Source organism: Brachionichthys hirsutus, chromosome 1, assembly GCF_040956055.1.
Source record: "Brachionichthys hirsutus isolate HB-005 chromosome 1, CSIRO-AGI_Bhir_v1, whole genome shotgun sequence".
Taxonomy (NCBI): domain Eukaryota; kingdom Metazoa; phylum Chordata; class Actinopteri; order Lophiiformes; family Brachionichthyidae; genus Brachionichthys; species Brachionichthys hirsutus.
Genome location: NC_090897.1, coordinates 14,502,777 through 14,646,955, shown reverse-complemented (window position 1 = coordinate 14,646,955; position 144,179 = coordinate 14,502,777). Strand labels below are relative to the sequence as shown.

Here is a 144,179-nt window from a genome sequence, read left to right as displayed (position 1 = left end):
AATAATATCCCCTGATTAAATATAGGTTGCAGTACTTCACTGTGATGATCACCATTTTACTGCGCTTACCGACAGCAATTTATATTCATCACTAATTCAGTAGTGGTTGTGCATATGTCCTGCTGTCAACCTGCAGCTGTTCGATGGTGGTTTAGGATTTCCACTGCACTTGTGCACTCCTCATTTTTGTGTTGGACTGATATTCCATGACAGTGGTGATGACATTGCTCTGCAATGCTTCCTCACCCTTGTCAAGCAGTCTCATACCTGAGACCCTGAATAACTAGTCCGCCGTTATTAGGCACAGGCCTCACAAAGCCTCAGTGGATAGCAACATAAAAAATTATACTCAAAGCAGTCCTTATAGCATTAAGAACTTCTCCTTCGCCGAGGGGCTTGTTCCCCTCCTAATTAGATTCAAACCGTCCACATGATGATCTGCATCATCATCAAAAGGTTATAAATTGTTCTTGGTGTCTTTATACACCAACGATTAAAAGCAAAAGTGAATCAGATTTGATGTGTGTGTAAACAGATGTTTGAATCCATAAATGGGTTTTTCAATGTAAAAATCAAATATTTTTTACTTACTCTATTCTGGATCCGATCCAGGTGAAATTCGGTAGTGAGATAAAGATCCCCACACTACATGAGTGTGTCAAATTCCATAAACATCGGTCAATAATCAACCGAGATATTGAAGAACAAATTTTGACGCTCCGTTGACTGCAACAATCTCAAAGTGATTCCGAATTCACGTTCTCTTGTGGATCGTCAATAAAATGTAATCATCTGTCCCTTGTCACATTCCCAATATCCCCTGAAAATTTAATCCAGATCAGTCTAGAATTTTTTTTTTTATCTTACGGAAGGACAGACGGGCGGACGCCAGCGATTACATAACCTCCCCCTGACCTCGCCGAAGGTAACATGCTTGATAATCGCAGTGAAGATGTGTGAAAATGTGTTAGGAAAGTGTGAGGGTTATTATCTGTTGCTTGCCTTGTCACCCATTCTCACACCTGTTCTCTATTTTGCTCCAGGACCTGTTGCTGCAGTTCACGGATTGGCTGTGGCCACCCACCCCAGACACACCTGAGGCCGATTACCAGCAGCCCCTTTAATGTCTGCTTCCCCGACTATTTTGTTGTTCTCCTCATGCCATGCTGCCTGTCGCTGCTTCATTCCAGCCTTCTCTCCGCATCGCCTCGGTTGTCTTGGTTACAGCCCTCAATTTACTGCAGGTGGCGTTTGTTAGTAATCTCGGGCAGGGCCGTCAACAGACTTGCTGGGGCCTGGGGCAAGCAGTAACCCATATGGGCCCCACCCACCCCCACGCCGAATAATCCTCCACGACATCTACCCATTCATTGAAATCAAACAGCCACACAACAGAAATGTGAAAATTACTCTTAATTACAAAAACTGAAGTATAGAGGGTTAAAGAATGATTTAAGGAATTTGCTTTAAAGGAGACATAAATTTATATTGAAACTAATTTATTTTTTCATGTTCAATATATAATTGAATAAAGCTTGTTTCTTTGTTCAGCCTAAATGTTACACACTCTGAGTCATTATTATTATTATTAACAAGGTTAGTTGATAGTTTTCTTGGTTGGAAGTATGCACTTATTTAGGTGGGACTATCCACCTGTAACTACGTCAAACCCGAGCACCCTCCATTCTCAGGTAAGTCCTTCACAGAGTGGTTGTACGGGTGCTACCGATACAAACAATTGATTTTCTGACATTAAATGTCTTTGTTGTTTCTGTGTGACGTCAACTTGAAAGGAGATATGGGATAAGTTGCTCTCGATTGGCAGACACATACCCCTCTATCAACAGGCTGAAGGAGAGCTATGAATGAAACAAGCAGAAATCCCTATAAAGTACAATTTAATACCAATGATAAGTTAAAGATGGAAAGCAGGTTGTGTGAACCAAGTTTGAATCTTATCAATGGTTACGCATGCAGTTTTTGTTTCTCATGTTGTCTCCATGGAGCGCGGGTCATGACAGGTTTTGCTTTTTTCTATTTTTATTTTTTTGCATTAGTCCCATTTCCAGCTGTCACTCATTTCTTTCCGTGAACCGGTCCGATATTTTCATAAGCACCTTCTGAAGTGTTAAGAGCGCATTCAACTCTCAACACATCCGGGGGGTGGGATTTCTTTATTTTCTTTTTAAACAATACCTTTGAGCTTTCATAATGCATCTTGTAACTGGCACCTGCTTTTAACCCTCCCACATTGAAGTTATCCCGTGGGTGGTTCAACATTAGATATGTAAATCACTGGCTCCAATAAATACAGTGCAAGTAGTTAAACGCTGCATAAATGGCACATGGTGCTCGGCAAGCCAAATCAAACCATCGCCTCGAGTGGTGAATAAAATCAATATACTCTGATGAATCTTGCACATTACAAACCTCTTACACTTTTCTGCCAATGAAACAGTGTTCAAGGGTTGAAAGAGTGGTTTTAAGTTTTTGTTTTTTTTCTGTTTCCATTTCCTGAAGCGATTCTTATTAAGGCATAAACCTTAAAGGAAAATGTGTCGGACTAAAGAACCTCATGCTGCCCAAAATGGACACTAAATAAAAGATGAAGCTATACAGCTCCAACAAAGAGACAACTCAATATATTCCATATGCAGCTTTATTACTTCTACAACTAAAACAAATGAAATTAATTAATGCATCTGCACTTTCCAGTGTAATGCATTGTAATAAACAGTGACCGTGGGCCCAATATATTCTTGGAATGCCATATATTCAAGATACTTTATTGTCATTATGCGAGCATAATAAAATCGTGAGAAGGCCCACGGCTTTAAGGCACACATCATAACAAACTAAATTCTCTCTCTTAAGAAACAATATATATACACACAGAGAGAGTGAGAATCACAGGCAGTAGTGCAAAATAGCATCAGCAGCAACAGGGCCGGCAGAGAGTGTCCCAGATCGCTACGAGGGAACGACTGCTTTCACAGCTTGGGGGAAGAAGCTGTTTCTGAGCCTCGTAGTGCTGCTTCTTATTGTCCTGAACCGCTTCCCTGATGGAAGCGGGACAAACAGTTTGTGGCCCGGGTGGGTGGGGTCTGTGGCGATGCGTCTGGCCCGCCTCTGGACTCTGGAGGTGTAAACAGAGTCCAAATCAGGCAGACGGTGACCCACAATCCCCTGAGCTGTCCTCACCACCCGTGATAGGTCCTTCCTGTCCTGCGCCGTGCAGCTGCCGTACCACACGGTCGCACTGAGACACAGGATGCTCTCTATCGTGGCCCGGTAGAAGTTCTCAAGCAGCATAGAGGAGAGTCCAGCCCGCTTCAGCTTCCTGAGGAAGAAGAGCCGTTGCTGGGCCTTCTTCACCAGGTGTCTGGTGTTGAGTGTCCAGGAGAGGTCAGAGGAGATGTGGATGCCCAGGAATTTAATGTTCTCCACACGCTCCACTGCTTCCCCTCGTATGCACAGGGGGGCGTGTTCAGTCCTCCTGGACCTCCTGTAGTCCACTATGACCTCCTTGGTCTTGCTGGTGTTCAGAAAAAGGCTGTTACTCGAGCACCACAGCATCAGGTTCTGGACCTCCTCTCTGTAGTGGGTGTCATCGTTGTTGGAGATGTGACCCACCACAGTGGTGTCGTCCGCAAACTTCACAACCATGTTTGTGGAGTGAATGGCAGAGCAGTCGTGGGTGAAGAGGGTGAAGAAAGCAGGGCTGAGAACACAGCCCTGGGGGGTCCCAGTGTTAAGGATCAGAAGGGAGGATGTGGTGTCTCCTATCCTCACCACCTGGGGCCGGTTGCTGAGGAAGTCTCTGACCCAGGCGCAGAGTGGTGGAGACAGTCCCAGGCTGTGGAGCTTCAGGGCCAGCATGTCCGGCGGGACGGTGTCCACAAACAGCATCCTGACGTAGGTGTTAGGCTGCTCCAGGTGAGTCAGGGCCGAGTGAAGTGTATAACTGGATATACAGCCCACTCGACTGATCAGTCTGAATTAAAGGAGAAACGAATCAAGCTGTGAATCAGTTTAATCATCTTGTGTGCTTGCTAACATGTTTAGCTTTAATGCATACAATTATTCATTTGAGGAGAAGACTCTGTGGCAATACATTTATTCAGCTGCAATACTCTAATTGCTCGACACAATAGCTGTTTGGCTTTGAAAATCAATTTCAAACATCACAACTTTGAAAACTGATGTCAAAGGAGCCACAGATTGTAACTAGAAAAGCACTCTGAGAGGGCAGACCTCCGCCAAGCACCTCAGTCTCCCTATATTGTGATTTGCACCAAAAATAATGGCCCTACATTTATTTTACCTCTAATTTTAGATTTAGTTTTAAAACATGAAAACAAACCTTTAGCAATTGTATTCACGTCAATATCATTATTAGTTTCGACATTCACAATAAAGCACACTTTCAGTAATTGTGGATTCTTCTAGGAGCTAGTAAACAAATCTGTTTACTAGCTCCACAGTGTCTTGCTAGCAGAAACAGAACCTCCTTTGTGGATTTAATATAACAGAGATATTATTGAAAGTGTCCAAAAACAACATTGTTTTGTCGTGAAAATGTACCCCGATTTCAACTGGATCTCATTCCTCAGGTATTAAACATAGAAGTAGGGACGACATGTAGAACGGGAGAGCCTGAAAACACTGAGGAAACAGAGAGGATGTTCTGGCAGAGAACTGTCCGTGAGGCAGCAGCTGATTAGGTGAGATGTGTAACAGGTGCGTCTCATTCAGTTCAGCAATGCCTCTGCAGCTGTGCAGGGCAGAAATCAACCTGCAGCCTGTTTATGCTTTAGATACTAACGGGAGTGAAAAGCGAGTGCATGTGTTTTTCTTGCTCTGACGTTACATTTATCATTACAGGTTCATACTTAGTCAGATGCACTTGGATTGGGAAATCTATGCTTTGTATTGTTTCTGTAGGCTCCAGACTGTATTTTTTGTGATTAGTTATCTAACTTTAACACTTGAACTACCAAGGCAGTCATTTTGACTGTTTTCAAAACTTGCAACATCATAACTTGGTTTAAAAAAGAAAAACGATTTACCAATGGGATCCTGACTTTTCCTAAATGTGTGTGTATATATTATTATAACATTGGTACAGGGAGTGTCATATATCTCTCTTTGCTACATGCTCTTTCTCCTGCTCTGTTGTCTGTTTTTTTTTTTTTTATGCTCTGTGAAGCCCAAGAGAGACCAAAATGACAAGTAGTAAGAAAATGAAAGTTATGGAGGCTTTAGCCTTGCATCAGCGCCTTGGTGAGAAAGACTCTGGCGGAGGAGCAGGTTCAGAGAGTGATGTCTCTTGGTCTTTGGAAGAAGCTTCAATTAGCTCTCAGTGATTCAGGAATCATTTTAGAGATGCCCCCTAGCAAAAAAGAAGACTGGAAGCATCAAATTCCACACTTGCTGACATCCCATCTGCTAATTTACAAGGTATGAGGCGTACATAAGGACTCCTTATTATTATCATCATCATTAGGCTATGGTTTACTATATTGCATATTTCTGTAATGTAAGCCTCTGCTAGTTTTATGGGATCTTGTGAGCTTCTTAGCCTTTATTTAGGTATTGCAGGGGGCCTCCAAATAATTTACGAAACATCATGATTTTATTATGATGGACAGCTTTTTGGTCTATCAAGTGTGCCATAAATTGGAAAAGGCCTGATAAGATGAATATTCCATGAAATCAAACTAATTAGACTAATATTTTGGTGACAGTGGAAGATCCTGAAACTTAAGCAGCATCCACAAGAGCACTCCGCACGCCATTGGATGAAAAGGCTGTCCCACAAACATCTGCACAGAGGCATAAAACAGCGAAAGATGGCACAGTGTGGAATGTAATCCAGTCAGGTGAAAAGGGTGGAAGGCGTCAGAGTCACAATGTCTTTACAGAACCTGCAAGCCCCACGGCACATGCTAAAGCGCAACATTGAGGATACCCTCACCTCTTTTCTGTGTTTGGTTGATGATACCATGCTGAAACACATCAGGGCCTGCACCGTTGCTGAGGCAATCAAAGACAGAGAGGAAAGTTCATGGGATATGACTGTCGATGAGCCGAAGGCCTTCATTGCTCTAATCTACAATACAATACAATACTTCATTAATCTGTCCCTCGGAGGGCAATTTGGCTTACAGCAGTTTGAACTGCTGCCGGTCGCAGCGTGCGCATGCGCCCGGGCAATGCGGGTGAAGTGTCTTGCCTAAGGACACAACGACAGTGTACACATGCGCCTGAGCCGGGGACTGAACCGCCAACCTTTCGGTCACAGGACGACCCTCTCAACCACTGCGCCACTGTCTCCCGCATTTGTGTTGCACAAGGTGCTGATATAACTGTTGCTGAGCAGCTCTACCCAACAAAAGCAAGATGCAGCTTCATCCAATATATACCTAGCAAACCTGATAAATTTGGTATCAAGTTTTGGCTTGCTGCTGATGTCGATACAAAATACATGCTGAATGCTGCGCCATATCTGGGCAAAGGGCCCGGCACACTACAGAGGTGCTGAAATGTGAAACCAAGGAAAAATGTCTCCATACTAAGCACTGTCCACACAGCTGTCAACATCACAAGTGATCGCAAGGCTAAACCGGAGACTTACATACTACAACAGAACCAAGTTTGAAGGCGCTTGATCAAATGGAGAAAATACTCAATAAAAGCACCACGAAGACGGCCATTGGCTGTGTTATATAATATTATTTACCTGGCTGCCATAAATGCTTAAATCCTGTTCAAGAAATGCACCAATGAGATGATGTCACGGAGGAACTTCATAATGCGACTCGCAAATGAACTTCGCTCCGGACACATGACAGCAAAAGTGTTAGCAAGACAGCGCGAGCAGTGGATGGCGAGTAGTAACAGCCGGAAGAAGTCCTCAAGTAGTCCACGTCTTTCTCTATTTTTACATGCCACTTGACAACACAATACCAAGCGTGCCAATAAGGGGCATTGGAGGATACAACAGGGGTATGGCTTCTCCAGCAGCAGAACCTCAAATGAATAGACATTTATCCGAGAGCCATCCGCCATACTGGGAATGCCACGCCCACTCGGATGCGGGACAACCAGATGGTGTGCATCATTGTGTGTAAATTAGCTGTTAAAACTGCTGTGTGCATAAAGTGCAGTGATACCAGGAACGAACAGCCTGTTCGTTACAAAAAGCCACACAAATGATGGTGCGAGAGCCCCGGTTGGGGCAGCAGAAGATGGAGAGGAGAAGTCACAAGGTGGTGTGTGGGAGCTGCACATGGGAGGTGCAGGTTACCTGTGTTCACTGTGAGCTACGTTTACATCGACAAAATAGCTTTAATCCGATCAGAGTAAAATTGTGATTGGATGCACTGTGTTCATGGACCCTAAAAATATTGATCCGATTAGGACTTGCGTGTTCATGTATCACACTTTTGATCGTAAAAAAATATTTTGACATGCGCAATTTATACTAAATATACCGGAAATAGTAGAAGAAGAAGCCATAGCGACTTCCGTTGTAAACAAAACATGGTTCCGCCCTTTTCTGCTTGAAATGTCAGCGTTATTTTGACATTATATAAACGCAGCCACTGAAACACAAACTGGGAAAATATCCTTGCACACACATATACCTTTGCATAAGCACACATCTGTAAACTGACAGTATAATGTTGGGCTACTGTAAAATGGACATGGACTGAAGGTAATAAAGATAATGCATTGAATAAAGGTCATTCTGTCTCCAAGAAGCTAATTGTTCTGTCAACAGTATTAATTTGATAGGTCTCCCAAAGGGCATGCGTCCATTGCATATTTTCCAAACAGATTAGTTTGTGTGTGTGTGTGTGTGTGTGTGTGTTTGTTCACAGCAGTAGCTCTGTGTTGATATGTGATTGTATGGATGCATATGTTGTGTATTTGTGGTATGAAAACAGCAGCATGTGTCTTTGTGTATAAAAGAAGGTAAGCTTAAATTGGCAGCTTGTAAATTCATATAGTGTATATTTGTATGCATGGATACATTTGCACAGAGCAGAAAGAGTGAACTGGCACTTAGCTCCCAGGGTTAACGATCAGATGTCAAGATCTGAAGACACCAGGGAGTTGTTAGTTGCTGTGATCCATTTGAAAATTCAATAAAGCCTATGACAATACAGAGTTGGAACCATGTCAACGAAAATGGAGCATCATTTGCTTCAGATGTCTGGTTAATGCACTTGATTGCACAGCAAATAGATGGACCCCAATATGGGTGGAAGTAAAAGTAAATAAACTTTACATATGTATCTGGACATTTACTGGATTTAAATTCATTTTCTTTAGTCTGAATCTGAAAATGAGTATAGTTCAACAAAAATCATTAGTTCACATAAATTACTAATAGTTAGGGATGGGACGAGATGTCGTCCCACGAGATCTCGCGAGATCAAAATGCTGTGAGATTTCTCGTCCTTGCGTTAAACATAGGCAGGAGTCTGTGAACCCTCATTGACAATGGCGATAAACTACTTCTGATTCTGATTGTTGTTATGATCTAGTGCTATATAAATAAATGTAATTAAATTGAATCAAATTAACTGTACTTTTACAGTACTTCCACAGAGGGGGAATGTCCACAAGATGTGCATGCAGAAATGTGCTCTTCAGAAATTATAATTTAATTTGCATCCCCAGCAAGAAGGTTCCGGGTTTGAATCCCCTTTGTGCAAAGTCTTTATGTTCTCCCCGTGTCCGTGGGGGTTTTCTATGGGTTATCCGGTTTCCTCCCACCTCCAAAAACATGTGATTTAGGTGAATTGATTATTCCGAATTGTTGTGAGTGTGAGTAGTTTTCTGTCTCTGTGTGGCCCACAATGCACTGGCGATGAATTCAAGGTGTGACCGCCCTCTCGCCCATAGCAAGCTGGAATAGGCTCCAGCAAGTCCTGTGACCCGAAAAGCGGAAAAGCAAATGGATGGATGGAGGGATGATTGAATGGGAAAAAAAAACCCAATGCTGCATGTGTTCTACATGTGTGTAATTCTCATACATATTTCAGATCAATGGCCGTAAGATATAAGGTTGGGTTTTCATTGTGGCGATCATGTGTTCAGAGGCAGGGATGGAGATGGTTATGGGAACACTGTGTTTATCCCTTTGCCTCAGGCTTGCTTTCAGTTAAACAGACCTCTCCGTCACAGTGTGGCCAGTAATGAGGAGCACACGGTGGCACAGCTCACATTTACGTTGTACAGTCTTAAGGTTAAATAATATGACAGTCTCCAACTAAGTCCCTTTTTTTACCTTAAAGGTCAGCTAAATATTTTATTACCATCAGGCCTGGCACAGTATTGAAATGGTAATGTAGGTACCACTACAGGACAGCTTCAGAGAGGAGGGGGGGTTAGAAAGGTCACCCAGTGTCCCCACTGCTGCCCTTTATTTACACACAGTAAGCAAGTGATTCTGTGTAGAAAAACTCTTACACACACTGTTAACAGTACGTTGACACAGTACAAAAGCAAAGGAAAACTCAGGTCGTAGTCTATGGTATATAGACAAGTACTTTACCCATACATTTTCATCCTCATAGACTTTCACTTCATTGTGATTATATTTATTTGATGCATTCCCTTCTTATAATTCCCTTCTTATAAAGACATTCCCTACAAAAAGCAGAGTCCAATTTCCAGACGAGTATAGGCATGGAAAGGCATTAAAAATTGGCTGATTGGCTGTGGTAAAAATGTAAACTTGTGAGCAATTTCTGAGGTTGTGAAAGGTAAGATATATTTCTTCTATTAGCACGGAAGGTGGGTAATGAGAAAGTAATCTGAAAACCTACATTTCATCAGAGTGGGGGCATTTCAGTGTCAAGAAGAGCAAGCCTAATGGAGAATTAGACGCAAATAACTTGGTAGTAGGCATTTCCTCACCTTTACATTACCTCTAATGGGTCTCTCTGCTTTATGAAGACCAGTCAGAAAGACTAATTCTCTGTACATATACACATATGGTATGTGTGCTATATAATCTGTGGTAAATATAAATAGTGACTTACACAATTATCACCTAATTATTTTATTGACAGAATTAGTGGACGGTTTCTCTCACTGACATGTCAATCTATTAGAAGACAGATTTTATTTACACTCCTGAAGAAACAAAAAAAAAGAGAGAGAGAGATTGCTAAGTTAAAATCAGGTCGAAATATCAGGTCATGTACGACATTCAGCATCATGCTGCTGAGAAGGCCGTTCCCCACCTAATCAATAGAGGAGACACTGTCATTTTCTTTATGTAATCCACTCAGAGTGACTCAATTTCTTCTTTTAAAGACACACCATTGCTTCCTTTATGCACTTTATTATATAGGGAAGACAAGTCGCCTTCCATCTTCCTTCCATCATCAGGTTTTAGTGGTTTCAGAGGATGCACTGGCACAGCAGCAAGTCTGGGATAAAATTAGATTGCAGTGAAAAGCCTCATACTAAAACCAGATCATAACTCAATAAATAAAATGCATCCTCTTTACAGCATCCATGTTGTTCCTGTTTTATGACTTAACCCTTTCAGTTTTTAGCTTAAGAAAAATGACACAAATAATGATTTTTTCAAACTAATATTTATTGGCCTTGGCTCATTTTCTCCAAGGAACATAAATCAGAAAAATATTTTCAATGACCCCCCCCCCCTCTGTATACCCCCTCACCACATTTATATTACATACAGGGTCTTCAGGTCAACTGGACCCAGACCTAATAAACGGGTGTAAATCATAGATCCGGTACACCCTCATGTTCCCTTGTTCCTCTGTGTGAGAGAGAGAGCGAGAGAGAGTGATTTTGATTTTGAAAAATCAAAGCGGGAGAGAGTCCCTGAACCATGGTTTTGAGGACCAATCTTGACACATTAGATGCAACAATTTTTTCCCTTCGCATGAGCTGGGACAGGAGCTGCTATAACGGAAGATGGCTATGGTAACAGTACGTAACAGCTCCCTCCCCAGCTGCTGAAAACAGAGTGCAGGCCTGTCCAGTCATCAAAGTTTGTGTAGACTGCTGACACAACCCTGGCATCGTATGTACCAAAGAAAGGGAAACATTTGGTGCTCATGAGTTCACTGCACTGGGACGGGCGATTCTGTGGTCATGGAGCATCGAAAGCTCAAAATTATCATGGACTACAATGATGGTGACGGCTCACAGCTGCAAAAGAAAGACCTTATGATGGCCTCTGGTGATATTTTTGGACATGCTGGATATCTCCGCATACAATGTCTTCGACATTTAGCTGTCACTGAACCCAGGGTGGAATAGGGGAAAGCTGCAGGAGAGGAATTATTGAGGAATTGGGGAAAATGTTGGTGAGACCTCATATAAAAAGAAGGCAACATCTTCCAAGGACCCCAGTCTCTGCAGCCATTGTGAAGAGCACTCAGGGAGAAGATGATCGTGTCACATCCTGCCAAACTGCAGAACGACCATTTGCAAAGCCCGAGGTAAGTGTTTGATGCTGTTGCAGTATATTTCATGTTTGAGAAGGACGAGTGGTTGAAAAGATCTTTATCTTTTCAACAAGTATTATGGCAGGATGCTCTTTACTTCTCAGTCGCCAACAACGGAATTAACAAAATAGTGCCAAAATATTATGGGCACAAAACCACACCCACCACCAAATGCCTCCATAGACTCTCCCCCCACCCCAACTGTCCTCTGCATCCAGGAGCAGGATGTGCACAGACAGTTCACAAAGCTGAACTCCCGCAAGGCTGCGGGGCCGGACAATGTTTCCCCCTCCACCCTGAAACGTTGTGCCAGTGAGCTGACTCCTGTCTTCAGACATCTTTAACACCTCCCTGGAGTCCTGTCATGTGCCAGCCTGCTTCAAGTCCTCCACCATTGCTCCTGTCCCCAAGAAGCCAAGGATCACAGGACTTAATGTCAGGCCCAAGGCAGGTAAGAACCCAAATGCGAGGCGGTTTGAGCGGGAGGTTAGAAACGGCTTTATTGTTTGTTACCAGGAGGTCAGTCCAGAAGGGCAGACAGAGCGGTTTAGGGGCAGGCACGGAGACAGGTCCAAGGGGCAGGCGAAGGTCGAACACCGGGTGGTCAGGTCGACCGGGCAGACGGGTCAGAGGCCGGAGGCGAGCAGACGGGGTTCCGGGGACAGGCAAGGTCGGTTCACGGGGAGGCAGGCGCTGGAAGGTTGCTGGAAGGAGCACATACATGACACTACGATCTGGCGTCTGTGTGTTGTCTTGGCTGGGGTTATGTAATGGCTGGGGCTGATTGGTGATGCGCTGCAGCTGGTGACGGGAGCAGGTGACAGGGATCAGCTGATTGCCGAGCGGGGCTGTGAAGGCGGGGAAGTGGGTGTGGTGAGCGGCACAGCCGTGACACTTAATGACGACAGACCGATAGTGCTGACATCTGTAGTCATGAAGTCTTTTGAGCGCCTGGTTCTCCACCACCTGAAGACCCTCACCGCCCCCCTCCTGGACCCGCTGCAGTTTGTCTACCGAGCCAACAGGTCTGTAGACGATCTGGCCCTCCACTTCATCCTGCAGCACCTGGACTCCCCAGGAACCTACGCCAGGATCCTGTTTGTGGCAGCTCAGCTTTCAACACCATCCTCCCGGGACTGCTCCAGGACAAGCTGCTCCAGCTCGACGTGCCTGACTCCCTCTGCTGGTGGATCACCGACTTCCTGACGGAGCAGAGGCAGCATGTGCGGCTGGGGTCTACGGTCTCGGACACCCTGACTATCAGCACCGGATCCCCCCAGGGCTGTGTACTTTCCCCCTGGCTCTTCTCCCTGTACACCAACTGCTGCACCTCCAGCCATCAGTCTGTCAAACTGATTAAGTTTGCGGACGACACCACCCTCATCGGGCTCATCTCGGACGGTGATGAGTCTGCCTATAGGAGGGAGGTGGGCCGGCTGGTATCCTGGTGTAGCAGCAACAACCTGGAGCTGAACAGCCAGAAAACAGTGGAGATGATCGTCGACTTCAGGAAAGTCACAGCCCCACCGTCCCCCCTCGCCCTCACAGACTCCCCTACCCCCATCTCCATCGTGGACTCTTTCCACTTCCTGGGCACCACCATCACCCGGGACCTCAAGTGGGAGCCGACCATCAGCTCCCTCATCAAGAAGGCTCAGCAGAGGATGTACTTCCTGCGGCGGCTGAGGAAACTCAAGCTGCCAACCCAGATGTTGGTGCAGTTCTAAACCTCCATCGTGGAGTCCGTCCTCACCCCCTCCATCACCGTGTGGTACGCTGGCGCCACCACCAGGGACAGACACAGAGTGCAGCGCATTGTACGTGCTGCGGAGTAGGTGATCGGCTGCAAGCTGCCATCCCTCCAGGACCTGTGTGTCTCCAGGACTCGGAGGCGTGCAGGTCGGATCACAGCCGACCCTTCCCACCCTGGACATGGACTCTTTGACCCTCTCCCCTCAGGCAGGAGGCTACGGTCCATCCGGAGCAGAACCTCCCGCCACAAGAACAGCTTCTTTCCCTCAGCCGTAAGACTCCTGAACACTTAATAATTCTGTCCCGGACTCCTGAACGTTTCATCACTGACAACTTGCACTGTTCCATTTGCACTGCGTGATTATGCTAGTTTACTGCTGCTAGTACACATCTGTGTACCCACTCCTGCTGCTGCTGATGTGTCTGTACTTCACCGAGAAACATTCCTAGTCTGACAATGGCAATAAACTACTTCTGATTCTGATTCTGACTACCCATAAAGCTCTTGGGTGAGAGACCTGTTACCAAGTGGTCGCCACACAGCCCACCCAAACACCCAGAGGGAACATCTGGATAACCAGTCAATATCTGACAGGGGGCCTCATCAGCCTGCTATAACGGCTGTGCTGTCCCACCGTAGGAGCCTGTAGCTCCAGGCGTCCACGCGGACCATAGTCAGGAGTCACACCATCTGCAGAATCACAATCAGAATCAGAAGTAATTTATTGCCATTGTCAATGAGGGTTCACAGACTAGGAATTTTTCTCAGTGAAGTCGTGCAACATGTAACAGTAATGACTAAGATACAAAAAACATATAAGTACAGAACACATCACAAAACACATCAGCAGCTGTTACCAAGTGCTCGCCACAGTATCTTCTTTCATCAGAAATAAAAAACTGTGTTCATACCATACCATGTTGTCCCTACAACTCTATACACATCTTCAGCTGATCCAGTACGCAGCAGCTCGTGTTCTAATGGGCGAGAACACATTTCCCCTGTTCTTGTATCCCCGCATTGGCTCCCTGTTAGAGAACAAATATAATTTAACATCATTCTTATCACCTTTAAATCCCTGAACAGCCAGGCTTCACCATACCTTGAAGAGCTCATTGTAGCATATTTCAACACTAGAACTCTGTGGTCCCAAAATGCCAGTCTTCGGCTGCAGGTGGGAATCTCCCGTGACACACTCAGCTCCTCCCTCTCCATCTGTTTATTCACATTCCATCGATGCATGTTACTAACTGCTTTTCTTCCCCGGCTGTATTGCTTGCTCGCTCTCCTTCTGTTCTCCCTCCATCTGTTTCAATCTGCAGGCCCTTATGTACATGAAGCTGCAGAACCTGGACCTGCAACTGTACAGGGTCATTCTCCAAAAAGGGTGCCATTTCCACTACGCAATTTGTAAAGATTTTATGCCGAGCAAATCCTTCAAGAAAACATATTTTCCCACCTCACGCATAAAGTCCTTATTAATAATATCCATTTGATTTAGACCTTGTAGCCATTTTGGTACCACCCCGTCACGGACAATGTGTACACCATTAGAGTGATGGTACATTAAATACATTTAAAAAATCAAATGTTTTGCTGCTAGTAAGATGTCCTTTTTTGGAAACTAGCAATAGACGGTATGTTATTTAATCAGTTATTTTCATTTTTATGCTCATTAGCCGTGCAATATGAATTTCACATGTCAACGGTGTCATTGTTTTTACAAAAAAATATCGATTGACTTCAAAATTTGAAATAAAACATAGTCCTTTGATTCGTCCACAAAACAAGAACGTTATTCAAAATTAATTTATGATCAATTTCAATCTATTTCTGTGATCACTGTGACGGCGTGGTTCAGTGTGACGGGGTGGTATACGGACAAACTCTGTCTATTAATATGATCTGTTGTTTTTAACCTTCATCTAACATTCGACACTTTTGTTAATTCTGGATATGAATGTAGGCATGACTTAATGATACAAGAGACAAAATACATGTAACAAATTTATATTTATTAACATTTTGCTAGAAAGGTGCAGGTATCTTCATATGCTTGTAATAAACTTAGCAAACACTGAACATTCAACATGTGAATAACAACATGAAATAATCAATATTCAAACATTTTATTAACATATTAATAAACAAGGACATATTAAGAGTAATTATGAAAACCGATTTAAAGGCACATAACAATTTAACTTTAACAAAGTGAAACAGGGATTGAACCTTCATCACGGTGCTTCTAAAAAGAGGAGTGACTTTTGAAATCCTAGGAACCATCATGAAAGTGACTAGGAAAGTCGCCTCCGTACTTCTTTTTGAACCTCCATGTGACGGGATGTCACAGGCTGAGGTTCTTGAAGGATTTCAAGCATCTCATCAAAGAGGTACCAGAAGATGTCCTCTCGTGCAGGCCAGAAGAACCAGTTGACTCCAGTGCCATTCATACATTTTACAAGGGCATGTGTCTCATCTATGTTCAGGATGATCCCTGGATAAAGATCACTATCATATTTGAGAATACACCACTTCCCAAGGAGAGCTCCAGACTCCCAAGCAATGGCTTCTGTCAGCCCCTTTTGGGCGGTCTGGTTAAAAGAGAAGTGCTTAGTTGTGAAGCATTGACATCTCAGCTGCTTGTGAGTGGAGCACATGCAGCTGACCTCTCTGTAAAAGACATCCCCTGGAGTGAATGATACCACCTGGTGGGATATGGCCTGGCATTCTTTCCACTGCCTGCTCCACTGCTTCACTCTCAACATAAAATAACTTAATAGTTGAAGCATTTTCTTTGAGGGCATTATAAAGCTCACGGGCATCAGGTACGTCCCGGCTTTGGTCACCAGCTTGTCTGCTGTTCTTTTTAGGGTCCCCCCAACACCATCAAGGGGCCCCTTACCATGGCTTGCCTCAAAAAAGTTCCTTGTGTCATCTTTCAGACCACGTCTTGCAAGCTCTGTACTGAAAAGGAAGAAGTTCCCTTTCTGTTTTTACTGAGTACATGGTCCATCACTCAGAAAGTGTAGAACTGATACTTGGGGATATGTTGCTTGCAGATAATCCAGCACCGGCTTCATGTGTTCCCATATAGCTGGGGGGCTTTTGTGTTTGGAAGATGACACGGTGCAAAAGCAAATGGGCTCTTTTTCACTACCAATGTACAAAACACCAGTGTGCAGAGTAGCTTGTTGGTGTGAGGAGCCAAAGATAGATTATTAGCTGTTTCAATCCTCTGAGAAGGGATGCATACAACACAAACACACGCACAAGCACACACACACACATACACAAAAACAACTCTCCCCATTCTCATCCTTCACATCCCTCCGTTTGATTTTGTCTGGGGTCAGCAAAGCTTCCTTTCCTCTCTTCCTCATGGTTGCATTCCAGGCTTCCACATATGTTAGGTGGTCGGAGAAGTTGCTGATGCGGGTGTAACACTTTGGAGCCCTGTAGAGCACATCTGCGATTTCAGCCCTAACTGAGACCATGTAGTGCAGCAGAAATGAACCTTTGACTCTGGTGAAAGACGAGGAAAAGAAGTATTCACCACCACCACCAACTATGTCTTTCTTATGATTTTTGATTCATTCGAACCAGGATATTCCCTTCCCTTTTAATACTGCTGATTTCTTTTTTTACACAATGAATCTCTGGTCTCATTTATCGCATATTTCTCTTGAAAGCACCAATGAGTAAAATACTGAAAGTGAAGGGGATGATGAACAGACAGGCGAACCACTGACTTTACATTACTTTTAAATGTACAGAATGACTGGTACAAGAGGTCATCTTATTAGATCTAAGCCCTCGCTCCCCTGTGCAGTCTTCTTTTCAGCCCACTAGTGTTAATATGCATGGTATAATTTGTAAAAGCAACATTTGAAACATTTCTATAACAAGCATAAATGCCCATCTTAGTATAAGCTGCATCTAAATCAATAACAACATTTTGGCCGAGGAATTGTGGACCAGCTCTACACCCTTGACAGGGTCCTTGAGGGTGCATGGAAGCTCGCCCAATCAATCCACGTGTGTTTTGTGGACTTGGAGAAGGGGGTGTCCGGTTTGGTGACCTCAGGATTGGGTCGCTGCTTTTTGCGGATGATGTGATCCTGTTGGCTTCATCAGGCCGTGTCCTCCAGCTCTCACTGGATCGGTTCACAGCTGTGTGTGAAGCGGCCTGGATGAGAATCAGCACCTCTAAATCCGAGGCCATGGTTCTCAGCTGGAAAAGGAGAGCAGGTCGGGGAGGAGATCCTACCCCAAGTGGAGGAGTTCAAGCACCTCAGGGTCGAGTGAGGGAAGGATGGAGCGGGAGATCACCAGGAGGATTGGTGCAGCATCTGCAGTAATGCGGACTCTGCACAGATCCGTCATGGTGAAGAGAGAGCTGAACTGAAAGGCAAAGCTCTCGATTTGCCGGTCGATCTTTGTTCCTACCATCACCTGTGGTCACAAGCTTTGGGTCGTGACCGAAAGAACAAGATTGTGAGTACAAGCCGCCAAAATGAGCTTCCTCCGTAGGCTGGCTGGGCTCTCCATTAGAGATAGGCTGAGAAGCTCAGTCATCCGGGAGGAGCTCGGAGTAGAGCCGCTGCTCCTCCGCGTTGAGTGGAGCCAGATGAGGTGGGTCGGACATCTATTTAGCCTCTTGGACGCCTCCCTGGGGAGGTGTTCAGGGCACACCCAGGACACGCTGGAGAGACTATGTCTCTCGGCTGGCCTGGGAACGCCTCGGGATCCCCCCGGAAGAGCTGGAAAAAGTGACCGGGGAGAGGGAAGTCTGGGCTTCCCTGATTAGGCTGCTTCCCCCGCGACCAGATAAGCGGCTGAAAATGGATGGATGGATAAAACTTTCCATTTTGATTCAGTCACTATATCAATTGTTTAGTTAAACCATGTGTTCATTTTGTATATTTCACACATTTGAAATCAGTATTACATGTTAAAGTAAACACGTTAAAGGTGTTAATGTTCTGGCAAAAATGGCCAAAAATGTTTACACTTTGAACGAGACTGCTTTATGGAGCGGGAGATAGACAGCCATAGATGCCGGTGCTGCATCCGCGATACTGCCGAAGCAGCGCCCATCCATCAGGGAGCAGAGCCGAAAGGCAAAGCTCTCCATTTACCGGTCAATCTCCATTCCTACCCTCACATGTGGTCACGAGCGATCACAGGTGAGGTAGTGACCGAATGAACAAGGTTGCGCATAAAAGCAGCTGAAATGAGCTTCCTCCATCGGGGGACAGTGGGAGACGCTCCCTCAGAGGGCTTAGAATCTCAGCTCCTCTTAGGATGCTGCCCCCTTGATTGCGCTCCACACGTGCTGCTCTCTCTGTCTCCTGCACGAGTTGAAGAAGAAGAGCAGGAGACAGTAGGGGACTCGGAACGCAGCCTTGTGGTGCCCCCGTGTTAAGGGTCAGACTGGGAGAGTGATGAGAGCCAAGCCTGACTGTCTGTGGGTATTTGGAGAGGAGGTCCTTGATCCACATACACAGAGTGATGTTGAGACCCAGTAGTTTTCTAGCCAGTCTACTGGGAATGATGGTATTAAATGCAGCGGAGTAGTCAACAGCATCCTCACATATGCCCTGCTCGTCCAGCAGAAATAGCATCCTCTGTGGAACGGTGGGCTCTGTATGCATATTGGTGCTGGTCAAGGTTAGTGCAGAGGTTGAGTTTAATGTTTTAAAACCAATATCTCATCAACACAGCTCAGAAGATCACTGGCTGCTCTCTGCCCTCCCTGGACCATATCGCCGGCTCTCGATATCGCAGCAGAGCAACAAGCATTGCCAGAGACTCTTCACACCCTGGTCACAACTTGTTCAAGCCGTTGCCCTCAGGCTGCGCTACAGGTTGCACAAGAGCAGGACTAACAGACTCAGGGACAGTTTTTGTCCCAGAGAGCCATAAGCGCTCTAAACAAAAACTAACATGTGCACTAAACACAATAACTAATCACCATGTGCAATTTGTAATGTGAAAGAAAACGATGTGGAAAGGAAACAATGTGTTACAAATTAAGTACAATACCGCCGACCTAATGTGCAATACCAATGTGGAATTACTGAATGCAAAGAACTGGACAATCTATCTGCAGTATACTGTATATCACTTTTGATTTGTGTTGTTTTTTTTCGACTGCTATTTTTATTTTAAGCACCAAATTCGAAGCACCAAACGGAGCAGCGCTCCTAATCTCGTTGTAAATAAATAAAGGCTTTCTATTCTATTCTATTCTATTCTATATAAGTGCCTGAGAACTGCGTTAACTTGTGGAAAAAGGGTATAATGTTTTCTCCTTTAACCCTTATGTTATGTTAAGGGTCAATTTGACCCATTTCAGTTTTCGTGTTGACCAAAGTACTGGTTATCCTTTATTTTTCGTCATACAATTTTGTGACTTTTCCTCATCTTGGGTCATGAACTTGTGTGTAAAATCTGGACACCTTGATGTGTAGTATAATGTCTGTGCAGAGTTTGTATACGAATATGATGTTGGGGTCATTTTGACCCGGACACTTTAATGAGGGTAAGAAACTGTTCAGATCCAAAATAAACATTGATGTCTTTTATGTCCTTTATTTAGATTGCCCAATTATTTGTATTTTGACTCCCTCTGAATAGCTATTTTGACACAGAGACCCAGGTGTGAGTAGAGGAGGAACTTTTTCTCCCTTGTCCTTGTCACTGTTCTCATGTCATCTCTTTGACAAACACACCAAAAATGAGCTCCAGAAGGTTTACAGTTGATGCTACTTTGGCTTTAGTGATGCAGAGGAAGAGATTTCAGAGACCGGGGACAATGTTATTGATGATCCAGATTGTCAATTTTCCTCCAATGAGGAGGATTCAGAGGACGAGTCTGCCATTGTCTCTCCATCAGATGAAAACCAAGGAATGCAGCAATAATCATCCACAGAGGGGACATGGGCATCTAAAGTTGGTAATATAAAATGGTCAACAGCACCACACCAAAGCCGAGGTGGACTGTCATCTTCCAATGTCATCAAAAGGACTCCCGGTCCTACAAGATTTGCTGTCACACGAGTCGATGATATTCAATCAGCATTTCAGCTCTTCATATCCCCACCAACAGAGAAGATTATACTGGACATGACCAATTTGGAGGGAAGGCGTGTATTTCAAGAGAAATGGAAGCCACTGGATCAGACTGACTAGCATGCTTACATCGGAATTCTGGTATTAGCTGGAGTCTACAGGTCAAAGGGAGAAGCAACTGCAAGTCTGTGGAATCAAGAGAATGGAAGGCCAATCCTTCGAGCAACAATGTCTCTGGCGACATTTCACATGATATCTTGTGTGATCCGATTTGACAACCGCGACACCAGAGCTGTTGAACATTGAAAATCTGAGGAAATGGAGCAAGTCGAATGAAAAAAAAAAAGTGTTCATGAAGAGGAAAAAACTTAGTTCTTAGTTCTTAAATATAGTGTTGGAATTAAAAATGTATTGTATGTCTCTTTTCTAAATGTTCATATAATCTAAAATGAAGATGTTATTGGTTTAACACGTTTTTCTTTACTGTTTTGAGTGGATTTACACAGTGCGGGTCAAAATGACCCTAACATAAACAACGTAATTATTTTTCAACATAATACAAGGGTTAAAGTTCTGTTAAGATTTAGTTTGGATAATAAATGAGCTGCCACCCTTTACAATCTCTAGTCATTTTTGCAGCAGAGCAGGTGAGGCCGTCAAAAAGACAGGAGGGTGAAGTGGAGGTGGCAGAGCTGAGGATGCTGAGGTTTTCACTGGGAGTGACCAGAGTACATGACAAAGCCAACTCATGGTCCACAGTTTGGTGGGAAAGTGACATAGGTGAGGTTCTAATGGTTTAAACATGCATGGGGGGGAGACATGATATCTATGTAGGGAAAAGAATTATGCAGCTGGAGATGCCATGCAAAAGGAGAAGAGGAGGTTGAGGAGGTTCATGGATGCAGTCAGGGAGGACATGTAGGTGACTGACAGGAGACAGAGGATCTGGAAGAAGATTATCTATTGTGACGACCCCTAATGTTGAAAGGAGGCAAAAGATTTCTCACCCTGACTATTTATGTTCTTGTTTTGCTGAAGCTACCCAGACATTAAAAGCAGTGTTGACATGACATAAATCGTCAAATTTAAATCTAACGTTTTATGTCGCCAATGGGTGCGGGGGAGCAGTTATTCTAAGTAGGAAAGTTATCATTCAAAGAGCCGTAGAGAGCTCCTCAGTTGAATGATGCTCTGTGGTATTTTTCTTCATCTATGACAATGCATAAATTCATGAGTGATAGTGAGAAATATTTGTGCAGCTTCATGAACAAAGTAAATAAACTTGTAAAACAATTGAAAAACATTCTGACGTAAAGTTGACATAACGTATTTCTAAATCAGAGTGGAACAAAACAGCAAGAGCCATTCCTCCAAACAGCAGCTGGCCACACATATTCAGATCAATAAGACAAATAGGGATGTCCTGGAAACAAAGAGTGTGCCTCCCAAGAAGTCTGTGAAACTATTTATAACAAAGGCTTTGTCCATTGGAATAATGATCCCACAGCGAGGCTGAGACATCTCTCCAGGCCTAGATCTATATCCGTGTTAAGGCAGCCAAACACAAGCCAGGCACAGAAAATAAATAACCCCAGACAGCGGCCTTTGTCAAATCTTACACAATATTCAAATATCCACTGTTTTGTTTAATTTAAATTACAAAAACATTCATTTGCATTTAACTCGAATTGCAACTATGATTGGTTTGGAAATGCATTTCAAGTGTCTAATTAATGCAAGTCCAGTAAAATAAAATTGCTTAACACAAATGCTTTATTTACACAAAGAGTATTATGGTTTTCTTGCAAGACAAGGCATTCAAATATTGGTAAATTCAGCAGATGCTCTCATGCACTGCGGTCCCTATCAGGAGCCAACACAGACAATTAAATTAAATACTACATGTTTTTGTCTTTATTTCCTTAAACGAGACATATTATGAAAAACTCACTCCCCATGTTTCTATACTATTATGGAGATTTTGGGTCCTTATCAACCACATTTATTATGCCTCTATCATCTATATCGGGGTGCACACACAGTGTCGGACAAAGCTATTTGCTTTATATTGTATCAAGCTAATCTACTTAAACAGCCTAATCACTAAAGCCAAGGCCAAAGCTTTGACTTATTGATCATGCATGGTTTAACGTGTCTGTTCCTCCCTCCAAACCTTGCTCTATAAATGTGTGTTTTATCAGATTTTGGCAGTTATGAATGAGATGTTATCAAGTGCAAAAGTTGCTAATGGGTTTTAAAAACATTACTTACTTTTTTACATTTATTGTGCCGACTTGTCCCCATTGTCAATGTTTTTATCTTTACATTTTTGAAGAATTAAAAAATATATATTTTATTGCAAATATTCTGCAAGATGAAATGCCTAATGTGGATGTTTCATGTTAATTGAGTACAGATGGCTTGTACTGTGTTACTGATTATGTTGTTTATGCTACCCAACAGTTATCCTCAATACGCCTGCAATTTACTACAGTATAGAACATATTGTCACACCTTGAGGCGGGCCGGTGTCATTCCCCCACTAACTCTGCCTGTCTTCACCTCCCGGTGCTCCTGCAATCAGCTCATTCCCGTCACCTGTGTTCCCGTCATCACCTGCACCACATCAGCAATCAGCCCGGACACTACATATACTCTGCTCACACACCACACCCCTGCCAGATGTTTCCTACTTTCCAGCAATTCAGACCGACCTCCCGTGTACCGACCCTGCCTGCTTCCCGGACTCTGCCTCTTCGCCTGCCCCTTGCGATCTGTCTACATAACCGTCCTAACCGACAATAAAAGCTGTTTTGGTATTCTCACTCGACCGCCTCGCAATTGGGTTCCTACCTGCCTTAGGCCGTGACACACATAGTGTTAAATGGATCATAACCTAAAACATCATTCACGCCTGTGGTGAGAGTGGCTGGAAAGGTTGGCTAACAGAGCACACCATATTCCATTCATCGATTTCCCTTTACCGCTTATCCCTTCCAAGTACCATCTGTCATTGGACGAGAGGCGGGGTACAACCCCCAACAGGTTCTAACACATGGAGAGACAAACGACCATCCACGCTTACAGTGACACCGGTGGGCAATTTATAGTGACCAGTTCGCCGCCATTACAGGTTTTTGGACTGGGGGGGAATCGTTGCACCTGGAGGAAACTGACACGAGAAAAGAAGACGCCACTAGAAAGGCACCTCGAGCTCAAACACAGCGCTCCCTTGGTGGGAGGTTGGGGTTAGGGTTAGGTTGCACTTTGTCATGTCAAACTATTTTTCATATTTATGATTTTTCTTTCAGAATATTTCCTCCAACGTGTCATTTTGACTGTGTAAATGTAATTATTTAATTGTATTAAGCTTCTGTCAGGATGATCTATTAGCTTTTAAAAATCCAAATATAGATGTGATATTAAACTGTACCCATTTAGGTATTTTTATTTTATTTTATATTTTATTTATATCCCTGAGCATTAAAATAAAAATTGAAAAAATAGAGGGTCATACTTTACTTTGGTCGCCAGTGGTGATGACCAAGGCCGATGCAAAGCTCATCAGCTCCATTGCTTGAATGAGAGCTCATTGGCAATTCTAATAATGTTGCTTGACATGAATTCCTACAAGACATTTGAAACACCCACGTGCACACAGACTCTTTCGCGCAATATGGAAACTGATTATCTTCTGAATAGTATTGTGTGTGTGTGTAGTACGCTGCACCAACTGAGGTACTTTACACACTCAGCCAATCAGCCAAACCTCACTTCAGCTCTGCTCTGCTGCCTGATGCACCAACTTGTGGCACAATCTGTAGTCATCTAAGAAATCAGTTAGCATTTCCCCCCTATGCACACTATCAGAGCTGCCCTTTCGACCTTGGAGAAAACAATAGAAATTTAAACGTGAAGCTCAAGTCTTTATGCTTTGCATGTGTGCCGCTTCCCCTTATGCAATGATCACGGTGATTCTGAAGTCAGCCTTGGCTGAAGGTCTTTTTTTTTCAGCTTTACGTGACGACAGAATTCATCAGATTTCTCCTGAAAGGCAATCAAGCTGTGATTATCGCAGCATCATGTCATGTTTTTAGTGTCAAGGGATTGCGACACATTGTCTATTCACTTTCTATCCAGCCCATTTGAAATAAAAGTATATATATATATATATATATATAATGTACACATTTAGAGGTTTCCCCACTCAGACTTGTTCTTCATTTTGACTTGAATAAATGTAAAAGGGCTGATTTGGATTTTTACTAAAACAGGAAGTACACAAATGCATTGGTGGAAATAAATCTATGTGTGGCTTCGAAGAAAACATGTGCAAGCCAGTAAACACTTCCTCCAGCTATGCTAAGATTTTAATTTTTAAAAACTGAAAACTGATAAGTGAAGACAGAGGGTCGTCGGCATTGCATGAGTGTGAGCTACACCTGTAGAAGTTTAGAGAGGCCTGTACACCTTTTAGCAGTCTTGAACAGGTAAGCACAGAGCATGTTTAGGTCAGATTTCAGACTGGGGTGGAATCAGGTTCCCTTTTTTTCCATCTGCAGCTGAGAGATAGCTGAGGATTGATGCACAATCAAGTACAGAAGGTTCCACTGTATTGGAAATCATTTATTTCTTTTTTACATTTTCATCCTCTCTCTTACAACCAGAAATCAGTTCAGGTGGTCTTCTGCTGCCTGTCCGCCTCTCCTTTGCTCTCGACACACTACTGTGCATGCTGCAGACTGACTGGCGTTATTCTGGGAAAAGTCGGAATCCTTGCTGTTCATGTTAAAAGGGGGAGGATTCTAAAGGGTCTATTACCTCGCACAAGGAAGAAGGAATCTGGATGTGTGAACTGGGGAAAAAAGGAGCAGGAATGGAAAATGACAGGAATAAAGGTGAAAAGGATGACAGAAGTGCCATTGTCCTCCCCAGGGACATAATTAGGTCTAAGAAGGCTAATCATTGGACATAAAATACAACCTCTCTTCCTCTATTAACACATAATCTCTTCCCTTCACTATCGCAGGGCTGGGGATGGGAATAGAAGACCCCTTGATAATTCATCCTTTGTCACATCACTTCCAAAGACTGTTTATCGGCAGGGATGAGACGCTTTGAGCCAAAAATCATCTGCATGAAAAGCTTCCAAGAACCCAGTGTATTTCCATGGGAATGCGTGACTGAAGTGTTCCTTTTTGCTTTCAGAGAAACTCTGTCGAGGAAATGAATGAAAGAAAGAAACCTCTATGCCTTGCAAATTGGTCAACCTTTCTTCCTGTGCATGAGTTTCATATCTGTGTGCCGATTCAGTTCCTGTGCTCCCCTGCTGTTCTGTTGCGCTGAAGGTATCAGCCATTTGCCAGCTCACCGGGGCGTCTTCAGATTTGTCTCTCAGTGCCCCTACTGGAAAATAACGGATCTCTGGGTGAGAACATATTTGTAATGATTGAGACATGCAGCCTTTATCAAAGATTTAAACCACACTTTTGAACCTTCAATCTGTTTCATCAATGTGAAATTGTTTGAGGGAATAAATTGGTTTTAGTGATGCATGGATCTGAGATCAGCCAGTCGTGAAAAAAGCTTCATTTTCTTCACCTGAATACTGTATCAGGGTCAGTGGCTGCGTTTACATGGACACATTTAATCGGATTAAAAGCCTGATCTGAATAAAAATGCTTCATGATCAAGCTCAATCCGATCAAGATTCTATCTCGATCTAGAGGGATGGTTTATACCGATTGATAATCCGATCAGGGTGCATGAAATCACTTATTCCGATGTTTCGGTACAATGCGTCCCATCCTTGCTGCGCATGTCTGTGACGTCAGCTATACACGCTTCTGTTGTTCCCGGAAGCTCGTTGAAGCAGAGCGAGCGAAAGACAGAACTGGTCAATATCTGAGACAAACACGTTGCCGGATATATTAAAGTAAACTAACAGCGCAAACCGGAAAAATGCGAGAAATAACGCTGACGTTTCCAGCAGGAAAAGGGCGGAGCGATTTTTGTTTACAACGGAAGTCGCTACGGCTTCTTCTACTACTATTTCCTGTTTAATTGGTAAAATTGCGCATGCCAAAATAATTTATTCCGATCGAAAGTGTGATGCAAAGTGTGATGCAAGTCCTAATCGGATCAATATGTTTATGGTCCATGAACACAGTGCTTCCGATCATCATTTTAATCCGAACTCTGATCGGATTAAATTCCTTTTTTTCCACGTAGACGCAGCCAATGTGGGAAACCTGACAGAGATACAGTTTGTCGAGCATCCGGTGTCTCTGAACAGCAACACTTGGCCTTTGATAGTCCGAGCTGTATCTGGCTATCTTTCCCTATATCTCACCTCTAATTCGCTTAATACTCCTCAGCCCTGCCGTGTCTTTATCTCTCCTTGTGAAATACAATATTTATGTCGGTCTGTTTGACTTCACTCAACCTCGCCATTGCGTTTGCCTCCCATGGGCATGAGGTGGATCTGCGTTGATTTCATTGACATTACATTGGTCATGAAGTATGCATATCACGATCAAGGGCGATGGCAGGGGAGACATCAACATTACAGAGATAACAATCTGGAGTCGATGTTCTTGTAAGCATAAGCAGCTGCGGTTCGCTGTGGTTCAAGCTGCAATTGTGGCAAACAAACGACTTAAAATGAATCGGATTGGATCGACGTGTGTGCCAGCGAGAAAGGCCTGAGGAAAGGGGCAATTATTTTCCCATTTTTGATGTGCATCATATTTTGATTTAGATACTTTGATTTTGATTTTAACTTGAATTTAATGGCATTGATCTCTCATAACCGAGCCCAGCTGGAGGTTAGTTTATGTAATCTTTTTTTTTTTTTTTTTACACCTGAAGCTTCAGACAGAGAAGAATGCCACCGCTTTCATTTTGCACATCAAAACATCTTAGTGAATGAATTATACATTTGGGAAGGAAGGATATTATATTTAAACCAGCAAGATTGCATGGCAGGGAACCTCAATAAATGCATGAAGTCTTTGAAAGTAGTTCATGTAGTGGACTACACAGATTCAAGTCACTTATTTGACATGTGCTATGATTCATTGTCTTGTTTTGACACATTTATGAATATACTGAAAATTTACTGAGGAGTTAAAATATTAAAGGGATTCCTGACTATAATTGCATTTTAGCGCTATATTATTTATTATGCTGTCAAAATCATAACTATATGAGTGACATTTCATGAATATATTCCATTAGTTATATTTTTGTATAAACGTATTTTGTATGTAGGGTGCCATTGTTATTTATGTCGCAAGGCATTCTGGGTGTGATGTGAAATGGAACGTAGCAGCGATATGTTAGCAGCAATGAGCACCTCTGTTCAGCCTTTTCAGTTTTAACCACAGCGTCATCAATGGCATGAGGAAAGTGAGGAAGAAGGCAATCATGAAAATGGAGATGAAAATTGACAGGAGGAATCTCGATTTGGTCATTGTGGTTGGTGTCTCTGTGGCAGCTGCACCACCATGTCGACAGAGAGAGAGGGGGGGATCTGCTGTAAAGGGCTCCATTTTATTTCTCAATAAAATCAATGAATTCTGGATCAGACTGACGGCACCGGGGCTGACCATGTTCACTGGAATCAATCTTCCGAATTAGCATCACTCTCTCCATCCTTACTTAAGAAAAGTAGTGCGTTGAGGTTCTCAGCAGCTGATATTTAGCAGCTAAGCTGCCATTTTCAATATGTAGCATTCGTTTTTGCAACCATTTAATCATAATAAGAAAGTAATTAATTAATTATTTGTTCAACATTGATATCTGTACTAATTTTCAAGAGAACCTTTACAACGGTTATTTAGACATTTCTAAAAACAAAACCACAGGGACAAAAAACAGAAAACACTCAAGTCAGTAGAATTGATCATTTAGTGATTCCAATGCTTGTACAAATTTTATTACAATCTCTCTGATAGATAGACAGATGAAGAGATAGACCAATTTCTCCAACCCTTCAATCACACTGCTAGACCATCTAAACAATACAAATAAATATGTCCTCCAACAATAGAACTAGAATGTTCATTTGCTTTTTACTTCAATTTCAAGTCATGACACTTTATAAATGTCTATATAGACCATCTTTGGCAGTTATTGATTCAGACCGGGAGAATGTCTAAGAATTTGTCATGCAGTAGATGTTTTTTTTTATAATTTGCTCTGATTTGTTTAAAGTGAAATAGCTGCCTGACATTACAAATATCCTCCATCTGTCCTGTAAGTAAGTTAAAACAAAACCAAAAGGCTGTTCTAAATAGCTATGTCAAATCTTTCCAGCAAACAGACAATCTAAACATCCCAGATGGTGATGCTGTGTGAATAAGTCATTATGGGATGGCTTAATTCATTATATGTACCATTATTGTGGTAGCACATGACTCTTTCACTCTATCTATCCTCCACATCACCCTCTCTTTCTCCCCATCTCATTCCCTTTCTGTCTCCCAATCTGTCAATCTTTTCTATCTCTCTCTCTCTCTTTTATGCCAACCAAAGCAAATTAGATGTCTGCCCACCTTGAGTTTTGGATCCGATTGAGTTTTCTGCCTTTTAAAAGGCGGTTTTCCTCACCACTGTCTCCAGATTCTTGTTCATGGGGGATTGTTGGGTCTCTGGAGAATAAAGTGTTGGTGTAGACATATTCTTCTTGGAAAGTGCTTTGATATAACATGTGTTGTGATTTGGCACTAGCTTTTCAGAAATAGTAGGTTTTTACTTGTGTCCAGTACAAGAAAGTAGTAAGTCAACCCTGGCATACATAACTAAATACACTATAAGTCTCAGTCTTGGTGGCTACATTAATAAAACGTAATAATGTTCCTGCCACCCAAACCTAGCAACAAACATTCACACAGAATAATAACACCGAGTCATGAAATTACGGTAGTTCCTGCACGTTGATCCAGACGCATAATGCCGCCAAAAAATAACAATGATTAATTCTTACTGTGTTTCACAAGAAACACAGTAAGTCACTAGTCCCTAGATTTCAGTGGTGCTGATATTCAGTAGACATTTGTGCTGTTACTTTGTTGTTTTCTGACTCCTGTGCCATGGTGCAGTGATGTTAATTCCACCATTTTTGACAAAAATACATCGAAACTGCGTGGAAAAAATCCTTCACTGACATATTTAAAACGCCTCTGCGTGCTCCCCAACAAAATAAGCATATCCACGAAATACCTGACAGAGACATCACCGGGAGGTTCTGTCTGCTTTGCCATTGAACACAATGCGTTTCCATCCATTTTGGTCAAACGCTGTCTGAGTGTTTGACCGGTCGCCCTCCGGAGGGCGTGATACGGAAAGGTCAATTGCACACTGCTGACTTTGTACACAGAAAATCTACGCTGCGCACACACAAAAAAAATCAAACCTGTATTGAAAATAAAAATAAACACATAAAAATCCATTCTGTGCTATTTTTCAATGTGAGTCAGTGATGATGTGATTCACATGCATTTTTATACAGCTAATCAACATCTTTGAGAGGCGTCCTTATGTGCCGCGACAGGTGTTTTAACCAACAAAGCAGTGTGGCCTATTTGGAGGGAAGGCACGTTTAAGATGATATGTGCTGTTTATGTCGACCCTTTATAATAATGAAAAAATGAACGGGCGGTGGCACATCATCTCAATAAGTCAAAGTGAAAATGAAATGCGATTATTTGAAGATGGAATTGTTGTCGAGTGCAAACAGAAGAAAAAAACGGTGAAACTGGGTGAGATTTCTTTTCTTTTTTTGAGCACCGCTCGTTTTCCAGAGGATGAATTAAAGGAGTTGTCTGCATTTGACATTGAGGCACTGAGCTCAGACATAACGTTTGAGTATGGAGCAGCATACATTGCCACTCTGGCAAAGAAGCACCCGCACATTCTGTGCAGGCCATTAATAGTGAATGTGTTGAATTCAAGTACATAATGAGGCAAAAACTTAAACAAGGGTCAATCAGCACATTCTCAGATATGGTGGCTCCAACACTCGGATGTGAGGAGCTAAAACACATCTCAATTTGTGGATATTTGTGCTACATTTCAAGCACCCAGTGCAGATTGTGAAATATGCCTTAGTTTAATGACTTGTATTAAAACAGCATCCAGAAATTGTCTTGAAGTGGACCATTTGGGCCAGCTGATGCGTATAAAGTCAAAGCTGCAGGCAGACGAGGCCATCAGCCTAGACTGGCAGCTGTGACTCCTATACCCTGGCGTACTCCTACTGTGGAGCTGTCTGTGGTGCTGAAACACACTGCTTTTGTTTTGTCTTGGGGGGGAAGCGTTGTTTCAGGCGGCCCTCCAAAACAAAGCGGCGCGTTTCAGCACCACGGACAGCTCCACAGTAGGAGTACGCCAGGGTAAAGGGCAGACATGGGCAAACTCAGTCATTTATATTAGTTCACACAAACACTCCAGCCTGGCCCGGCCCCTCTGTCAAATTTTAGAACCCATTGTGGCCAGCGAGTCAAAAGGTTTGCTCACCACTGGGCTACATGGTCTTTACAATGTTTAACAGTACAGTGACGAGCAGTGAAAAAACAAGATTGTTTAGACTTTAGATCATTGGTGTGATTATTTTGTGGTACCGAACATTTAATGGCCAGAATCCTGCTTTGAGACTGCACCTTTAAATCTTTCATCATTTCCAATATCCTTTTATACAGATATGTCCACCTACTCATCTCCATACAGTTGCACCTGATCGCACTAGTTACTTAGACTTTCCTTTGTAGTGATATTGTGGAACATTACTTGCACCAACCTCAGAAGATGAAAGTGAACTAAATTAGACATGCAAACATTGTTTGATGGAACTTAATTAAAAAGTTACAGTTAAGGTTATTCTGCCTGAATAAGTTCAATCATAATGAGTGAATAAATTCATATTATAAAGAGATTGTGTTATTTTTTTTAATCCTTATGGGACTTTGTTACCGAGAGGAAAGGTAATAAAACCATTTGTCTAGCAAAAAATGCATTGGGCTTATTTAAAAAAAAGTATTTATATACGAGTTTGTAGGTGCTAATGAAAAAGTTTTACCTCAGCATAGTCTTTTTGAATGGCGCTGTGATAACATGTGGCAGTGGCCCCGAAGTGCAAATCACTACGGCAAACAGGAAACACAACAATTGGAACAGTACAACATCACTAATGAAATGTTACAACAAATCAGGAAACATGACTACAAATATCAAATCACAGAGAAAACAAGACAGAAGATCAGACATGTCAAAGTAATCTGACACAAACATGAAATTTCATCGCAGAAATAGCGAACAGAACATTAAACATTTTACTTGGACTACACTACATTAATACATTGCGTTTACATTTTTAATTGATACACAAACACACACAAAATAATATTATAACCAGTATTGCTGTAATATAAAATGTGGTTTTATTATGAGTTTTTCCGTCAAGACAATGGCACGAACAGTGGCGTGCAGAGCACAGGAGGGGAGTTGGATGGTACATACACACTTTGTTTGGTAATTGTACCTTACACGTACACTTACATAAACGTAGACATAGTAGTTCTGCTTTGTGTTCTTGAGAGTATCCTTCTGAGGATTGTTCATATTGTTGATGTACTCCGCTCATACTGGTGTGCCAAATCGCTTAAGGAAACCACGCTCATGTTTATCAATCATTTCATGCTTCATCTCCATCGTCATCATGCATTTTTTCTTCTCACTGCCATCCTTACTGCTCGCTTTCTTTGGGCACATCACTTATTATGAGGAATATTCACAGATAGATGAGTGAACTTTGTTTGTTTGTCAGATGTGTGCTTTAGAGGTTGCACGTTAGCCTCCACTCGTAGTTAGCCTTAACCCACAAACCATCGGATACTGTGATGCAGGGTTATAATAGTTTTGGATTTTTAATTATAGTTTAGTTTTAGTTAGTTTTGAATTTGTTTTCTCTAATTCAGTTAGTTTTAGTTAGTTTTTAGAGTGGATTTGTTAGTTTTTATTAGTTTTAGTTTTGTTTTTATTAGTTTAATTTAGTTTTTATTAGTTTTAGTTTTTTATACTTTCAGTTATTTGTCAGATGCAGGATTAAAATATAATAAAATAATACAACTCAACAAAAGATAACATATAAAACATTTATTCAGTAATTTTAAACAACCAACCGTAACAGTCCGCAGCGTAGCTGCTAACGTGCTACAATCTCGGACTTAATACTTCATTTGCCGCTGATGATTTGCTCTCAGCGTGGACGAGCTTTCTGGCTCTTGATATCAGTGAGTCAGTATTTGGGTACTTCAGGGCAGCGTTCAGGGTGAGCTGAAGGGTGAGAGCCAGACATGGATCCTCTGGAACTCTGGCAGGTCAAGTTCTGAGCAAAAAGAACAAACAAATGTAAAACACACAAAGAATAGTACAGTTAAATAATTATGTATGAATTAGGACTGTCTGTAATAACCCTTGTTTTTACAGCAGGGATAATAACGTTACTTGTTTCATGATGTTTAATTTCTTACACTGTTAGCACCCTAAATTAGTTTCCCCAGGATAACCCATTTAATATTGTATATTTATAATGAAGCCCAATATTAGATCTGAAATCATGACATGACAATAACGATGATGTCAGTGTGACAATTATACATTTCAGGTTTTAGCGGATGGAGGCTCTAACATTTGTGATTGGCATTTTAGGTTTTGGATCAGAATGAGTAAAATAAATAATTTATTTCCTCTCCTTTTGGGACTTTATGGGGTTTTAATATCAATTAAAGTTTACAACACTGATTATTGTTACATTTTATATCAGCATAAAAGGTCAACAAGACTAATGTATTTGGGACTAGAACCACTCACCAACGTGTTCAGTGTCCTCGTCGTCCGTCTCTAATCCAATCCACGGTTCATCCAGACCATCTCCAGGGCCTCCTGGCTGAGGGGGGGCTCCATCAGGGGGGCTCCATCAGCTCGTCTTCTTCTCATGTCTCATTAATGCAGCAAGCCATGCCCCCCCCCCCCCCCCCAGTGTGTGTGGGGGGGGGCTCAAGTCGGTGCAGGTTAAAAGCAGTCCCTTATTGTTGTCTCCTTCGCGGTGCTAACTGCTAGCCTGGGGGCTGCTTCTCTTACGGGGGGGCTACTCGCTGTTAGCTTTCTTGTTTCTCTCCGTCGTAATAAACACATCCCACATGGGGCTGGAGCGCTCGGCGCTTCCTGCCGGCTTCCGTCGCTAGTGACGTCACCAACCCGATTCTCAACGAGCAGTGACGGGAACAGCCGGACGGAGCCGCCAGCACACGTAACTCCGAGCAAAATAAATCAATTTCAAAATTGATAAAAACGAAAACGAAGAGATTAGTGTCTTTAATTTTTATTAGTTTTAGTTAGTTTTGTGAACGGACAATACCGTTTTAGTTAGTTTCCGTTTTCTCTTTTAATTATCGTTTTTATTTAGTTCTAGTTAACGAAAATGTTTTTTCAATTCTAGTTTTCGTTTTTTCGTTAGTTTTCGTTAACTATAATAACCCTGCTGTGATGAATAGCAAGTTTCGAGTATGTGTTTTTGGCAATAGCCCAAGTCTGATACACTGCCATCTCTACCAATCGCTTTCTTTGGACCCATCAATTATTATAAAGAATATTCACAGATTCAGCGAATATCACTGAACGAGTGAAGCGCGCTTGCTGCAAACGCAGCTTTCAGACATTTAGCGTCAGCATCTGGAAGTGTGCGCGCATTGCAAAGCAAAATATTGCTTGTATATCGGAACACTCGTATGTGAAAGCGCTCATACGTCCAGGTATTACTGTACTTGGTAGAAGCAGTCGACAGTTACACGCACTATGTTGATGCTCTTTGCCACTATCGTTTGGCTTCTTCCAAGGGTCTGTTCTAATAAAGGTCTAATATGGGATGTCAACAGTGGATGCACTCAAAATACACAATGCACAAAATAATTTAAATGAATTAATATTTTCTCACAGACCTGAATTCCAATTCATCAAAAACTACAGCAGTGCAGTGAAATTCATCGGTCAAATGGAGACATGTATCTATTGTCATAATCAATGAATTTTAAGATGGTGTCAGGGTCAGAGATAAATGTTTAAATTCTATTAAAAAACCCTTCAGCTAACAGTTTTAAAAATAAACACATCATCAAATACTTCAAGACACACACACACACACTCCAAATGAGAAATTAAGACCCATTTTCATTTTGACTGCAGCTGACTAAAAACAGGAAATTTGGTGAATTACTCCAACTGCCACATTGTTCCTGAATCAAATGTAAAATTGATTATTTTAATAATAAAATAAATTTTACTATAACCCACAACAAATACAACTGCACCTGCTCATTAACAATTCCTGAGGCTCCTATTCGTAAATTTGCCATGTAGACTTTATTACTTTTTTATCTTGTCTGGTGGGTTTTGCTAAATGAATCAGTGTTCAGTTGAATTTCATGAATCTCACTGGTTGGTTTCAGAAGATTTATGCAAAACATACGTACCAGAAAATCTAGAGTTGATGTGTGTGTGTGTGTGTGTGTGTGTGTGTGATAGCCACTTCAAGGGATCTGGCTACATTTGCAAAAGGCAGAGAGGTAAGAGTCCATTGCTCACGTTTGCCCAAAGGCCTCATTATTTGGAGTTTGAACTGCAATGGAAAAGGTCAAAAGGACAATGGGGTGGATAACAAGGTATTCGCATGTCAAAATCCAGAGCAGAAAGCTGATTTCTCAACTTGCAATATGTAACAAAGATTGTTGGAAATTGAGGGCAAGCAACAGTAATTAGAGTTTCTACACCACAGCCATGGGCCTGCCTTAAAATATCTGGAACATATCAGCGAGGAACAACAAAGTGAAAGGTTGTCACCCACGGGACATACCCATTACGTGACAAAAGTGAAAAGATAATTTGATTTACTGTTTAGTTAGGCAACCTCTGTCAGACCTGCAGCCATACGCAGCAGCCGGGGTGCATGAAGATTGACTACAAATGAGTCTGCTGACCTGCCGGGGTCGCACTAGTCAGAAAACAATTTGTGCTATTTTTTTTTTAACCAGGAGGTATCAGTTTGTAAAATGTGGTTAGAACATAACTTCAATTTCTCGAGTCTGAAACGCCACCATCATTTTGGCAAAATTTGGAAAATGTAGTGTATGTTGCAATGTGGTATGACATATGTATGACTTATATCTGTTGTGAGTCCTTTCCATCCCATTGTACTTGCAAGAAAGGTGGAGTGTAGCTGTGTGTGTGTGTGTGTGTGTGTGTGTGTGTGGTCTTTACAATCAACTCTAAGGGAAGTAGGTTTTGTGTGATTTTATCCTTTTGAGTTCAGTGAGGCACAGCTGTTAAATGATACGATCGAAAGCTTTTGTTATTTGAAGAAACCTCAATATCAGATAAAGGTGAACAAAATTCTTATCTTTCAACAAGATTAACAAAGAGGAGAGACAATGTTCAAAAATAAATAAATAAAGGGAATGAAATTGGGAATTGGATTTTATCTAATTTCCTTTGCGCTTAAGAAATATAATAAATAGTGAATAGATGAGAATTACTGCAAAACAACATCCCAATTTACATCCCAGACTAATTAATGTAATGAAGGCCTTTCTCTTGCAAAACTTTTATCTCCCTGGGTTCATTCTCTCTGGGTTGGGAATAACAAATCCGGATTAATACACAATGGTCTCGAAGCCCTATTTTTTCCCTTTGATAAGACATAGATAATGACATTTTATTCATCTAATTATGCCGCATGTTCAAAGAAGCTTTAGAATTATATTCTGTCAGGTGGAAAAGCACACAACATGTGCTCGAGTCCTTTCATATTTACCAGACAGGACAATTATTGTTCAGTCGGTATGACAGAGCCATGCAACATTCAACCCTGTGACGTTTTTGAACATCACTCTTACATTGCCTCAACTTAGTAATGTCAAACCAATAAAACACTTCTGAAGTTAAACAGGAACTTTTAGGAATGAAATGTTGGCTTCAAACAACACTTTAAAAGGGACATACTATGAGAATAAAACAGTTTCTACACTGATATTTGGTGGTTTCGGGTCATTACCAAGTGATTGCTCTTGTGGATCAAGTTGGGTTCTGTCTTTTCCTGCAGGTCTTTCCCTGCAAATCCTGTAAAGTGCCTTGAGATAACTTTCTGTTGTAATATAAATAAAATTGAATTGAATTACCAACCCAAAAAACGGTGAAATTAAACCATCCAGTCAATCCTGCGTTGTTTACATAGCTCTGTAATCAAATATTGAACCATGTCTGACAGCATTCTCCCCCATTGTGATGTCACAAGGGAGGGACGTTGAGTTTATTTTGGGAAGTTTGGAGCCTGGTTTTCAGTGAAATTTTGATGTTGGAATACCAGGAGGTGCTCGCATTGTCAAAAAGGAGCTGAACGAGGGCTCCAAGAACAAGAACACAACCCAAATAGGTAATCTCTTCTTTGCTCGAGATTACTGTATTATTGACTGTGACCTTGAAATCATTAACATTTATCTCACTTAGAGAGTGTCTTGACCCAAAAAGAATAGATTGTGTTTTTCCAAGATGTAGTGACAGTTTGTTATCGGTAAGCCAAGTACGGATTTTGGTGACCTCAGAGCTGAGAGCTTCTTAAACCTGCACCTTGTCCTCTCCAGAAATCAGGAGTGCTGAGTCATCAGCGAACAGGAACAATTTGCAGTTACAGGCAGCATTCATGTCGTTGGTGAGGGTTGGTGCCTTGCTCAAGGGCACTCCGGCAATACTCTGGGGGTAGATTGCCTTCTCTCCAGCCACCAGCCCACGCTCCATATTTTGTCCGGCCAGGGAATTGAACTGGTGACCCTACACTATGGTAGCATTCTCATTTTCAGTCATCGTACAATAGCAAAGTGATTATCGTGTATAAATTGTTGTGGCCCTTTAACTGTTGTTGGTCTGGGACTTTTTATTGCTCATCTGCATGAAAAGAAACCACACAACCATTCAGCAATATTTATAAAAATATATTTCACAAAGTAGGAAACAATACAGGGTATCTTAGAATACAGTACAGGGAGTAAATAATTGAACATACACATTTATAAGCATTAAAGCACAGTAGAAAATATGATCTGCATGTAGGATCTATTACATATATATTGTTTAGTCTACTGAGAACTGCCATATTACTGTATCAGTACAAACTGAGTTTGAACGCAGCTGTAGTGCCATTGAAATTCTCATTATGTGCAAGAGCTAACGTGCAGAGACAAAACCTACCACCTCATTGAAAGCTAATGATGTTAGCAGTAACTCTATGTACAGTACATGTCTTTTTAATAATATCATACAGTGTAAGCAGAATATGGTCTGGATTTGTTTTTCACTGGACTTATGCGATCTGTGTTTGAGAACGGATGTTGAAGGAAGCCATGTACTCTGGAATCAGTTAGCCTATTGTGCTCAGACACTTGTATGATATGCACAATTAGCATGTGTCAGAAAAGTCCTGTTTCTCCTGTCCTGATCAAGTCAATCTGTTTTTGTTGGATCCACTGAAAGGTTCTATTTGCCTGCTTATTTCATCGTCTTTATTATGAACTGCAATAAATTCATAATATGGATTGACTTTTATTAATGTTCAAGTAGTTGTAAAAAAAACCAGCTCAATGTGAAATCATATCAACAACGCCCACTTCAAATTGTCAGCACGGTAAAAGAAATATTGAATAACAGAAATACAAAAAACTCATTGAACGATAATGAATAATCAACACGTCTCATCAAAAAACAGGAGATTACAATTGTATTTTAATGTTGCTTCTGTAAAAAGAAGGCCTCAGAGTTTCTACATTTCTCTTTTTTGTCTTCACTTCAGTCTTTTATAGGCGAGGAACACTTTGCCACTCACACCTGTAGCATGTAAATACAAATATCTGTATAAAGCAAGCCATCCGAGGCTTAAGAGAGTTTTATAAATGTGGCCACCAGAGAGGATATCAAATGATAACAAATTCACCTTAAAGCCAATACTAGTTTGTCTTTTTTTGCTTTTGTTCAAATCATACTTTACATTCATCACTGTAATGTAGACCATATATTGCTTTTTTCACATTTTGTTTCAGATCGCCGATCAGCTGGGCGGTTCAAGAAGACATGAAACAAACAACCTTCTGTCGTTTCTGAAATCCGGCTTCCTGTCCATGGAGCACGGAGCATAGCGTCCACTTAGACTTCAGAGAACCCAATCATATTTATTATTCCTTTCTTCTGGCAACTTCCAGCAATTCCAGGGTTTTCCCTGCTACCGGCAGTCACATCGAATGACTAACACCCAAAACACTGCTAGATACTCCACAACGGAATCTAAGATACACTCTACAAGAATCATAGATGTCCTAATAAAGACGTTGTCTGGCTGAACACTTACAATGCGCTTGATGTAGTGGACGACGGCTGCTGCGCCTCACTCTAAGAAAATACAAAAAAGGTTTTGTTCTTTTTCTGTTTCTAAAAGCCAACAGACCTGCTAGCATTTAATACACAATTATGTGGAGAGAGAGAGGGAGAAAATCAGAAAGGTCTATTTTCTACTAAATCAAAGGTCAGGTCTCACAATCGCTCTCCCCCACAGAGTAGAGCTCCCCAAGTCTTCTGAATCTCGGCCCCCACTCCCTAAGGTAGTCATAGTTCTGGTCTGAGTCTGACGACGCCGTCTCCAGTGAGCTGAGGGAGCCAGCCATGGATCCCCGGCCCTCGTAGCCGTAGATCTGGATGGAGTCATAAGGCGGTGCTGTGGGATCATTGTCTGCCTCGTGGAGTCGTACGTTGATGAATTCATCCACGTCCACGCCGTTCGGACCAGAGTGTTGACCCGCCCGGGGCATGAACTGCAGGTCGGGCTTGATGTCCTTGCGTGGTAGATAGCCATTGATGCCATCGGGGTTCTGAAGCGTCGCAATGTCGAATGCCTCTGTGTCCTCCTCGCCGCCTCCTTCGTCGTCATAGCGAATTATATTCTCCCGCACATCTTCATCGTCCTTTACGATCAAAGGCTCATTCTTGTGTCTCCTCAGGGTCACAAATAGTACTACTATTACTGTCAGAAAGAAAAATTAAAAGAACGGGAGGGGGAAACAAAGACGTCTTGGTCAAGATTTGATAAGAGGATTATCACCTGGTTATTAATTTTCATCATCTTGAGCACAATGTCACAATGCAAAAGAAAAACACCTCACCTAATAACAGTATAATGCAGGCCAGGATGGCAATGAGCGCTCCCATGCTGAGGCCAATGGGTAAGACGTAGGCCTCCACATTGCAGGACTGGACAATGCCATCCTTGCTGCACCCACACACTCGGATGGTCAAGGTGTTGGTGCTGCTCATGGGCGGGTTTCCATTGTCAGTCACAATGATTGGCAGAAAGTACATCTCCTGTTTCTGTCGTCGGAAGGTGTCGTGCTTGGCGAGGACACTGATTGAGTTGTCTGTTAGAAAGAGGCAAAGCTCGATCATTTTTTGTTGCAAGGACGTGAGAAACACTCATTATTATTCGTTGTGGTAACAGATTGGCAATATATCATTAAACTGTGTGAGCTGAGCGCAGAGTCTGGGTAAACTAATTTCACATCAATCGTCACTCTTCTCTCTCATATTGCAATGGCACAGATGGATTTCTCTCACCCTGCTATTTTCTCAACAGTCCAATTTTGGGAACTCTATAAGAAGGTAGACCCCAAGTTTGCTGTCCCCCTTTGGAATCTGAGAAAATGGCAGGACCACAGCAGCACTCGGAGGATGGCACATGTAAGACCCATAAAGGTGCCAGCTGCTCTTTGATGACACTTCGCTTGAAGCTGTCTGCTCATTAGCTGCCTCTCCTTACCCTGCTCACATTATCAAACACTTGCATTCCCATAAGAATACACAGCCTGCTGAGCGCATGTGAAATGTATCGTTTCTGATAGTCTAACCTTTTGCTCTGTGCTTGAGGGCGCACGAAAGGGAGATGGAAAGTGGAGCTCCCTGGAATCAGGACAAGATTTTTCAGAGGATGAAATAATTACAGCATTGTCTGATTTGAAGGATTTGGAATTGACGTGAACATCTGCCCAGATTTATTTCCTTATGAATGCTTCAACAAAGTATTTAGATCATTCAGCAGTGCATGTGTAAGCATGTATCCTAACGTAGTGAAGCATCAGCATGTCTTCACATGCAGGTCATTTTCACTTTCTAATACTCTTGATGGTAAAAAATAGAATGAAACATCAGCCCAGCCAAAGAGAAGAAGTCTCATAGAAAATGGCAGCTATGTAGATAACCTACAGTCAGAATGAACTCACTGAGGTAAGAAGAATGCTCTTTTATTATCACTTCAAGGCTGGGCGTTATAAAAGGGGCTGTTGCTAGATTCTGATTGAAAGCTGTGTACAATCAAATTATAGTCATCAGCCTTTGAGTAAAGCTTTGGGTAGCTGACTGTCTGAAAAGGAACTTCAAGCACTTTAGATTAATGAATGCCAAACGAGTCGTAGCTGAAGGCCTAATAATAAAGGAAAGTAGAAAAAGAAAATGGCAGAAGTAAAAGAGTGATGTTTATTTTAGCACAGACTGAAACCCTCAGTATTGTTAACAAATTGTTTGACTATTGCTGTTGAGGAAAAAGGTAAAGTGTCTGCCTGCAAGTGAAACACAGGCGCCGAATAATTAGTCACTTCTAGTTTGTTTGTAGAATATTATGATTACTACGGAATGGTAATATTACAACGCCCAAATGAAGTCTTAGAATAAGTGTTTGGCGATGCACCAGGTGCCTTTGAGTCGATGGGCCAGGTGTTTGACAAACAGCCCTGCAGGTGCACTGGCAATAAAAGCTAAACCCGTTAAAAACAGGGCTTGCACTGTTGTGTTGCCACTGAAATTGTCAATTGGCAATAGATTGCATCAACTGTAATATGGAGAGGATTTAATATGTCATGCAATATGGAATAATATTCTTAAAAAAATAAGACATTCTTCAGGTGAGTTTGTAGGTTTTCAGAATGTCTACTTGCTGATTCTAGTCAAGGTGCGAACAAAACGCATCTCCGTTATTTAGAGGCAGAAGATGACAATAGCAGCACATCTGGGTTTAGTGCTAAACACTGTCATCTCATAGCTAGAAGCTAATGAGAGCATAGCCTAGCCTTCCTCTGGGATGTTATTTCCAACACAGCGTCGGTTTCCACCCTACATCAAGAATATGTATATTCGTTTAAATGTATTGTCTGAGCTTAAATAGGTTAGAGGTACTTTTCTTTTACTCTCTCCATTTAAATGGCTTCTATAAGATTGACTGAACGGGACCGTTGTGCTGTAATGAAACTAAATGTGGGTTGTTAAAAATAAATTCCTCCCTTCTGGGTAAAAATTAGAGCTGCAGCAGAAAAAGGAAAGAAAGAAAACAATAACACCAGCATCCGCTGTTGTTGCACATGATGATCATGGTGGTCATTAAGGTAGTAGTTGGAACGGGCATCGTGTACAGGAACATCTGCATCGAGTATGGACTAGAGACCCCCAGAGTCAGGATGGAGGACACCTCCAAAGGTGGCCGAGAATAATCGAGCCAGGATCCTGTGGGACTTCCAGATCCAGAGGGACACACTAGTGACGTCCAGCCAGCCTGACTTAGTGGTGGTGGACAAACATCGGGAGAAGTGACTGACCGATACCGATACTGATTATTAGTAGTCAAGGAGGCCGATAACTGATATTTGGAGCCGACTGTTGTTTGCAGTGAAAATATTAGCGTCAAAATTTGTAATAATAGGAACTGCAAAACTTAACTTCGTTTAAAAGCCTTTAAGCACATGTTTATTAAACAGATTTTTTTTTAAATCTTAGACAATAATCAACAACTCTTTGTTTGAAAATTGTAACAAAGTGCAGGGATCTCAGCAGCATGTCTAATAAAGTCAGATGAAAAATTCAACAAATAAATAGCTTCCTGAAATTTTAAATAAAGTAAATAAAACAAAGTTAGATACAGTAGTCCCTCGATATAATGCGGTTCATCTTCCGCGACTTCGCTGCTTCGCGGAGTTTTTTACTGCAATTTCAGATTTCTTTTTTGCACTTGACCGCGCCTTGAAACAACGCAAGGACGAAGGGGCGCGGTCGGAGGAACTGTGAAATGCGTGTGAGTCGCTATTAATCATTTCTCATGTGTTCAACCTCATAGGTTGATCATTAAAATTTAATTCGTTATTTCTAAAAGCTATCATATTTATTTGTTAAGCGTTTGTTTTATAGCACTCTTATTCTCTGTGTAAAATGAGGCTTTTATTTTGTAGGAGCATAAACGTCACGTCCCTTTTAGGTTTTGTTTCTTCCTGTTGATATATGTAGCCGCCGCCGTTCCGCTGTGCTAAGCTATCCAATAAAGAAGCCCATGAGAGGCTAAAGACAGCACGAGTAGAATATTTGTTCTTCTGCACTCCAAGCGGCTCTTTCCTCGACCTGCACGCCTTAACATTATTAACAGGAAAACGTTTACTGTACGTACTATATATTTATATTTCTCAAACAAATGTTTAGTTCTGAAAAGGTTTTGATCTTTGGTTTCATTCTATAATACTGAAACAATCTATTTAGATTAATGTCTGACTGTTAAAAGTGTATAAAGTGTGTGGTGAGGGGTTTTACAGCCTTAAAACATTTATGTACATGTATAATAATTGTAAAAAATTAAAGATTACTACATTGCGGATTTCACTTATTGCGGGTTGTTTTTAGAACGTAACCCCCGCGGAAAATAAGGGACTACTGTATATATTTTTTTACGGAAATGTGAGTCACATCAATTATTAATCCGAATTGAGCAGCATTAGATTGTGGTGCAAAAAGCAAAGTTGTTCTGCACGCTCTTCAGTAAGACGGCTTCTCTTGCTATCATACATTTCAATATTATGTGCTCTGGAGTTTCTTCACTCGCAAACCGTTCTGTGTCCATAAGCGCCACACATGCACAGCTTCACTGCTGATTGGCTGTTTGACCCGTGCCAATCATATGGTGCTGTGGGTGGGAAAATGCTGAAGACAGTAGTACCTGCAGACGGAGAGGCGTCAGTGCGTCAGAGCCAAAATAATACAGTTTTACATTGATTAATAAAAAAAAGGCCGATATGTGTCAAAATGCAGAATATCGGCCGATAATCGGTCGATCCCTAATCAGAAGACAGCGGTAGTGATAGATGTAGTGATGTAGCGAAAGCAACATTAGGAAGATAGAACACAAAGAGCTCGAGAAATACCAAGGGCTGAAGAAAGTGCTGGAGAAGATGTGAAGTGATGGGAGTGAATGCAACAGTGGTGCCAGTAGTGATCGGGGCAGGAACCTCCAAGCGGGAGCATGTCTCCAGCAGATACAAGGAACAACGTCCAACATCTCCATCCAGAAGAGCGCAGTCTTAGGGAATGTTAAAATCCTCTGCAGAACCCTCAAGCTCCCAGAGCTCTGGTAGAGGACCCGAGCTTGAAGGAGACACCATACCGCCAACAAAGATTGTTTTTATATATGTGTGTGTGTGTTAGTGTGTCTGGCGGTTATATAAAACTGCATTTATTATTTCGGCAGGATGATGAATGTATGTCTGTTTCAATTAGTGGAATGGCATCCTCTGTCTGTCTTTCATGTGGGTCATAGCCGTTTTCCACGGTGTGCACAGCCCCTAACCTCTTCAGTGTTCAATCCCTACAATTACACTCATCATCACAAACAAAGGCAGCACACAGAGGCCCACAGGAGGCCGACGCTCTTCAGCGAAGTGCCTCCCACAGCTGTCGATTCAGATAGAAATAGTCACTGGAGTGCTGGGAGATGTGGGTCTCTTGTCTCTGTTCAGGATCTGCAGTAGCATAACCAAGTGGTTGGTGCAGTGTGCAATGCACAGAGCTGAACTTCAACCCACGTGTTACTTTTGTTTCAGGAAGTGCCAAAAATCCAGATCGTGAAGAACTGCGGTTCGAGTGAGGGAGCATTTCAGGTGATGCTTCCATCGTTTTCAGCAGCTATTAAAACTAAAAAAAAACCTTTATAGATCCGCATCATGAAGGAAAGTTGGATGAAAGAGAAGCCCTTCCTTTTAACTTTTCTTTTTCTGATGTGATTTCTGCAAACATGCAATTTTTATATTTTTTACTATTGTTAATGATTATAAAATAATGTGATTTCCCCCCCTTCAAATGTATCTGTTTAAAAACTATAATATTTTATTCTTGTCAAAAGGCGGCTACTTCATGGGATGTTGACTTTTTTTATGGAGTCTTTACTACATTACTGAGCGGCTGCACTGTTAGCCCGCAGCCTGTGTATCGCAACAGAAGGCTGGTACCATATGACATTTTCTTTTTTGCCTCAAGGTGAAAGCATTACACAATGACATCATGCATAGAGACTCGTCTGAGCCATAGAGGAGGAAAAGAATGGAATAATGTTAGACAAAACTGGCAAATAAACCAATCACAGTATTTAGCAAATACATTTAATGCCATCTGCCGTGCGGCAACAGCTCTTACGATGTCACCCTACATTGAGCTGCAAGACTACCAGGCAAAGGCATTTGCCTTCAAAGCACACTGGGGAGTAAAACGAAGCTGGTGTCCAGACGAGTTTCACATCTGCTCAGCACTGATGCGTCAGATTTCATCTGAAGTGTGGCTAAAATGCTGTGGATGAGAGTTTTGACTGGAAAGCCATTGCAGGAATTAAGTAATTCTGCCGCAGAGCACTTCTGTTGAATTGATCTTGCTTCTCACCTTTGTTGTTTTTGATGGTAAAGTTGGGGTTGTTGGCAATCTCTGGAAGTATCCGATAGTCAAAGTAGTGGCCGGTCATCGGATCGTCTTTGTCCACAGCGCTGACAGTTTGGATCACCTGTGTTGGAAGCAGAGCTATAAGAGCAGAGCTGGAAGCCGATAGAGGCAGCCTCTTCACTGCTGCTTTTGCCACCACAGATTGTCTCATTCTAACACTTGCTTGATCACACCTGATGAAATTCATGCCCCATTCATGTCGGCATGTTGAGATTATTAGTGATGAGGATCTGTCTAGTCTGGCTCACGTTCTGGCTCCTGGATCTATCTGGTAATCTGTCACCAACGGCGTTATCTCGCTGCATGTCTGTGTGATTGATTGGAAATTAGAATGCCGGCCTTGCAGGACAGATTTTGTCACCCTCCCCTTTCTCCTCTCCTTTCAATAAAGCTTCCTATTGTATATATGCAGGCCCTTTGAATGAGGGCAATTGATGAGAATGCTAACTACATGTCCAGAATTTTTGGCTGGGGGACACATTATGCCATCTGGATGAAGACATGAAAGGCAGTCTTGAATTATGATCCACTCTGATCAATCCCGACTGCTCTCATTTCCCCTTTGCTTCATGCACAGTGTGTCAAGTGAGGGCTGTTGCGAGGTAAAAAAAAAAAAAAAGCCGTACTCCAACCTCTATAGTTTCAAAGTGAAGTAAACATGCTATAATTCACTGTGGCCAATCATTAGAGAGGGGAAGAGAGAACAAGAGAGGAAGGGAGAAGGCAGGAGATAGATCACTGGGTTGATGAACGAGTCATTTCTTTCCTTACCTGTCCTGGTTTTCCATTTTCACAAAGAAAGGCCTCGTATTCTGTGGCAAATTCAGGGGCATTGTCATTAATGTCCATTACTCGGATAGTCACAATTGCCCTCGATATTTGACTGTGGTTTCCTAATATACAGAAGGGAAATCAAAAAGCAAGAGAGACAAGAGGACATAAATAAGAAAGAGCAAATGGAAAACTGTGTGCGGTGTGGTTTGGGGGGTTACACAGGAAATGGCAGGTAAACTGTGTGACATAGTTTTAATTTCCTTCTTTTCGGTCTTTATTTCGCCCTTAATTTCCAGAGCTGATGACAGATAGATAATGATGAGCCACATCAATCTACATTTCACTTGGTGTCACTGATGCAAAATGAGATTCCAAGCTACGGAGAATAAAAAAATAAAAAAAACAATTCAAAGTGCTTTTGAAAATCCACTGTACAGCGTAATGTTTTAAACATGATGGTTAAAACATGCATATTAATGAGGCATTGGTAACTGACGTCTGAGAAGACAATAAAAGGCAGTTTAATTAGATTACATTTTGATTCAAATAATTCACTGCTGGTAATTGACCATCCCTTCTGAGAGCTGTGAACAGTTGTGTTTATTAATCAGTGATGCAAATGGTAACTTTAAAAGCAATTACCACCGTATGTAGGCAAAAAAAAAATACTGTGTGACTGTAGCCAATGGCAGGAGAGCTAATTTTGTATTTTATTGTTTCATTCATTGATTTAGAGATTAAAATGTAAGAGAATAAAAGTATTGATATTGCCTCTATTTGCAGCAAAGTAATGACTTCCAGCTTGACTGGATATTTACGTAAAAAAAGATATATATATCTATGGCTCGTCTTGAAAAAGAGGTAAGCAGTGAGGAGCATTGGCATTGACAGTCTGATAGACATTGATAGATGGATTAGGGCAGAAGGCGACAGCCCCCCCCCCCCCCCCTCCCCCCTCCTCTTACAAAAGTGACTTTCCTCTAGCAGCAGACAGGGAATAGAATCTGATTAGTTAGATGTCAACTGGCGCGAGGCAGCAGAGTGCACCTCCGTTTGGGTGGCAATTGGCATCAGGTCAGAACAGGGAACAGGCATTCTTCTTCACGCCAGAAAAGACGCCCGCTTCTCTTTTCCCTTTGTCAAGAACAGCAAAAAAGGCCACATTTATTTTGGCAAATTCCCGTTAGGTGTTCTCGGAGATGCCGCTATCTTGAAATGCAGTTATTTAGCCCAGAGGCATGAGAAAATGCATTTTAAATGTACGAGTTCGAGAAATGACAAGGCAAACCAGCTTATCAAACGAGACACATTCACTTCCTCCAATGCGCCGGCTACACGTCGGCGGGATTAGTCTGCGCCGCGTGGCCAAAACATCATGACAGCACTCGTGCTTTCATTTATTTTGACAATTAACGTGTGTTTACTTTGATTGGAAGAAAGAGGCAGACAGAGGAGGAAACAGAAGAGGAGGAGCAGATAGTGCAGAAGAGGAGTTACATGCGGTGTCAGTTTCTATTCTAATAGCTTTAAGGGGTACATTAAACTTTATCACAACATGCAGCCTCCCTGAAACAATCTGTATGCAAATAAAAGCCTTACATATGGCCTGAGCTGTTTGTAGCTCTGCCGGCAAGATTTTCCCATGTAGTCAGTGAGTTTTTGCAGTTTCGCAGATGTTCTTTAATCTGTAATGGATGCTGGCGTTGGAGCATTCCACTCTGGAGCGCGTCTTGGAAACGGTTTATTTGATATGTCTTAATGTTCTTGCACTTGCGCAAATTGACTGCTGAGCTGTTTAGTTCAATCAAAACTCAGCAAATCATCGCGTTTAATGCCTCTGTGGATTCAAACGCTAATTGTTTGTGCCCTATTCTCAACAACGATCAAACGCACTGGCTTACAAGCCATTGTCGTGTTGAGCAGAGCGCTCTGTGCTAGCAGATCGGCGGCTCCCTTGACTGAGACGACCCGTGGAGTCACTCAGAAGGCGATGCGTTTGTACGCGCCTCCCAGCGGCTTCTCAGATCGTCTCACTGCGATCAGAGGCAGGAGAGGCTACTTACTGACTTCCGTGGCGGTTACTGTGATGTTGTGCCACATGTCTGACTCCCGGTCCAGCGGTTTGGCCAGCGTGATCTTCCCGTCGTCCACGTTGATGTCGAACTGCCGCTCCAGGTCTGTATGTCGATCGATGAAGTACCTGTAAAGACAGCAGAGTATGTGTAAGGGAATGATCCAACCATGAGCCTGTTATGTGTGACCATTTGTTTGATCAATTCGACCCCCCCCCCCCCCCACACGTCACTTTTAGATCCTGGTCAATATTTGAAATGTGCAGTATTTGAAAAGACACATTTGCAAACTGATTCTATTCTATTCCCTCAATGACCCTGCCTGCGACGCACTGACTGTCTGTGTCTTAAAAGTACACTGGCAAGACTTTAAAAAAATACCACTCCAGCCGCGGGTGTGAAATCAGAATGCACATAAAAGAGACATTTCTGATGGCACTCAAAGCCGTGAAATTGTTCTTTCATGTTGTGACGTGCAGGGAGCCAAATCTTGAGGCAAGCCCACATGAAATGAGCGAAGAAAGAATCTGTCATTGCGGGTCATCTTCGGTTTCACACGTTCCGTTCGCCATTAAGTGTAACTGTCACAAACAACCTACGTGCCCGGAGCTCAAGGCCGTGGTGATTCACATGAGCTAATTATGGCGTGCAAGGCTGCCGCACAAGTTTCCGTGCCTCTAGGACAAACTGTTCCCGTTTCCTTCTCTCACGCTCTCATCATATCCTGCTTTCCCTCGCAAATAATCTGAAGAAATATGTTTTCCTTTCCATCCAGCTGGATGCTCACGCTGTTCTTAATCCAATTTCCCTAACCGAGCCTTTGTGGACCTTTGCACCACATGGACATCCCTCAACCATCATAAGCCCTGCACACATCCAATCCCCCGAAACCCCGGGTCTTAAATCGTCTCACAGCAGACCTGCTCACTCCTATCTGTCCAGACCTGTTGGCGGGAGAAGAGGGAGAAGAGAAGAGACACAAAGGGATGGAAGAAAAAGTACAGGAGTGCCAGAAAAATAATAATAACGATAATAATTAATATATAGAAGAACCTCTGCTTTATACAAGAAAGGTAAAAAATAAAATAAATGAAGCGCTGGCCCAGATTCCAGTTGCTGGGGAGACGTACTGAGCTGTGACATTTCCATTTTTGAGATGAAATGGTGTAAAATCCTCCATACGATGGGTTGGGAGAGATCCATGAGGACCCCCCCCCCCCCCCCCCTCTCTCTCTTTCTCTATTGCCCTGCAGACGCAGAGCACTTTCAAGACAGACAGACAGCAGCGAGCCACCTGGGAGCGGCCTCTCTCCCGCAGACTGAGTGGATCCCAGTCAAACTCTGACAGCCTCGCGTGGAAGCGAGGAGACAGAGCCTGAAATGTTCTGCCACCTGTCACTCAAGCTGACAGCGCGATGTGAAAAGAATTAAAAGCAAATAAAAAATAATAATATCCAGAGTTATATGTGCACGTTGTTCCTGAGTGCAATGTGTGTGTGTGTGTGCAGTTTTGCTATACTTGTCACAGGCCTTTAAACAACATTGGGCAGTTAAACATCACAGAGAGTCTGTGCCAAACCCTTTAAAGCGCCGAAGCATTTTTACAACTGATGCAGCAGACAGTCAGACATTTTCAGCGCCACTATAAAACACACACGCTAATCAGAGTGCACGAGTGGGGCAGGAGATCGCGTGCAATGTCATCAACACGATCATTATTCTAGCCATTCTTTGGGGCACTGATGCGGGATCTGTGTTCCTCACAGATCACCCGTCAATCAAGCAGTGTGCCGAGGGTACCCGCTCTGTTGCACTTTCTGTAGGTGGCAATCTTTGACCGCGTTAGTCACATCGCCTACAACGGATCATTCTAACTCCCCCATCACCTCTGTGTTTCGGTGCATTATGGCTGTTCAAGGATTTGTTACAGGAAAGATGCAGAAGACACTGAATGATCTCTTAGATTTGGAAATTCAGCTGTCAGAATGTACCTGCAGCACATACATGTATTATAATGACAGTTATAATTAAGATTATTATTATTACTATTATTTTTATTATTACTATTGTTATTATTATAAGCATTATTAGATATAATTATTATATAATGTAATATAATATATTATTATTATTGTTGTTATTAATATTATTATTATATAATTATTATATAATAAGAATAAGAATAATTTCTTATGAGCTACATGTCATAACTGAGCTGAGGGACTTACCTTGACAGTCCTTAACATCTGCTTCTAGCTAACCTCCATGTTGCTGCAGTGCAGCTGCTTTCGAAGAACAACAAGCTCAAAGGCAAAACTGCAGCTCAATAGAAAAACAAAGAATCAGCTAAAAATCCTCTGTTAACTATTAATGTCACTAAAATAAATGAAAGCTTGTGGAAATGTGAACATATTCAGCAAGCACTACTTTAATAAAACTGTAATGCACTTTTTGTTAAATTCAATAAAAGATTAACCATCGGAGGTTGCATTGTGTCATTATGATCATAGCGTAGCATTATATAGACACACTATTGTGTCTGAATGACTCAAGAGCAGTATATTCCTCGTTCCTCATTTTAATTAGCAGCCTCTTTATCAGCTCGCACTAATATAAAATTTGTGCATCTGCCAATAAAATGTTTCTGTGTGTCGGTTAGAGTGTCTATCAATTGTGTGTACGGCAGGCGCTCGGTTCTTACAACTAAATGTTTGTGAGTGCATTCCTCTGAGGGATTGAGTGCCTGAATAGGATGGAACAAATTGTTGTGCTTGTTTCCTCGACAGAGAACATATAATATATATATACAGTAGTACCTTGACATACAAGTATAATCCTTATAGTTCAGTCCTAAAAAAACAGGCCTTCCTAAATTGCAGAAACACCCAGTCTTTAAAGATTCCTGTGTTCCTGCATTTTTAGTCAACATTAAAATAAAAATGAGGACACAAATGTTAACCAACAATGTCTAAAAGCCAAAGCAGCATCACTCCATCAACATGAGGGACTGAATCACAGGCACACATCCAGCAGTAAATGTCATAGAGCCTTTTAGCGACCGTCAGACGTCACGCTGCTTTTTATTTGCGATTATCCAGGTAGAAAATGAGCTCCGGCTCCAGACTGAAGCGGTGAGGGAGCGTTTCATGGAGTGCACCTGAAATGCTGTTGGCTTGATGCATTAGGCGCAACTCTGGGGTTATTTGTCTCCGGAGTGCAGGGGGCCACGGCAGCCCCCCCACCAGAGCGCTCCCTCTGAGTGATTCAGACTGGGTTAGTCTGGTCCGGCAGGAGGAGGGAGAGAGAAACGGAGAGCAGCTCCAATCACCAGGGTAGACTGAAGACACGGACAATCCCTGATGACTGCGTTCTGTTCTCTCTCCAGTTATTCAAAGGGAGACTTCTAAACTTATTGGGCGGTGAGGCTCATATCGTACACCATCATTTTGCAACTCAGCTGTGAAGATCAACAAGCTCCATTTGCTGTTATTGGCACATTTCGTGTGACTTTTCATCATCACCTGCTATGTTAACTTTTATTCTGCCCAGGTTTAATACATGCATGACTATTTACATTATGGGCGTTTTTCCGATCGGAGCTCTCGAGTGATCATGTGTAATCTTTAGCAGCGAGGTGAGCGCTACGTGTTTGGGAGATCCATTATTCTTTGTGCCATGCAGCGATTCGATCGAATGGGTTTGAACTGAATGAATGAATGAATGAATTTTGTTTTGATTGTCCGCCTTTTTTGTTGTTGAAAAATCAAAGGACAATTATACAAAGGCTTTTATACACAGATGAACCAAAGGGGACTGCAATTCGAACTGCAATTGTGATTTTTGTCTGTTACTTGGGCTGATCATGCAAAATGCAGTTCCAACAACTGTCCAACACATTTTTGAAACCAGCAGCTCTTAATCACCATCATTGTCCTTACTGGAAGTTGTTTGTACAAAGTGATGGTACTTTAAGGCACTTCTTGTCCTCGTAACTCATTTTAGACCTTTTGAATCTCATTTCAGGTTTTTGCCTGTTAAAGCAGTGCGAAGAGCACAAAACCTCATTCATTGTCCCAACCGCTTAATCCGTTATCGGGTCGCGGGCCAAGCTGGAGCCAATCCCAGCAGTCAATGGGCGAGAGGCAGGGGACACCCTGGACAAGCCACCAGTTCATCGCAGGGCAACACAGAGACAGACAATCAGCCACACACACACTCACACCTACGGGCAATTTAGTGTCACCAATCAGCCTAGGCTGCATGTCTTTGGTGGTGGGAGGAAGCCGGAGAGCCCGGAGAGAACCCACGCAGACACGGGGAGAACATGCAAACTCCTCACAGAATGGCCACAAGTCGGAGACGAACCCGCGACCATCTCCCTGTGAGGCAACAGTGCTTACCACTGCGCCACCGAGCCGCCCGGGCGCAAAACCTAACAGCATTAAAGTCGGGCATTTATTATGGTAAATAATAAATAATAAATAATTGATTACCTTTGTGAATTTAGTGTCGGAGAGCAGTACATATGCTGCATGCGCTGCTTTCTTTGAACTTCTTTGAGTTTTTGGGATTGCTGGAGTGCCTGCTCCCCCAGCTGTGTGTGATGGTTTTGGTGCGTACGGCTGCTTTCTGCACACACCATTGGATATCTTCCAGTGTGAGCGCCAAATTAGATATTTCCTTTCTCGTGAACGAAAGGCTCTTTTTTGTCATTTTGGCTCCAGCTTGTACAGAACCAGCCGCAGCCCAGTTGGGAGGGAGTTTGGGAATGTTATATGGAGAGGTGGAAACGGGTCACTGTAGTAAAGGAAAGGGATGTGTTGGATTTACAAAATGAAAGGAGCAGAGAGCATCAGAGCAAAATGGAATGCAGTGCAATAATGCGTCTATATGATCCTGCTTTCATCATCACAGGAAGCCAAAATCATCATTTCAAATATGAATCACTTCCCCAGCAGAAAGATAAAGAGTGACTTTCACATATGGAGAACACTGGCGTGAAGTGTCTGAAATACCACGAGAAATATATAATATATATATATATATTGACCTTTGAAGTTATATAGACACTTCACACCAGTATGTATATATATATATACATACTGGAATAGCTCGACATACGAGTGTTCCGAGACACGAGCAAACCTGCATGTAAAATTTTCACGAGCAATTTCCAGATGTTGACACTCAGTTCAGGTATTCACCACCTTCCGTACTCGTCTCCTGCACGTCTCCCGTGTTGTGTTGCCATTATTGACGTCAACTATAAAGTTGATAGTTCTGACCCCCCCGCCTCCTCTCCTCTCTATATTGCATGTTGTGTTTTTAGATGGCTGGAACAGATTAAATAAATAAACAACAATGAACTTTTAAAAATGCCACTTTTCTGATGTTTGACAGACCAAAAGATGAGTTGTTCAATCTGGAAAAAAGGTTAATCAATAATGACTTGTTTTCTTCAGGCCTGTATATTTTATCGAGGCTGCAGACTTCTGTCAGGTATCTTATCTGAAAGGACAAAAGTCTTCCACATTGTGATTATTTTATCAGCCCAAAGCGTAAAGTTTCCCACTAATAGAAACCCCAGCAGCGAGTAAAATCAAATGGCTCGGTGAGGGTGATCCATCACATTTAGCCCTCCGCCCACAATGACAATAGTTTGTTTCATCGCATCCACTGCAAAGAAAATGCTTGTCATCTGTGATAGATCACACCCATCTTGAATATCTACGGGGGGGGGGGGGATAAAACTGTGCAATTTGAGTTGAAAGAAAATGACACTGTGATTGAATTGTTAAGAACAAGTGCATACATTGTTGCACTTATTACTGATTCCAGCAATCAGTCCCTTTTCGTGACTTGGCAGCATTTATTCGCCCCTGCAGACGGGGCGAATAAAACTGAACGTTGGAAAAAGAGCTGCATTAACATTTTGAACAGCTTTTGAGAGTCTTTTCAAAAGGCTCGACTCTGCTTTTCTTATATGACAGCGCTTTTCTCCTCTTTGGACTAACAGTCTTGAACAAAGAGCCATTCATCGCAAAATTGTACATTTGGTAATTAAAAGCATAATAAATATGGCGAGTGCAAGTGAATGACCTCAAGATGAATAGAAAAGAGAGCAAGAAATAGACTGAAAAAAAGACAAATGACCCGGTGCATGAAATGACAGCTTCGGACTCAGTTAGCACGGCGTTCTCTAAACATGTAACATGTGCCAAGACCGGATGCTAACAACATCAAGTCAGCAGGGTTCTGCCATTTACAGCCACAGTCATTCATTATTTAGCACGTTTTTTATCGAATGATGATGCATTGAGGAAGGCAAATAACAGGGAAGTACACAAGATAACGAGATACTAATATCATAACAGGGTGCATTTTTAACAAGTCACTGGACTAAAGATGTTAAAAGATGCACTGGCATGTTGTCTTTGTCTATTTCACTCCAATGCACTCAGGAAACAGACATATCAGCCATACGATGTGAAAATAAGGACAGAGAGGCAAGAGCTATATCATTATATTTGAAATACACTTTTTACTAAGAGAGCAGTGACAAAAAAAGAAAAAGCTCAGGGGTCAATTCCTCCTGGCAGTCTCATCACGAAACACGACGATGCCATATATAGAAGGGACCGGCGCCGTCGTCTCAGCCGAGCTATGGAACCCTGTCTGCTCTCTGCTCACAATGCAATTACACAACCTGTTGAATGTTGTCCCAGGAACGTGGCGAGCAAGCCGCTGGAGAATTAATGAAATGCCACGATTGGAAGAGAGAAATTGCCTGTATAACCTCTCTTCAAGGTGCCCTTGTGGTATTTCCCAGAATGAGTCTCTCAAGAGGAGAATATAGCTCAACCGGTCATGCAGCGAATAACAAAGCTGTGCTGCTTTACACTCATAATCTACTTTTCTTTGTACATCTGTGGAAACGAGGGCAATCACTGACTTGCTTCCTTGCTGCCAATGGTAGCGCCAGAGTTCCCAAAGGTCACGGGCACCGAGATTTAATTGCATTCCTCAGTGTCAACCTTTTTTTTTTTTTATTAAAGCAACTCATTATAGACTGAAAAGGCTAATTTGCTAAACCTATTCTCCACTTCTTGACGCTGCACTAAAAAGCTTTTTCCAAGTTTTATTACAGCACTGCTCTGTTCGGTCAAACGCAAACGGTGAAGTCTTTACCTGACGACGCTCCCAAGAGAGTCCGGATCCCTGGCGGTGACCGTCCCGATGACTGTGTTGATGGGGGCATTTTCATTCACTTCTAGCGAGTACGCTGGTTTGGAAAAAACCGGAGGCTCATCGGAATCTTCGACCACGATCTTGACTGTCGCCGTGTCCTTGAAGGGCCCGCCGCTGCTTGGCTCAGAGCGTATGTTGGTGGCTTCAACTTTCAGGGTGTAGGCTTTCTTGCTCTCGTAGTCTAAAGGCTGTTCAGGGGAGCAGAGAGAGAAGTGGTCACCTTGACTTGGCTGAGAAGCGACAAAGTCGGATAGTTGAAACAGTGCGAGTGATCAACAGCAGGGACGGTGGAATGAAAGATGGATATCAAACCCAAGCTTGCCCTATACTAGCATAGGCCACACGACGAGGTGGCTTGGGTTCCCATTCTCTTTGATCAGTGTGTCTTTTCAGTCTAATTGTTTGCTGGAGACTCATTTTAAACTCCCCAACAATAAGCAGGAGCAGTCAAACGTTGAGACACATATTCACGATGAATCCAAACTGCATAAAGTTAATATAGTCATTCTGTGTAATGAGTACTTTTGATTACTCCCAAATGCTGCTAAAAGTGTTTGTACATTTATTTAAATAAAACAGTTGCCGAAAAACAGCTTTCGCATGAAAATGAGGGTTTGCTTGTGATGGTGTTGCTTTATTCAGCTGCATGCATATTTGACTTTGCTTCAATTCATTATGATTATTTAGTCTTTATTTAGCAGGTATGTCCCTTTGAGATCAAAGAGCCTTTTCACCTGGCCAGCTGATGAAGAAGAACATAAAAAAAAAAGTTAAAATCACACGTTAACATCTCCTCCGCTCGGACAGTTTTTGGATGTAAGAACTGCCACACATCGAGTCCCTAGAGGTGCTGCAAGAGGGGACTGTGTTATCCCACTAAGGAAAAGCAAATTTGGTCAGTCTGCCTTTTCCTTTAAAGCGGCACATGAGTGGAATTCCATCCCAGTGACGGTCAGAAATCAAGAGATCTGTAATGTGTTTAAATTTAAACCATTTAAGGAATGGCTCATTAGCACACAGTTGTGTCACCACTGAAAGAAACTGCTGTTTTATTTGTTGTTGTTTATCGTCACCTGTTGTTTTATGGTTTTAGTTGTTTTATAAATTTTACGTTATTAGACATTATGTTTTACAGGTACTTGAAATTGTTTTATTTGATATTGCTTTTAATTATGTGGTTATTTTATATCTGTATTTTATTTCATATGTGTGTATATATTGGGGGGGCTTGGAATCTGTCCAGGGACAACAGATGTAAAATAGCCTTTTGGCTAATTCTGGCACATTTACAGAAATGTTTATTAATGTGCGCTGTCCCTGTTAAATAAACGAATAAATAAATAAAATAAATAAATAAAATAAAACATGCATCAAAAATACTGACACAATCAGTGAAAATGTCAGCACGTCAAAACTCTGAAGTTAAAGTTTAATTTGCAAATTGTTTCAATTAGCTTAATGCCGACAACCTAAAAAGTTACGCAAGAACATAATTCAGGAGGATTTTTGCTGATAATGATTTTTTAGATGATAAATCTGTGACTGAGGATGTCTGCTAATCTTCACAGTGAGGAATTTGCATTTAAAATGTTGTGAATTAATTAATTATTTTCAAATGAAATAAAGACTCCTGGTTTTAGCTCATCACCCTCATTGCACTTGGGAATCAGGAAAAGTTTCCATACATGGTGTCTGAATTAAGAAAGATCATCTTGCTGGAGGCATGCAAGTAGGCATTGTGGCATTCATCCTATCATTCCTGGGCTCCAGCTGGATCTGGGCTCTAAAGTCCAAACTGAGGACTATTTAATGATGTCATCATAATAATGTTTAAATATCTGCAATCACAAATTAGATAAAGACATGAGTTGCATTTTCTGTTCTGGAGAGTCATGTCTACGGTATCCCTCTTCAACAGCAAGCACAAATTATTGAATCAGCAATTGATTTGAAATCAATATAATTATGGCTTTCTGTGTTGCACAACCCTGAAGTATTTTCCAAACCTTTATCGCCATAAAATAGCGCGCATCTCCCTGCTAATGGTCTCAGTGACAGCAGGTAATTAGAGCTTTCATACTGCTATCACGTAGAATAAATGCGATCAGATTCTTGTTCAAGTCGGCGAACAAATTAGAGAATTAGAAAGATTCTGTGCAGGACATTCACAAAATGTTTTAACCTGTGATCCAGTGTTTCCTTTGCAGATGGCATGTCATTCATATTTAAAAGAAACGAGAGAGCCACACTTTTACTCTGTCTGTACCTCTGAGGACATTCCAGACTTCGAATCACCTCTGGTTGCCCTTATGCTAGTAAAATAATGGGATCAAATCTCTTCCGCGCTTCATAACCAGGATTTATAGGGAAATCAAAAGTGGGTCTCGCTACTTGAGGGGATAGAAACTGGCTTGAGGAGAGGGGAGGACCGAGGAGAGGGATATTAACAAAACGAGAAACGGATTCTGTTTGAGGAGGAGGGCGGGAGAGGCGTCCCTGAGGCCACGCAAGGTCAGTCCTGAGAGCTGTGGGAGCAGAGAGGTTGGCTATGAGAAGGGGGTTCTGAGGATCCTGGCTGTTAGACAGGGGCAGATGGGGGGGACATGGGAGGATACTCAGGACTTTGACTTCCAGACTCTTATATTCCTGGCATCAGCGCACTAGTAGCCAGACTTGTCTCTCCAAGCCCCACTCTTCAACGGAGAAGCTATTTGGAACACAATTCATTAGTAACCTCCCTACCTACCCCCCCCCCCCCCCCCCCCCCCCATTCCTTCCCTGTCTCTGCTTCACTTTCTCTGGTCTTGCAGTCTGCGCTAATAGAACATACTATGTGGCTGGATCCCAAGCCGATGCATTAAAGAGCAAGACGATGGGATGGATAATTTGATAATGATGATGATGGAAGATTTACATTTCGAAAAGGGACAACCTTTTGTGTAATTTTTGTTGTTGTTATAGTTAGTGAATGTGAAGTTAATTCACGCTTACGTCTGAATATTCTAATGTCATGCTTTCCACCAGAAAATAACATTCATTAACCAAACAATGGCATTACATTCTAGAAATCCTACAAAATGCATCACCTCAGGAAAATGATGCAGAGAGACATTCCGGTGGGATAAACTGTAAACACAACATTGAAATGCTGTCATTATTCTGTTAGGATAAGTGTGTCTGAAAAGCATGTCTCTGAAACCCCGCAGAGGCAGCGCGGCACAAGCCTCCACTCGGAGGCTGAACAAGCACGAATGCATGCCGGTCATGAAACCTCAACTCTAAAAGGTATCTTGCGTTTTTCAATTGAACATAATCGACCTTGTAGCTGCTGCAAATGTACCAACATGCATACTAATTAATACCAGTGGGTACTTGGTCGAAGCACTTTGTGCATTTATTGACAGTTGAAATAATCATATCAAAAAATCTGAACATAAGAACAAACACAAAGCCAGAATGAGTGACTGGTGCCAGGCGCCAGTCACTCATTCTGGCTTTGTGTTCGTTCTTATGTTCAGATTTTCAATCCTTGTGTTTTGGCCACAAAGAGCAACAGTCAGTCGTTTTATCACTGGTTATATAAAATTACAGTCAGTATTTTTTTGAGAGCAATTCACTTGCAGCTCATTTTGCTTTGCATGTAATTTTCGTCTTGTTAAATTTGCCTAAATATCAATATCAGTTATCATTTATTATGTTAGTAAAAAAAAGAAAGAAGAAAAAAGCATATTTCTGTGTAATATTAAATGAGCCAAAAAACTAGATATATTTTGTTTTTTGATATGATTATTTCAACTGTCAATAAATGCACAAAGTGCTTCGCCCAAGGACCCTCTGGTATTAATTAGTATGCATGTTGGTACATTTGCAGCAGCTACAAGGTCGATTATGTTCAATTGAAAAACACAAGATACCTTTTAGAGTTGAGGTTTCATGACCGGCATGAATTCGTGCTTGTTCAGCCTTTAAAGAAAAACGGCTGGATGTTTTGTTGAATTTCTAAATATGGGACAGCAGACTTTACATTCAGCAACAAAGAAGTACTGTATTCTGTTAGCTTCAAATCAGTATGTGGACACAGGCCACTTAAAGACTTCAAAGTTCAGCGCTGGCTGCAGGGGTGAAAGCTTAACATCCCACTAGTGTCCTTTGACAAGCCTGGGGGCGAGCAGATAAAGAGCTTAAAACCCAAACAGCAAAGAATCTCTCCCCTGCTTAGATCAATGTGTTTTAACCTTGCCGCAAAGGATGTTCAAATTCTGAATTCTGTGTTAGATGTTTAGCTTATAGACTTGTGCAGCTGTTGACGGGGGCGGGGGCGGGGGGGGGGGGGGGGGGGTTGTGTTGGCCAGCAGGTTGTGTTGGTGAAAGCGCCTCCACTAAATCTTCTCTCAATTCACCCTGGTTGGAGGATGACACTGGGGCTGAGGCAGAAAAAAAGAGTTGCTGCTTTCGACTCATCTCAATTTGAAATGTCATCTGAATGGATGCAAAGACGGTGAGTGTGCAGACGTCTTGGTGGTTTCGCAGCACGTCCATCTTGTTTAGTGATGTAAGCAAGACCTCAGAGAGAGAGAGCTGAGTAGGTACGGAAGAGTGAAGCTCTCTCCCAGACAGGGAAGCTGTCTGGGAGCTATTTTGACATTTGTTTTGTGAACATGGTAGTCCTGGGCAGATTGTCCCAGCTTTCATTCTCTTTGCATGCACGCCATTGTTCACACTGGGGACAAAAACACCATATGTCCTTGCGGTAATGTCAATTTACGCCCAAATGCTTTGGTTTCTCTACTACTACGTCTTCTTCCCCGCCTGGGTAAGTGTGTAGCGCGGCAGTCGCTCAACTCCGACTGAAGAAATGGCCGAACGGAGAAGAAGCCACTCGGGGACCTATTTTAGCTCCACAAACAGCCAAGATGCGACTTGAAGTATTTGTGGAAAAACAGTGAGGGGTTGTCGCAACACAACAAACCTTGTGAAACACCTCAAACAATACCCCAACCCAGAATACGAGGCCTTTAAGGTGAGCCGGGCTACAGAGGAGGGGGTGCACTGCGACAGGTGCTGCTGCTGTATAGGGCGAAACAAACATCCCTCGCTGAGTCCTTCGGTGCTGCAGGCAGGAACTATTCAGGTACAGAGGGAGCTTGAAGCAGCGCTTGATTCTGCACTGATGGAGTTGTTCATAAATAATATGGTTAGAAAATAAACTAACTAAATTAATAAATGCTTCAACAAATAGCTGCATGACTTCAGTTTGGAGTGATACTGTAACATGCATCACTGTGATAATCTAGGATAATCTCACACACGCCAAAAAGCCTAGATTTGGCCACGTTTCCTGCAGAAGTGAATATAATGTATAAAATGTAGGTATTGACAATCTTGCGCAATTTTTGTGCCATTTGTGTATTTAAATATTTTACTGGCAATTTCAATCTGTCACCCAGAATTATAAAACAGCAGGTGTTTGTACCCCCTTGTTTTAGGTGGTTGAATCTACATCAGATGAAGCATTATGAAGTTATGTTTTGAAATGCAATACTTGTTTTACCACATACAGCTGCTGGTCATATAATTAGAATATCATGAAAAAGTTGATTTATGACAATAATGCCATTCAGAAAGTGAAACTTGTACATTATATTCATTCATTACACACAGACTCAAATGTTAATTTCTTTACATTTTGATGATTAGAACTGACAAACCAATGACATTCCAAAATTCAGTGTCTCAGAAAATCCGAATATTGTGCAAAGGTTCAATATTGAAGACACTCTAATCAGCTAATTCACTCAAAACACCTGCAAAGGCCTTTAAATGCTCTCTCAGTCTCATTCTGTAGGCTACACAATCATGGGGAGGACTGCTGACTTGACAGTTGTCCAAAAGACGACCATTGACACCTTGCACAAGGAGGACAAAGACACAAAAGGTCATTGCTGGCTGTCCACAGCGCTCGGTGTCCAAGCACATTAACAGAGAGGAGAAGGGAAGGAAAAGATGTGGTAGAGAAAAGAGTGTACGAGCAAGAGGGACAACCGCAGCCTGGAGAGGACTGTGAAACAAAGCCTCACGGACCGGTACCGGTCCGTGAGGCTTTGTTACCGGGCCGCACAGAAAGAATAACTAATTTATACAATTTCCGTTGTATCAATTATTAGTGTCTAAATGTGTTTTTGTGTTTTATTTTGAAAAACGACCGGATTTTCTCCAACGTAACATTCACCTCTTGATACCTTGCTAAAAAAACAATTAATAATAATAAAAGAAAACATCTTTGGAGAGCTTCTTTAATCAGGAGAAAAGTCCAACTGACGAAGAAGAGGAGGTGACGACCTCCAAGAAGATAAACCAGGATTAAAAAACAAGAATGTGGAATTTATGAAACAAAAAACATGACAATGAAGGATATAAGTAATTATTGGGAACACAATTACGCAAACTTGCCTGAACTTGACCCCATAAAAAATCTATGGGGTATTTGTGAAGAGGAAGATACGATACGCCAGATCCAACAATGCAGACAACCTGAAGGCCACCATCAGAGCACAGAGAACAGTGCCACGGACCGAGCGACTCCATGCCACGCCGCATTGCTGCAGTCAGTCAGGGAAAAGGAGCCCCAACTAAGTACTGAGTAAGTGATGTACATGCTCGTACTCTTCCTGTTCATACTTTTCAGTTGGCCAACATTTCTAAAAATCTCTTTTTATATAAGTAATACTCTGATTTTCTGAGATTCTGAATTTGGGATTTTCATTAGTTGTCAGTTATAATCATGAAAATTAAAAGGGAATAAACATTTGAAATATATCAGTCTGTTTAATGAATGAATATGATTCAAGTGTCACTTTTTGAATAGCATTACTGAAATAATCTACTTTTTCATAATATTCTAATTATATGACCCCGCATATATATATATATATCCCATCATACACTGATACGTTTGCCTTGAGGTTAGAGATTCAGATTTTGTGATGAGAATGGCGCTCACTTTTGCTTTCCCCAAGAAAATGCACCTGGGACTTTATTTTGTTCATGTGATTGCTCCAGCTAGTTTTCCCTTTAGCAAGACAATTAGCCAGTAACTACTTCAGTGACGTTACTTCGAGCCAAGCCGTTCGAGACTACACCTCTCACATGTGGATGCAACCGAACAACAGGTAAATCCAGGCTACCCATCTGCTCTCATGGCGGTGGCAATGTGTGCATCAACAAAACTGAATTTAATCCAAGTCAGAATGAGAGCCAAGCCAATTTACAATATGTGGCAATTTGCCCTGAGCTCAGACAGTGACAGCTAAATCGGAATGGGACTGCAGTGTGGAAATAATAGTATCTTAAAAATGAAATTGAAACCTTAGTTCCTGCAGGATTCCTACACCAGCTTGGATGTCCATTCACAAGTCTAGCCAGAAAATTATACTTCATGCACAAAACATGACAATAATGATATTGGGATTCATAGTTTTTCTTTCAATAAATGCATTAAATGTTTTCGAGATTATATTGAGATTTCACCTATCCATTAAAAATACGTGCAGATTTTTGTTTTTCCTGTTCACAAAAAATACACTGCAAAATTAATTTGACGCATGTGTGTGGTTGCTTCAAGGGGCCCATTGCAATAGGGTGTAAATAACATTTTGTTGTGTGCTTGCAGTGTAACAATGACAAGAATAAAACTTTCTTTCTCGATGATTCACAGAATTGATCGAATTTGCAGCACAGTGGGTGGTGCTGTCGCCTCACACCACGAACGACCCGGTATCAAGTCTACTATTCTGTGTGGAATTTGTCTTTTTCTGTCCAGATTCTCCGTCTCCCTCCCACTACCAGACCCCCAGCCCTGTGGCCCTGTGATGATGCGATGAACTGGTGGCTTGTTCAGGGTGAACCCTGCCTCCTGCCCTTAGACTGCTGGGATAGGCTCCAGCACGACCCGCGACCTGGATTTCGGATAGGAAAAGGGAAGTGTTTGTGTGAGTGTGAGAGTGTATGGGCTGTGTGCGTTTGGCCCTGCAATGCCAGGCCTCACCTTTGTCAGCCGTAGAATCCCCCCTTGTGTCTGGGCATCGGTAACGATCTCAAACATGCCTTGATCATCTCCCTCCACAATGGCGTACGTTGACTTTGCATTCTCGCCGATGTCTCTATCGTTTGCTTTAATCTTTCCCCCGATTTGTCCGATTGGCAGGACCTCAGGAATCTCAAACTCATACAAACCTGGGGAGGAATAGACACAAACATAAAGTTAACCTCATTAAAAAAGAATTATGAGGTGATTAAAGCAGTGCATCTTCATTACAGCGGTTAGATACATTAGTTTCGGAGCAACCTGCGTGATGAAATTGCCTAAATTAATATGTTGATTTTTTTCAAAATTACTGTGTTAGCAATCCGGAAGACAGTAGAATTTTCTCTATCTCCTAATTTGATTTGGGATGCTTCGAATCGTGAAGTTACTCACTTTTGGAAAACTTTGGTGGATTGTCGTTGATGTCCGTTAGAGTGACGGTGACAGTCGTCGTCCCAGACAAGCCCCCCATGTGACCCCCCATGTCCTTTGCCTGAATCACCACCAGGTACTCCTCTCTCATCTCCCGATCCATCCCATGAAGAGCAACTTTTATCGTCGCTGGAGGTGGAAGCAGATCATAACACATTAATGCAATTATAAACATGACTGATATGCTCTGCACATCATAAATGATATTCATGCGGGCATGCATGGGCAGACACAGGGTCAATCTCATGTAACCTTCATGCCCACCTAACTCTTACTAGTTCCAACTATGGATTTATGAAATAATGACTCTGAGCCGAGCAGAGGTGAAGCTTTCTATGCGGGTTTGTACTCACATAAACGCAGCGTGCTTTTGTGAGCATAACCGAGCCAATCCCAGGCCTGAGACGCCGCTGTTTGTGTTTGAATGAGTTGTTCCGCCGTCTGCTGTCATTTGTGTTCTGATTGAGTGTGAAATATGCAGTCTGTCTTGTATAATCTTGAATATTGTACGCAGAATGGACTTTATTGACTCTGCCACAGCTCTGAATATAAAACGGGCTCAGCACCGGCATATGCGGATAATCCACTCAGGAAACAGAGGCCTGCAGGATCATCAAATGAATATAAACCCCCTCATGAAAGCGGGATTTTGGCATGACACCCTGCCTTGCTTCTGAGCTGCCTCAGACAATGACACTACAGTATGCTTGCCTTTGATGGGACCTGTAGGAGGGGCTCCGCTGTTGTCTGCGCTTGCATTTTGAGATATGCAGCACTGTCACGGGTTCAGCTCTGCTTTCAGAGGTCACACACTGCACCGATGATCTAAACAACTAAAGGATATGGCCAGCATGCACTGGATATTACAAATAATACAGCTATATATCCTTGTCAGCGAGGCCGGATCAGAGTAAGGGGCTTGTGGTTAAGATCATTTTCATCAGTTGGAATCTTATCAAATGCAGCAAATATTTATTTTAATGCTTTGTCACATTATTAATGGTTTTCCAAAATTCAAAGATTGCATGTTTCTCTTTGAGTTATTCTCTAACCTCAGTAAATTATTACATAATGACAAAGAAAGTAATTAAATCAAGAAAAAGTAATTTTTCTTGATTTAAATATATTATTTCCATTTTGTTCCATTTGACGATGCTCAATTTGTGATTATTTATCATCTTTGTTAGTTGCATACTGTAGCTATGAATGAATGAATACAATTGTCCAATAACATTTAGTTTAAAAGAAATAGATGAATAAATGTCTTCCTTTAAAAAAGTTATAAATGGAGACACACACAAGAATCCGCAGTATATTTAAATCACAATTAACAAGGCCTCATGCGACTAATACATGAAAGCAAGTCCAGTCCACACACACAGAAAGGCAGTGAAGGAGCGTTACATCATCAAAATGGTATTATGTTATTTGTAAAGCATCTTCCATACAAGAAAAATAATACTAAATGAAAACAGAAAAAAAAGGAAAATTAAAGTATAAAAAACATAAAAATGCTGTAGAATATAATAAAGATGAACATAGACTTAACAGATAAGTAAGCATAGTATATCTGTCATTAAATCACACACATTTTGTATGTGGTGTAGTTGCACGTTTCATGAGTTTGGAAGGGAACAACTACAATCTGAAGGAAATGAGACGTGTTTTATCTTTAAAATATATATTCAGTGGATTATCTTAAAGGTCTGGTTCATAAATGATGAAAGCTGCATCCCCACAATGATACAGCTGCAGCGTCCATCGATGTGAAAATGAATCGTTTCATATGTTTTTAAAAGGATATAAGATGGACTGATTTAAGCACCTATTCTGACTAACATTAACAACAAATGCCTCCAATAAATAAATAAAGAGCAGCACAAACAAGTTGTTGGTTCTCCCTCTTCCACAAACACAAAAATATTTCAAGCATTCTGTTTGGAGAAATCAACACTATGTTGATTAGTGTTAATTATTCAAATCAATTCCTAATCACTGAAATGGGAGGATAGACAAACACTCATTTCCATAGATATTTGCTCAACTTCTTTTTTTTCCCACCAACCATGAACCAAGTGATGAATTGGGGCATGTGGTTTATTTATTAATCTAATGATTTTCATTTCTGATACGTCGTCGTACGTGTCAAACGCATTCTAATGGTTGTTTGCCTCTCACCTTTCATTTTACATTAGCATTCGTTAAAACATCTGGCTCACTTGAATGAGCCATCTGCATGTGCTCCGCAGCCCCACAAAGCATGAATGCTAATCCTGAAATTGTCCATTCAGCGCAGCTCTGAATCGACGTTCCAGCTGAAGGTGCTTAGAAACTGCATGTGATGCCTAAAGTCAGAAAGACTGAGGCCAGTTTGTTGCCTTGTTCAAATTATGTGCATACATTTGACAGCTTCCTCTTCTTTTTTTTTAAGCTTGTTTATTGTGTGCAAGTTTTCCAAATTGTGAGCCGTCGATTTCCATCTCATTTTTTATTAATGTCATTTCAGCGTTATGTAATCACAGAGCTCACAAACACATGTTCAAAAGTCAACTGGAAAAAAAGCAATTAAAGATCCAATCTGGAGTCTGTTTTTGCGATAACTTTACGCATGAAGACACTGCTGGAGATTTTGGCATGTGAAAGGGAGAAGTAATTATTATCGTTATAATATTGAATTCACGATGCAGTGATATGAGCGCCGGCCCATTTACCATTTCGGATGCCCAATCAGCTAATGGAAACAGGAAACTCAGTGTTGCCCAGCCGCGCTCGTATGAATTTCATCATTGTGTAGTTGTAATAATGAACCATGCTGCATAACTGATGATTTGATGTCCAACCAGGAAAATCATTCATTTATAATAGCCCGCTAATGAGGTCACACATGTAGTCTGTCCTTCCTGCACCCAGACAGGTTTAAGCTCTGGTCCTAAGTGTCAATACTAAACTAGGGGCTATATTATACGTTTATACTACAGCGTCATTCAGAGATGTTTCAACATTTAGACAGAGAGTTCATGTATTATGCAGCTGTCAGTCCTCTGTAAATAATACTGTGCCTATCAGTGGAGTTTTTTTTTTTAAATATCGGGTTGTAAAAGTAAAAAATAAGCAACACAATACACTGTAAAAGCGCCTAAAAGGTTTTTGATTTTCCAATACCCTGACAGATGATTGAGCCAGAGAACAAAGTTCAGTCAGCAATCAAGGTGTATTTATTCAACTGTGCACACACACAGATGCCTTTTCCCAGCTGCATATTCACATTCTCAGCCTGCCCAGGATCCTTCCAGGCTAACAGGTGGATGTGTCCATTATTAGCCACAACCCTGCATGTGATTCTGCATGTTTTGCATGCCTATCCCAGCAGTCAACGGGCGAGAAGCGGGGTACACCCTGGACAAGCCGCCAGTTAATCGCAAGGCCACACATAGACAGATGATCATTCACACACACACACACACACCCTCACACTTATGGACAATTAAGTGTATCCATTTTGCCTAAGTTGCATGTTTTTGTGGTGGGAGGAAGCCGGAGAACCCGGAGAGAACCTCCCGCCCAGCGTTCCATTTGTGATGCCATTAACTGTCTGCCAAGCTTTACAAAGATTTGTTTGAGATCAAAATGTTATCTCATTAAAAGGATCACGAGTCACTGATAGAGTGTGCAGATCTTAATATGGCTTCACTTATCAGCTGCGTGCACGCGTCTCTCTTTGTTTATCTCATTCCATCTTCTCCTTGCCACGTCGCTCTGCACTACTTTATGATTTCATTAAAGTTATCCACTCTAAATCTTTGCAGTTGTGCCGCTGGTATTTATAACACATTTCTGCCCCAGCGAACTGCTGGTGCTTTGAAACATGTGTGAGCAGCTGTAAAGAGAAAGGGGTAGACGGGGAGTGAGTCTGGGAGGCTGAGTTAAAAGCATCCTCATGCGGAGATCATCTAGAAGCATTTTGTAAAGCAGATGGGCTGAGTTACCTGCAGTCCTGATGTTGTTGTTGTTGTTGTTGTTACAAAATGTGCTGAAAACCAACAATGGAGGCCCAGCATTTAGTGCATAATTTGCAAATGTTGTCCCTGCAGATACATAATGATGTTGACATTTACATAGAAGTTAACGACACACTTGCATTTGCCATGTGGCTACTTTGTAAGTGGCTTTTATTGTACGACTAAAGACTGCTGCGCGATCAAGAGTCCCCGCATGCTAGAAGTTGTGACGCCTGCCGGCAACGCATTGAGGGCTCGTCCTTAATGTCTTTCTTGAAATCAGGTGTCACCAATTAGTGTCGCATCTGGACTACAGGAGACTTTTAAACAGACAACAAAATAAAGATAATTAATTTGTTAAGCTCAGTACAGCTAGAACAACAACTTTACTCATTCTCCTTTGAGAATGCCTGGTTTTGTTGTAAATCTTTGGTGGTGAGATCAAATTCAGAGATGATGAGTTCATTGTGCAATTTATTGTATTTTTTCATTATTTTTTGTTTCATAAAAAGCACAAACAAATAACCAAAGTATTGGTAATTGAATAGAATTTTTTTTAATCGATTAAGTTTATTTCAAACAAACATAAATGAGATAAAACAAACCATTCTCAGAAAAAAACAACAATAAATAAAAAAACAAGAAACAAATACATACTACTTAAAAGAGTACTCCATTCGAAAAGGAGCAGGACGAAGGGAAAAAAAAATATTTAACCCTGCCCCGTGTCACTATGAAATTATCTTATGTAATCAAATATCTTTACTATAAGTACATGTGTATAAATATAAATAAATATATATATATATATATATATATGTGCATATACACACATACATACATACACTCACACAAGAACATGCACATATTATCCATACATACATACGTCCAGCTCATACATCGGGAAAGTAGAGAAACCTATCAGAAGGCAGATTTATTGGAAGAGCCTTTATTTCCCCGGTGACAGCTCTGCCACCCTAACTTCGACAACATCAATTCCTTTAACCCGATAAATATTAATGATTAGCATGAATGTATTTGTTGTCTGCTTTTGAACTGATAGTGCTAGAATGATGACCCTGCTCCCTAAATGGCTGCTAATTTAGAGCCTCCGTTGATCTACAGCAGAAGGTGCATGCATCGGGATGAGTTTACCAAGTAGCTCAGACTTCAAAGAAAACAAGGAAAAACGTATTTAAACATTCAAACATTCCTGTTATTGTGAAAACGTTTATTAGAATTCATAACACTGCATAATAATAATCCATGCCACTGTTGATCTCGCTCATGTTCTCATCGCCTCCGCTAAGGAGGTTGTTTTTGCCGCCGTTGGTTTGTCTCTTTGCCTGTTAGCACTTGCAGTCAATGGAGCTTGAAAATTCGTTCCTCAATATCTTGTTTGATTATTGACTGATGTTTACAGAATTTATAAATTCCATATCGTACCACTGAATTTGACCCGGATCGGATCCGAATTGCGGATAATGTTGCGATCCGGGTTTTCCCACTTACAGTGGAACCTCGGTTGTCGAACGGCTCAGTTGTTGAACAACTCGGTATTCGACCCCCCAAAAAATGGAGTTTAAAATGCCTTGGAAGTCGAACAGATTTTCGGAGTTCGAATTCACAAGTGGAGCCGAGGCAAACCAAACCACAAGTGAACGAAGGCGGAGTCGACCTGCCATAGAAGGTCGACTTTGTGAGCATGGTGTTTTTTTTTACTGTTTACACTTGTATGTGTTATATGTTGTCTAGATACACGACGTACACCCCTGTTGTCTTAGGTCCACACTGTCACCTGCCCTGACAGGAATTTCAGGGACATAAAAAAAAAAAAAATCCATTCGTTTACAAATTGTAATTTTTTTTCAGTGAAAGATAACTAAGTCTTCACATTGCCTCTTCTAGCTTACTATGAATATCTCAAAATGTCATCACTTACATTATGAAAAAAGAGAAACACTGTGATATTGTTGTATACTACTTAGATATTGAGTTACTGTGAAAATATTTTGTATTGTATCTTAGTCCCGTTAAGGGCGTGGCATTCATTCATTGCATTCTGTAATACGCTGCGCTCTCCATTGGTTTGACAGACAAAGGATTTGCACACTGTATTAATAGTTGGAATTAAATTTAATGAAGCAACGTTTCAATCTCGCACAGATCTTTGTCAGCCTTTGTCAGGCAAACAATGATAATAGCACAAAGAGCGCTGCCAGCTCAATGGAGGTGCCGTCCTTCTGTTGCGCCATGTTTTAAAGTCGTAACGGACACACTGAGCTGCTGTGTTGTTGCATGTGTAGTGCTTAAATGTTATTTATAGTACAGAGAAGCATCTGATCAAATGTGTCAAAAAGGCTCCGAGATTTCCTTCAGTCTTTTCTTATCTGACTTGTCTTCTGAACAGATTTATTGCACAGGAGCCCTGACATTGTTCTTGGCCATGGAACAATGATGAAGCTTGAGATTTTAAAAGACAAAAAAAATAAAAAATATGCACTCACCAGAATTTGGATCTATGGAGAAATACGGCTGTCCGTCCAATATACTGTAGACGAGTCTTGCGCTGTTCCCATACACAGGATCATCAGCATCTGTAGCCGTTACCCTGGTAACTGCGGCGCCTGTGGGCCAGAAAGCCAGACTTAGAAGTATACTTCTATAGGCAATCAATGCCACAGAGCAGTGAACTGACATTTGGCACTGAGCCGAATGAGAATCAGAATGAGACCATTCAAGCCTCTATGGGGTTGATTTGATCACAAATCAGAATCAGATATTCTTCATCACTGCTACTCACGCTGAAAAATCAGCAACACACATCCATTTTTTTAGTCCATATATTTCTTTTTATTACTTTTACAAATGTCAATATTTTAAAAAGAAACACAAATGATCTCAAAATAAAATAAAATAAAAACACTATAAGTACAAATCACCAAACAATAATAATAACTTAAGATGCACAAGGAACTTAACACATGGATATTAACAAGTGCAATTTTGTTAATATGAATAGAATCATAGTTCTTGCAATTTGCATCACAATTAAACATTCAATAACATGTTAAAACTTTGAATGGTGTCACACAAATTGCTGGTTAATGATGTCTGAAGAGAAACCTGCGAACTGAACAGTCAGTTTATAAGCTGTACAGCACAGTGAGACACATGAGTGAAAATGACATTCAAATATAATTTAAGACAAATTTGGTCTTTCTCTGCAGCAGCAAAATAATAAATACCTGTCTTTGACTCCTACATCCCTCAGAACAATTGAATAATTTAACCGTTTGGTGCTCAAGTTCATATCCATAGTGATATGAAAGAGAACCGTGATATCTGAACAAGCATGTCCAATCACCAATAAACTATATCACATACTGCGCTGCCACATGCCCTTAATTCATCTTCCAATCACGCACAAACAGCTCTGGCATCAAAGTGTCAATTACTTGAGGCCAATGTGACACGACTTCGGATGAAATAATGTGCAATGAGTTCAACTGAGCAAACCAGTTTATGTCAGGGTTGATTAGTCGTTTAGCCTCTGGTGACGTTAGCTGCTGCTGGACATGTTAGCTTGTGCGCAAATCAAAATGACAGTGATGGATGTGCCACATCCATCGCAGCGTGCCGCCGTCATGATGGGCATCACATCATTATACCTTCACATGGTTTCCCCAACTACCGGTTGTAAAGAGCTGCAGACCGCGAAAAGTAACGCCGCTAAAAATTGCTCCGTTGAGGATGATTGAATATTGACAACTTTATGCTTCTAACCCTTGAATTAAACTTAAAACTTAAAATTCAAAGAAAACATTCCACCTTCTAAGAAGAGTTTTTCCAATTAAATGCAACATGTTTTTTTTTATAATGTTGTGCCATCAAAAACACAATTAGCAATTAGCTTCACAACACTCAACGTAGCAGACATATGATTGTTTTCCTTCTTCTACAAGCTACGTGTACCTTGTAGAAAATGTGTGCAAAGAATTTCATTGTGTTACATCTGCTAAGTCCTCAAGGAAACAGATTAGCTGCAATTCAATCCACCGTTAAGATATCTTTTACACAATATCAAGAGAAAAGCAACGCACACCAAGTCAATATTAGAGCAATTAAACATGCACATTTTAATGCATAGTGGCTTGGTGTCACAGCTTGAGGCCGGCCTATGCTTTTCCCTGAATTAACTCATGTCTTCCAGATCATCTGTCAGCAATCAGATCATTCCAGTCACCTGTGCTCTCATGCTCACCTGCAGCTAATCTGTCATCAGCCCGGACACTACATATACTCAGCTCTGACACCACACCCTTGCCAGATTGTTTAGTGACGTGATCCTATTTTTCAGCACTCTCCCTGACCCTGCCTGGTAACTTCGAGAGACGTCCCACGGCGCAGGAGGCACATGTCCTGTAACCCGTACCCGGGTCTGTCCACTGCAGACCCGGGTACGAAGATTAGTGAGCGCTTCGGCTTCGTCTCCTTGTTTGAGCGATTTGACTTTAAATATGAAAAACGGGTTGCGTCAAAACATCACAGACCTTCTACAAACGTTCTACACTGTCTAATAGGCAAATCAGACGTCTGTATTCTATTGCCATTTTATAATTTACTCGCTCTGCAAGCACCAAAAAAAAAACAAATAAACTCTTGGATGCTCCTTTGTTAGTAAGTAACGGATAATATCCTACAAGCAGGACTTAATGGACGATGCCAAGGCAGTTATCCTCCGCTGTGTGCTGGATGGTCGAGTTGCCTCTGCAGACTCCATTAATTCCTGATTATAGACAGCTCAAAGGACATTATTCTGCTCATACCATACCATGGCCACTCGCCAAAGAAAAATGTGTCAATTTCTATGTCATGTGTTTGCAAACAAAATGTAAAGTTTTTCATAAGAACTGAGGATTAGAAAAAAAATACAACAGCTGTTACCGATTTATTTGCTTTCTTTGCAATTTGAATGTCCGATGCTCTCTTTACACATGACTTGGCAACATGATCTATTTCCTGTCGCTCGCCTAACAGAGCATTAAGCTAAGCCATCGACAACAACAACAGGTTACAAAGCATTTGAAATATTGTCCTTTGTCTCTGTCTCATTGAAAGCTGAACTGAAATTTTAAAATTTGCATTGATTCATTCATTCAACGAAGGAATGTATTTACGTAACTCTGTATTTTGCATCAATCTAACATCTCACCAAAGACAAATAAAATGTACTCTATTAACAGCTCGTGGTGTTCAATGCCTTGCTCAACACCATCTTGGTAGCATTCAGTTGGTGAACTGGCGCCTTTACAGCTAACAGTTAACAATCCACAATTTAGTCCACGCTGGACTTGAACTGGCTGCCTTCTAAACTGAGCTACCAGCGACCGAGATTACAGACTTTGAATCTGCAGGATTCCACCTCACATCTGGTCCTGCTGTTCTGCGACCCGACACATGTTGCCCCCTCCAAACCGAGATTCTTCCAAATGCACATTATGATCCAGTTCTCGCCATAGTGGTGAAACGTCCTAAGTTTTCCATGTTAGGCCTTTTCATTCTGATGGGCCTATTACTAGTATTATGAGCATTACCATGCCAGTGCATTAGTTTTATATATCTATATTTATATCGATGGTGCTGTAAACTATAATTCAGTTCCTTCTAGGGTTCCCTTCCATTTTATGTGTGCATCGCCTTTGTAATATTTTGGCCCTGCAGTTCAACCTGAGCCTGACACCGAACTATTGTGCAAGCACAAGTTCATCTAACCTGCTCGACATTCGTAAGGAGCCGTGGGAGTACTTTCTTTTATTTTATTTTTTTGTATCTCCAAAACAAACCACTCCAGCGTTAGCGCTGGTTAAAAGGGCAGATGGTAAAAAAATAAATAAATAATGAAAGCACGAAAGAAGAAAAAAACACTCGAAAGATGTTGTTTTTCAAATCGATTTGATGCAGTTTTTGAACTTATCTTTGTCTTTTTGATGCCAGTTAAACGTGTCAACCATTGATTTATGGTTGCCGCTGCGCTTGTGTTCCTGCTACAGCAAAACAAAGCGAAAGCCACCTTTGCACTCTAACTGGAAGAGCCGTTTCACAAGTGCAGCCCAATTATTTCACATTGAGAGTGCTGCAAGTGGTCCTCTGAGACAGATGTGTTGCAGCAATTCATATCTTATGATGACCCATGCTGTTGTGTTGCCCAAGCATACCTTGTAAATGTTATACAGCTAGTTACACCCCGTGCCTTTGCAGTGTTTAGATCACAGCAGATTAATGAGCTCGCTCTCTCGCTCTCTCTCTGTGCTGCTGCTCGCTGAGGAAATAATAAAAAGTCCAGCATGCCGTAACTTGTTATAAGATGCTGATAGACACTTATGTAGTGAGAATGATATTCTACTTATCACATTTCAATATATGTCGCGACAGCATGCCATTCCATTGACTGTCCTCACTTGTGTGTGGCTGAAAATGTCACATTACTTGCTTTCAGTCTACAAACCAGAAAAGGCGATGCCTCACTGTGAGGTTATCACCATGTGCTATCACAGCTAAGCCAAAAAAAAATCCTGTCATTATATGTAAAAGCCACAGACATTTGTGAGATAAGTAAAAACAAAATGAGGGGAAATCAAATTGTATGATTCATTTCCCAGATATGTGTAATAGTACAAATTGTGCATTTGCACAATAATTCTGGGAAGCGCATTATGCTACAGCTGTTTGCCAATTGTCAAAGGAATAAAATGAGAGACAGCGAAGGAAATTACAACAATTTCTTTCCAGACACAGAACCTTATCTCCTTTTAAGTTAAATGACTAGATAAAGAAAGCTTTCATCTACACATATCTAATTATGAAAAGTGCCTACGTACGTAAGAGGTGTCTGACTAATGCAAACAGTTTTTTATTATTCTGTTGTGGAGGACCGAAACTGCCACAATTAAAAATAAATATAAATGGGGAAAAATCAAAACAAATATATTTATATAAATACAACACAGTTAACATGTCGATCAACCAATAGGAGAACAGTTAAACCCAAGACGCACTTAAGACCGGCCCCTCATTTGAATAAGAGCATGAAAAAACAGAGAACAGAGAGCTTTTATTTATTTATTGATATTTAATTATATTTATATATTTATTTTCGTATTTATTTCCACATATATTTTTTATTTTTTAATCTTGTTTTATATTTTTGGATTCATAGTAACTATTTTTTATTTATTTATCTATATATATATATATATATTGTTTTTTCTCCCCATTTATAGTTATTTTTAATTATGGCAGTTTTGGTCCTCTATATTCTGTTACATTATGGATTGATGTGGGGGAAGTAGAGGGCAGGAAAAATTGTCATAAAAACAGTGGAATCGGTGAAGTATGAAATAACTCCCTGTTTCTGTCCCTCCTGCAGCGGTAAAATATTCCTCACCATCCCTGACAAAAAAATAATAATAAAAAAGGGGGATTAGAAAAGAAGCCACTGTTTTTGGTCTTCGTTCAAATCAGTGCAGATTAGCTTTCCTTCCCTCTGATAATGCACAGGAAGTTCAGGGACACTGCAGAAATGAATTCTGCTGTGGGCCAAGCACTGGGCACAGAAACTCGATTGCAGGGGAAATATTGTCTGTGGCTTTTATTTGAAGCCTGTAGCATTGTTGTGATTATAATAATAGCAACACAACACATATAAACTTCCAGGGAGGAACAAGATGAATGGCTGCTAAAAGCCAAAATGGTTCAGGCGGGAATTAGTCATGGAGAAAGCAAAGCAGAAAGTGTTTACCCAGAATGCAACAGTCTACTGCTTTGGCATCTTATTGGCCTTAAAAGTATTCCTCACAAGCCATGCTTGGTCAGACCTGCCAAATATGTGCCAGTAAGTGAAATCAAGGCGTCTCTCGTCTAAATGGATTAGCCTCACTTTCTGCTGCCGGTCAGAGGCCCGACATGCAACCTCGTCATGGGAAAGCAAATCTCCCTCTGTTTGGTTTTTGACAATATCCGACAGTGACATGCTTTAAACATGCAATTATGTTTTCCCATTAATCATGCCTGTAAATTCTCAGGATTTTATTACCATACCAGTAATTTGTGGACGAATATTTTCTAATGGACGCTACTATTGTTTCTGTGGTATTATTTACTTCACAGCTGTTTTTCTTGTTGTGCCTAAAGCCCAGTGTATTCCAGAATAAAGACATGGGGGGGGTCCAGCCTCCTGTTTTATCAACCAACAGAAATAATAGGGCACACACTTCCTATTTACTCTGCACACTGGCCCCAGTGATAGAAAATCAATAGGGATCTTCCCTGACCCAGAGAGGGGATAAATTGGGGGATGCATCTCAACGTGACACACAATGGGTGCAGAAGGACATCGCTGTTTATTTCTCAAACACATTATCTCACAACACAACTTCATCTGTGCAGCCTGCTTATTTCCTTAGAAGCACATATTGCAAAGATAATCAAACAGTGGAAGATCATAAAGCTGCGGCTTTGAGCCATCACAAGACGCTGCAGACTCTTCCCGCTCACTGCAGGAAGATAAATCGATTTAAACAGACGTTACACTTGGCACCGGCTTTATCTACAACAGGAGATTTTGCACAGATATTTTTTTTTGTCAGATGTCAGTTGTAATATTCATTAAAATTATGGTTTGTCTGGAAAACCTTTTTCTTTTTTCTTTTTTCTGATTCTCAACTGGCGTGCCATTAAGCTATAAATGATCTTAGTTTTTTTTTTACTCCTCTTACCAGCAGAGTTAGTAGCCGCACCAAATTAATCAACTGGCCAGTGTGAACAGAGCTGGAAGGATAAGACATGGTATTTTGTTGATGGGTTTGATGTGTGTGTGATCCAAGACTGCCAAGCAGCTGCACGGCAACAGGTACGCAGGGAGGGGGCTGGATCGATGTCGACATCTTATGAAAGCAATCTTATGAAAGCAATGCTAGATATTTGTTACTCGACATGGGCTCATTGATAAAAAAAAAATGCTTTGCATGTAAAACTGTGTGCTGTGTAAAAGAGACAAATCTTTGCTGCGGTGGTTTAGCATGAAATAATAAAGTAAGTGTCATGAAAAATGGGATGGAATAAAAAATATATATTTTACATCTTGTTTACAATACTTCTGCAGAATACTAAATACTGCATTTAGCATATCTAGCATTATATAGCCTTCATTCTAATGCTTGTATAGATAGAGACGTCCTCCTTCCACCGCTGGCCTGAGAGCTCCTCGGCGCCCGTAGCAGTCAGCAAACCGCACCGCAGGGAAGCGCTCTCGGCTCAAGCACAGTCCCACCTATCATAACTCGAAAAAAAAAAAAGAAGTGTCATTCCATTTCATTTACTAGAGCTGAAATGGTACACTTCTTCACATCCCTAAATCCAGCAAGCATGGCAGCAGTGTAGCATCTCAGCTCTGCTTGGTTTAGAGCAGCTCAGAAGCATGAAGGGCAGAGGACGGGGGCATTCATATGCATGCAGGCGGCGAGCCGTAGAGAAGGGATATCACTGAGGCATGGGGTGAGCTGTGGGCTGCATGAGGCGTGGGGGCTAACAGTGCCCCCGCTGTGAGCCCTAGCCGGGTAAAACAATGCTGTTTATGTCTGACTGGCTTCACACTGCAGGGGTTGAAAGAAAAGAAAGAAGACAAGCCCAGGGATAAGCAGGCAGAGGGGCAATAACGTGCATGAGAATGCCAACTCCTTGCTGGTTGATGTTTTAAGCTTCCACAAAGCAAATGTTCGGAATATCCAATGTTACTGTAGCATCCTCGAAAAGGATGGAGCGTCCAGGAAAGTGGCAAAGAGGACGGCCAGTGAGGGAGGACATTCAGTTGATTGGTGTGAGGAAGGAGGAGACAGAGGGCGTTGAAGAAGATGATCCACTGTGGCAAACCCTCAAGGGAAGTGATGAAAGAGCGAAGCTCCTTGAAAGCATCCCCGCCCCCTTTAGGTTACTATTGTCAACGCGAACAACTCGCCAAGTCTCAAACTGAATTGCTTTTGAAGGATACATCAATGCTTTTGTGCAAAACAACACATCATTTATTTTTAGCTGCAGCTTCTTCCTGAAAGGTCGCATCGTGGTCCAGCTATCAGCATGTCATCAGTCAGACGACGGCAGCCTGATGTCCAATCGGTCACTGTGGAATTCTGATAGGCACCAGTGTCCGATGGGAAGCTCTTCAGCGTGGTGTAATGCAACATTTCAAAATGTAGGTGTTATTATAATAAACCAAGCACTTAGAAATTAGTCCTGAGTAAATGGCTCTCATTTGTTTCTTCCTGTCAGCAAAGACACACTTTGATACATCAAATGCTGAATATGAAATTGCTTTCAAACCTCCTAATGGCCGATTGTTACACGAAACAGTGTGATGAATTATCCTGTAGTGTGTCGTGCTGTTTTCAACCCCAGGTCCTCTGCTAGGCATGTTCAGCCCTCTAGATCTCATGTAGACAACATGAGGTCCCTCCTGAGCATTTCTGCCACACGAAGACAGTTTGATTATGTTTATGTTTAGAAATATACATTAAAATATATTGAATACTTGCCAATCAATCCTGACCTCTCTCTTCTGGCTTTGTACGCTGCATCAGGAGGAGATGCCTTCCTCACCTCCTTTCAGCAACACCATCTCATCTTGCTGATGATGCTCTATTGATGGGTTTTCAATGGAGTTAGCTTCAAGCACATACTTTGCATGTGAGACATCCCAGGGATGTGACAGAATGAGACGGGGTAGTAATGCATGGAGAGAATGTATAATGGCAGTGACTGTTTAAAGGAGTCCAGCCCTCGCTTGGGCAGTGCACACCACCCTCTCATTTTTCTAGGTCAGAAAGACAGCGTGCCAAACCCCTTTTCTAAAGTGGTTGGGTCTGAAGGGCTGGATTGTCCCTTGGTCGCGTTGTTGCAGTGACAGGAAAGTGATTATATATTGATCAGGATCACATAGACACTGGTGTAACTCTCGCTCTAGTCTGTGGGCAGAAAGGATAACAGCTCCTGATCAGACAGGGAGACTGACAGTCCATCTTGGCATGCAGTGCCACCAGCACTATCTTTGGACGGTGCCACCTATTAGATTGAAATGCATGTGCGGGGGGGTAACAAGAATTCAGGGGTGATTAGCGCTGTGAGGCAGAGTATTGTCAAACACAAAGTGTGGCAGGCCAAATATTCCCTGCTAACACACAAATGGTTGTAACAAGGTGGAGAAAACAAGCCTGTCGAGGCATCCGTCCATCCATCCATCCATCCATCCATCCCCGTCCTTCTAGTGTCTCAGAGGGGAAGATGACATACTTGGAGTTCTGCCAGTTGATTTTCCTACAGTAATCAAAGCCAGTTTTAGAGTCCTGGGCTGCAGATGGGCATTTATGGCAACACTGCAGATGGGCATTAAGGGAAACACTAAACAAATAAGCACGCTCATAAACAACTGGCATTTGTCGACTCTCTGCCATTTGCCAATCCTCCCACTAAGCAGTCGAAATTATCCTCCGCTCAGGCTTTGGCAAAACAAAAATATGGTTACCCTCCTCTCGTCCATTTTTCATCTCTATCAGTGAGATGTGCGCTTTCCAGATTTCAGCTAGGCCCAGTAAATAAGTACAAGGCAGGGGGGGGGGGGGGCATGATCGTCCTCACCCCGTCGGTCTTCACAAGAGGACGAATGGATACTTGTGCCGAAATCCATGTTTCAGCGGCGCTGCAGAACAGAGCGGCGGATAAGGAACACCCTGCTGAGGCCAAAATGATCAGGATATTTGTTTAATTCAAAATAAGATTCTGCCAAAGCATCATGGGACAGAGGAGGGCTTCCGATGTGTGTGTGTGTGTGTGTGGGGGGGGGGTTGTGAAGATAAGATATGGTTGTCAGCATCCAAGAAATTGTTCCCTAGAGCCAATGATGGATAAGGGACGCTGCACTTTCCAAGAGGACCGTCACACTTAAGTACTTACATTGTCACTGGTGTCGTACAATTACTAGTTGCCTATAAGACTGAGACGCAGACATCACAGAGGAACCAGGGACAGAGTTTGTGCTCCTGTGTGTTTGTCTATGTCTGTGTGTTTGTGCGTGCATGTGTGTGTGTGTGTGTGTGGGTACATGACAAGCCTATTTCAAGGAGTCAGGTGCAGCAGTCTGCCACCTTGACAAGCCGCTTCCAGGAACAGCAGGAACAAAATAATTAAGAGGGTCCATTGTTCCCCCACTGATGTCCATGACATATGCTGCCATTCTAAAGGAATGTGCCATTGATTCACTTTAATTAGTTCGTAGGAAATGTGTGCAACATGCAGATAGAGTTCAGGACGGGAAGTCGAGGACGGGAAATGTGGGCACTTCGCATGTTTAATTGCTCCCGAGGCCTTTACAATGGCAAGGTAATAGCCAGAGTACGGCAAAGCACATTTTCTAATGAACAACTGTATCATGTGTAAATGAACAAAATCGTGCTTCATTTAGGAACTCTGCCACGGGGGCGAGAGTATCCGATGTGTGGCTATGAATTACCCCCCCTACGAAAACGGAAGAAAGAAGAAATTAAAAAGCAAGTTTCAGCAGAATGCAAAATTCGGGTTGGGAAATGAACGTGCGGTTAATATTTTTTTTTGCTTCACTACATCACCATTAGGACTTAAGAGTGCTAAATTGGAGATCAAAGACATTACTTCACAGCAGACATAAATTACTTATGTATAAACTGTTGACAAAATGCCCTTAATGAGGCAAGAAGCCAAATTCTGTTCCAGCTGAGCTGCTCAGAGCCCAAATCCCAGTATGTGTGTGTGCGTGTGTGCGAATGCAGAGCTACTGGACAACTAGACTGGAGTAATCAAACCCCCCCATGTTGACAGAAATAAATAACTGGAAGGGAAGTGGGATGAATGATCTCACAGTCAATGAAAGCCAGCCTGATCTGCCCACTTAAACCTCTGATTTCACAGTGCGGACGCGAGTTTTACCTGCAGGTCTGTGAGATCTTTAAGCTTCTCACAGCATGTTAACAGCAAAATGCGCTCAGTATGAACCCCCCCCCCCCCCCCCCCCCTCCCTGCAAAGCAATAGGCCACACCAGTTGGAAGAAATAGAACAAAAGACGCATCAGGAAACTTCTCTTGACATCCAGACAAGATAAAAGCAGCCCTGCAGCGGCCATAGCGGAAGCCAGCTGAAGATAAAGAGATGTTTTTGCCACAGATAAGGCAGTTCATTTTGAACTGCTCTCGCTTGTGAATATTTACCACAGTGGTGGGCGCATCTGAACAAAACATACCCCCAAAGTTACAAGGCCTCGGGCAAGATTTATGTGTTACTGTTTCTCGTTTTTTAAATATCTCATGTGGGCGGGCTTCATTTATGGATGCTTGTGTTGCATTTTCATCTGCTCATCAAAATAAAAGGAGTCATTGAATGTAATGTAGTGAATCCACACTGTTTGTTTCTGCTCAGCGCTAGTCAGTCGTGTCCATCAGGTAACATACTTTTAGTAATTGATGCGGTGAGGTAATTGTCAGGGTTTTTCAAAACCCAAATCATCCACACTGTAGAAAACAAGAAAATAAGAAATTATAAATCATATATTTTTATGTTTATAGTTGCAGATTTTTTCTAAATTATCTCAACCTCCTTCAATAAACTAGCAGGTCAAAAAATAACAGAGCCTATCGCAGCAGACGAGGGGGTGAGAGGTTTGGTACACCCTGGTTACCCTGGTTTACAGTTCATCCTTATTTAGCCAGCTACAAATTTAATTGTGGATAATAATTAGATTTGTATGTTATTAACAGAAGGACAAATTGTAATCGAAAATAATATAGACTTAAATCTGGTATTTTCTTTTCTTTTTAGTTTGTTATTGACACATGCACATTTTTAAAAATAATTTTAGTTTTTTACACAATAAAAAAAATCTATAAAATTAGGATACATTTTTGTATTTGATATTATTTTAAACACCATTCCACACCAATTCCCAGTGCCCTATTCACAAAGAAATATGGGACAATCACCTGCCTGCATCTGACATGATCCACAGGGCTTATGTGCAATTATAAAAACTGCTCTAAGAGAAAAACGTAGGATATCCAAGGTATTGATCTGGCTCGTTTCCTTTTTCTGAAAGTGTGTAATTTCCTTTGAATAAACAGTTAAATGCTCCACTATTAATTAATGTTGACAAAGACAAAGTGTGAAAGCGTCACCGACAGAGGGGAAAGTCGAAATAACTCTTTCAAAGCCCATTCAAACCCTGCTCAGTGAGGGCATGGCCTGTCAGACGTTACAGCGTCACTGGATGCATTTTCCTGACATGCAATTGTTAATTCATTTCATTATGGGAAATTTTAAAACGAGACATCAAAAGCAATTAAGAAATATAATTAAATATGTGTGTAAAAATGTGGCATAAACTAAAATTGAGGTCTATGTAATATAATTAGCTTTTTAGCAGTATTTATATTTATATTTTTTTAACTTTACGAGTTTGAACATTCATATTTTGGCTCCGGCTCCAGAACTAAGGATGATGTTGCATTCGAACAAAGGACAAAGCTGAAAACAAGAGCTGTCATCTTTCCTTCAGAAGCAGCTCCCAGAGGCTGCTGCAGTGCAAAGACGTTCTCAGTCATCCTGTGTCCTCGCAGGACGCAGACGTAAAAACGTGACGCCTCTGAGTGAGAACGGTACACACGCTTCAGCGTGCACAAACCGAGATAACGGTCCATCCGAAGCAAACGTGTGACAGAGGTCCTCCACAGCCCTTACAGCTGCACGAAGACACTGGACTCCACTGAATGCGGCCGTGCCATTTGTTTAAGGGCCGAGCACCTGCTAAGTAACTCGCTCTGTCATCTGACAGCTGTCTCAGAGTGAGGAGGGTTAAAACGTTTCCCCTCAGGAATGTCGAAGCATACGACGTGACAGGTGACTTAATGCCTTCGCCAGCCGGTGAGAGCAGCGTGATGCCGCTGCCTGACAAGCGATCCATCACAGGGAACACACAGACAGAAAGACGCACAGGCGCCGTGCGGCAGACATGCAAAGAAAATACACTCCTGCAGCGCATCCCCACTGACAACACTCGCATTCAGGCGCATGTCCTCGATGGAGACAGACACACATTCATGCACTTGTTAAAATGCTGACAGTCACAGAGCACAGAGGGAAAGACAGAACCCAAACCCAAACTCAGAGTCGGTGGCCGGTAGAGGAAACGGGATAAATGACAGGAGGAGAGGGACGGGAATGCTGGAATGTGGATTTTACACCCCGAGTAATCCCAAGGTTTGTTTACACGCCGAGAAGTGAAGTGAAATTTTAAAGGGCTATCTCTGAAGCATGCTGGAAAGCAGATTCACCCAATTATCCAGCAGCCCCCAGTGTGACATAGTAAACCTGCTGTAGGATTGACTGTGTGTTTGCGTGTGTGTGTGTGTGTGTGTGTGGACACAATAATATAAAAGCACAGACTGGCCTAAATCCTCACCGTTAGAGTTAAGAGCAGCACAGCTGCTGATGCTCCGACGCTCAAACTGCCAGAATAAGAGAAAGCCGCATGATGCAGCAAGTGGTCGCCGCCGCCACTGGATGACCGGCGGGTCAAACTCACACTGTCAGTTTTGTAATTTTGTATCATTCTATGAAAAAGAACATGAAAAAAAAGAAACCTGAAAATAAGACGGGAAGTTGAAAGTCATGTTATAATCTTCTCTCTCGAAGCACGGCAGACTTTGTTTTTCTCTTTTCCACTGCATCAGACAGCGAAGGCGCGGCAGTCGGTGTAAGAGTCCACGAGGGCTTCGGGGGGGGGGTCGCCTGCACTGGAGGTTTGGTGCTTTCGTCTTGTCGGCTTCTTTTCAAATGACCTTGCTTTTGGACTTTTATTCCTTTCCCCTTTATTCCCTGCCGGTGATTGGATAGGCCTCTCTCGTCTCACACTTCTGCCACCTTGATGCATGTGTTCCACCCCATTTATGGTACACTGGACAATCCCTTACCTCAACGAGCTACAGTGTGAGCCACTTGTGTATGTGGTCTCTCTCTCACACACACACACACACAAAGATAATTGATGAACCTTTTTTTTTTTCAATGTCCGTAATTCAATTGCTTTGTACTTTGCACTTAAATGAAGTTTACAAAGTCCTTTGTGGGAATGATGTGCAACTTTAAAGACTGTTGTTATGTCCTCCGATGGGATTCAATTGCTGCTTTTAATTTTAGACACTGAGCACGGAGATCCTGCAGGGTCCAAATAGCTCTGGTACCTTTGACAATTAAATAATGCATACAAAGAATACTAAGGGTTCAGGGGATTCTGTTATCTGGCTCTTTCAGCTTTACACTGTAAAATCACCTGAAGCACGGACAGGAAGCAGGGGCTCCGACATATACGCATCATGCAGACTTTTGTCTGCAGAGCCAAACATCAAGCTTCTTGCTTTAAAAAAAAAAACCAAAGCATAAATACGAATGACGTGCTGCATGATAGAAGATATGGCAGGAAAGAGACACAGAGGAGCAAAGAGGAATGGATGCAGAGCAGGAAAACATTAAATATCCACAGCTCTCCTCTTGAATAATTGATGGGCGAGCGACGGCTGTGCACTAAAGAATGCACACAAGAAAGCATCCCGGCGTCTAAGGAGATACGAGTAAGCATTTGCCAAGTCCGAGGTGCAAACTGCATGTCTCCTCATCTTCAGTCGCAGCAGTGATGTAAAGAGGACCTCCCACTCACCGGCATGACTTCCAACATTCCTTTAAGACTTCTGCTATATATAACACAGCTGACAAGGACACGCACGCACGGGAGCATTAGATCACTTCCACAAGTCTTTGGACAATTTTTCCGATGCAATGGATTAATTTGAATGAAGTTGCACTAGAGACCATTAGATAGTTCTAGGAAGTTGTCGGGAATTTCCATACCAGATGGAATTCCACAACATGGTTACATGCCGACACTACACTAGGAAGACACTACATTTGTTTTGGTATTGCTATGACTGATTTTCATGAACGCCTCATTAGTGACGTCACATAACACAGATAAACAGGGGGTAAGATTTGCCGGGGGATGGACTGAAATGATGACGAAACAGGAAGTTTCTCCATTCAAGCATGGCACACACACAAGAAACATGGTCTAATCTCAGCGCTGATATCTGAACCAACATGTAACTGATCTGTTGATTATATAAATGTCTAAATCTTAACCCACATTCTCTTCATTGACTACGCACCCACGGAGAACAAAGAACCGGAAGAGGGTTTAGAAAAACCCGAACAAAATAAATAAATACATCTCGGGGAGATATGTAGTAATATTTCATAGTAACAGCACAAAATGCTTATAAAATTATGCAACAGAATGCTTTTTTAATGAATTCCATCTGACATCATAATTGTTGCAGAACAATTTGACATCGAGCCAATTAGCAAGTGTGTGATATAGCGAGTGATAACATGACGCTTTAACCCGACCAGGACTGTCACCAGTGAGATGCAACATGTGCTCGGACAAATGAATGCAGGAAGCGTAAGCAGCACACATCGCTGATCTCACGGGCGAGGTCGCCGTGGACGTACGGATGCGCTGCCGGACGACTGGCTTTACTGGTGAAAAGAACAAAGCTGTTCATCGCACTCGTCTTATTCCTGAAATGTCACATAAATATGTTTCATTTCAAATTTCATTGAAAATAAGAAAATAAAAGAGATTATCTTTGCCATCAACATGGTTTCCAACAGGCTGTACGTCACCATGGAGATGAAGATCACACATGAATAACCAGTGTGTTGAAGTGAGATTCAAATGACTTGGGGCACATGCATGTGAACTGTTGCGTGTTACACAAAGCGACAACGCGTCGGAGGTTAGGTTGTGTGGAACTGGCGTGCTGGTGGTCACGGGGACACGGGCTGGGGGCCAGCTGCTGCACATCAGTGCTGCCAGGGCAGTTATGTTCCTGAGAGGCTTTGAGGAAGGAAACGTTGTGCAGAAAGCTTCATTTATGCACCAGTTTTTTTGCAAAAACAAAAAGTGAAATGAAATGGATGAAATCAGTTTTTAGAAAAAAAAAAAAAATGTCTTCACAACAGCTCCATTCTGTCTTCTAGAAGCCCCAGAGAGACCACACTTGACAGGAAGAGACGTGAAAGAGCAGGAGGCGACAGAGTCCGACTCTTCCTCACTTAGGCCAAACCTCCATCCTTTTTTCTCCTGCTCTCTGTCTCACCTGGTTTCTAATTATTCCCTCCTCCTCATGCCAACTCCTTTCACCTGCAGCTCACCAATCTACTCCCTTCTTATACCGCTCCCTGCTATTCAGTTGCCGCCAGATTCTCTCGCTGCCGATGTGTGACTTTCCACTGTCTTGACTTTGCCTCATGGATTCTGCCCCTGCCCTGAATTTCGCTTCAGGCTTTCTGTCCCAGCCACACGTTTTCTTTCCCCTACCTGGACTCAACAATGATAGGCTGACTTCGTGCTGCCTGTGACGGGGCCTAGAATCAGGAGGCTTTCTGTTGATGTCTTCTCGACAGCTTTCTTCACTTCCGTTTTTCTCACCAGGATCTCTTTCATGCCACGCCTGTGTTACCATTGCTCGCGGTTATGGCACAGAGCACATACACTCATCTTTTGCCCAACACAGGGCAATGGTCAATGTTGGGATCAATGTGTCACGTCCTTAGAATGTGCAGTCACTCCCACTCCTGGCTCCAATGCAGCATCAGAACGGTTTTGAGTAGAGGCTGACTGCAATTTTTAGGCAGTGCTAAAAATGTGCCAAACTCTCAGGCCACTGTAAACATGAAAGAGAACGGTCAAAATGAATCAATGCATTTGTTTTCGCACCAGTTTCACCAGTACAATGTTGTGAAGAATGTTCACTATGGGACGTTTCACATGAAAATTCAAGTCAGACACACGACAGTAATAACAGCGGGATAAAAAGATTCACTTCACTTCACTTTTATTGATTTGTCTTTTGGAGGGCAATTTGTTTTACAGCATATACACACATTTTCCACAACATATAACGGACACGTAAGACACAATTAAGGGACATATAGGCCACAAATTAGAGCAGCATCGTTGTAAAGGTGTTAAATATTGTACGAGATAAAAAACAGTGCAAACAGAGCAAACTGGTTCCATACAGGTACAGCAGGGTCACCTCCTTTCTGTGGCATTCAGGGCCCTGATGGAGAGTGGGACAAAAGATAACTTATATCTATTTCTAGTGACCGGGGGGAGTGCGAGTCGAACACCAGATGGGAGCATCTTATATTCCGGATTAAGGGGATGATTTTTGTTCCTGCGAATCGACTTTGCTTTATTCAGCAGGTGAAGCTGAAAAACTTCATCCAGACTGCTGATGTTCACCCCGGCTACCTTTGATGCTATGTGGACAATTTTCCTCAACTCCCCCATCAATTCATCTGTTATGAAACAGATGAATAGGGTTTGAATCCTGTCAAATAGTGAAAGTGGGAATATACATTAAACAAGAGGCTCACACTGAAGGTTCAGTAGAAGCGAGTCTGATTTTGGCATGTTACATGGTGATGATCATAAAAACTCTGGAGGCATAAGGAAATATCGATAGGCTTGAAGATGCATCACCATGCATGCATTCAGTTAAAGCCGCTATTGAGATGTATTAAGTACCTCTGCTAAGGAGGTTGTGTTTTTGCTGGTGTCAGCCTGTCTGTCTGCTTGTCTGTCTGGGTGTCTGTCTGCTAACACAGGATTACGGAAAAACTGCTGGATGGATCTTGATTTAAAAAAAAAATATCTGAAGATGGGTCTTGGTCTAACTTTTAGATTACATGTTTAGAGAGATCCGGATACCCGGAGATAGTGTCTGCGCTATCATGCAAAATGTCTTCTGGATCTGATCCAAAAAGAAGTCAGGAAAAAATACACATTTTTGACATTGAAAACCACATTTACGGATTAAAAAATCAGTAAACGGGGTGTATAAAAATACCAAGAACAATGTATAACCTTTTGACGATGATCCGCATCACCTATCTGGATCCAGGAATTTTTAAATACATGACCGCGTTATTTATTTATTTAAGTATTTATTGTGCCTTGGCAGAGGTTTGCATTATCTGAGGGTTTTTCTAGTTTTGCATGTATTAAGAACCATATTATCTTTTTATTTTATTAAATCCTCCGTTCTCGGTTCCTCTGCATTCTTTTTGAACGTTATGGAGGTAGAATGCAAAAAGGACAGTGTGATGATGATGAATATATTTATTAGATAGAATGTTAGAGTACAAGTACAGCCAAACAGTAGCATGTATTACAGTACAAATAAAGTCAAACATCCTGTCTAAGAGGAGCATTTCAAAAAAGCCCTTGCGGTCTTGTTTCTGTTGAAAGTCCTTCGTTCATAAATCATCCACAATTAACAATACAAATTTAACGATACAAATAAAAATAAAACCAATATTAAATTACTCAATTGATGCAACATAACATTAGAAAAACAAAAATAAAATGATTTTACACCGCCAGTGCAAACTAACAATTAATCTAAAATAAATTACACCACTGATGCAAAATGACAATGAATGACAATAAATAACTTACATAAATTACAATAAATTACTAAGGCAATTAATATGTGCAACGTAGGTGGACAAAAAAAAGGAGGGGGGGTTTGATCCGTTTCTGTCCCCCTAAAAGGTGTATTTTTAGGGCCTTTTTGAAGGAGGCCAAAGAGGTGCATGTTTTGAGGGCGGGAGTCAAACCGTTCCACCCTTGGGTGGCCGTATTGTAAAAAGACGATTTACCCATGTTAGTCCTGTAGGAGGGGGGTAATCAGGTTGTTGTTTGAGCTCCCTCTAGTGTTGTGGCTGTGGGTTCACTAAATCTGTGGAGGTGTTCCGTCAGGTATGCAGGGATTGAGGGGACTGAGGGCAGAGCTGCATTGACTATTTTAAATGCCAATCCCATTTTGAGCTGTTTAACCCTGTCTTCTACCCTGAGCCATTTTAGGCTAGCAAAATGTCCAGGAAGAAGGTGGGTCATGGGCCCCAGATTGAGGAGTAGCCGAATCAGTTTGTTTTGGGAGGTTTGGAGCCTGGTTTTCAGGGACATTTTGATGTTTGAATACCAGAAGGTGCTAGCATAGTCAAAAAGGGGCTGAACGAGGGCTCCAGCAAGCGTCCGGAGAGCACTTCTGTTGACAAAAGTAGACATTCTGCCCAAAAATCTTGTTCTCTGATTGACTTTTTTGATCACCTTAGTTGCCATACTATCACCAGACAGGTATTTGTCAAGAACACAGCCCAAATAGGTAATCTCTTCTTTGCTGGAGATTACTGTATTATCGACTGTGACCTTGAAATCATTAACATTTATCTCACGTAGAGAGTGTTTAGACCCAAAAAGAATCGATTCGGTTTTACCAAGATGTAGTGACAGTTTGTTATCAGTAAGCCAAGTACGGATTCTGGTGACCTCAGAGCTGAGAGCCTCCTCAACCTGCACTTTGTCCTCTCCCGAAATCAGGAGTGCTGAGTCATCAGCAAACAGGAACAATTTGCAGTTACAGGCAGCACTCATGTCGTTAATGTATAGGAGGAACAGTAACGGTCCTAGAATGCTGCCTTGAGGAACCCCACAGCTCACCGGGAGGGACGAGGACAAGGTTCCGTTTATGTCTACCATTTGTTCTCGTCCCTCAAGGTACGATTTCATCCAGTTTGTTGATGTGCTATCAAAACCAATCGCCCCTAGTTTATTCAATAGGATTGAATGGTTAACGGTGTCAAAGGCCTTCTGGAGGTCCAGCATGACCATGCCGCAGTATTTGCCCGAGTCTACTTCACGCTTAATGTAGTCGGTCAGACATATGAGGCACGTGTCAGTGGAGTGGGATGTTCTGAAGCCTGATTGGAATTCAAAGAGCAGGTTATGCTCGGCGAGGTAGCGGTTGATTTGCTCCTGGATTATTCTCTCCAACAATGTTGCATTGTTCTTCTAAAAAGGAACGTCTTCTTTGCGGCGTGAAATCCTTCTTTTACAAGCTCTGTTATTGCCTTGCAGTGGCATTTCAGAAGCGCAGCTTCAAATCAAAGCCAATAGGCGAGACACGATTCACTACTCTTTGAATTTAAATCTGCATTTCTGTCCGTAATCGATAAGATAGCACCCATAACTGCTGTTCGGGTCAGAGCCCGTACAGAACCTTGGATGAAGGGGGAAATATTGAATGCCATCAAGCTCAGAAACAAATGTTACTCTGAGTACAGAAAAACCAACAACGAGGAACTACTTGAAAAAAGCAGAAAACTACGCAATGAGGTTAACAAAATGATAAAAAATGCCAAAAAGAATTTCTTAAATGAGAACATTGAGGCAAACAAAAGCAACCCACAAAAACTGTGGGAGGCCCTAAAACAATTAGGCTGCAGCAACAGACTCCAAACAAAAACCAGTAATATCTGCATTAACTCAAGTGGTTCGCTCCAGACCGACAGGTTGGTGGTAGCAAATTGTTTTAACAGCTTTTTCACCACTATTGCCACCCTGTTGGTCAGCAAACTACCCCCGCATTCAGGTCTGTACGGTTCTGACCACATCCAAACTCACTATGAGAAGCTAGGTGCTAAAAAGGACACTTTCTCTTTCACACCTGTAAATACCGTTGATGTGCTAAAACAACTAATTGCCCTTCAACCTAACAAGGCCACAGGCCTCGACAACATACCCACCCGGTTCCTCAGAGACGCAGCTGTCTCTATCGCCCCCGTGGTAACCCATCTGATAAATTTATCCATCAATCAGTGCCACGTCCCACAGGAATTCAAGACGGCGCGGGTTATCCCTCTGTATAAAAAAGGAAACAAATTAGAACCTGGCAACTACCGCCCTGTTTCCATCCTTTGTTCCATCTCAAAGGTTATGGAGAGAATAATCCAGGAGCAAATCAACCGCTACCTCGCCGAGCATAGCCTGCTCTTTGAATTCCAATCAGGCTTCAGAACATCCCACTCCACTGACACGTGCCTCATATATCTGACCGACTACATTAAGCGTGAAGTAGACGCGGGCAAGTACTGCGGCATGGTCATGCTGGACCTCCAGAAGGCCTTTGACACGGTCAACCATTCAATCCTATTGAACAAACTAGGGGCGATTGGTTTTGATAGCACATCAACAAACTGGATGAAATCGTACCTTGAGGGACGAGAACAAATGGTAGACATAAACGGAACCTTGTCCTCGTCCCTCCCGGTAAGCTGCGGGGTTCCTCAAGGCAGCATTCTGGGGCCGTTACTGTTCCTCCTATACATTAACGACATGAATGCTGCCTGTAACTGCAAATTGTTCCTGTTTGCTGATGACTCAGCACTCCTGATTTCGGGAGAGGACAAAGTGCAGGTTGAGGAGGCTCTCAGCTCTGAGCTCACCAGAATCCGTACTTGGCTTACCGATAACAAACTGTCACTACATCTTGGTAAAACCGAATCGATTCTTTTTGGGTCTAAACACTCTCTGCGTGAGATAAATGTTAATGATTTCAAGGTCACAGTCGATAATACAGTCATCTCCAGCAAAGAAGAGATTACCTATTTGGGCTGTGTTCTTGACAAATACCTGTCTGGCGATAGTATGGCAACTAAGGTGATCAAAAAAGTCAATCAGAGAACAAGATTTTTGGGCAGAATGTCTGCTTTTGTCAACAAAAGTGCTCTCCGGACGCTTGCTGCAGCCCTCGTTCAGCCCCTCTTTGACTATGCTAGCACCTCCTGGTATTCAAACATCAAAATGTCCCTGAAAACCAGGCTCCAAACCTCCCAAAATAAACTGATTCGGCTACTCCTCAATCTGGGGCCCATGACCCACCTTCTTCCTGGACATTTTGCTAGCCTAAAATGGCTCAGGGTAGAAGACAGGGTTAAACAACTCAAAATGGGATTGGCATTTAAAATAGTCAATGCAGCTCTGCCCTCAGTCCCCTCAATCCCTGCATACCTGACGGAACACCTCCACAGATTTAGTGACACCCACAGCCACAACACTAGAGGGAGCTCAAACAACAACCTGATTACCCCCTCCTATAGGACTAACATGGGTAAATCATCTTTCTACAATACGGCCACCCAAGGGTGGAACGGATTGACTCCCGCCCTCAAAACATGCACCTCTTTGGCCTCCTTCAAAAAGGCCCTAAAAATACACCTTTCAGGGGGACAGAAACGGAGATAGCCATCACGACTCTCTCCAGGTCAAACCCCCCCTCCTTTTTTTTTGTCCACCTATGTTGCACGTATTAATTGCTTTAGTAATTTATTGTAATTTATGTAAGTTATTTATTGTCATCTCGCATCAGTGGTGTAATTTATTTTAGATTAATTGTTAGTTTGCACTGGCGGTGTAATAACATTTTATTTTTGTCTTTCTAATGTTACGTTGCATCAATTGCGTAATTTAATATTGGATTTATTTTTATTTGTATTGTTATTTGTATTGTTTTTTGTGGATGATTTATGTACGAAGGACTTTCAACGGAAACAAGCCCGCAAGGGCTTTTTTGAAATGCTCCTCTTAGACAGGATGTTTGACGTTATTTGTACTGTAATACATGCTACTGTTTGACTGTACTTGTACTGTAATACATGCTACTGTGTGACTGTACTTGTACTGTAATACATGCTACTGTGTGACTGTACTTGTACTCTAACATTCTATCTAATAAATATATTCATCATCATCATCACACATTAGACAATGCAATATTGTTACAAAAGACAATTAGTGTTACCATTACTCTGCTGCTGATCTTCTCAAAATGTATTAATTGATTTTCTAATATTGCCAGCAAAACGTTAATAGAAAAAAATAGTGATTCACACGCTTTATAATGAATTTAAGCTCACTGTGACATGTTTAGATTGTGTATTTGGGATGTTGGTTGAGGGAAACAAAGAAAAGCAGCAGAGCCTTAAAAATCTGAAACCACTAGAAGGATTTTTAAGGATTAAAACAATCATTATTTTAACCTCTGACACATTTTCTGTAATCGATTAATCTTTGCCACCTTAAAATAACACGAGCTTGTACAATATAAGATAATATTCATTCATTCCTTCATTGATTTATTGATTCATTCATTCACTCACTGACTTACACTGAGCCTATTGGCCTCCTATGTTCCATTAGAAGGACTTACAATGTCCCCAGCTGACATGTACCCAGGACCAGACCCTCGCCTCCGCTGCAGGACTGCTGAAGGGAGGATGCTGTGTCCTTGTTTTCACTCACAGATTGATTTACTGACCTTGATGCAATGTCTCAAATGCAGCCTGGAATGGCGAAATATTTTATCATTCATTCTTTTTTTTTGACAAAAGCTATTTCATGTATTAAATCAAAAACTGAACACTTACAAATAGAAAAAAAAAGATGCATCAATCAAAGAGATTTTTTAAGCCCGATGTCCCCTGCATCTAATCACATCCACTAAGTCCAATGACACAGAGGGTGACATTTATGGCAGCCGTCACTGTTTAGAATCCATATCCTCATTATTGAAAATACAGGAGCTTTGTTTTGTTATTCAGCTTGTCCACCTTTATGTACGTCCTTTGTGCCGGCTCACAGGCAGACAGAAGAGATAGAGTTTTGTTTGAGAAATGTCACTGTGGCCAGGAAAAGGCTGCTTTCTGTCCCTAATCTCATTGAGAGTCTTTTGCTATTCATCGGGGCAAAGGCAGCCAGGCAGGCCGGCGAGGGAGCCAATCTTATGCAGATCACATCGAAGGGCTTCATTACCTAGAAGCTGGCTACGTTTTGCTCTCCCTCAAGGGAAGAGCGAGAGAGAGAGAGAGCATTAGCTTAGCAAAAGAGAGTGATGAGGAGGACAAGCAAGGAAGAAAGAAGCAAAGGAAAGGAGAAAGGTGTGTGGTTGTGTGTGTGTGTGTGCAAGTTTTAGGGTGAGAACGAGAGAGCTGCAAAGACAGCATATTTCTGCAGGCTAAACAGGGAGAAGGAGAAACTACATCTCCACAGCATCTTTATGACTGCATCACAGCTTCCTGCTAGCACAGACAAGCTACGCGTTTTGCAGCACATGTGCACTTGTATGCCCTTAAGAGGGATTTGCATGTGTGCATTCGGTGCATGAGCATTTATGTGTGCAGGATCTATGTATATGTATGATATTCCAGAAAACAAAATGCCCCAGGAGATTTAAAAAAAAAAAAAACATAGCGCTCTACAATTGCTGGACCAATCATGATGACTAATGTTGTTAGATGAATTATTCAGAGGTGCATTGGATTATAAATTATTTTGATGCATTAATAATACATGGTTGTTTGTGCTAGTGAGCAGCTGCGTCTGCATGTGTGCACATATTTTTTAATGTGTTTTGCTTCTGAAAAAGAAATGTTTTACCAATGGGATGTTTGAATTTTCTTTCTGTCCAAGCTACATGGACAAAGTGTACTGCAAAAACCTGCAGAAATACATGTCTGGGTATAGGAAGTTGTGAGAGCAGTGAAGGAGTATAGACTGACAGAAAGATTAGGTTACTGGCAGATGACAAATGCAAATAAATAAAAGCACTCAAACGAAACCACAGTCGCGGGAAGAGGTGCTGCATACGCACAGACAAGTGCAGATGTTGTTGCCAAAAGAGGTGAGCTAGATAGGAGTAGCAGGTTATTTACAGAGAAACTCCAGCATGCCAGTTAAATCCTTTCTGCCTCAGAGGCCTGTCCTATCCCCATTTAGCACGGCCACGGAAAAGGGCAGGTTGGCACGCGTGCCGCCTGGCAGGCCTCAGAGAGTCAGAGCCTTGGCCAGGTTCATCGCTCTGACTCTCTCTTACCATAGCTCAGCCTGCAAGCCGCCCACCACCACCAACACAGCCCCAATCTGCAGCATCCCTGCCCAGCCCAGGAGCGTTTTCATCAGATGTGATTCGGGCCCATCACTGGCCCAGCTCTGGCCCAGCTGCCCACTATGTCAACGGGCCAGGGGCCCCCCTGCCACTCAGTCCATCTGCCAATCGGCAGACCAGAGCCTGGGATCAGAGAAGAGAGAGAGACACAAACACGAGACAACCCTCCCATCTAGCTCTCTGCTCACAGCTAGGCAGAGAAATGGCAGATAAAAAGATGGACTATAAATGTGCATCTTTTACTGGGTTGCTGTGACCCTGAAATGCTGTGAAGTTTTGTTCAAGTTTTACCACATTGGGTGGATTCAAATGCAGATGTTCCAAGAAAAAAAAAAAATGTATACGGAGATGAACACAGTCCAATCATAATTCCGGGTAAGAAGGTTGCTTTTGCTTCACAGCTGGTCCAAGTGGAGCATCACTTTCAGATCAGTACAGTTTCCCTTTACTGATCTGAAAGAGGCAAATGTGCCGGATCATATAAAACCAAGTCATATACAAATGAAGCAACGTTAGCCTTCATGCAGATTATGTATCACTTCTAACACTTGTGTAAGTGTGTGAGTATTAAACGTTGTGGGTTTCTGCTGTATGTAAACCCCCGGCTCCGACGCGGACCCGTGTCTCACTCCTTCCCATGCATGCACCTTGATCAAGTCTGCTCATTTTATCGCCTAAACCTGTGACGACAGGCCTTTCCCTATTTTTCCAGATGTCAGCGCTGATGAAAGCGTAATCTGAAAGATCATTAAGTCTCTGCATCGTCCGCCGTGCCTGTTAGTCCTGTTACCCCCCCACCCCGTAATAACTCTGAAAATGCAAATCAACTCCAGGTAATCTATTAATGCCACTTCAAATTTATGTCTGTGCTTCACTTTAGCAGATTGTGTCACATTTGGCGAGGCGCCGTGCTTCCGCACGGGCATTCGTTTTGCTGCGGTTTCAAAGAGCGTGACCCGTGCGAAGAGGAGACGAGCCATCTGTCTTGGCGCCTGTTCATTAATCGCCCCGATAATGAAGCCCATTCGTGGACTAACACTCCTGAGGCGCCTCTCATGTGAGTTTCATCCAGCAAAACTACTTTTAGCAAGTTGGTTTTGCAGTGTAGTAATTAATGTCATCCGCAGCCCCCCCTCAGCGCAGAGATGTCGGCCTAGCAGTCTCCTTCTAATTACCTGAACCGTTACTTCAAGGTTTTTTTTGGTTTTTTTGTAATTTCCAGCTACATCGCAACTCCCTTGATAGCTGCACAAGGGCTACGCCTCACAACTCCAACATATGGTCGACGGACATGCAGACATTTGTCAGCTTGTACTGGCCTTAAAGTCAAAGACCCCATCACCGGCGAACCAGGATCAGCACATCCTGTGAGATCTGTGTGTCATTGCAGCCAGGCTTCCACAAATGATCAACCATTTCATTTTTCATTGTGATAGCAACACATTTCTAAGGAGTGCATATAAGAGAACAATGAAAGCACAGATCATTAAAAAAAAAAACTAATAGTGCTCTTATCCAAAATAAATCACATGATAACCGGGATTTACAAAGACAAATATACTTACATCCTGCAGGTGCAACTCCGCCTACGACATGTTTGACTTTATTCTTTGTCAGGATCCGTTCATTATTATTCACAGTCAAGTCAAAACACAATGAGAGCCGAATCTTTTCCTTTACCTGCAACTAACGTCTCTTGGTAGTCAGACATGGCGGGACAGCAATGCTGCTGCTGTTTGGCTAAGTGTAAAAGGCTGGTTTAATAGGGAGCCTTTCAAGGCAGTGTTTGCAGGATCTTTGTTTTGGGAGAGAAATCGTTTGATTTACGCAATTCAGATAGCAATATGACTCAAATGGAATAGTTATGTTGTTCTGCATCTGGTACTCATTTAATATGTGATACAGGACTGTCGTGTACCTGCTCAAATCTGCCTGGAGAAATGATTTGCATTTACACGTTTACATTTGGGGATGCATCATTCATCCTCTTTACGACTGTCGACTGGCGTTTCAGTGCAGTAACCCCTGAACTTCTCTTCACAGCATAGCCGAGATCAAACTGTCTCCTGACTGGCCGTCTTTCCTGCAGCACGGCCGCCGCCGCCGCCTTTGCTCTCCATTTCCTGCCATTGTCACGCTGCACCTCAACGGGCGAGCCACGGCACACTTAAATGGTGGCGATCTCTACACTTGGCTTTCAAGAAAATGAAAGTCAGACAAAAGTCAAAGAAAGCCACACATCTTATCCGCCGGCCCCTTTCAAAGGAAGAACAAAAAGGTCTTCCTCCTTCATTTCCCATTAACCTCTACGCGTCTCCGCACACAGGAAACACGTCGACCACAGTGCCCTCTGTCACATATCTCATCCGGCTGCGGGGAGCGCTTCCAATGAGCGATGATGACATTCAATGAGGGGGGGGGGGGGGGGGTTCTATCTCACCATAGTCCTTGACAGATTAAAGGCGGGTGTTGATATTTGTCCCTGGTCTCGCTGATGCATCGTGGACACACTTCTGATAAGCTGAGAGCAGCTGATGAAATCTGGAGTGGCGCTGCAAACCTGACATCATCCCGAGAACCAGCCTGCTCTGGTCTGGATTAGATTTCTGATTATTTGATGCAGGTAGTTTCTCACTGAGGAGGAATTCATCGAGCACGCTCAGCGTTGTCTGAACGTGCTGCAGCGTCTCTTAGCGTTTCTTAGCGTGTTCCGTAATTGCATTTTTTTTAAAGCATCCCAGTTTCATGTGGGCTGGGGGATTTGTTCATGCGCCGCAGACTTCACTGACATCCATCTATTCTCTCCTCTCCATTCCTGCGGACTTCATTAGTTGTCTGCTGCTCAAAAGCGCTTTCAGTCCTGCACGCACAACATTTCACTTTCAAAGACGGAAGGCCGCTGAAAACAGCTGGTTTAGGAATGTAAATTCAAATGAGACGAATGCCTTTTTTGTTTGTTTGTCCAAAAGTACCCGCTTCCCGTAATGCCGCGGCCCATGAAAACTTAACAAGAGGAAAACTTTCCGCTCAGAGAAAAAAAACCTTTCAAGCAAACAACTGAGCGTTCGTGAATGTTTAATTAATCAGTGGTGACAAAAGGAAACAAACAATCAACAAAGAGATGCCGATTTCCATTTCTTATTCATTGTTCCCACTGGCAAAGCGCAGAGCGCTGTCAACTAGCACTTTGCTCGCGACCCCATCGCTGCGGCTGTCCCTGCGCTGCACTGACTAAATCCTCTGAGAGTAACAGCACTTTTCAACTGAGATCTGAGACGTGGGTTCACCGTCGTTCTGTGTTTACATGGCTCCCTTTGCATTTTTGCTTGCTTCCTTTTTGCCTTCCACCCCAGCAGTTGTGCTAAATAAGACGCAGCTATCACAAGAAGCAAAAAGACAGATCGAAGAATGACGATGCACAGGTGGGATTTACCACACAGATTCCGTTACACACCTCAACAACAGCTTCACGGGCATGTCATGTCAGAGTTGTGACGGGCAACAAGAGGAAGCTCAACGAGGAAACACGGTAACAAGCGCACGCGGCCCGGCAACAGACCTCAGCGCCCCTCACTGAACTCCCCAGGTGTCAAAACGGCAAGGAAACATACGCTGATCGGATTCCTGCGACTGATGGAAGCGTTTTCTACAAGTCGTCCACTGATCTGGGTTCAGCACTGAGGCTCCTGTGACAAAATAATAGGGCAGTGATCCACTCTGCCAATCCTACATGAGCAACACATTTAAATGATGTGCTCATCATCATGCAGTTTCCATTTAAATGCATGGATGCAATAAGAATGTGAATATATGAAGGCAGGGAAATGGAAAGCATTGGCAGCGGTTTGTCTGCCAGTTCATGGGGGATTGAAGGATGGTGGCCTGAGGCAGTTATTATCACAGTCGCTGCTGTGTGTTGCTGCTGTTGCACTCAGCGACAGTGTGCTTCTAATAGTCTGCGAGTGTAAATGAAAGTTGTTTATGCTTTTATCCAGCTTCTTCCGCCTAAGATTAAATAAAATTATTGCAAGTGATATTGACCCGTGTTTAAATTTATAAACCTCATTCGCAAATTATGAAAAAAAGAGTACATTTCTATTTCATGGTGACTGTGTTTATTTAAAAGAAAAAAATATATATATATATATATATATATATATACTCTTTGAGTGCCATTCGCGTGCAAATGCGTTGAAATCTGCCTCTCTTCAACGGACAATAACTCCGGAACAAAAAATGGAAGGAACACACTTTTTTTTTCCTGATGAAAGAAGAGACTTTAATCTTTCAATTGGTAGGTTCGGTGTTATCGTAAAGAAGATTCTGTGGGGGTTGGAATATCGAGGGAAAATGCGTGAAAACTGGGGCAGCTGAATAATGGCTGGCACTCAATTAGTTAATTATATTGATCACCAGCGTAAATCACGCAAAGGATGCACAGATGAAAATGTTTCACTTTTTTTTTCTAGCAATACACATGAAAGCATAGCGTGACCCTTGACCAGCACAATGCAGGAGTAGCACTTTTTAAATGACGGCCAGTATGGCGAGCGCGCTGGCTAGATGTGCTGATGCTGCTGTAGCCACTGAAATGTGCTAATGATGCTTCGTTCTGTATGGAAGCGCTCTAGCATGGAACCTTCCACTTTCCTGACGCGTCGGGTTCAGCGTAAGGTTGTTTGGCTTATGTTTCGCATTTTGCATTTGTTTGACTTCTTTGTGCGTGGGCTGTTTCGGAGAGGATGTAACATAAGCATTGCGCAGGCTTATTAAGAGTGTGTTGACACTGACGCCAGCTGTTTAGCTGCAGCGCTGAGCTATGAGCGAAGTTCTGCTGATTTGATTTGATTTATTACCTTTGATTTTTTTTTTTTTTCTTCATTTGCCAAGATATTCACGGAAAGCAAAGCATGTAAACAGGCATACTGATTTCCTCTTGTTCATATTTGCTCATAATTTTTTTACGCAATAGCCCATCAGAGATCAGCCATCTCTGAAATTTCACACGGTGATTAGGATGCTTTGTGAAGCAGACAACAGAAAGGAAGGTCTGTCGATCATGACTCACCGACGGCAGACATTTCTGGAACCGAGGCTCGGTACGGGCCCTCGATGAACTGCGGCGGGTTGTCATTAATGTCCTGGACTTTGATGATGAACTCGGACGGCGGCTCCAGAGGCTCGTCCGTTTCGGCGTTAATGACCTGGGCCGTTAAAGTGTACTCGGCTTTCTCCTCACGGTCGAGCCGCTTCATGGCGTGGATGTCGCCTGTCAGTTCATTGATGGCGAAGATCGTGCCTGCGCCCTCACCTGCGAGGACGTACTTGATCTTCTTGCCACCCACGTCCAAATCTGTGTGTAGCTGTAATAAAAAGAAAAAAACAAACATGCAAATGCAAATGAATAAAAATACATGGCCTGTTATGTAAAGTTAACAGATGCAGCAGAGCAAAGTGTAAGTGCAACAAATTCAAATACAGGTTAGTGTACAATATGGTTGTGATGTGTTGCCTTTGTTGCTGTGCTTTGCCCCAACTAGTGTAGCAAAGATACTAAACATGGCTCAACATAACCCCCAGCTTGCTAAATGAGGCCCATTGGGGACAATATCTTTATAAGCAGCACAGGAAATAGACCTTAGCCCACATTGTACCTCGTTATACATCGCAAATTCATCATGCAAACACACTATTGCTCCCTGCAGTCTGAAATGCAAAGAAAAAAACAAGCTTTATATTTTTGTATTTTTTTTAACACGATAAGAATCAGAAAAAGCATCAGAATCCATAAAACATTAAAGAGGAAATTCACATGATGATTCATGCTCACAAATAACAAGCCCCAAAGTTACTGGACGATAGGTTCCTCATTATTTTTGCAATTACACTTTCATTAGTTCGCTAAAGCTGCATTACATGGTAGGCTGAGTGGTTGGCTCCAGCTCGCCGCTTGGGCTGAGTATAACTAATGAGTCTGACAAGGCTGCACAAGGCCGCTGAAGCATCTCTGGGCATTAAAACAGGCAAAAGCCTTGAGCTGTTTCAAGTTGGAAGGTAAATTGGTTGGGCAGCGGAGAATGTGGAAAGAAAAAGGTAAGAGAAGAAAAAACACACCACAGCTTTGACAAGGGGGGGGGGGGGGGGGGGGGGGGTAGAGATCTCTGCTTTTATGCACATAGACAGAAATAGCACTACTTTAACTGTAAGCCACCTTTAACTTGCGCCTCTTGATCCCGAGGTGAGTGAACGGCACCAAGCAAAACATTTATCCATCTGGCTGGCAGCTTCTTTTCTTTTTTCTTTTTTTTGCCACCAGCCATGATCTAAAGCAAACCGTATTTGCCATCTTTAATTTCATTTCCTGCCGCCAGATTTCAGCGGAGATTCCTGTGGGAATGTCTTTTAGGGTGTGGAATAGCATGGTAAAAAAAAAAACTTGTCTGGGAAAACTCTGACCTCTAAAGCCTTCTCCTGTCTCTGAGGTGTGTTTTGCAGACACTGACAAAGCACATTCACTTAAATTGTCACACATTGCACTTTTGTTTTCCTAATTGTGCCATCATTTCACATGAATGATGTTGCTCATTAACACAAATGTCTTGCAACATCCTGCACACTGAGAAGCTATTTAAATGAGCTCAAATTAATGATGATCTGTCATTGGTTTTGTAACCTGGGAGTGACTCCTCGCACATTGAATGCGTCTGTTTGCCTCTTTGGGGTGGAAATGGACTCTATTAGCTTGGATACGTATTTGGGTTGAACAAAATAATTTTTAGAAATACATCCACAATCCAATCCTCGTGTGTCTGCCATTGACAAACTCAAGTTAAGTGCTTTAAAAAAAAAAAAAAATGGTAAAGTTTGAAAAGCCTATTTGACATCTTTAGATCAATGGTTGCGAGGGCATAGATTCCAATCGGTGTCTATAGAAGTCAATGACATTAAATGAGTTATTTGTTGTCACTAGCCTATTTCCTAAATGTGAAGTCCAAGAAAACAGCTTGATTGCTGGACTCACATTGAAATGTACGATTGTGTGATTGTGTTACTGCGTTAATCCAAACAGAACCTGTCATAAAGAGGAAATAACGGAGCTTGTGTATACAGGCTGAGGAATTTACTGACGGCTTCCTCAGCTGTATACAGATGTGCATATATGTTGAAGCTGCAGTTCAGAATAATAGAGAAAGCCTTGCCTGAGTGAGGCAACACTGTTATGTACACTCTATTTGCCCAACCACAACTCCCAATCAGGGCCTGCACAGCTTATCCTGTCAGCACATGAGGGAAAATGTCACTCCCTGTTCAAGATGAGTTTTTACGGCAATCTCTAAAACAATCACTCCATCCTAGTGAGGAAGGTTTTACAGATTTGACTCCTTCCCATGCATCCAGCCCGAATCACATGCATGCAGGTTCCACGTGCTTAGGAGTAGCCATAGAGATGGTACTAATGATGTTGCTACTTGTCAGGGCTAATGGTAGATAGGACACGAGCTCTGCCTCTGAATGTAACCTGTAGGACTGGCAAAGAAGAGAGAGACTGGTGGAAGGTGGAGCAGGAAGGAGAAGCTGCCACTGAATTTAATTTGGGGAAGACAGTTACACATACCCCATGTGTAATGTCCCTTAACTGTGTTAGAAGTATTAGGAAAAGTAATGTTACTGCTGCAAAATAATAAAATAAAAGTATTGAGAGCCAAATGATCAACATTTAGGAACAAATACATGTGCTAAAATTTCAGGTATGACATTTTAATTCTGATCCCTCATTAAATGTGCCATACTAAATTAGCCAATTAGGGTGATGCTATTTTATTGCTATTTAATATAAGCTCCGGGCAGTACAAAGGGTCAAAAAGCTAATTCTAAGGGGTTGTGAAATTATTTATTGGGTTGGAAAAAAATTATGAAATTGACATTTCTTAGTGTGTTAGTGGTAAATCTTTTATGGAGTAAACATGAAGAAAAGAACATAAAATGGATTTTACTCCAGACCAATATAAAAATCTTAAAATCTTTAGTCATTATGCACGTGATACACACACAGTACAAACACACAATAAAATTACATTTACTCCCTATTGTGAGCCCCTGTGAAAAATCCTCTCTCTCACACACACACGCACACACGTGTGCGTGTGTGTGTGTGGCGGGTCATTCCCTTGCTCAAGGGCACCTCAGCAGTCCCCTGGCCCCTCTCCAGCCACCAGGACTTGAACCGGTGACCCCCTGGTTCCCAACCAAAGTCCCAACCAACTGAACCGCTGCCACCGCCAAGTACTAGTAGTACAGAGTCACAGCTTGAGGAGGATCTGCATGAATCTCTCCTGTCTTCTCAGATGCTCCTCCTGCACTCAGTTCGCTCCCGTCACCTGTGCTCCTGTCATCACCTGGAACTCATCTCCCATCCGGCCGGACTCTACTTGGTCTCTGTTCATGCCACATCTCGCTGCCAGATTGTTTCGTGATGATTCCTACTTCCGTGTTGCGTTCCAGATTCCCTTCCTGTGTTTTGATCCTGCCTGATTCTTGGATTCTATCTACTTGGATTTGGATTTGTCTGCCTGATCATTCTGATTACCCGGTTTGTGACCTCCGCTTGATTATTGGAACTAGCGTGTGGCCTGTCCGTATCCTGATTTGTCTGCTGGTTTGGACTGACTACCTGGTTTTGACAAATACCGCTCAGTTTCTGGATTTGCCTTCTCCTGTCGTACGTTTGGGTCCTTACCTGCCGTAGTTACTTTTCACTTTTTACCAAATACCACTGTTATTTCTAATATATCCACTGATGCTACTGTATATGAGGTGAGAAGTTGTGTGAATCAAGTTATTTCGAAAAGGCAGTCCTGTCATGTTTGTTGTGACCGTAATGTGGTGATGTTGTCAAACGTGTTCACCCGAGGTTGCATGACCTACATGACATGCTGTCGGAGATTCCCATCATGAAATATGCAGTAGATTGCATGTTGTTATGTAAAATGCAAAGACACCCAGAGGCAATGCAGTGTGGACTAGTTTACTCAGCATTGTTAGTAGGAGCCAGATGTTATGAGTTACTTCTCATGACCCAGTTGTCCTCATCTGGCCAACGGGGTCCAAAACCAGGGAATCCACATTCCTTAAACTAAGCACCTTACAGAAATGAGGTATTTATAGGTGGTAATTTATTGCCAAAACTGGTAAAATTAGAGCCACAATTAATTTTCCCATCTGCAGCGCCTTTGGCAACTGTAGCCTAAATAGTTACTCCGGATAGACTCTGCTCAAACATATCTGGAAATGAATTGCCTCTCCCACCCATTTGTTGGATTTTGAATGTTAATTACACCTACATGAATAATCTGTAATTCTAAATATTGCAATAACATTTTGAATATATGGAACAGATGGTGCAATGCATGATATATGATGCACTTAGCTATTCTTGGGAGCATTTTCCCTCTAGTCTGTTCCATGGCATGTAGCGTTTTATCAAATTGGACAGAAACGTTCCCTTCTGGCGTGAACTACAACAGACGTTATTGAGGAAACCATAGAGTGGTGGCGAAATGGAAATTAAAAGTCTCATTCAGAAATGCTGTCGCCTTGAATTTTGCATGCTCCTCGCAGCGAAAGGATTCATTAATGTTTACTTCTTTGAAAAGAGATATAGATTTTTTACTCATTACTCTGAATAAAACTCTTTAAATGCTGGGTTATCTATTGCTGCTCTTGGCCACAAAGGAATTAAAGTCCATTTGGGTATCGGTTGAAGTAGAACAATAATCAATACTTCTCCTTGGAGAGGTCAACTGCCGTATTCACAGAGGCCAGAAAGGAGAAAGAGAACCTTGACTGTTTTCCACTTCATTTATTATCCCTGCAGACAATTTCCTTTTATTGAGACAGTTGGAAAGCGATGGTGTCGTGACCTGCTTATGAGCAGAGGTGACGCTTTATAATTGAAGTCGGCTTCATTTAGACTGGCAGCAGTAATTACAATCACTGCAGAGATACTCCCAGTGTTAAAGCTTCTCCACACACATTTTGTTTCTTTTATTGGAAATAAGACTGGAAAAGCAACAATACCCCCCCCCCCCCCCCCACACGCACACAGACACACACAGACACAACAAAATTTCCCTTGCATTCCAACATAATCATCCATGTTTGTTTGTTCCTTTCTTTGTCTCCAACATATCTTGAAAAGCTCTTACTGAATTTAGATGCAGTTTAAAGGTGGACCTTTGTCAGATGAAGAGTTTATTAAAATGTAAAAACATTTCTAAAAAAAAAACAAAATCCCGATCCTGATCCTGATTTTCACCAGAATGCAATCACCTCTCAGATGTGCTCAAGTCAATCTCTGGTCAAAATTTTATACAATCTCCACATCAGTTTTTGCATCATCCTGCTAAGAAACAGACAAGGACAACCTATATTTGGCAAAGGTTGTGATCATAATGTCTGTTATGGGAAGTCTTTATTTAAACATATGGTTCCAAAATGATCAGATGGTGTGTCGTGTTTAGCATGAGACAGACCCAAGTGGGAAAATGATATTGCGTTGTCTGCCTTATGCACTGGCCAAATTGTATAATGACGCTCGTGTTTGGAAGAGCCATGAGCGCTTTGATCATTTTCTACTTGTTTTATTTTTTTTCTCTTGGAAAATTATGAATTAATGAGACCAATAAAAGAAAAAGAAAAAAGAAAACATTTGAACTGGATTTATTTGCAATCTGTACCAAGGTCAATCAGAGCTAATGTGTCCAGCCCTGCCCTTTGAGAGATGGCACGTGTTGCATTCCCTGCCACTGGCACTTTATTGCTTCCGGACAATAAGTCAAAGTCAAAGCCGCTACCTTTAGTACACGAGTTCAGAACAATTAGATTTAGCCAGCCATGAAAAGCCTTTTGTTTGCGAGGGCGGATGCACGGGAGGATGCATTTTAATCATTGGAGTGTGTGGCGTCACCACCGATGGAGAAAGGTTAGAAACTAAAAACAATTCTGCATAACACATCAGGTTGCCGGCTACATTAGCTCTCACTTCAAGAATGACCTATCGCATGCAAGCGATCTCCTGTATGGATTTTTACAGCTTGCTCATTACATCCTGTTGTTACAAGAAGAAAGCATATACAATCAGTCTGTTCACTGGCATGGGCCCGATGCAGGAAACAGAGGCAAATGTAACACGACTTCTGGAATTAAACATCTTGTCCAATTTCTAGTCCTCCGTGTGTCCTTGGAGGAGATGTGCGAGAATTAAGCCTGCGAGAAAAAGCGCGATTTGGAGGGGAAAAAACGTCGATTAAAGCGAAAAAGAGAGAAATATTCACAACAATAAAGACAAAGAGTCATGAAATAGTGTAAACGAGACCGACTGCCAGCGCTGTGGCGCACGCCGAGTGTTAAATAGTGGGCGCTCTCTTAGCATTAACCTCAGCTACTGTCGTTAGCCTACCGGCGGGGCCCGAAACGCATCGGTATACGCAGCATGCTGGAGGAAGGTGGGTGCAGAGGCGTGCCAAACCAAACACGCTTAATCAAGTAGCACAACAATGTTCTCTTTCTTCTGTGTCGCCGGCCTAATCAAATCAACAGATGAGATTGATTTCACGAGGTGCAGATGGATCCCGCAGCAAGTCTAATTCAATGTGCGAGCTCGCCACTATAATGTGTGCGCTTTCTCGGTCCAGATGGTGCAGCTCGGGTTTGTAATTCATGTTTCAACACTTTTACCCCCCCCCCCCCCGCGACCATCCTTCCACCCACCTCTTTCTTTTGTCTCGGTCACATGCTCGTCTTTTTTTTTTCTTTCTTTTGCTCACAGTTTGAAAATCGATCAAATAAATGTCGATGTGAAAAAGTGACACAAACCTCGAGCGTTAAACGCAGCATCATGCGATCTGGTTCGACGTCATCAACAGCTCACGCCGACTGCCCAGCGTCGTGGCGATGTTAGGGTGCATCATGTGTAACTAGTTTATTTAATAATTTAATAAAAATATTTCACTCATGCAGAGGTTTATATGTGTGTGTCATCCAAAGTGATAAAATATTAGGGATGTCCCGATCAGGTTTTTGATTTGATTTTGAACCGATACTGATACCGAGTACCGATCCGATACTTCTATAATGCATTAAAAAATAAATAAGAAAGAGTGAAGAAATGGATCCAGGATGTCCCTTATTTTTTTACTTTATCATCTTATTTCAACATTTATCTCTCAAACAGAGCACTTCTGTGGCGTAGCGTAAACATTCAAGTGATAAATAAAATACTTTTTTCACTTTTGACTTGGACTAGTGCAACAGGAAATATTAAATCTGAATATTTAAAATAAAATGAACTGCAGCTCAATCGGCAGGTTTTTGTCATCCACTTCAAAACACTTCTACAGCGTAGAGATACTTGCGCAGCAGTTTATGTTGGAGTAGAAAGGGTCACTCTGTTCCACAGCATAACTCCAGATCTGATAAAAAGTAATAACAATAAGGTTCCATATATATCAGAGTCCTGATCGGGAGCTAACGTCCGATTCCGATCGAGTCCGCAAGCTCGTGATCGGGCCCGATTTCCGATCACGAGATCGGATCGGGATATCCCTAAAAGATAGAATTACATTTAAAGTCAAAGTTGTCTCAAATAAACTTCAATAAAAAAATACTAAATATAATGCACAATAATAATGTATCCCTACAACGACCATACTGCAGGTAATAATAATAGCAAAACTACCATAAAATTGTGTAAACAGACATGTATCATTCTGATTTTGTGTGTTTTATACAACCACATATACCGTAACACATACTGACATGCACCAAATTTCCATAATTGGGAGAAATGCAGTGCTGTAGCCGTATTTTCCGTGGCTCGTTCCTGTGGAAGAATGCAGGTGTGCTCACAGTGCCTGTTCTAGCTGTCATTGTTCTCAGCCTGAGAAGCCTTGCAAATTAGCCAGTTCCAATGCCAACTGCCACATGGAAAGCCAATGCACGGCTGGCGTTGAAAAGTCTTATAGGTATACAATGAGTTTTCTGCACAGACACTTGGATAATAGGCAGTGAGAGCTTTTGCCCAGCGTTTCGGAGGACAGCTCTACAGGCTATAGTATTATTGTTCATATGCAATAAATGCAAGTGATCAGCCAAGTCTTTTTAAGTTTGAAAGTCAAAGCCAAGCGCCATCGCAAAAAGGAACGCTTGTCAGATTTAGCAGTGAGTTATGGAGCGAGACCAATTGCTGCCAAAAAAAAAAAAGAGAGATCATGACCTGTATGTGTAAAACATCTAAGAATAGGGGAACTGAGCTCGTCTCTGGAATTATCAATACCTCAGCTACATTACTTTGACAAAGCCTGTTTTTGTCCATCAGCATGTTATGGCAGCATTTAATGTGACAGAGATCGAGACACACAAAGGATTTGCACCTATCAGCTGTAGTTTTTTCCCCCACATTCAAAGCCAACTTCTCTGTCTCAGGAATACAGCTTTTAATAGACAGGTATGGAAAGCCGTGTTTGCTCAGGCCCAAGAACAAAAGGGATAAATGAAGGCTTTATGGGGCTGTGTTAATAATTGCCTGTGCTTTTCTCCTTTTGAGAAGCCTGATATATTGAGTATCATTAGACATGCAAATAACAGCTCAAATTTCTCGTCTCTGGGATTAAGGAGGAAAAAGAGACCCAAAAAGGAAACGGCAGCATGGATGTGGCAGAAACAATTAAGCCATCCTCTTTGCGGAAGCGCTTGGCAGCCAGGCTTCAGACTGGCGCAGGGGTACGGGAGGGGTCGTTAGCTCGGCAGCAAAGTCAACACGCTTGTCTGAGTGAATATGCAAATATGCACAGAGTCACTTTAGGATGTCAGATCACCTCGGAGTGGACGGCAGCTACAAGTGCAAGAGCTCCTCCGGCGTGTCACGATGCCACTATGTGTGCTTCACACTGTCGGCAACACGGGTCCAGAGAGGGAGGGTTGGTGGGAGGCAAGGTGAGGAGAACAAAAGGAGCAGGGAGCGGGGAAAAAAGTTGACCAAAGAGAGGAGACGGGCATCTTTTGTCTCATGTTGGGGGCTGTGATGAGATGATCCTTTAATCCTGTCCCTCATCCCACGCTGGTGAACACTTGCATTACGACGTCGCTCAGCCTTCTTCCCGCAGCCCATTTAACAAATACCCAAGGCCCTGCTTTCTGGGGCTATTGTGTCCTTTAGCTAAGCAGGACTACTGTGACGCTGTCGCAGCAGCAGAAGAACCAACTCCTTCTGGAAAGCTGCACCTGAAGTAAAACATAACATTTTCACCAGAAACTAAAGCCATTTATTCTTACCATCCGTGTGAGGAAAAAGGGAGTGGGCATATACCCCCCCCCCCCCCCCCCCCCCCCCCCCTAACCTATTTCTCTGATTCCCCTGTTACCTTCACTTAATTTCCAACTCATCTTCACCTCTCTACATTTTGTTATCACCTAACAAAACTAGCAGAGCCAGAAAAATCCATCTTAGTCTGTGAAAAGGTGACCAAACAAAAGTAAGGAAACAGGTTAGGTCTAGCGGGATTTTTATAGAAAGATCCAGCGGCCGAATTAAAAATGCGTCTTTTGAAGACCGGCAAAAACAGGTTAAATCTCACTGAGGGAGGTGGGAGGGGGGGGGGGCAGTGACCCGCTGTGCTCAATCAATCATCCCTGAGACGAAAAAAGACAGCGAGTGAGAAAGTATGGAAGTCAAGAGTGACTCTCTGCAATGCTCAGGTCTCCTCACATCTCTCCCTCTTTCCCATTCTATCACTCCTCCTCCACTTCTGCTCTCACTCTGTCTTTTTTTCTGGAATTGCCCAACAGTAATGTCAACAGAGATTTCACGGCACAGTGCCGGCGCGTCAGCCGGGCTCACATTCCTCCTACCTGTGATTTACATCAGAGAAGAGGCTCAGCCGGGATTTTCCGGATGGCGGAGGTAGGAGGTAGTGGCGGGTGAGTCGTGGGAGGGGCAGTGACTGTCCTGGAGCTTGATGCAGTAAGTGACACTAACAATGGCGGCATAGACAACACAGCTGAGAGATGCTTTATACTGAAAAGAGAACCTGCATGAATGCACTCAGACCAGGCCTCTTAAATGTCACCATCCTCCACAGGGACCGCAGGCCTCCGTCGCTTCAAGCATGAAAGGCGAGTGCATGCATTTGTGCTGTTTTTATGATTTTGGTAAAAAACATAAATATTATTCAGAGGTCTGTGGATAAAATATTGTTTTAAACTACTCATTCAATGCCATTAACGTCTAAAGACGTTTTTTCACTGCCAACCCTGACATTTAAATCTGCCTCTCTTCAATGGCCAATAACTCCGGAACGAAAAATGGTAGGAACACACTTTTTTTCCTGGAGAAAGAAGAGACGTTAATTTTTCATGTGGTCAGTTTGGTGTTTGCATGGTCATAGTAAAGAATATTCTGTGGGGCTTGGAAAATCCAGATAAATGAGCGAAAACTGGGGCACAGCTTATAGTTGAGCTGAAAATGGCTGGCACTCAATGAGTTAAAATAATTATTTAGTTTAGTTAAATGTATTTATTCACTTTTAGATATTTCTTATTATTGCTATCTTATATCTTAATTATTTATATGTGTGTATATACGTGTACATTTGTATGTGTATGGGTGTATACATATGTGTACATACTATACTTCAATGTTCTATGTGTTGTTCATTAGAAACTTTAATAAATAGATTTAAAAGAAAAAAGAAAATAATTTACACAATATATTCATGTTAAGACTAATGTAACTTAGTATAATTCTTCTTCTTCTTCACATGTTGACCACATGTTATGTATATTTTTATGAATAATTATAGACTCACTTCACTTTTGAAATTCTTATTACCAGAAGTCTTTTTATTTAGATTCTGGCCGTGGACCAGCTTTCCCAGTCTGTTGCACAATGCATCCGGCCACCTTCTACTCGCCACGGACGTACATCTTGAAACAATGTGTGGGATGATTTTCAAAATCCTGATGGAAATATTTTATATTTTGATTTGTAATTTCTATTTGTGTATGATTGTTACTTAAAGAAACCCTTGCACCTGTTGTTTTTGTTTTAGTCTTAAAGATGGCTCTTATGTAAGGACCTTGGTTTTATTCAGACAATAATCTCCATCATGGCAAGAAAGATCCTGACCGGCTATAACAAAATGTAATATATCAGCCTCATATACCTGCAATTACATTCTGTACCGCAGCATGTGTGCTGTCTGGGTGTTTGACAGCAGTACCAACACAGGTGGACACAGCTAAGTGAAATGTGTTTTGACGGTTGCCGTGTCCCGAGCTAATGAGTCAGGACACGGCCTCGCGCGACATGCTATTTGTCTCCCTTAATAAGACATGAGAGCTCTCAGACATTTGAAGGAAGTCAGCATCGAGAAAAAAACGACTCTTTCCTGGAAAGACAAACAGTCAAGCTTGCCAAGAAGGCTTTTTCTTTTCTCCCTGACTCTGTGCATGTGTGTGCGCCTGACTGAGCCTGAGTGCACACTCGCCCCGCTTGCTGTCTTGTGTGGGTGTGTGACAGATGTGTGTTTGTGTATATATAATGTCTGGACAACGCTATTTAACAAGAGTGTGTTCGCTTTGTGAGCTGGTGTTATGTGTTTGTGGATATGTGTGTCCCTGTACAAAAGCCCCACCAGCACTACCCCACCTCTCTATTCCAGCTGACTAGTAGATGGATGCTGGCCGTCACGCCTGCCCGACTTTGTTCCTGCCAGGTGTGGAGGGGTCACAGGGAAAGCGCCCAAACACTCATCAATCTCAACCATTGTCTAACATTCTCTACGCTCTGGCAACGGCGTGCAATGTCCCTTTAGTTGCTCCCAAATGCTGGCAATGCTGACGTAGACAGAAAAGGGTTGGACAAAACTGTTGACCTGCACTGTGGACATGTGTGGATGAGAACGCAGAGGATGTCACCGCAGCTTCTGAAGAACAAAGGTCTATTTTTTACATTTGCTCCGAGGACTACGTCACCGTCAAAATCAACAGGTGGAAAGAGAAAGTGAATTTGGTACGTGCCCAAATGCTGCTGTCAAGTGTGTTTCTTTGAGCAAGTGCCAGTATACGCTCTGCAAACCCAGGGGTCTTTCCATTTAACATTAGATCCATGTGGAGGAACTCAGGAGTCAATGGCTCTGTTTACATGGACACATTTAATGGGATTAAAAGCCTGATCGGAATAAAAATGCTTCATGTACACACCCAAATCGGAATAGTCTTACTCGATGAAGATTCTATCCCAGTCGATATACTGATTGATAATCTAATCAGGGCACATGAAAACACTTATTCCGAAGTTTCGGTACAAGCCGTCCTTACTGCGCATGTCTGTGACCGTCAGCTAAATGCGCTTCTGTTATTCCCGGAAGCGAATCGAAGCTGAGCGGGCGAAAGACAGAACTGGTCAATATCTGAGACAAACACGTTGCCGGAGATATTTTAGGAGGAAACTAACAGCGCAAACGGGGAAATCTCGTGAAATAACGCTAACGTTTCAAGCAGAAAAGGGGCGGAACCATGTGTTGTTTACAACGCTAAGGGTTCTTCTTCTACTACTATTTCCGGTATATTCTGTAAATTTCAGATGTCAAAATAATTTATTCCGATCGAAAGTGTGACGCAAGTCCTAATCGGATCAATATCTTTAGGGTCCATGAACACAGTGCATCCGATCCTCATTTTAATCCGAACTCTGATCGGATTGAAGACATTTTGTCCGTGTAAACACAGTCATTGTGAAGAGAAAGGAGGTGATGCAGATATGAAGATATATGTGTCGACCAGCTCCAGCTGAATATTGGAAGGAGGGGACCACAAGCTGCACTAAAGGTTTGGCCACATATCTTAAAGTGAAATAATAACACACCATTTTGCTTGTGTGAAAGCGCCAAACTCAATTTTATTTGAAATGCATCTTGCATCATACCTGCTCGACACAGAGAGGCCAGAAAAGTAATTTATCTCATTCTGGCTCATGCGGAGTTTTGTATTCCCTTTGTCAGACCAGCCAATAGACTGGTGTGTTTCAGTCTAGAATATTTATGGCAGAGTACAATTGCTGAAAGATAATAAAAAACAGAATTTAAAGTTGCAGCTACCGAGAAAACACTGAATAGTGTCGAATTTAAGGATGGGGGAAAAAATTCAAGTTGTGTTTGTGGTGTTTCGGTCAGCTGCTGTTGGTGCAAGTCACACTGTCATACTCCAGAGCGACGTCTCCGTTCAACAGCATGTCACTTCCTCATGACATAGCGCACTTATTCAGGGTGCTAAAGCACGCTGTGGGCAGCAACGTGGTGAAAATACAGCCCTCGTTCCGTCTCAGCAGCGTCTTTTTGACATTTTCTTTTTTTTTTTACTCCTCAGCTTTTTCTCTCCCCTTTTAATTCAGCCTCTCCTTCAATGAGCCTCCTGAGGGTTGGGAAGCAATACACACAAACGTAAGAGGCCAACGGGGTAGACGCTCATGTTGTTTACTGGAGGAAAGTGGAGGGTGAAATCATCCCAGCGTGCGCACCCACTTTAATTGTGAAGAAATCAGAAAGTCGGGAGAATTCCCTGCACGATGCATGATGCACTTTGAAGCTGTCACTCACACGGTGTGGCGCTTTTGATTAGGCCTTGTCTGTTCACTGGAGGCTCATGACCACACTTGGATGGCGGGAGCCATTAATATCGCAGCAACTGTGCCCCCCCCCCCCGTCCTTTGTCTCTCGTTGGTGTTCTTTCTCGACTGGATCACCCACTGCGACAGTCTTTATACAGGACGTAACACCATGATTAACTAGCGCTTGTGCTATTTAGCATTCCAAATGCATGCCACTTACCGCCTCAGCTCTGCAGCTGTCATGGAAACAGTTTGGCAGAACACTTTTTTTTTTTCAATTCCTCAAGATTTATTTATGAACATATTCGGTGCCATTGACATATATGTCAAACTGAGTCTGAACGCTCGTCTTCATTGACATCTAAAGGAGTCTAGCGGGCGGTCTGGCAGAGCTCCTCTGTGAGTGTCAGATTTCCACATTACTGTAAAGACAAGCTGCTCCCCCACAGGTGGCAGCAGCGTTGTGCTTCGATGAGCATTCAGCGTTTATTCCATGAGAAGACGCCAGGAAGAGACGGAGATAATAGCAATGCATTGGACATTCATCTCATGCTCGCCATCGCGGGAAAAGATGACGGAGATTATGGAGAGGACGATCGCAGCAGATTACTTATGTAAGTACGGCAGCGGAATAATTTAAAGTTTTTATCAAGTGGAAACTTTGATGATCAATGAGTGGCTGGTGTTGGGGACGACGATGCAAAGGAGAGGGTGAAGTGGAGAAGGTTGATTTGCTGTGGCGACCCCTCACAGGACAAGCCGAACATACAGTAGTAGTCAGTCATTGGCTGCGTTTACATGGAAAAAATGTCTTTAATCCGATCAGAGTTCGGATTAAAAGGAGGATCTGATGCATTGTGTTCATGGACCCTAAAAATATTGATCCGATTAGGACTTGCGTGTTCATGCGTCACACTTTCAATCAGAATGAATTATTTTGACATGCGCAATTTTACCAAATAGTAGAAGAAGAAGAAGTCATAGCGACTTCCTTTGTAAACAACACATGGCTCCGCCCTTTTCTGCTGGAAACGTCAGCGTTATTTCTCGCGTTTTACCCGTTTTCTCTGTTAGTTTCCTCCTTTAATATCTCCGGCAACGTGTTTGTTTAAGATACTGGCCAGTTCTGTCTTTCGCTCGCTCTGCTTCAACTAGCTTCCTGGAATAGAAGAAGCGCGTATAGCTGACGTCACAGACAAACTTCGGAGTAAGTGTTTTCATGTGCCCTGATCAGATTATCAATCGGTATAAACCACCCCTCTTGATCGGATTGAGCTTGATCGGGTCAGACTATTCCGATTTGGGTGTGTACATGAAGCATTTTTATTTCGATCAGGCTTTTAATCTGATTAAATATGTCCATGTTAAAACAATAAACATGAACACGGCATGCTTGATTTATTCTCACAAAAAAAACTTGACTTCTCGAGTGTTTTTGGTCAAAACTGGTGGTTTTAGTGAAACCAGCTCATATTCAAATGCCAATAACTGCAGAACGGAAAAAGATAGAAACACCTTTTTTCCCCTGATGAAAGAAAACATTTTACTCTTTAATTTTACACAGTCATAAAAATTGATATTCTGTGGGTCTTGAAATATTGGTCAAAATGCTCTAAAACTGCTGGCACTGGCTGCGCTGAAAACATGTGGCAATGAATGAGTTAAAATATAATTATCCTATTCCTATATTAATTATGCATAACGTGCCTGTACTTAACAGCATAAACCAGATAAAGATAAACCTGACGTATATGAAACCAGACGTATATGAAAGTACCATCAGATAAAATGTACACACATTATCAAGAGTGAAAATGCATTCACAAGACTGCTTTCAGAGTGTTCAGGATGTAAGGATGATATTTATATATATATATATATATAAATATCATCCTTACATCCTGCAACATTAAAAAGCTACTTACATAAGTAATATGTCAGTGATTCACAGACTCTGAAAGCAGTCTTGTGAATGCATTTTCACTTTTGATAATGTGTGTACATTTTATCTGATGGTACTTTCATATACATCAGGTTTATCTTTAGCTCATCTGCAAACAGGACATTCCATTTGCTCATGTAGTTGGTTACTTGTCGGGTGCTCAGGAAATCACAGAGGAAAGTAACACATTTCATGAGAACCGATCTGGAAGCATGATGGGAAGCCTGGTTGAAAAGCATCAGACTCAAATGGAAATAAAAGACAAAGCGATAGGAGTGAAAGAAAATTATGCATACTTTTTGTGTTTGTATATCAAAAGAATAAGGATTCATTTTATTCTTATATCTTTACTTGAAAGCCTCTCCATTTCTGGTCTGCTAAAAAAAAAATTGTTGTATGATGAAAAACTGTGGACACAAGAAAAAAAAAATTCAAATTGATTTTTCTTCCACCACAGACAAAATGCAGTGGTTGCAGTTTATCTGGTCCTGGTGTGAATCCATGTGAGACACAGGAACATCGTTTAGTATAATGTTTTGCTGCTCTTCGTTTTTTATTTCGTGCATTTTGCTATACTGTTTTGTGTAACAGCATTATGCTGTGTTTTGCTAGCTACTTCTATTACTTGCAGCTACCTATAGCTTCTCTCTTCTCTGTTTTTCCAAGTTTCTTCTTATCAGCGGTGAACATTTAAATGTCACAATGATTAGCTTACCTATAGCCAAGGCGAGCGCCAATGAGATGACTAGCATCGCTACAAAAGGAGAACTACGCCAAGATTTTCAAAAAAAAGTACAAATGTACAGTATATGTCCAAACATTTAAAGAATAACAGTAAGAGAAGTTAAGCCGTTCTTGTGCGACTGACAGACAGCCAACCAGAGAGTGATATTTTCATAGCGGGTAACACTTCCGCCTCACCGCCCACTCCTCTCTGCCATGCCCAGACCCGGGGACATCTCCCATCCGCGCTGGGTGTCACAGCAGACGGATGAGTTGTCTGCTGCAGCTTCAGAAGTAGCATGCCCATATCCCTTTCTTACACTAAACTGTCACACCCCCTCCTCCACGTCGTCCCAGCCTGCTGGGCCTGCCACTGCATCTTGGCCAGTGCTGAAATTATCTCTTTCTCACACACACACACATACACACGCATGCAGGAACTATACTTGCACATACTCATGAGTCTCTCTTTCCTTCTGTGATTCACATCCACGCGGGAAATAATTATCTAACTAACCGGCTCAGGAAGTCTCTTCTTGGCAAAGTGGCTGTCTGGAAGAATCTAAGACCACACAATCCTCGTGGCTCATGCAGACGTCGGTCATCACAATCATAATAGAATAATAGAATACATTTTATAGAGTGGTTTAAATTCCACCAGCACTTTCTTCATCGTCCAGCTCACTCTTACAAGCAGCACTTTTGACATTGCGTGTTACAGCGTCTTGTGAGGTATAAAAGGCAGATGACTAGTGATGATAACGAATGCCAATAAATGCAGGGAGAACACATTCCATTGTGTTGCACACACACACACACACACACACACACACAACCCTTCAGGTGCAACCTCTGCTGACAGAGAGAATCACACTGAGCCTGGAAAACGAATGCTGCCACCAAGAGAGTACACAACAGATGGAAGAGTCAAGGGAATAGAGATGAAAATGTGCTGCAGAATTTCAGCTTTGGCCATATGAACGCAGCATGCTCCTCTGGTGTGGACCTTTGTGGGGGGGTGGCTTGTTTGTGCTCCCTGTTAGAGGAGCTCTGAAATTAAGCCTGTGACAAAACAAGCACAACTACTCTTCTGGAAAGAGGCGCTCTACCCGCACTGCAGAGCGCCATTTATTCTTATCAATACCAGCGTGTTAGAGTTCATTTGCAAAAGCGCATTAATGCCTCTGGTTAAGTCTGCCCCTCATCTGTCTCTTTTTTAAATCTCTCATAAATCACAGCGCATCCCTTCTTCCGCCAGCGTCTTTTCAGACAGCCACACTTTTCAATTTCTTGAGAAAAGGACACGGGGTAAAAAGCCTCTTCCAGTATTACATCTCTTCTACTTTATTACCAGTCTTCTGGGGAAATTGGGGCAGCTTTGCAGCCTGGCTATCTGTTTACATTTTCTTTACAAGGCGATATTGGAATTATAATTGTGTTCTATGGCGCCTTCTTTTGGTGCCTAGCTCTGTTTGAAGGTCCTGTGGACCTGGGGAGATGAAGAAAAATGGGCCCTTTTTGAGGGATTCGATTACTGAGGAAGAAAATGCAGCTGCCCCAATGGCGTTTTTTTCTTTCTGTTTTTCTTCAGGTGTCAGTCTCTTGGGACGCTCGATATTAGAGCTGGGATTGTGCAGAAAAATGCAACAGCATCAGCACATTAAGAAACATTTATTTGCGTAATCAATGTGTCAGAATAAAGGAGATATAGCTGCCTCATTTGTAATTATGGAATCGAATTCAAGTCAACGATAAATCGTCTCTATGGCGTGATGTTAACTCCTAAATTGACTCAGATGGCTAGTTTTTTTTTTCTGTTTCTCAAGGTCAGCAGACGTCACAGTGCTGCATTATCTATTTATTTGTATTTTTTGCTTTGTTGTAGACCTATAGTTGAAATAGCGCCGTGCAGAAAAGTATCCTTATGAATATTAAACATAAAATGCATTTACACAGTCTTTGATTTCAGCCTTTTCATTCATAATTCAGCAGAGGGATCCTTGTGCTAAAACAAACTATGTGCGGGAATGGCTTTAAATGCCATGTCCATCGAAGAAAGTGACATATTTCAACTCATTAAATACAGGTCTTTTTGGATCTACCAGTTCTGCGGATTCTCTAAACCATATGTGTCAAACTCAAGGCCCGGGGGCCAAATGTGGCCGGCCACATAATTTTCTGTGGCCCGCGAGAGCTGTGTTTTTGTAAAATGCTGCATCTGTCACACGTGTTTTTATCAGCTCGCAATTGTTGGTTGTTCTGCAGTTCTGCAGCATGGAGGTTGACATCTTTGTATTGACGCACGCGTTCCGCCAATCAGCATGAACTTGAATCTGGCAAAAATCCCAGTACACTTGCAGCACCAGTAAAGGTTTGCCCACACCATTCTTGAAAGTCGCGTCCCACTTTCGACTGCTGCCGTGCATCACTCGATGCTCCTAAGCAGAAGCTAAAATGTTTGCCAGAGCTGAGTTCTGAGACAACTACAAACATTTGTGGCTCTTGCACTGGTGGATGCAATAAAAAAAAGAGATAAGATTTAAGACGTAAGCTTGAAAGTCTCCTCCAGTCGAAAATGCCACCACCACCACCACTGTAATCAAATTAGGTCACAAACAAACAAAGCATGAATAAAGTGCAACACCAACAATGTGCCTGCATGAAAGTATAGCTTGCTTGATTCCAATTCTCACAGGGAAGTCAACATCAGATACACATGACATTGTTAGAAAGGTAGAAATGAGTCGGGTGCCTACGGCTAACAGGGTACCTTGTAGCTAGCAAACAAACTTCTACATGGTGAGCCCATAAGACATGAGGCGGCTGACACTTTCCTTACACTGTGAACTAAACTGGTAAATTATTAGTACCAAATCAGACAAACTCAATACGGCTCTGGGAATACTCCGGGAATACTCAGCACTCAGTTTTGGCTCTGAACTTGATTGAGGATTTAGTCTAAAGGTGCAGAAACATCTCGATCAGGCTGAGGAAAAGACCGTGATTCAGTTAAAAATGAATATGCTGTTTATTCAACTTCAGTTGCCTTTCACAGGCCAACTTAACTCCTGGCCAGGGAAGAGATTTCTGATTTGCTGTTGGGATTTTTCATGCGATTTCCCGTGTAATATAATATTATCAATAAGAAATTATTTGCTTGGCTGCCATCGCTGACAGCTGGAAACTGCTGCTGGAAAGGCACAAGCTGCTCAAAGGTTGACAGTGTTCGGCCGTTAGAAGGAGGAAAATGAAACTTTGTTTTCTTTTGCGCTGGTGGTAGAACAAATGCTACAGTGCAGTATTTGACAAGTGGCACAGGAGTCGGCGAGCAGTTGTCCATTTGTCGGCGCTCAGGCATTGGCGGAGGGATGAGCTCCCACCATGCACGCCATTAGAAATTCCCCTGACAGAGGAGCAGCATTTTAGCCCCCCTGTTGGCTTAATATGCAGGATCCTACCCCGTTTATTTGCTTCTAATCAACTGATAAGACGAGAGGCCTTTTCTAAAGCCCCTGGGGGATGAAAACCAAACTCCTAATGGTCATTAGTAGCAATTATCTTCCGTAACTGGCACACCGCTCACTGCTTTTGCTGTGTTGGCTGCTTAGGCGCATTTTGGAGCCTGATGTGTACGCAGGGGACCCTGAATGCAACTCAACAGTGTTTCATGGTAAGCTTTCAACATCAGAGGCTGACCGCAGTTCAGTGTAGTTTCCTGTGTGATCGTCATCGTTGGGGAGGATATGGAGTGCGCTTGTATGAGCACGTTCACTCTATTTAAAAAAAACGAACAATGATGAGGGAGCATATATTCTGCTATCCTCAACTTTGACAGCATCAACTTACTTTTTCTGTAATTGCAGTGCTGTCAAAGGCATCTCGAGGACACCACATAAACACACAGTGTGTCCGTCCACCCTGGAAGGATCTGCAGCACCTCCCAATTAGCAAACTCAGCTCTTTTGCTGAAGGATTCGGGAGACTTGGGATTTTTATGTAAAAACCACCAAGATCAAACGGCCTCTGCCCTAATCCCCCTGAGTCAAACCTGCAGAGTGTGATCCTTATCGACAAATGCCGAGCTGCCTCAGAATGAGAGGCCATTACATATGCAGAGAGGCCTCTTTGACATTAATTTTCCCTCCACACTGGTGATGCAACAAAGGCAGGGATCCCGCTCCTCTTTTTGCATTGTAAATGTTAGTGCGCCGGTTTGCGTGCAAAAGATCCACCTCGAGGCACCTGATCTGAGTTTCACCTTGATCTGATGAGGTATTTGTCAAAGGAATACAGCTCACTAGGGCATCTGCTCAGTTCCATCCCTCAATCCTATATTTCCATCTGCATGTTGGGTTTATGAATCCCCTGATATCATGCCTTTGAAGACTTCTAATGTTGATATGATGACTACTGCGCTAACCTGACATGTAATAACTGCGACATCGCATGCTCAGTCCTTTTCTTTTTTATGTGGGTGAGTGGCTGCATGCACGAAATGCACTGCTGGGGTAGAGTAAGATTCAGGTAAACCGAAGAACCCTGAACAGCCCACAATATATGAATGTGCATGTGCATACACAGGCGTCTCTGCACATGCAAAGGTACACAGAAAACCCCACAAAAGATCATGTCATATTTTCTTATCTGACCACTCAATTGCGCAGACAATGCGTGTGTTTGCGCTGCATGTGCGTCTGTGTTTCTGCGCCCGGGTGCTACTGTGTGTAGCGGGAGTCACTGATTAAACACAGCACGTCTTTGCAAGTGGTGATTCGAGCGAGCGCTGGCTCCCTTAAACACTGGGAGCGCTGCACAGATTGAGATGGCGCGAAATGGGGACCTGTTTGTCTGCTTCATCCAGATGGAGGGTACAATGGATTTGGGGGGTGGCCCAGGTCGTTCCCCTGCATGGCAAATCATTCAAGGAGGTGTGCGGCCATTCAAATATTGCTGTTTCACCACAGCTGCTCCTCGTCTTTATCAGCTAACAGCATCAATGCGGCTTTATGACACTGCTAAAGCAGAGAAAGCGGCATAAAAGGGCACTGTGCCATTTGGCAGAGAACCCATCTTCTTAGAGCCGAGGAGTTATCTCCAGAGACTCGGAGGGGGTTTCCCTCCCAAACACGGATTCCGACTCAATATCAAACGTATCTTTACAATTCTTATTACCAGTCCTAAGTATCGAAATATATTTTTCTCAAAATGCAATAATCTTAGTGTTGTTTCTTCGAGGCGATTGCACTGCATAAATTACATTCTTATTAAAAAAAAAAGAAAATTCCTCTTGGTCATTCGTCAGCTTTATTTTCTCAAGTAAATTACCAAAAACATTCCCCAGAAATACCGCTGATAGAAAAAAAAGCAATGCAGTGTGCTAGATTTAGTCTGCAGGAGCTCCTTGCCTAAGGTCCAGTGTCCACCCACAGACATGCAAGTTAACTGGTGCATTGAATCACCTGCAGGTGTGCATGTGCATCAGTCCTGCAGTAGCATCGGGGGGGGGGGGGGGGGGGGTATCCCGCCTCTTGACCAGTGCATGCTGGGATAGGTGCCAGCCCCCCAGCAACCATGCAGGAGGAGCCTTAAAGCTCTTAAAAGTATATGCTCTTTTTTAAAACAAATTGTTATGGAGGTATATCCAATAGTTGAACTGCTTGGAAATATGTACAATTCAATTTAAAATTAAATGTTCAGGTCAATGCTTTGTTTTCTATGTGTCTAATTTGACTTTGCTTTAACTCGAAACTGAAACTTTCAAAGGAGGACAATTATGTTTTAGCTATTTTGATATAACATTTTTCGCTACTCATCCCGTGACTTTAATTTGCGTGCTGCAGATTGAAATTAAAGCAGTAGAAATAATTTGTTATATCGCTTCGTTTTCTGTTGACTCACAGATAGTTAACCGGTTGGTGGGCTGAAATCATTGTCCAACGCTCAATCTGGGGTGTAATTTGTTGCACTCTGTATGTTCTCCAAGTATTCAGTGAAAAAATATCATTTAATTTAATTTGTCAACACCATGAAAAAAAACCCATCCCTATCAAATGATCCTTCATGGTGGTTGTGATATGCTAATTATGCTGACAAATAGGAAAGGACAACAATAAATTAGGAAACAGCAACAAATCACAAATCAAATTAGCAAACCAAAATGCATCAGGGCCCAAACAACATTTACTGCTCCTTGGAAAGTTGTTAGCAAAAAAAAAACATAATTTGTGATTGGATGGTGGCAATGGGCGGAGCCAAGCAGCAGGAACATGTATTTCCATTCATTGATTCATTCATTATTATGATCGTCACACTCATTAACATTTATTGTTAAACTTTGTAGTTTCTTATTTGTTTTTAAAAATATATATTTTGTTAAATGATTTGCGATCTTATTGACGTGATTCCCTGTTGTAATCTCTCATCTGTTGTTGTGCTTGGCCCTTTAAGGCCACCGTCCGTCCTACTTTGACTAACAAAAAAAGCACAATCTAATGGAATCCATTGCTAATGTGTCTTACGTAGACCAAGAATGCTAGCAAACAGTAGCCTGTTAGCTTCCCAAATGGAACATCAACTCTTCTGAGCAAAACACCCTGAAAAATATTGAAGATAAAATCTTATTTTCATTATCACGAGATATCAGACTGAAGCGCCAACCTTTCGCACAAAATGAAAGGAAGCTGGGGGGAAATAAAACGGCATCTGAAAACAGCCTAAACTCTAAAAATAGAGCTCATTTGTTGTTTTAGTCACCAATCGTGGATTAAACTGTCACCCCACGCAGCGCTGAGCAATGTGAATGAATCAGCATTCTGCACCTGCATTAGTCGTTCCTCATCTCAAATAATTCAGAAACCTGTTTTATTATGCTGTTTGGTTGTTGTTTTCTGACACAATTCTGCGTTCGGGACGCAATTATAATAACATGGCGGCTGTAGTGTAAATGATGATGATAAAAGAGCTGCAAACAAGCACGGTAACAAAGAATGCGAGCGCACTGAAAAAAACCCATCTCTTAATATTTGCAGACAGTCTGAGATTCTCGAGTCTGTTAATGGCTCATTTCTTGCTGGCTCTAAACTGTCATTCAGCTGCCGCCGCTGTGGGGGCTTAGAAAGGAGGCACAATTCCCACAAATATCTGCAAGAATTATTTTATCCAATTTTAAAAAGCCAGAAATAGCTGCAAGCATAATCGTGCATGTTTGGCTTAAGGTTCTGTGAAGTATAAGATTAGACAGCCATTATTTTTTAATAAAATCGCTCTTTAGGGCTCAATTTTGGTACAATCAACCAACATAACCCTGAACTATTCAAATGCTTTGATTATGAAACGGTCACCATCTCCAGCGTTACATCAGTCCAGTGTGTGATCAAACCCACCTGCAATGACGTTCCACTAATTGGATGTTCTATTATTCATGATGGCAGAAGTTGTTCTTGGAACGCCGTCTTTCGTTAAAACACAATTGAGAAGGCAAAGACTTGTTCATATTTCATCAGCTAGAAGATCGGTGCGTGTCCAATGCACGAGCGCAACAGCAGGCAGCCGTGGCTCAGATAAAGACAATTAGGCAGACTTCGATAACAGAAGGCCCGACGTGCTAAAAGCTTTTTCACATGATTCTGGCATCCCCTATTCAGTGTCCCTCAACACCTCATTCTGTTGCCATCAAGAGATGCGCCGTAACATGCCATGTCCCTTGTTGTGCATGCAGCGCTGGCACACAGCACACACACTCCAGGAATCATTTCAACATCCTGCACACTTGGCCATGATTCGCATAAAGCATTCATGAGTCATCCAGATTTCATATTATAATGCTTTTAATTTTTCATGCATCTACAACCCCGCCTCCGCCGTCCTCTGTTTTTCTGATCCCACTGAAGAAGAGAAGAGAAGATTTAATCAAACATTGAAGGAGCAGGAAAAAAAAACCCAAAACAAAGTGTGGCTTTTACACACACATCACCACCTGCTCGAGATATTTTTTCACCTTCAAGTCAGTTAATTTATGTGTCTTATGCACTTTTGAGACACAAACACAAGGGAGAACGATTATTAGAGGGATGCGGGCGTCTTTGCAGTCAGAATAAGGCTGGAGAATAAAAAGCAAGGAGAGTGTGTGCCCTTTACATTCCGACTTTTTTTTGTTACTGCTGCAGAAGGGATCATTAAACCAAAATAATCCATTTGTGAAAAAGGTCAAAGCTACAGTCTGTTGGTACCCCGATACCAGAATTAGGAGTGGCTGCATTTAGAGAGGAGGAGAGATCAAGGACGGAACCATTGATTCCTCTGGAGTGTTTTTTTTTTTATTGTCGACTCTGTGATTGAGGTGAGCAACCCTCTGCTGAGCTGTGATGATAATCATCGTCTTTAATACCCGTTATAGATAAAGACGCCAGTCTTCAAGTAAATGTCACATACGCTATTTGCTGAGACCGTTTCGTTGTTATTGCATTTCCTGGTGCAGTTGAGGGTTGTAGAGGGAAGCCGGAGGAAAAAGTAAGGAGGTGGAGGGAGAGGGTTAAGGATTGTCGTCTTTTAAGTGCTAGAAATAGCCCCCCCCCCCCCATTGTCTCCGCTGCTTCAGCCCACGTGCGCTCCCAGCTAACCGAGAAGCTAAACGCGCGCAGTCACACAATAACAACATCTCCTCTTAACAAGATTACTCCAGCAGTCCCGGTTTGGCTGACGGGACGTGCACGGGAGCAGAGGCACAGGGATAAGCTGCGTGCCGTCGCCGGCAGCATTTCACGTGCACGCTGGGCTTCATCCATAGGAGAGGAGATGCACGGAGAGAGCAGCCAAACACGGCGCCCACAAGAGCACCCTGGCGCGGGGAGCAGAAATCTGCGGCTTATGCCCACAACGGCTGTGTCAGAGGCAAGGGCCAATTAGCAGGTTTCAGATAATCATAATCTTTTGATTTGAATAATCAGATTTGAATAATTCTAAACTCATTTACCGCTGATGATGTTTGGCCAGCGTTTAGCTCGCAAAGCACAGTCCGTACGTAGCCAGGACGTCCGACATTAGGCTGCAAACAGTCGCCTTAATTCAGTTTATCTGTCAGATCAAGATTGCTTTAAAAGCCGAAATGCTAAAGTCCATAATTACAAACAAATTTCTTTATGGTTCTAGGGGGATATAATCCAACCAAAACAGGATGCCCACCCGCCTTTTGAAAAAAACCCAGACTAATTTAGCCCAAGCAGCGCTACAGCCAAGAGTTCGAGGTGAAATGCTTTAATTCCCATGAATTAGTTAGAGCAAAGTTAGAAGCGGAGTGCCAGATGATTTAGCCCGCTCAGCGCTCCACCTCCGCACCAAAACCCAGGCCAAGCCCGATGTGCCAGGGAGTGTGAGAGAGGTAGGAGGAGATGAGAAAAGAGGGGACGGGAAGCCATTTAAAATGTGGCTGGGGGGGTGGAGGAGAGTCGGACTTAATTAGAGGGGAGGGCTTTGCTGGACGTCCACGAGTCGAGTTTGACAACGTTGACTGGAAGAACACCGACATGGGAGGTAATCGCAGCGACGCAGTTCAAGGTGAACCCATAAAGGGGCCATTTGTTATGAATTAGCAGAGATGCAGAAGCTCGAGGAAAGCGGCCCCCGTGTGAGCGACCGACTGTACAACATGGGTTTAATCAGGCCGAGCGCGGAGGTGAGTGATAGCAGCAAGCTTGTTATTTTGCTCAGGGACTCTGATGCTGTGTGAATGGATGTGCTTTCCTGCTAAATTATAATTGCAGCTGATGCGTGTACACAGGAGAGCTTCCAGGGACGGTGCGCGTCACCCCCCCCCCCCCCCCCCCCTGATACACTGGGCTGAAACCCCATTATGAAAACACACAGTGAGAACATGAAGTACATGATTTAATGCATATTGTTTGCCGCGTTGGTGAGAGGGAAGGAGGGCGGCTGCAGGGGTGGATGTGGGCAGAAAAAAACAGGTGGGAGAAATTATACTAGTCAATCTGCTCTCTGGACAAAGCAATTTCTCAGGGGATCTGGTTGTTACCGTCCCTTTTCACTGCGCTCGAGGATTTCTTTGAAATATTTCAGGCAATTACTAAAAATTTGCTGTAGCCAGGAAAGAAAATGATGGTTCCTATTTCAAAAATTAATAATTAGACGGCAACAACAAAAACACTCAACAGGACACTCCAAAAAATATATGTATTTGAAAATATGTGATCAATAAGTTCGCCAAAATTTACATGTGTGGTGTCATTTGAAGAAAGATTGACCTCCTGACCTGAACTGTCAGCAGCTGGATGATAACGTTAAAATAAAGATTATTGTATTACTGTCACTAGTACATAACACTATCAATAAAATACTATAATGACAATATTAAATATTAGGAAGTTAATATTAATTTATTAACGTGTTAGGCCTAGTAGTATTAGTCAGAGCAGTGACGTGCGGTGAGGTTCGTGTCTGGTGAGGCACAGTCAGATTTACAAATAAATTAACCTACAGCTTGTTCATCATTTGATTGGCAACATTTAACGTGTTTTGTTTAGAAATTCGTACTAGAATTTTTTACATACTGTCACAAACCTGGCTCATCAGTTTATGACAAAAAGGGGAGACCACACATAATCTCCGTATTTACAAGAAATTTAATGAAATTATTCAACTCTGCGTATCAGTGTGCGTGCAGCGTGGAATGTGTGTGGATGAGGGGGTGTTGATCAGTTAAAGTTTAACTGATGTTTAACTGTTAAACACATGTTGTGAGACGTGTCTGTGTGTGGATGAGGGGGTGTGTGTGTGTCCCTGTCTGCTGGGACAGGGACACGCCGCTCCCCGACACGGAGCGAGTAAGTGGGTGAGAGAGAAAGAGAGAGAGAGAGAGAGAGAGAGATAGCGCAGACCGACAGATATGCGAGCGATATCGGAGGAAAAGCTGGGCTTCATTTGACAGTTCTCTAGACTCCGTACTCTGACTCTGGGCTCTGACTACGTACTCTGACCCTGGGCTCTGACTCTGGGACTGAGTCCGTACTCTGACTCTGGGCTCTGACTGGGCTCTGACTCTGGGCTCTGACTGGGCTCTGACCCTGGGCTCTGACCCTGGACTCTGACCCTGGGCTCTGACTCCGTGCTCTGACTCTGGGCTCTGACCCTGGGCTCTGACCCTTGGCTCTGACTCCGTACTCTGACTCTGGGCTCTGACTCTGGGCTCTGACTCTGGGCTCTGACCCTTGGCTCTGACTCCGTACTCTGACTCTGGGCTCTGACTCTGAGTCGGCCCCATCTCTGCTCTATGTAGCATGTTAACCCATGCAGCCACTGGGACCACCATTCTCCTCAGACCAGGCTCTACCGGTGGCGGTGGAAGTAGCTCCAACAGATAAAGGTGTTTTTTTTTTTAGGAAAGTTGCTGCATTTGTCTCGAGCCTCAAGCTTTGAGCCCAACTTTATTTTTCATTGCAGAATTTTTGGTAATCCGGGTTGGGGTGGTTTGGTTTACGATTCTTCAGCTTATATGTTCTGATGTGTTGTGTATATTATCAGTGGGCTGGAACAGATGGCCTGACGCTGACTGGCTATGTGATAAGGTTATGTAGAATTATTATGTAGAAATTAGCCAATCACACTGAAACATTCCACAACCCACATCTAAGCCAGTAATCGCACAGCATCATGGCCCAAATTTCAGCTGCATGATTTGTGTCTCTGCTTTAAAACAAGGGGTTGTATTGACTCGGTTGTAAAGTGGCCCACACCCGATGGCTATTCCACCTAATGTTGTGGAGCTCATGGAGCTGTGCTCTCCTTCATTCTACCAGCTGGCGTGTCCAGGAAGGCAGAAGGAATCATTACGAGTGGCATCTACTAAACTAGGAAATGTCCACTGACGGGCTGGTGAACAAATCTAATGGCCAATAACATGTCAGATATCAGCGATGACAACGTTTCATGTGGAAGTAATAACACCAGTGAGGATGAGGTCACCTGTAAATTTTAAATGTCACAGATTCACATAAAGAGCCGCTTTACAGCCGGTTTACAGACGCAGCAGCTATAAGGCGTCACGGATGCTCTTTGCATTTACTTTTGCACATGCAACCCTCATGACTAAATGTAACGCACACAAGCCTGCGTCCCCTCATCTCATTTCCACTCCATAACGCTGACAAATGGCCTACTGTCCAAAAGACACGAACACATACACAGGCGTAAGTTGTTAATGGAAATGAGGATGACAACTCAAAGCCATAGACAACCTGTCAAGCCCTTCAAGGGCAGCACTAATACAAGCCCTCAGTGCTATCTGGGCCTAGTGTTTTATTACAGACTGGGGGGGGGGGGGCAAGCAGAGGGGAGAAACGGGAGGCGAAGGGGAGACTGTGACCATGGTCCATTGATGTAATGGACCTGCCTGCATTAGTGATGTACTGTGCAGGTGAGCCTCTGGGACACAGAGGACTGTGGTAAGAGAGTGCGGGAAAGGAGGTAGAAGCAGACAACAGAGAGATGTGAGCATTTTTCTTTTTTTGTCTAAATTACAAAAGAGGTGGGAACGGAGATCTAAGGTCTGAGAGACATAGCAGCTGCTCGACTGCAGCCCGATACAGATCCTCGTGGTGCTGCCTGACGAGAGATTACAGAGCCGTGTTCCAGGAGCTGTTGTGGGTATGAGAAACCAACTGGCATGAAGTCCAACAAACACTCATGGGCTTTCTTTTTCTGGATTTAATGACAGCTTTTCGAATCCACCATCTCAGTGTGGCGCCGGAACCTGTGTCTAATTTGGGCTATATTTCAGAATGTATTATATCCGAGCCAATGCTTATAATTTATGTGTCAAATTGGCCATCAATCACAGGCAATAATTCAACTAATATTCTCGTTAACTCCCACTCAAAATCCATCAATCAACAGCAGAGACAGATATTCACTCAATTGTTGGAGCGAGAGTAAATGCAGATTAAGGTCGGGGGGGTGGGGGGGGGGGCGTTATCGGCTATTCAAAAGCCACATTGACTTGACTCAAGAAAGAAGGGGATCACGCTTCATTCTGCTGCACAGCAGGCCCAATGGAAGGAACGTGTAAGGCCATGCACACACAACAACGAATATCCTTCCACACATAACCGCATAAGAGAGTTGTTAAGCACAGTCTTAAGCATGCCAAACCAATCGGCGACGAAGTTTGCCAAATCCTATCCAATCAGAACGCTCCGTCTCTCTCATCGCAAAACATGAAACATGGTGCCAGGCTTGTTCGTGTGGATCAACAAGAAGGCAGCATTGCTCCTAAACGTAGTTTTGTAATATAATGTCAACAAGTAGGCAATAAGCGATACGTTTTGAAGGCATCCATGCTGTTTCTGAATGTAAACGCAGGTCGCACACAGCAGCTTCCGTGGCGGCAGTGACACTTCGAAACCTAAAACTCCGTTTACAGGCGTCCACATGCAGACGGAGTTTTCAAAAGTCTTTATTTTGGCTGGAGTTTTCAAAAACCATCTGTTCTAGTGACAGAAATATGTGGTTTTGTGTGGATGACAGGCCAATCCGTAGAAAAATATCTTCGTTTTTGGAGCTACCTGGCTACGTGTGGGCGTGGCCTGAGGCTCAATCTCACTTTAGCTTTACTGCACGTCCCCAAAGTCAAACACTTATATATCATTGTACCCACGCCACATCGGCCCCGGAGACAAGCTTCCTTTGGTTAAAGAGTCACTCTCTCCAGAATCAGTCAGCCACAGCGAGAGAGAGAGAGAGAGAGAGAGCAGCTGACTCTTTTTTTAACTTTTTAATTTGCTCTTCTAGACTTACCTCGACCTGGATGGCTGAGAACCTACACAGACATACAGAGTGAGAGGGAGACGGGATAGAGATGGAGGTGTGGGGGCAGAAGAGAGGAAATCCAGCCAAGCAGAAGTAGCTTGCATCAGTATTTATAGCTTGTTGTCCTGTATCTTGTACAAGCAGTCCAAAGTGCAGATAGCAGCAGCAACAACAAAAAAAGCTCTGAATTGAATTTAGAAAACGATCACAGTAAAAGATGCTTTACTCTGCTGGTAAATACACAGAAACCGTATAACTCCAATCTCAGGTCCGAGGGCCATCCCGAGCCAGTGAATCCAGGCACTGACCTCTCATCAGCTTCACCTGAGAGTGTCTTAAAACGGGGGGGGGGGGGGGGTCCTGGATTTTGGGAAGTAACACGGCAAACGTCACCTTTTATGGAAAACCACCTCTGTTTCTGGGAAAACCGCCGGCGGATTACAACACCGGTCTGGCACTGCTGCGGCCCTCTTTGTTGTGAATCCTGTCAAACAGCTTGTTTAGAAGAATGAAGCTTGTGTTTCATCCCCCCCCCCCCCCCACCCCGCCCCCCAGCACACCCACACACACACACACAGAGCGCGTGTTGTTCTTCCGGATATGTATCCGTTTTCTTTGGTGAATCAATAATCAAAGCGTTTCTCCTCCTTCCTTTCCGTCGTGCTGCTGTCACTCTCTGCGACCCCCCAGTTCAGCGAGAATTGATGAATATTAATGGTTGATTATCAATTCTCTTTGTGCAACGCCACATGCGTGGCTGCGGCAGATAAAAGCGTTGGACAATGGGATGAGGGATCAGTCAATTTGCCACATCAGTTTCAGAATCCAGCAGGCTGGAATGCGTCATTATCGATCATCGCTGGAAAAGTTGCTCCGGTTGCTACGAACTGCCATCAATCTGCCTACAAAGGACACATTTTGATTTCGCTTTGGCACAAACGCAGCAATTTGTTCGCTGTTTGTCTTTTGTCCAAAGAAAATATTTGCCCTGATGTTAATGAGTCGCATCTTCGTATGCATGAATACTTGCAATGGCTTTGATTGAAGAGGAAAGGCGATTGGAAAACTTGGCGGGCGTCTTGGGAGACTTTTAGGTTTCCGCCAAAATGAAGAACGGTCTTCAAGCAACCTTACTAATAGCACAGAACTAAGATCACTCTTCCATTCTAGTGAATCAATAGCTGCTTTGCCTGAAAGGACCCTTTGCTTCGCTTCCAGTGGTCTCCACAAGAGTTTTATTTTTGTTTTTTGGATTGAAGGTATCTCCCACTCACTGTCAACAATGAACAAACGTCTCCTCGCTCCAGCTGCAGCTACCTTCACACTCCACGTCTCTACTTCTGCTCTTAATGATGTGTTATTTCTAAGCAATCCCCGGCTCATGATGAGTAATCCTAAAATCCCTTACAACACCGTGTTCACGTTAAGCTACAGCCGAGCAACAAGCTTTCACAGCTGTCTCCCCTGCTTCGCTTTAACAGGTACTGCGTCTGTGTCTGCCTCTCTGACGCCAACAGGACTGACGTGGTGTGTGTGTGTGTGTGTGTGTGGGGGGGGGGGTGATTCAGTGAGCGCATCGCTCACTGAATCACAATGTCAAGAAACGATGCGCTGAAGGAGAAGAAGAACAGCAAAAGGGACGGCTGCTGTCACGCCTTGTGGCCATCCTTTCTCACTTTCCAGCAGTTATGCTAATCGTCTCTGCTGAGTGAGAACACTGAGAATGACACACCGTTAGACAAAGCGATGGCACAACATCGCTCTGTCCCTCACTTGCTCGCTCTCGATGATGCAGTTGAAGGGAGCCTGATCACAAATACACAATTTGGGGGGGGGGGGGGGGGGGGATACATAATTAAGCCTTCCAGCCCTCCGGAGCTACAACACTGTAGAAGGGCGTGCCCATCATTGGCTTGGATTCCCTTGATCGCCGTCCCACAGACAGACACCGATGGCCTCACACACACGCCGAAGACATTGTGTAAAATGTGCAAAGCCGTATGACCCATTTGAATCACACCTCCCACCCATTTAAACCTATTTTATTTTTTTATTAAGCATGAGCAGCAGAGAAAAGCGAATGAAATGAGTCACATGGACTGAGAGGGAGAAAGATTTATCGTCTTAGACAAATACTGTGCCATTCCGGTTGAAGCGGAACTTATCTCAGCTCTGCCAGGCACATTCCTACGCTCTTCACCTTGCAGTGAGCGCGACTCATCATCATCAGCGCCTCACAAAAAGGCAAGACACGCCCATCTTCACCCAGATCTGCCCCCCCCCCAATTCTGTGACCAATACTTCCCTGTGATGAACATGCCTTCAGTCAGATTTGTCTTCACTGGTGCCTTAAAGGAAAGCATCACTCATGCCACCAATTCCCTTTTGCTGGCCAGACACAAAGCATACTAAGCAAGTGTGTGTGTGTGTGTGTGTGAATTTGGAATTGGAATTGAAAACTCTAACTTTCCCATTTGGCATGATTAAATGTTATCTTGTGTGTCTTTTTTCTCATTTATCTTCTTGAAAAGCATCTTCAGGTTAAATACCTATAAATATGTATCACTTTGCAGGCGATATATCAACTCTTTGATGCTCAACGTCTCACCGCTGAGGCCTAACCTTTAAATTCAAAGCTGATGCATGGTCGCTGAGTCCCTGGCGAGTGTTTGTTTGTCTCAGCATTCTGATGAGGACCCGTTGTCAAATTCAGCAGAGGTTCCCTCGCTTGAAAAATTAATGCGTCACTTAACAGCATTTTTGTGTTCGTATGGTCTTTAGCAAACACAGGTGCCCCCACCTGGCAGCAAATGTTTAATTGATGCAGCCATGTGACAATGCTGGGGGGGAAGAAGAACAAAGAGCGGGATAGAGGAAGTGGAATTATTTATTAAGTCACATGAATGTATTTATTTCTATGATACTAAAATTTAATTAACTTATTCTCCTCTCTAAATGTCTGAAAAAAAATATTCCAGTGCCTTACAAATGCCACCAATTATCAAATGTTAGGCAGGAAACACTGTTTGCTATTACTGAGCAAGATCAATATTGTGTTTGATGGCATGGATTTACCTGGCTAGGTAAAATTCAAGCTGCTTTGGCCGGGATGCCCAGCAGCCTTTCCCCCCTTTTGAAACCTGCCCCATGCCCGCGGGCCAGGGGGCAGGTGGCCCTCAGCCGCAGGATTAGCCTGCAGTTCAGTTCATTACAGTACCCGGCTTATATCGATGACATTCTTTCATATTCATTAACAAAGGGAAATGGGTGTGGGCAACATTGGAGCATTAAAGTTTTTTCTCTTCTTCTCTTTTTTAAAGGACAGCGATCTCAGCGGCCTACATTCGTATTTATTAGGATAGTAATTGTAGTAGAAAAATATTTCAAGAACATCTAAAATGGTAAAAAAACAATGGCACTTTTATTCGACACAATTAATTTTTTTCCCAAAAGCATTTTGAGACACGCTCACGCACACACGCCTCCCTTCTCTCGTGTCCCCATATCTCTGGTTCCCCTTGACAAATAAAAGCCCACCCAGTGCCCATGGGAAGAAAAAATGGAGGGAGCATTCAAATGGCCGAATTAATGTTTGCCCATGATAAGCGAGCTTAATATAACGCTGACAATCACAGTACTCACCCTGCCAACGAGAATTGGATCGGGTCCAGAAAATTCCTCCAGCACAAACATTTGATTCCAAACCCATCCTCTCTTGGCACGACTCAGTAATCTTTGTCCTTCGCCCAGACCGCTCGCCGCCACTGCAGGCGGCCCACCAGTCTGTGTACTTTTGGGCTGGCCTATGATAGGACTCATAGACACACAGGGAACACAAGTAATCCACACCAGCAGCAAAGACATCCACAGATCCACCAGCATTTCTTCAGACTGCTTTGGCATCTTGTTTTTTGCGTGCTGTTGTTTTTTGTTGTTGTTGTGTTTGTTTGTTTGTTTGTTTGTTTTAGAAGTCTCTTCTCTCTCAGTCTGTAGTTTCCAAGTCCCCGGCTCAGATCAACAACTCCTTCTTAGATAACAAGAAAAGGTTACTTGTGTCCTCTTTGAACGGAAGAGCTCGCATTCATGGCGTGATAAAGGTCACTTGCACGGCTTGGCATGCCTCCATAGCAGTTGGTGAGGGGGGGTTGAGTCGCACAGCGCACCATCCATTTGGTGTTAATCCAAAGGGGAAACCTGCAAAAGGGAGCGAGGAGAGTTTGTCAGTTTGCTGTTTAGTCTTGCAAGGAGTTGTTGATGTAAGAAAAATGACAGTTAAAATAGGAAAATAGAAAAATTGGTAAAATAATTACATTTATTCAAACAAGACCGCAAGACAAAGGAAAATCATTTCTAAGGGGAAAAAAGATTTTCAGTCTTTAAAAAAGAAGATGATTAAACAAGGAAGGGGGGGGGGGGGGGGGGTCAAATTTAGTATTTTAAAAAAACAACTAGATTTCACTTCATCATTACACATTATCTATCCAACCCGCAAAATCATGATTGTCCTGCTTTAATCTGTTGTCCTGGGGATTATCCTAAAAAAAGATTCAGAGCAATTACACATTCCTTTTGATGATTTCTTTTTTTTTTTTGACGTCCTGCGTGAAATATCGCGATGGGCTACACAAACAGCCGTGGGCGCGTGTCAGCTTCAGATAGAGAGGTGAGCCCGACAACGTTAACAACCCTGCAAGCGCGCTGATCCAACCCAGAGGAGACGACTGTGAAAGCATTTCGAGGCGCATCTCATCACGGAGTCTAATAAGAGGCGAGGAACTGCTGCTAAACGACACGCGTGGGGAGACAACTTTTAGAAGACTAAATTAAATACCAAGGAGCGGTACAGCTGTAAAATGAGATAATAAAAGACCTAAATCAAAATTACATATCAAGAGTGTGCATCTATATCTGGGGTGGGAGAGCGCAGACACAAAGGGACGAGCTTCCCGTTGTCCGTCATTTAAGCTGATACAGGTGGGCATTCTATCACATCACCGAATGGCTTGCTTCCAGCGCACTGTCAGTGTTAGTGCCACTAACTTTTATTACACGCAGTGTGTCACTGCGGTCATATGCTCCGTGGGTTCCAAGGACAATAAACTGTAACTCGTTCCACCTGAGCCAAGGGCAGCGGCGCGGTCGGAGTTATCCCAACTATTGACACCATAAAAAGAAATACAAGGTAGGTATAAAAAAAAATACACATTTGTAAGCAAAAATCAAGTCATAAAAATATTATATTCAAATTAACTTAAAGAGTGAAAGAATAAAAAAATAAAAATCTAATAAAGTCGCCGCTGTGCGTCCCCGAGCAGGCAGTTTCAGCACTACGGGGAAAGGACAGCTCCCGCCGGGAAGCAGCCGGTTCAGACAGCTCAGACCGAGAACCGAGCCCCGAGCCCCGGCAGCGGAGGAGCTGGGGAGGAATTCAGTTCCCAGGGAGAAGTGTGAAAGGATCAAATGAAAACACGGAGTTTAAAACTAGTCCTTGCCTTTCACGCATCCCTAACAGTCTGCAGCGCGTATTACTATCATGTCCGCGCTCTCCTCTGAAGTTTAACGCTTTGATTCCAATAATCTTTTTTTTTTCTCTCTCTGCGCATCAAACGCGGCACTGAAGCGCATCGGCAGTTTCATTATTAAAGGCTGACACGGACTCCTATCTGGGACTCAGACAGTCACGGACGCAAGTGAAACGCGAGTAAATAAGGTCGAGCCCAACTCTGCAGAGTCTGTCTGCGGACTTGCTCTGTCGCCCCGCGTCAGCTCGTTCCCGTCATTGTGCGTGGCAAAGCTGCCCGCAATGGAGCGATGGCGCGACGCGGGGGTCCCTCGGCTAAACACCTATTTGGATTTTTATGTATACGGTGGGCGGAAATTTGACTTACTAGTGATCTTTGGATCATTTTCCGCTGCCGCTGCATCCTTTCACCGTTTTTCGTCCTCCTTGGCAAAACAAAGTCCAACGCGGCGGGGAAATGGACAAAAACCCGGAGAGACGAGACGGCAAAAGGAAAAAAGAAAAAATCCTTCCTGCAGTTTGTTGCGACTGCAGTTCGGAGCTCCGACAGGCTTGCTGGCCGAATGGAAAAGTGAGGATGAGATGGAGGAGCGATGCGTGGTGGGCAAAGAGAGCCCCCCCCCCCCCCCCCGCGCCGCTCATTGGGTTGATGTGGAGTCGGGTCAACAGGCGGCACAAATGAACGCATGCAGTTCTTCTACAGCCAAAACCACACAGATTGGCGGATCTATTAAAAAAGGCGCGTTCTGCTAAAATGGTCTGAATTTGCTCTTTTCTTTTTGTTCCTTTTTTTTTCTTTGTTAAGGAGACAGAGCACGAGTTGGCGCTTGGTTATTAGTGGAATGACGGTTCATTAGATCACTGAGACGTAACTCATTTGATAGAAGTACCCAGTGAACAGACGGACACACACACACACACACACTTGAAAGTAAAACTTGTCCTGTAGGATTCTATTACACTTCATTCCTCTATTTGCTTTCTTGACCGCAGGGGAAGACATTCTGGGAGTAAAAGTATGAAGCTCAGACTTTTAACAGACAAGGCGCTGGGAAAGTGTCACTCAGGTCTAGGAAAAAAGTCACGGCTCATCACTGCACAGCTGAGTTCCTGCGTCTGCCTGTGTGAGTGACAGCAGAGGTGGAACCATGCTGCTGTCCTCGGAGAGAGCCCTCTAGTGTTTGTCCGGCTGCTTGGCATGTCTGGAGGGGGGGGGCAGCTTTTATTAACGCATGTCTGCCCCAAACACCGCTTTTATTCAGAGAAAGGGATTATCATTTCAGGCCGCAGGGCATAATGTCTATTTACCTCGACCCACATCGCTGGAGTGTTTAGATCCATAATAAGTGGTGAGATCTATGAGAGTTAAAGAGCTGTTTTGTAAGCACAACCTGCCCCCCCCCACACACACACACACCTTCACGCGGCAGAGCTGCTCCTCTCAGGCTCTGCCAGGAGGAGGCCTTTTGACACACAGAGCCAGAGACGCCAATTAACAAAAGACATCAAGATTACTATTATTTATCTCGCTTCTAATTTCCCTCCCACTCATGCTTTGAACATGCAGCTGTGTTGCATGTGGGGATTCGCCAATCTTCTTGCTGCATAATGCATTAGACTGCACGACGAGCCCTGCTTCTCTTTGCTTCATCTGAATGAAGATCTAAATGACGGACACTTGGAACACGTCGAATATGTGTTTGTTAAAGAGGGTTAAAGAGGGCCAGGAGGGATTTCACCACGTTAAATGTTTCATGTCAATAGAGTAACTGCAACCTGTTGGTGTGCTGTAATTATATTTCTAGGCACACACCAATTTCTCCCTCTGTCTACAAAATCATGGATCACAAGCCATAATGTGAGGTCACAACAATATAAACTGCAGTGAATCAGTGTTATTCTTTGTTCTGGGAATTTTAGGATAAAACAAGTGGGATTAGGTGAAAGCTGAAACTCCATTCAAAGCGTTCATGAGTGGAGTTTGGTGCAAATGAAAAGGCTCTCACTGTAAATTTGTGATTAATTCCACCAGCATGGTCTCGCTGTCAGTGATCAAAATATCAGATGGCTTTGTAAAAGGCAAAGTAAGCGAAGGGGAAACGGTCTTTAGAATCTGAGCATTCTCCATTGATCATTAGTTGCTGCTTAGCCAGAGGTATTAATCACAGAGCCGTTGCAGCGTGTGCCCCCACAAGTATCCACCACAGGGACTGCCACTATACAGAGGCTTTAGATTTTCTACCGTGGCATTTCTTCAATGAGCAATCATTCAAAGCAGGAGCATCGCCGCTCTCGTGAACAATCGCATCAGTTGAAAGCATATGAGCCAGAGTGCATGAGCCAGCAAAAACAGTTGTCATCAAAGAGACATTTTCGCAAGTGTCCCCACCACTGCCTCCGCACCCTAATTTGGCCAAGTTTCCAACTCAGCACCTATCAGTCATTTTGATGAACCAACTCCTTTGAAACAGCATCCAGACTGAGGCTGAGATAACCATCAGCCTGTACAATGCCTTTGGTCTGATGGTCTATCGTTACTTTGATTTACTTTTCCTTTATTGCTGTTATTGCTTGTGGACCCCCTGCTGTGTGACCACTAGCCTCATCTTCACAGCTATGACTACCTTATGACTGGCCAGGGTAATCTGTGGCTCACACTGCAAACGCTTTTCCTGCTTGAAAAGTCCTCCTTGATACCTTCAAGGGGAAACTGCCATCAAGTATTTATATACTGTGTACATATATATATAAGCTGAAAAAACAAAAATGCTAAGATATATTCATGCCAAATAATTAACCCTCTGTTGCAGCAAGAGATCTTCATGTTAGGTTCCAATCAGGAACTAGCGGGAAAGAGGTCCCGGAGATGGAGACAACAACAAAAAGTTCAGTCTTTAATAAGAGCAAACACTGAGGAGGGACGGGCTGGATGTCCAATAATAAAAAAAAATAATCACAGAAAAAAAAAATCACCGTCACAATAATAAAACAATAGTAAATGAACTTAACAATAGACTGGCATCAGGGAGCAAAACACAGAAGTCATAGCACCGGGACAGCATGAGAGGCAAAAGCATAATCCGGTGACTCGAGATCAGGTAAGCAGTACATTTGAAGCAGTCGCCTGATGGGAAGATCGATCACATGTGTGTCTGCTCCGCTCTGCCAATCTGTCCTCCACCACACCCACTGCCGAGAGAGAACCGGATAAATACAAGGAAATACCAGGAACACAAATGGACAAATGAAATCAAAACCAAAAACCAGACAAGTTTTTTTGGGGGCTGTCAGTCAAAAAACATTATTAGCAAGCTCACAGTGAATGAAGAAAGGAGAAGTTACTGATGGCAAATGGAGGGAACTTGGCTTGGGGACCGAAGGGTTGTCCGTTGATGACCAGCACAGACCACAGAGTGGCGTGTGGACTGGTAGCTGGAGAAGTGGCAGCTCACCTCTTGGGCACTGCTAAGATGTCCTTGAGCAAAACCCCTAACTGATCCCACTCCACCATCTCTCACTACATTTATGTGTCAATAGGCCCTTTGGAGTGTGTGTACTTAAGCTATATATGTGTGTAAAAAAAATACTAGTGTGAAAAAAAAAATCCCATTGACGGATTAATAGTTGTTCTTCTGATTAGTCTATTGCAAAGCACAAAAAAGTCCAGCTACAGTTACACACACACACACACTAACCTGCAGGCCTTTATGCAACCATGTCAGACAAAGAGGACAGGAGAAAGAGAAAGAGAAAGAGATGTAACCTGGCCACTATGTTTTTAACCTATGCAACCTCTATTCTTACACACTGGCTGAGATTCAAGGTTCACTACCCAAAGGCTCATGAAGAGGAACATCTCCATCACTGAATAATGACAAGACAATAAGGGACCTAGGCCTCGACAGATACCACCTTCTTGGGTGAGATGTGAAACTCATTCTCTTCACCTGCACACAAATATATTTGAACATAATGGGAAGTGTAACGTCACACAGGGATTCTATTTAAGAAGCACTGGCCGTGCGCTTTCTGAGTTCATTCATTTTACGTTAAGTATCGTCAAGCACCGCCCCTTATTGTGTTACCTATCAAGCATTGTTTTCTTGTGTGGCATCATGTTCACAACTTTCTTTCTCACGCTTCAACTATTTCCCAAGAGTTTTGCCCATCAAACTTTACAATGAGGATAATATTCTTCATATGATATAAACGAAACAATATTTTCAGCATTTCTGACAGACAAATTACCAAAGTTATGAATTAGTTGCTATAGTTTGGATGTTTTATATATTCTTCATCTTGTTCTAAATATTCTGTTTTACTCCATTAAGCTCTAAGAAACAACATGTGCTCAACTCATCCCTACTACTACTGTATTTTGGGCTTTAGGGTTCAAATCAACCTTCTCCACTTCACCCTGTCCTTTGCATCATCCTCCCCAACACCAGTTTCATGTCGTCCCTCACGTTCATGTATCCTCTACAAGGTCAACCTCTAGCCCTGTCTCTGGCACTTCCACCCTCAACATCCTTCTACCGATATAGTCCCCGTCTCTCCTCTGGACATGTCCAAACCATCAAAGTCTGGTCTCTCTGACCTTATCTCCTACATGTCTAACCTTCACTTTCCCTTATTTTTAATCCTATCCAACCTGGTCACTCCCAAAGAGAACCTCAGTATCTTCATCGCCATCACGTCTAGCTCCGCCTCCTGTCTTTTCCTCAGAGCCACTCAGCCAATGTATGATCAATCAATCAACTCAAGGATTAGTAATTAGTCTAGCCTCAACTACTTTTTCCCTTAACTTCATCATATGGTTCATTAGCGTTATCCCCTTATCGTTTCCACATCTCTGTATGTCTCCCTTTTTCTTGAAAATGGGCACCAGAACACTTCTCCTCCATTCCCCTGGCACATTCTTCCCCTCTAGGATTGTATTAAACAACCCCGTTAAAAACTCTACAGCTTCCTCTCCTAGACACTCCCGAACCTCCACAGGTATGTCATCCGGGCAAACTGCCTTCCCATTCTTCATCCTCTCCATTGCTTTTTTAACTTCACCCTCGCTAATCTTTGTCACTTTCTTGCCCACAACAGGTGCCTCTACTCCCCTTTGTTTTATCTCATTATCCTCATTCATTAATTCATCTAAATACTTCTTCCATCTTTTTAGTACACTACTGTCCTCTGTCAACATGTTGCCATCTTTATCCTTAATCACTCTATCATGCTGAACATCCTTCCCACCTCTGTCTCTCTGTCTGGGCAGCCTGTACAGATCCTTCCTCCACAGATCGATCCCTGAGCTAATGGCTCAGGTCCTCGATTCGGGCCACCACACGGTCACTCAAAGCCTCAAAAAGCACTTTTATATCCATGGTCAATTTATCAAGAACTTTGAAAGCCATCGTCTTGGAGACTTTCTGGTATACCAGGGAAACTCCTATCCCAATTAGCAGATGCACCTACACCAAAAACCAAAATATCTCCAATGCCCTCTGTAGATAGGACCGCGAGATAGACAACTCTCTATTTATCTCAGGCGTCCATGGTGTATCCTGCCACGATGGTACCATTTGGCAGGATACACCATGGACGCCTGAGATATCTCCATTTATCTCAACTCTCCATTTATCTCAGGCATCCACGGTATATCCTGCCACGATGGTACCATTTGGGCATGTAGAAACAGAGATTGCAGCAGGAAGGCACATGGGGGCAAGAGCGGAGTGAAACATGTATGTCTGCAAAGTCCGGAAGAAGAAAGCAAGCACTTTGGAAAAGCACAAGGAAAAACTTCCTCTTATGAGGCAGGAACCTTGGACAGAACCTAAGGCTCATAGTGGGCGGCCATCTGTCTTGACGGGCTGGGTTGAGAAGGAGAGACAGACAAGGACAGATAGTTGGAGAGTCAAAAACAAAGAGACTGATAGAGAGACAGAGAACACGAGCAGACAAAAACATAATGTTACATACATGTATAGGCTGCTGAACAAAAGAGATGCTATATAAAACTATAAATGCTAATTCTAGCGATAGGGACATTAGGGCTAACAGCCACAGGTCCAGGTTCTGCAGCGCCACAGACAGAAGAACCTGCAGACAGAGAGACAAAAAGAGGGACAGAGGGAGAGAGAGCACAAAACTACAGGAAAGAGAGAGGGATTACTGACATATATTTATAACATGAATAACCAGATGAAGAGGGAGGAGCTCAGTGTGTCATAGGAGGTTATGCCATGAGTGTTGTCCGATAACAGCACATTGATTATTGCATTAATTAACTATAAGCTTATAAAAAAAGGAAAGTCTTTAGTCTACGACACAACACCACTAATTTCCTTGCAGAAGACACACCCAGTACTCCCCTGCCTGGCTCCCTGACCACCCGAGCTGTTGCATTACAGTCTTCTGGAGCTCAGATCATTCCTAATCAAAGAAAGAAAAAATCTCATCTTCACATCTTTTCAGTTCACATAACATCTGGAGAGGACCTGTGTAAAAATATTTCACTCATCTGCCTGCGGAAAAAAAATCTCTGAAGTTGGGCCATGGAGATCAGCAATCATTAATTCCTTTTGTAGGACCAAAAAGGGGTAACAATGGTATTAATGGCGATTTGCAAAGCGGCTCGGGCGGTTGGGAGCGGTGGGAGTTGAATGCATCAAACTTGACGAAATTTCTTTCTCTAATTCCTCCTCTTCACCTTGTCATAATCATTAAAATATTAAGTGCTCCACTCAACAGACGTGTGATTGTAGAATATGAAAGGTTTAGCAAACTTCATTGTTCTACGTTATCAAGCTCTCTACACTTTGACGGTGTAATATTCAGAGCGCAATAGAGGCTGGTCATTTCCATTTGGCTCCTTGAAAACTGCCATTTGAGAGCAGGTTTTTTTAAATATTTTTTTTTCAAAAACCTTTTTAAAGCTACTGTGAATTGTTTAAAATGTCAAAATATGCAAATTACTCCTGACCTCTTTTCAATCATAAAACGCAGAATAACATACGACTTAAACTTCAGGTCAGTGTGAAGAAAGCATGCACAAGATACTATGCTCGCTGGGAAAATGTAGGCGACTTCTGCGCTTGAGTAAGTAGCAGCATGTGGCATATTAGCATTCATAAAAGTGACACTTAAATTGGTTACAGATTGAAGTTAATTGATTTAGCTGATAGTTTTCAACCTCCTGAAGATAATGAAGTGTAGTGTTGAGAATTCTGATATGTTGACATTTTGAGAATGAACAACCTGTAACATGTCGGTGCTACACAACGCTAACTAACATCTTAATCATGCAAATTGAAAAACACAGCAGATTTAATTATCACCGGTCTAATCTTTGGTCCCCATTAATTACATTGGGCTTATTTATTCACATTCACATACCTATTCCACTTACTCCCCAATTATGCAGGACAGTCCTCAGACCCCCCCCCCCCCCCCGCTGATATAACAAACAGTAATTCCATTCCTGCTTCATTAGTCCACGTATGTAATAAGACTCTGAAATGATTGAGGGACAAACGAGTATCCAAGGTTGAAAAGATCTGGCAAGAAGTAGAGGATCAGAAATGATGATCAAACTTTGCTGATACATTAACTTTGAAGTGAAGGAAATATCATTTTTGGCAATGAGCCTCAATTTACATCTGAAACACACTTTAACTCTCACTACACCCATCTGATCTGACAATATATATTATATATATATATACCATCTCACCACCATGAAATCATATATATATATATATATATATATATGATTTCATGGTGGTGAGATGGTTCCCACCGATTCCACAGCAGGAGCATTTGGCGTGGAGTTACATGTTCTCCCTGTGTCTGCGTGGGCTTCCTCTGTACTTATACTTCCTCTAAACTATAATTTTACGTTTAGTCAAAGATGATTTTTAATTCAGCAATCTGAGGAATCTATATATTAGAATAATCCAAGAGCAAAATCTGTCAAACTGCAACATGCCATGTTTTATTGCATTAAAACCTCATCTAAATCCCAATGAGACATGTGCACTTTCATAATGACTACCCTGTGGGTAATGGTAAAGTTATTTAAAATAAAATCACCATGATTTCATGTCAATCTGCACGATAGTTTAAGCATAGTTGGCAAAAATGCTGAAAACAGCCATTCTGCCATTTTTAAGGGAAGTCAAGCTGGCACGCCCTTCGACCCAGTTCTATCCGTTATAAACAAAAATTGGGAAAATACGTAATTTAATGCAATGTTCAAGAAAGAGGAAACAAAGAGAATCCCCCAAAAGTTTAATGGATTTTGTCCAGGCATATGCCCAACCCTCCCAACAAAAATCCATTATTTTGTTATTGTGATTTGCCGGTGAAAGGTTACGAACAGAAAGCAGCCGATGCTAATTAATTCAATGTTTTTTTCTTCTTCTCAAAGCAGTATTTAAGGCATTGCCGATAAACTAGTATTTTATTTTGAGTTTAATTAGAACCTGGTGTAAACATATTTTATATATATTTAAATCATGACCAATAATCAGCGAAAGCCAATGCCAGTTGCTGACTGCAGGACTTCAGCCCTACCACTTGGCGACTGGTAAACAAAATCAAATACATATACTATGGCCTCTCTAAAACTGAACAACAGTTCAATTTTTTTGGATTTCAAACTTTGGCGCCACAGAGAGCTGTAGGATTTTGCGCCGCAGAGAGTTGTAGGATAAT

At 42.5% G+C, this 144,179-nt stretch overlaps 1 protein-coding gene and 1 pseudogene across 1 annotated transcript; one reads left to right on the top strand and one right to left on the bottom strand.

Moving 5' to 3' along the window:
* Positions 1-6,661, top strand: part of LOC137896456 (piggyBac transposable element-derived protein 4-like) — a 15,949-nt pseudogene extending 9,288 nt beyond the window's left edge.
* Positions 6,662-38,957: 32,296 nt separating this feature from the next.
* cdh8 (cadherin 8) lies at positions 38,958-133,849 on the bottom strand. The gene is made up of 11 exons (XM_068741867.1): positions 133,589-133,849; positions 99,871-100,165; positions 70,328-70,447; positions 63,784-63,951; positions 63,352-63,539; positions 55,248-55,495; positions 48,051-48,187; positions 45,985-46,106; positions 45,157-45,274; positions 39,591-39,842; positions 38,958-39,451 (listed from the first exon to the last, which is right to left on the bottom strand). The coding sequence occupies exons 1-11, from the start codon at positions 133,847-133,849 to the stop codon at positions 38,958-38,960; spliced, it is 2,403 nt and encodes an 800-aa protein (XP_068597968.1).
* Positions 133,850-144,179: the final 10,330 nt, after the last annotated feature.

Excerpts from the sequence above, each read along its gene's own strand:
- cdh8 (XM_068741867.1), bottom strand. The coding sequence starts at position 133,849 with ATGCCAAAGCAGTCTGAAGAAATGCTGGTGGATCTGTGGATGTCTTTG. Across the intron at positions 63,540-63,783 it reads TCCACCAAAGTTTTCCAAAA|GTTTGTATGAGTTTGAGATT; the intron begins GTGAGTAACTTC and ends ATTCCTCCCCAG. Across the intron at positions 45,275-45,984 it reads AAAATGGAAAACCAGGACAG|GTGATCCAAACTGTCAGCGC; the intron begins GTAAGGAAAGAA and ends CTTCCAACACAG.